Here is a 133185-nt window from a genome sequence, read left to right on the forward strand (position 1 = left end):
TGGTCTGCTTTTTGTGCTGCTGGTTCTGGACCAGCCCCTGAGAGGCAACAAACTGTGGACTGGCTTAGGGACATTGGTGAACTTTACAGAGGAGTGGGGCCTACACCTGTGGTCCTGACAGCTTCTATCTGGCCAAGGCTGTAAGCTTCCTCTTCATCATGGTGTGGAGGCCTCTTGAGAAGGGCGGGCACCACAGAGAACCCAGAGGGGAGAGTCCCTCCTAGGAATTCTATGTCACAAGATAGGTCCCTTTCTGACAGCAATGTCTTGTTCACAGTGTGACATTGGAATATGTAGATTTTTTTTCTGTTCCTGAGTCAGGACTGGTTGGGTTGTTTAACAAAATTGCAGTGAATACATTACTCTCAGTTGTGACTCATGAGAGCTGGGCTTAGCCTTGCCCCTTCAATGCAGATCACCTCCCTGAGCCTGTTTCTTCTTCCATAATACATGGGTGATGTTTGCCATATGTCCAGTATGAGGGCTGCAGTGATAAATATGCCCCCCAAAAAAGGAGTGTTGTAGGGATTGCACAAGGTTTTGTTTTGCCCAGAGTGCTGACAAAATTGAAGCATCACATGGCGTAAAACATTTTTATTATTTGGTATTCATGATATCAAGTTTCAATCTTAGGACCAAAGAGCAGAAATATCAATTATAAATATCTCTGTTGTAATCAGTATAACTTGCTTACTTTAAGAATGTTTTAGGGGCAAGTGTTGTGGCACATGGGTTTAATCACTGCTTAGGGTCCCAGAGTATTTGGGTTGGGGTCCTAACTCCACTTTCTTCCAATCCAGCTTCCTGCTAATATACGGCCCAGTAGGTGGCAAGTGATGACTCAGATATTTGGGTCCCTTCCACTCTTGTTGTGAGACCCAGGCGGAGTTTCTGCCTCCTGGCGTCAGCCGGTCCTAGCCCTGGGTTGTAGGCATTTGGGGAGTGAAAGAGCAGGACAGAATCTCAATCAATCTCTATCTCTCCCTCTTTCTGTCACTTTGCTTTCAAATCAATAAATAAACTTTAAAAAATGTTGTAATATAAGTTAGGAATAATAGTTTTAACCATCGGTAAAGTTTAGAAAGGTTTTGATTTCCATCAGAATGAAAAGAAGGCTTTTGAAGAATGCAAAGGCATTTTTTAAATAATGGTGGTAGTTATTGCTCCCTGAGACTTACAAACCACTACTCTTTATGGACTGTTGAGGCAGAGCCACGTGATTGTGTGTTCTTTGTTCCTCCTAATATTTATATTGTAGTAAATTTTAAAAATGAATAGCAATCGCCTCTGGTGGGGCTTTTGCTTGTACGCTTCCTCAGCTCTATGATTCAGAATTTGTTTTTTGTTACAGTTCAGAAATATAACCCTGAGACACACATTTGTTCGGCTCTTTGAGGTTCTGTTTTGTTCCCAGAAGTTTGTGGTAGGACAGATGGTATGCATTATTCAGAAGATTGGAATAGAAATATGAATACTTTGGTTTGCTTCCAACTAGACCCAGTTACGTTATATTAATGTGGAAGTTGATACAGACAATGTTAGTAGGTCAATAGGCATTATTGTTCCACTGCAAATTTTAGTTCTGTGATAGTATGTCTGTGTCTAATGTGAGTATTAGAGGAATACAGCTACTCCCATGACGTTTCTGGACAGTTGTCTAACCATTGCACATTTCCAAGTTCTGGTGGAATTTTTAGACCCTGCTTGCCATCTCAAAGGGTTCTTTGTCTATGGAGGTATTAAATGACTGAGAATAGATAAGGGTCACTTTGCATTGAAAGTGGTAACAAGCACACCAATACTGTGTAAGTATTTATATGAAAATTCAGAATTTGATGGAAAGAAGAGGCCAAGAGGAAAACAATTCTTACCACATATATGCGGTATACTTTTATTGGGCAAGGTTATTCACTAGAATATATAGAAAAACATGCTTTCAAGGATTTTTCACAGATCTGTGTAACAAAATAAACCCACAGGATGATTCTGACATCACAATGTGGTGCTACATTAACAAAGTGCCTGGCACAATGCTTGGGGCCTGGAAGATACCAAAAAATGCTAGCTCTCTTTCTTCCTCTTTTTCTCATGTACCTTATCTTTCTCTTCTTCCTCTCAGGAAATAGCAGCTAACATCACCCTCAGTTGTTTAATCCCTAAATCTGAAAGACAGTACACTTTCTCTCTGTCACACCTCTCTACTTCCCCAACTCCAGAAAATTTACTAGGGTAACTATAAAACTTCCATTTTGGAAATGCCAAAATCATCTTACATGTCTTCCTAATGAAAATGTAGGAATTTTCTGCAATGATCAAAAATTGAAATCCTAGGGGGGAAAATCATTTTTAATTCAGCCAAGCATCTGTGCTCTTAACCATTTGAGAACTTTGCATCCATTATCATATTCAATTCTAAAGACAATCCTATGAAGTTGTTATTGCCATCCCAATTATACAAAGTAAATTGGGAGGTAAAACTTTGAGGGTAAGTAGCTTGCTGAAGTTCATGTAGGTAGTAGGTAAGACTGCAAGGATTCAAACACAGATCCATTTGATAGTCTATAACATTAGATATATGCTTTCTTTTAGAGTAAACATGAAGAGGCTATCTCTAGCATTAGCAAAATTACATTTTACTAACTTGTTCAGATTTTTCAAAGTATATCACACCATGAGAATTGGATAACCAACAATAATACACGGTGGTACAAAAGAACATGTTAGAATTTTCAAGTCAAAAACATTTAAATTACAGCTCTACCATTTATTAGACATAAGACTTTGACCATGTTATTTAATGTCAATAAACCTCACTCTATAAACTTTTGAGAGGAATTCAAAGATACAATATCAAAACTATTCAAGCAGAGCATACAGTATTCAACAAAATGATATTGTCAACAAAATAACTGCTATTCAAACAATCTTTGGGAATCTTGGCTTTGTCAGGTACATGCAGTGTTTTGGAAAATATTACATAAACTTTATTTTTTTAAAAAAGTTGATTTTTAAATTTATTTGAAAGAATTACAGAAAGGGAGAGACACAAAGAGATATTTTCCATTCACTTGTTCACTACCCAAATGGACACAATAGCCAGTGCTGGGCCAGGACAAAGCCAGAAGCCAGGAAATTCATCTGGGTCTCTCATGTGAATGGCAGGGGCTCAAACACTTGGATCATCTTCCATCGCTTAACCCAGGTTGTTGGCAGGGAGCTGGATTGGAAGTTCAAAAGCCAGGATAAGAACCAGTGTCTATGTGGGATACTGGCATTGCAGGTTGTGGCTTTACTCACTATTCCACTATGCCGGCCCCTATTACATAAATTTTTTGAGTTACCACTTTCTTTATCTAATTATAGACACTTTATTAGGGCAGTGAAATAAAAGGAACATAAAATAGTCAGTATTTGACTAAAAAATATTTAATACTTTAATTTTTCAGAAAATTTAACGGAAACTATTTTTATCGAAAGAGTGAATCAAATTCTCAGAGCTCTTAGTTCATTCTAATGAAGTAATTTATAGACATGGTGGCCAGGCTGAAGAGGTACATGCTTTCTGTGGGCTGTTTAAAACTGATTTCGTTAGCATTTTAATTTGACTCTTCAGGATTTCATAAGAAGTACTGCATGATTATAATCAAGCTTTTAGAATAAATACAGTTCAATGATGTTCAGCAATGCTGTGATCTGACACAAATGTATAATAACATAACAATAAATAAAATAAAATGACACTATATGTATAACAAACTAAGAAAAATTTTTGAATAGGATCTTTAAAAAAAAACAAAACAGAGATTAACAAGGCCTATTTCTGTCCTAAATGTGATTTTTTAAAAGTCAATTGTTTCTTTTTGTTGTTAATAGCAATACCAATTGTGCAAACCAAACTGGGACTCCAGAGGAAAAAAATGAATAAATTCAACATTAATTTCTCATCTTTATAGATTAGTCATGGTAACAAGTCTTTGAAGGTGTGTGCTTGGGAAAATGAGCTTTACTTTTAAAGAAACAACAGCAACTAGAAACCCAACAAGCAAAAAAGACTAGGAGATATAGACTGTTTGGCAATGAATATGATTAAATAACAAATAATTTCTAGGAAGAAATGTTGAAAATTTTGACTGTGAAAATGTAACCCTTGGTATAGTTTTGCCAAGTGTCATAAAACAGCATGCTTTTCACCCCATGAACACCACTTTTACTTACGAACTCTCTATGAACTGATGCACTTAACTGTTACATTGAATATTGTGTTCTTAGTCTTCAGCTATAACATCAGTTTATTGGGCAATTTGGCTTGGATAGACCAACCCCAAGATCTGTGAGTTCTAGAGATGGAATTTCTGGGCCTTGATCTTTCCATCCAATCTCCTTGCACATTGCCAGAAAAATGTTAGCTGTTCTGTAACGCGAACCCCCCAAGATAATCAAGGATGATCTATAATGAATTTCTGGTGCTCAGTGGATTTGGCCAGCAATTCATCACACATTTTTCTTCTTGGCTACTCAGTAAGTGCTTTACTCAAGAAAAGGGGAGGATGGGGCCTGCGCTGTGGCACAGTGGGTTAACGCCCTGGCCTGAAGTGCCAGCATCCCATATGGGTGCTGGTTCGAGACCCAACAGCTCCACATGTGATTCAGCTCTCTCCTATGGCCTGGGAAGGCAGTAAAAGATGGCCTAAGTCCTTGGACCCCTGCACCCATGTGGGGGACCCAGAAGAAGCTCCTGGCTCCTGGCTTCGGATCGGCACAGCTGCAGCTGTTGCAGCCAATTGGGGAGTGAACCATCAGATGGAAGACCTCTCTCTCTTTCTCTCTGCCTCTCCTCTCTGTGTAACTCTGACTTTCAAATAAATAAATAAATCTTAAAAAAAAAGTGGAAGAGCCAATGTCTGACTGGTGTTACAGCCAACCAGCACTGAAGATAACCTTTATTCTTGTAAGCTCCCACTACACAGAATTTTAAGAGCTTTTACAAGTATGCACAGAATACATAAATATACCACTTTAATAATGCAGAAAACTTAACCACGTTGCTCTTTTACCAAAAGGTTCTGTCATATTTCACTTGTAGTTTCCTTCTATAAAAAGACAAGCAGGGGTGAGCGTTGTGGCATGGTGGGTAGGGCCACTGCCTGCAGTGCCTGCATCCTATATGGGCACCGGTTCGAGTTCCAGCTGCTTCACTTCTGATCCAGCTCCCTGCTATGGCCTGGGAAAGCAGTAGAAGATGGCCCAAGTCCTTGGGCTCCTGGCTCCTGGCTCCTGGCTTCGGATCAGCACAGCTCTGGCCATTGCACTCATCTGGGTGGTGAACCAGCAGATGGAAGACCCTTTCTCTCTCTCTCTCTCTCTCTCTCTGTATCTGCCTCTGCCTCTCTGTAACTCTGCCTTTCAAATAAATAAATAAATCTTTTTTTTTTTGACAGGAAGAGTTAGACACTGAGAGAGATAGAGACAGAAAGAAAGGTCTTCCTTCCATTGGTTCACCCCTAAGATGGCCGCTACGGCCGGTGCGCTACGCCAATCAGAAGCCAGGAGCCAGGTGCTTCCTCCTGGTCTCCCATACGGGTGCAGGGGCCCAAGGACTTGGGCCATCCTCCACTGCCTTCCTGGGCCACAGTAGAGAGCTGGACTGGAAGAGGGGCAACCGGGACAGAATCCGACACCCCAACCGGGACTAGAACCCGGGTGCTGGCGCCGCAGGCAGAGGATTAGCCAAGTGAGCCGCAGCGCCGGCCTAAATAAATCTCTCTTAAAAAAAAAAAAAAAAAAAAAGTCAAGCAGTAGTTAAGCAGAAAACAGAAATGCTGTGGGTGTGACTTGTGCAGAGTTGCATACAGTAGGATTCTTTTCTCTGAATCCTGCTTCAGCAGGATCCGTATCTGGAGACTCAGGTGCTTCCTCCAACTTGGGTGGCCAGGCCTTCACATTCTTCTGAAAAAAACTACTCAGTTCCCATCAACACACATCTCTACCATCAATAGAAGCCTCACATGTCATTGGCCAGGTCTATTTGTGCTACCAGCAGGTCACCATAATGGCAATGGCCATCACTGTGCAAGGGGATTGGATAGCAAACCTTCCCTTCATGCACCTGCTGCTTCAAGAAGCAGGACCCAGATAAAGGCAATCATTTTTAATCTACCTTACCATTTTTGCCTCCATTTCTACTTCTAGCTCCAGTTTCTTTAGTTATATTAAAAGTAGAATGGAACTGAAATGTGTTTTGTTGTGACTAAAAAGATAAAGTAAATCCAGGTCGACCTGAATTGATACAGTGGGTTAAGCCACTATTTGCAATGCTGGCATCCCCTATTGGAGTGCTGTTCTGAGGAGCACAGGTTTGAGTCCCAGTTGATCAGCTTCCAATCCAACTCCCCACAAATACACCTAGGAAAGCAGTGGAAGATGGTGCAAGAACTAGGGCCCTGGCAACCCACGTGAGAAACCTGGATGGAATTCCTGGCTCCTGACTTTGGCCAGGCCCAGCCCCAGCTGTTGCAGCTATCTGGGGAGTGAATCTGCAGGTGGAAGTTCTCTCCCTCCCTCTCTCTCGCTTTCTCTCTGTCTCAATGTATTTCTCCCTCTATAATCTGCCTTTCAAATCAATAAATCTTTAAAAATAAAAAATAAGGTAGTGACAATGCTACTGGATGCCATAAATATTTGTCCCTTTTGTGCTTGTGACTTATCCAATTACTTTCTGAAAGCAACAGAAAAAGAATTTTGGTGTCTGGTGTTAAATTCCCCCCAATCACCCTGTTATATGAGGGTATTTTAAAAAGTTCATTGAAAATGTAATTAAAAGACAAGTTTATTTTGGTGCAAGTGTTTTCAAAATCAACCCATTCCTAGTTTTTTCATAATGTTTATTTTTAATAAACTTTTTAAAGACCCCTTATATGTACAGATTTCAAGCTCTTTTCAATTTTTTTTGCACTAAAGTAAACTTATCTTTTAACTCCATTTTTCCATAAACTTTTTGAAGTGACTTAAAATCAGTAAGTAAATACAAAATAATATAGTACAGGTCGTTAGCCTCTTTTTAATAAGTAGCATGATTTGGCTACAGCAAAGCCAAGGGTAGTTGAAAATATTACGGGAATGTTTGATACTTCAATCAATACATGGTAGCTTTAAATTATTTATTTATTTGAAAGGCAGAGAGACAGAGACAGAGAGATACTCTTCGATCCACTGATTCACTCCCCAAATCCTGCAACAACTGGGGCTGGACTAGATCAAAGCAGGGAGCCTAGAACTCAATCCAGGTCTCCCACATGGGTGGTGGGAACCCAAGAACTTGGGTTCACCTGCTGCCTCCCAGGTGTACATTAGCAGGAAGCTGGATCAGAAGCAGACTTGAACTCAGGCATTTTGTTATGGAATGCAGGGACCTCAAGTAGTCTTTACCACTGTACTAAATGCCCACCCCAATATATCTTGTTTTTAATGAGTAGGTATATTTACTAAAGAGAAGACAATACTCTAGGATTTACAAAACTACACCCATGTCATTGACTCTACAAGAGTAAGAAATTACTTTTTTCTCTTTTATTCAATTTTTTAAATGCTGCATTTGTCCATCATCTTGGTCTGCATTGGGAAAATTATACTACACTAGGAACATCACAATTATTGATTTTTTTTTGTCAAATGTATGCTTTTGCTAAAATGAAGAATCTAAAGAAAAAATGTGCTGGCGTGATTCCGTCCTGCGTGGCTGTTCTTTGCAGCAGTGGGAGTCATATCTCCATCCGCTTTCTCTCCCACCCAAGTTCGTCCCTCCGCCTCATGGAAGATTCGATGGACGTGAACATGAGCCCCCTGAGGCCCCAGAACTATCTTTTCGGTTGTGAACTAAAGGCTGACAAAGATTATCACTTTAAAGTGGACAATGATGAAAATGAGCACCAGTTATCTTTAAGAACGGTCAGTTTAGGTGCTGGTGCCAAGGATGAACTGCACATTGTTGAAGCAGAGGCAATGAATTACGAAGGCAGCCTGATTAAAGTCACACTGGCAACATTGAAAATGTCTGAATAGCCAACGGTTTCCCTTGGGAGCTTTGAAATAATACCACCTGTGGCCTTGAAGTGTGGTTCAGGGCCTGTGCATATTAGCGGACAGCACTTAGTAGCTGTGGAGGAAGATACAGGGTCAGAAGACACAGAGGAGGAGGATGTGAAGCTATTAAGTATATCTGGAAAATGAGCTGCCCCTGGAGGTGCCAGCAAGGTACCACAGGAAAAAGTAAAGCTTGCTGCTGAAGATGATGATGAAGATGACGACGACGACGATGATGATGATGAAGATGATGACAATGATTTTGATGATGAGGAAACTGAAGAAAAAGCTCCAGTGAAGAAATCTATACAAGATACCCCAGCCAAAAACGAACAGAAATCAAACCAGAATGGGAAAGACTCAAAACCATCAACACCAAGATCAAAAGGTCAAGAATCCTTCAAAAAACAAGAAAAAACTCCTAAAACACCAAAAGGACCTACTTCCGTAGAAGACATTAAAGCTAAAATGCAAGCAAGTATAGAAAAAGGTGGTTCTCTTCCCAAAGTGGAAGCCAGATTCATCAATTATGTGAAGAATTGCTTCCGGATGACTGACCAGGAAGGCTATTCAAGATCTTTGGCAGTGGAGGAAGTCTCTTTAAGAAAATAGTTTAAACAGTTTGCTAAAATTTTCCGTCTTATTTCATTTCTGTAACAGTTGATATCTGGCTGTCCTTTTTATAATGCAGAGTGAGAACTTTCCCTACTGTGTTTGATAAATGTTGTCCAGGTTCCATTGCCAAGAAAAAAAAAAAAAGAAAGAAAAAATGTAATGAGATCATAGATGTAATATCTAGTTTCATGTAAAAATTTTGGAACATTATTATCACATTAGCCTCAACTTATTGTACTCACCAGGAGTTTTATTATACACTAAGTCATCCATTGATTTCAACATGAATTTAGAGCAATAAGATTCCATTACCAGTGATGTCCTAGTAATCTAGGTCCATGCCCTGACCTCTAACTCAAATCCTGACTAGAGGAATTTGCACATTTCTCATTTTAATGACATTCATCATTATGTGATACACTCTCTGAGTTTCCTGATACTCATTGACAATAGAATGTGATAGGCTAAGATAAAAAATTTCTTTTGTGCACATACTGAAAATAAGAAACTGGATAACTTGAATGAAATTGAATCTAGTGTAACTTATGATGGAACTTTTAGCACATTCACCTAACTAAAATGCAGGCTTCTACATAAAAGCCTTTGGGATAATCACCAAGACTTGTAATTATAATGAATATTACATACCTAAATAGGCATATACTATTGCTAAAGTCAACTAATAAGCAGATTTTTCCTCTAAAGGTACTTATACCATCAAAAATAACACTATATGTAATACCATAGTTTTTGTCAGTGGCACTGTGAATGGTATTCACACTGTTTTTCTGTACTGTGAAATAATAACTTCATCAATTTTAATGAAGACTTAGACTTTCAAAAATTATTAAGGTTTGCTTATCACAAAACCACTCTTTGCTAATAATTAAAGAACTTCAGGAAGGAGAGGAGAATATAAAATATCATTATTAAGAGTTATTGAGGACCAGGGGCTGGTGCTGTGGCATTGCGGCTAAAGCCACCACCTGCAGTGCCAGCATCCCATATGAGCACTGGTTCAAGTCCCAGCTACTCCTCTTCTGTTCCAGCTCTCTGTTGTGGTCTGGGAAAGCAGTGAAGATGGTCCAAGTGCTTGGGCTCCTGCACCCACATGGGAGACCTGGAAGAAGTTCCTGGCTCCTGGCTTCAGATCAACCCAGCTGTGGCTGTTGCAGCCATTTGGGGAGTGAAGCAGTGGATGGAAGACTTCTATCTCTGCCTCTGCCTCTCTGTAACTCTGCCTTTCAAATTAATAAAAACAATAATTTTTTTAAAAGAGATACCAAGGAACAACTTTAAATGAGTTATTTCAGTTAATTTAGGTAACTACCCTACGATGTCAGGCCTATTATCACATTTCTGTATTACAGGTGAGAGAAAGGCTCAGAGTATTAAAAAAGAGCAAATATGAGATGAAGGTGGATTCAAACCCTGGAACATGGGTTCCAGAGCCAGTGGTCTCAGAGGCTCAGCTATAGCTAGGCTATGTATATTAAAATCTTTAACTAGGGCATGCACACTGATGAAAGGAGGTAACAACTTTAGCAGGATACAGCTTTCAGATACCAACAGCCAGATCTTTCTCCTATGTGGTATTTCCTAGCATCTCTGTTTCTACTTCTTTCATTTCAGAACTTCTCTCACTTTGTGTAAGAAATGTACAGACCTCCCTCCCTAAATCTTACTCTGGTGCATGAGCCAAGGTGTGAAAGACCCAAGAGTGCCAAAGAAATGATTAATTCGAAGTCCTATGTGGGGACGCCTCCTTTAACTTAGCATAAATCAACCTTAGGGCTCCCTGTCTTTCTTCATCTTAGACACCCATTCAGGCAAAGGCCTTAGAAAACGGAGTATTTAATTGGGATGGCACTAAGTCTGATACATGGTGTAGGGCAAGGAGGGTGTGAATGGTGACAATTTTTGTTTAAAGATTTCACCTACCTCTTCCAATTCTGTACTATTGCTCAAGAATGCACTGATTTTAAGGAAGAGCCTGGAAAGAAAAAAAATACATGACACAGAATTTGAAAGTTAAATATTCGCTGTTATGTGCAAATAATTATTCCTATTGTTCAGTGGCCAGCTGGAAAAGACCAATTCAGATCTCTGGTAAACATGTTCATCTGACCAAACTGTCACTGATGGAAAGACCATGGAGAATCCTTGCCCATGAGATGCTTTTAGCAGGCTTAAGGGAAATAGACCTGAGATTTAAGGATGTATATGGAATGGACCACTGGAAAATGTCATAGTCAGCCATATAATTACCTTCTGTACAAAATGGAGAGATCATGACCAAAGTAGTTCCATTTGTGTAAACCATAGCTGGAATACCTGACAGGGAGACCTCACGTGCTGGTTAGAAGCCAGAGTGTTCTAAGAAGACAGGAGAATCTCTGGGGAGCTGGGTTGGTGGTGTTGAGGAGATAAACTAGGGAAGGTGAAGTTATCAAGTTATCAAGCCTCTTTGCCCTTGCCCCTTTATCTCTGTGCTCCCATATCTCTGTCTCTCTCTGTTAACCAGTGTCAACTCTGCTATATAATGGTTTGACTCCAGGCCACTATTGACTGTAAACTCATATAAGCCACGGTGGGTGGATATTCCAACTATTGGTGGATGCAGCTTTTGGTAAACCGGGCTATTGGTAGATATGACTACTAGCGAATGTAGCTGTACATGGCTGTGTGGCTGTGTGTGGATGTAGATGTGTCTCTATGGCATGGGTGTGTCTAGCTATCATCACAGACACTAAGGCGACTCTCTCCCATGGCCCCACTGCTGTCAGCGGGAGTAGCTGTTCCTTGTGCATTTCTCACCGCCACTGTCAGTAAAGGAGATATAAACCCACAAAGAGCTCTGAGTTGTTCTCTGACCTGTTGAAATCTGGATCTGCTTGTCTTGGGTCTTATGCCCCAGGCATCCAATAGTTCCAGACATCTCTCTTATTTTCTTGTGACTTGGTAAAATCAATGCTTCTTGCCAGCCTCATTTGACAGTCTGAGCCTTTGACTTCAGTAAGACATACTGAGTGTTAAAAATGACTTTTCACATGTTTTCAAATATAAGAGATAACTTTCGTCTAATCTTAAATGCCACTTCACCGTAAGCAGATCCAAGTTGTATGGTGCTTACTGCTCTTAAAATTCGGATGGTCTTCTGTAAAAAATGAATACAAAAGTAAGAACAAAAATGAATCATGAAACTTAAAAATTTCAAAAGAAAACTGACAAAGATACCACAAAATCCAGAAAAATAACATAATAATACTTTATTTAGGTGCTTTTACATTCCATAATACTTTTTTCTTTTTGGGGCTGTATACTGTAAAATTTAGGGGAGGTTGTGGATTTGGAAAGGGCATCTGCACTGGACCAACAGATCAAAGCAACATAGATTCTAATTGCAGTGAGTTTTGGTTGGTTGCAGAAGGCCCTGTAGCCAATTAACAAATTAAGCTGTAAACAATTGACTAATTACACTGCAACCAATTGACTAGTTGACTGAATTGTAGCCAGTTAAGTTGCTTTCTATGCTTCACCTCTGTTTTGGTATAAATACTGTCAGATCACTTTTTTTTTTTTTTTAAAGGTTTAGTTATTTGAGTCATTGTTACACAGAGAGAGAAGGAGAGGTAGAGAAAGAGAGAGGGGTCTTCCACCCACTGGTTCACTCCCCAATTGACCTCAATGGCTTGAGCTGCGCCAATCCGAAGCCAGGAGCCAGGAGCCAGGAACTTCTTCCGGTTCTCCCACAGAGGTGCAGGGACCCAAGGACTTGGGCCATCTTGTACTGCTTTCCCAGGCCATAGCAGAGAGCTGGATCGGAAGTGGAGCAATCGGGACTCAAACCAGTGCCCATATGGGATGCTGGCAGTGCAGGCGGTGGCTTTACCTGCTATGCCACAGATCACATTTTTGGTTGGAGTTTTCGGACTCTGCTCTGGTTCTACAAGCTTCCTAATTCAAGAATTGTGTTTTGTTTTGCTTTGTTCAAATAAACTCTAATAGATTTAACTTGTCTAAGGAATTGCCTTTTTAACAAAAACCTTTGCTTCTTCATATAAAAATTACTTTGCAATGCTCATACGTTCCATAGAAAGATAAAATTCAATTTCTTCTCTGTTTATCCAGATTAGCTTTTAAAATATAATTTAGGAATATATTTCATCTTCATAATGCAATATAAGTGTTTCTAATTGTTGTCAAATTTGGAAGGACTGCTAATAAGACCTGTTTAGCCTACATCCCATGTCAGTGGACTTGGGTTTGAGTCCCTACTCTGTCTCCTGAATATAGCTCCTTGCTAATGCACCAGGTGATGGCTCAGGTGACTGGCTTCCTGCCACCCACATGGGAGATCTGGATTGAGTTCCATGCTTTTGCCTTGGGTCTGGTTCAGATCCTGCCATTGTGAACATGTGGGGAGTGAACCAGAGGATGGGAGCTCTCTGTGTATGTGTCTCTTAAATAAAAGCAAACAGTTTATGGAAACCTTGTATTATGAGAAAACTATGCATGAATTTAAACATTTTTGCACCAAAATAAACATCTTTCAATTCCATTCTCCATGATCTTTTTGAAGTATCTTCATATTTCTGGACTCTTGATTTTATTACATTGATCAAGCACCACACTGATCACTGCATCTTTGTAGTAAGTTTTGAAATTAGAAAGTCTAAGTTATCCAACTTTTTTGTTTTTCAAAACTGTTTTTATTCTGGGTCATTTGAATTTCCCTGAATTTTAGGATCAGGTTGCCAAATTCTATAAAGTCATTTGGGATTTTGATAGGGATTTCATTGGATCTGTTGATCCATTTTAGGAATAGTGTCTTTTTTTTTTTAATAAGAGTTGGGAAACACTTTTTTTTTTTTAATTTGACAGAGTTATAGACAGTGAGAGAGAGAGACAGAGAGAAAGATCTTTCTTCCATTGGTTCACCCCCCAAATGGCCGCTACAGCCAGCACTACACCGATCCGAAGCCAGGAGCCAAAGGAATAGTGTCTTAATATGAAGTCTTTAAACTCATGAACATGGAATGCCTTTCAATTTGGGGGGGCCTTTAAATTCTTTCAGTAATTTTCCATAGTTTTCAGTGTATAAGTCATACAATTATTTTATTAAATTTATCCCTAAGTATTTTATTCCTTTTAAAGATTTATTTTTGGGCCAGCGCGTGGCAATGCAGGTAAGGCCACCACCTGCAGTGCCTGCAGGAGTGCCAGTTGGAGTCCCGGCTGCTCCACTTCTGATCCAGCTCTCTGCTATGGCCTGGGAAAGCAGTTCAAGATGGCCTGAGTCCTTGGGTCACTGCACCTATGTGGGAGACCTGGAAGAAGCTCCTGGCTCCAGGCTCCTGGCTCCTGGCTCTGGATCAGCGCAGCTCTGGCCATTGACGTCAATTGGAGAGTGAACCAGCGGATGGAAGACCTCTCTCTCTCTCTCTCTGCCTCTCCTCTCTGTTTAACTCTTTCAAATAAATAAATATTTTTAAAAATATTTATTTTATCTGAAAGGCAGTGATGAAGAGATGGACAGAGAGACCAAGCGAGTGCTTCCATCTTCTGGTTCACTCTCCAAGTGCTCACAACAGAGGCTGGGCTAAACCAGGTTCGTGGAACTCAATAGAGGCCGCATACTTGGGTGGCAGGAACCAAAGCATTTGGGCCATCCTCTGCTGTCTCGCAAGGGCATTAGCAGGAAGCTAGATTGGAAGTACTAATTAGTTGGGATTCAAACCAGATGCTCTACTATGGAATGCAGGAGTGCCAAGCTGTAGCTTAACCCACTGTGCTATAACAGCCCCCCAAAATTTTATTCTTCATAATATTGCGAATGGAATTTTCAGTTTAATTCTTGAAATATACACTGTGTGTATGATTTTTATATGTTGGTTTGTCTATCCTGCAACCTTAACAAACTCATTAGTTCCTGTAGCTTTGCTTTAACTTCTTTAGTTTTCTATTTATAATGATCTTGTATATGTAGAAACTTCACATTTTTAAAATAGTTTACAGCTTTTGGAAATTCTAAAAATTATATTTAAATTTGTGTACTTATTTTTTTAGGTAGAATAGGTAATAAAGAAAATATTTTCAAGAATAAACCCACACACTGCATTGAGATAAAATTTCACAATGTGAAACGGAAATGAGTTGAAGAAAAGGAATACAATTTCCACCTGCTAAAGAAAAGCTTGCTCATGTATCTTGTACATTACTATGGACATCAAATTGTCTAATGAGGGGAGTAAAAATTCATCTGGAACAAGTCACTGCCATCCCTACACAAGTCACTTGAGCATATTTAAATACTAGGGCATCGCACACAGATCTATCTAAGGAAGGTTTATTCACAAGTATGACTCTGTCATCACAGCCTTGTACCACTTTTAAAGAACTTCTGAGGAAAAGCAGACAGGATGTTTTTTCCCGTTTAGCATGCCATACTCCTAAACGGTGTGGGCAAGACTGCTCCTTTATCCTTTGGAGTCAGAAGTTAACTTCTTACGGTACGGATACAGATGTTCAGCGCAAACAAGCAAACTCTTTGAGCCTTGCTGCTGTGGGCAGCCTTTGGGAGACTCAGAGCGGTCACAAGGACAAGGTTCCAAGGGGAGAATCAGCCATTGTTCTCCCAGGTGCGAAGTGTCTAGCTGTGCTTCCAGCTGCCGCAGGCCCTCGCCGCCTACCACCCTGTCCCAGTCTCTCCCGAGGCCGCGGAGTGGCGGGGGAGAGAGAGTGCGCAGGCGCGGGGCGGGGGCGGGCTCCTCAGCCGCTGGAAGCCCCGGTTGGGGTCCCGGCCGAGCCGCTGACTCCGCGAGGTGCTCGAGGCCTCCGGCGCTCGCTCCTTTCCCCTCCTGGCAGAGTTTCACGGCGACTCCTGGGGTTGAAGCTGACTGTCGTCTTCCCACGCGGCAGTTAGAAGGTCAGCGTGGACTGAACCTCGTCGGGGCGGGCTGGTCACACGTCCGCGGGGAAGCCGCCCGCGCCGGCGTCCCGTGAGCGGCAAGCCTGCGACAGCCCTGCCGCGCGGTTGCGGGGGCTGGCGCGCGCGCGTGACGTGGCGCCGCCGGGGGCGCGCGGCCTGGAACGCTTTGTGAGCCCGCGGCGGGCGCGCGCGCGGGAGGGCAGGGCGCTGGGAACCTCGGGACTGTGGCGGGGCGGAGCGCGGCGCCGCGGCGGCTCGGCCGAGGGAGCGGGTGCTGGGCAGCGGCGGCCGGGCGGGGGACACGCGGGGCGGCGCTGCGGTCCGGAAGGCACAGGTGGGGCGGGGAGTGGCTCGCCCCTGCGCGGCCCCCGGGGCGGGCGGGCGGGCGTGGGTGCCCTGGGCCCGGTGGACTCGGTGTGGGACGGGGAGGGCCGGACTAGGAGGCCGGGCCGCTCACCCGGGTGTCTTTTAGGGAAGGGGAGCAATTCCGAGAACGGATAGTTTGAGAAGTTGTTCCTGTTACTCCCCGTGTCGTACAAGAGGCACCCCCCCACCCCTCTTGCGCCCCAGTTTGCTTTCTGCGTGGAAAGGGCCCCCGCCCCTGCAGGAGCATCCCTGCTCGCCACTCCCCGCTGTTTGTTTTGGCTTTGGAAATGTTTGTGATTGTTCACCCTCCCCCCAGCGCCTAAGGCTCTTTGCAAAAAGTCCCCAGCCTGCCGCAGTTATTTGGGGACGGGACAAGCGTGCGCTTTTCGCTGTGGAATACGTGTGTTCCTGTCGACTAGGGGGCACAGCTCAGGGGCCGTCGGTCCTGGTTCTGCGTGCGCAGAAAGTTTCTGTGGGAACGCGCATTGCTTCGTGACACGGCATTATTGCGTTTGCTGCAGGCTCGGCCCAGTTTCCGCGCTCAGATTGCTACAGATTTCTCTGGTGGTCTCTGGTAGGTCCCCGAGGTGTGCTTTGTTGTGTTGTAGTCAGTCAGTTTGCGTTCTAGAGCCTTGTTGCCTCCAAATACTGACTTGCAATATATTTGCAAATCAGAAGGCCCAATTATAAACAGATTTTCTGAATCCTGATTCTTGCTCCTCTACAATAATGCTCTTAATTTGGAGGCTTTGTACCGGGATGACCTGTTCGAAACAGAAGCCCTTGTGTTACCTGGTATGTGGTTTACTTCTCATCTGTGGCGCATAGTTTCCCTAACAGGTCAAAATGGAGTGGGACTTAGAAGTTGCATCCAGGTTTTAGAAGAAGCCCCCTGATTACCCATCCCTCATTCTCCCCACCTCAGTAGGAGGATTAAGTTTGATTTTTCTTTCTGAGATACATTGCACAGCGTGGTGAATGTAGCTAACAGTTGAATACTGCACGTTTCAGTACTGATGAGAGTAAATCTCAAATCTGTTCTCATTTCAAAAAATATCAAATATTTGACTTGATGTATAGGTTAGCTTTATTTCATATTATATTAAAATCAAGATCGCTCTGTATACTGTAAATAAAACTTGTCAATTAAGAAATAAAAAGCCCCTTTTTTGGTAAAGGTCCAGATAGGTGGACATTAGAGCAACTCTTGTTGCTAGCTTTAGAGAGATAAATGCTGTATTATAGGAGACTGCTTATGTTCACCATTAAGCATGATTATTTACCACTTCCAGTGTTTATGAGATTTGAACTAACATGCCAAATATTTTGATTTGCAATTTTACCTTTTTTGTTGAGCTTTTTAAAAAGCATATACACAGAAATATGAGTGGCTCCAAAAAGTTCGTGGAGAATACGTGTTATGAAAAACCTACATGGCTTTCAAAAATTTTACATCAAATAAGGTTGTAATTTAATTTTCCATAAACTTTTTAAACCTCATATTTATGTTTGAAATGTGTTTTTATTAGAACATTTAAAAATCATAACTTAAGGTCATCATTGGTATCTGGTTTTGATTCTGATTTAGATTTAACTATTATACTGCTGTAGATACTTTTTAATACTTCAGGTTGACATTTCAAACTTTTTTCCAGCTTTGAAAATTAAATATGTAAAGTCATTTAATAATTTTTAAAATCTTACAGATACTTAATCAGCACTTACCTATGTTAAGGAATGTGATAAGCCTTGAATGTGTTGCTTAATGTCTTAAGAGCTCTGAAGGTGGAGCTTAGAATTCCTTTTTTTTTTTTTTTTTTTTAAAGACTTATTTACCTACTTGAAAGGCAGAGAGAGATTGATATCTTCAAAGGCAGGAGTCTGGAACTCCATTCAGGTCTCCTATGTGGGTGGCAGAGTCCCAAATACTTGAGCTGTCTTCCGCTGCTTTCCCAGGAGCATTAGCAGGAAGCTGGATCAGAAGCAGAGTAGCTGACACTCCAGCCAGCACTCTGATACTGGATGCTGGCGTCCCTAGTGACTAACCTGCTGTGCCACAAGGCCGTCCATGGAGTATAGAATTCCTTTTCTGAGGGAAGAGGGAATTGGGATCTGTGGAATAGAGAAGGGGTTCTAATGACACAACAGGACAAAGTTCCAGGGAAGGGGAATGTCAGCTTTGATAGAATTCACGTAAGGCAAGTAAGGAGAGTCTGTAAACGATCATTTGTATCAGGTATTTTCTCAACCATGTACTGAATATATTCTGGTGATTACCATGAAGTTGCTGTATGATAAGAGTGATTAGTAGCTTATTTTTAAGGTTAGGAAGCATAGCTTTTTATCACCAACACTGGATAACAGTTTCTGCAATGCCTTCATACTTTAGGTTGCTACTGAAAGTCTTTTGTCCCTTAAATGTTCCTGTCATGGTAAGTTCCAATGAAAACATAGGAAAAGAATCTCTGAAATTGCGGTGTCCAGTATAGGTAGCCACTAGACACATGTGGGTATTGAGAACTTGTAATGGAGCTGGTTGGCATTGAGGTATACTTTTTTTAAACAGGACATATATGATCTTGATTACTGTCTCATCAGTACTGTTTTTATTGATGACATGTGAAAATATTTTGGATGTTTTTGAATATCATTGGAATTAATTTTACCTGTTTCTCTTTGACTTTTAGTGTGGTTATTAGAAAATGTGTAAGTACATATGTGGCTTGCATTATAATTCTGTTGGAAAGCATGGAATTAAAATGCTTATATCATCCACATAGTTTAAAGAACTAAATATTTTTACAAATTTTGTAGTGAAAATCAGAAATTCAACTATTCCAAACCCTCCCCTATCTCCTAAGACAGCTTGTATCAATTTCCTTATCGAATTCTTTTGGACTTTATAAACATTATGCTTTTATTGCTACTTTTTATTTTGTTTTAGGCATTTTCCACTAACATCCTAGTAGGAAAGATGAAGTTCTAACTTGCTCTTTCTTTACCACATGAGATGAAGTTCTAACTTGCTCTTTCTTTACCACATGCACACAAAACTTTATTCATTGGTCTTCCCATCTTTTCAATATGGTATCATAATTTTATTAATAAGACAGTAAGTAATCAAAACTGAAATATACTGTCTACTGGGTTTCCTTTTTATTTCTGCCTCCACATCTTGTTTTTCCTAGAGTTAGTAACTAATAGTCTTAATTTCCCATGCATTTGTCACAAATTAAACCCTGAATCCTCCCACAGTTGTGTATATCATCTCAAAACAAGGAAATATATTGGGTATTTTATCAATTTTAGTTTCTGGGAGAAATCTATTCTGGAGTTTTATTTCTACTCTGGACAAGTTACATATTTGCCATCTTCAGAACTCTATCATCAGCCTTGAGATTTCTTTCACCAAACATGGTGTCCAGGAAATAGAGGATACAATACCTGAGCAGTCATTTGATTGAGTTTGGAAGTTTTTTGTTTTCACTCAGAATTATGAATTAATTGTGCTATTTGAAATTTTAGTTGCTATGTAGAAATTTCTTACCGCTTATAATTCTCACTTTTTGTATAAGCCATTTAAGATGGTCCTTTGGAGCCTAGTGTTCTGACTTCATGGCCTGTTACTTGGCATGAGTTTTTTTTATTATTTTTTATCCATTTATCTTTAATGGAAATTCATGTTTTCCAGTTAATGAGAAATTCTGTGAATTATTTCTTAAGGTCTTTCATTCTTTTTATATCTGGAAGTTTTATAGTTCAGAACCTTAGGTCCTGATTTTCTTACATGCTCTTTTGTATTCTTTTTTTTAATTAAATAATTATTTATTTGAAAGAAAGGGAAAGATCTTCCATCCACTTAGTCACTCCCCAAATGGCCACAGCAAAGCCAGGAGCCAGGAGCTTCCTCTGGGTCTCTCATGTGGGTGCAGGGGCCCAAGCACTTGGGCCATCTTTGACTGCTTTCCTAGGTGTGTTACCAGAGGGGGATCAGAAGTGGAACAGCTGGGACTTGAACCTTCTGTGCCACAGCACCAACCTCTCTTTCCTATTCATCATCTCTATATTTGCTCTGCTTTCTGAGCTTTTTAAAAATAATTACATAACCTTATGTTTTCACCCCTGTATTGAATTTTTCTTTCCAGATATTTTATATTTAGTTTTTAAAAGTTCCATTCATTTTTTTAAATGTCCATTTTTGGGGGTATGCATGTTCTATTTTTATCTTATGAATGCAGTCTTTCTCTTCATGTTTATATAAATGATAGGGTTTTTAAAAAGTTTTCCTATACATTGTCAATTTCAACAAAACTGCATTATTCTTTAGTACTAGATAAGAATAATGAAATACTGTTTTATCTGTAATACTTTCCTCAAATTTTGTGATTCTTGGCCGGCTGCGTGTGCATGTGTGTGCATACACACACAGTTACTGCTTGTCCTAAGGAGAGATGTCTCAAGATCACCTGTGTGTCCCTGAAACCATAGATATTATTGAATTTTATATTTATTATATTCTTCTATACACACTTAACCTGTGATAAGGTTAATTTACAAGTTAGGCACAGTTGTAGATTGACAATAATTTTACTAATAAAACATTATAACAACATACTGTAATAAAAGTTATTTGAATATGGTCTCTTGAAAGAGTCAAAACAACCACAGTATGTTTTCTGACTGTGGTTGACCTTGGATAACTAAAACCACAGAAAGCAAAAGTAATAAGGGAGGACTACTGTGTTTGAATGATTGGGGCACTGGAAAGCTGATTCAAGACGCTGATGTAGAAGTTATCAGCTGTGGTTTTTTACTGGGGAGTTACCTTGACAGTTTTTCTTGGGGAATGCTCATTGTCACTGTCTGGATCTTTTTCTTGACATACCCCAGACAAGACATTTCCAGCCTCCTTTCTGGTGGAGAGGTCTAGGACTGCCATAGCTCCTAAGAACAAAGTTGGGGAAGGAAGTTGAGAGTGTAATATTTGCTATGTACTATTTCAGTGAATCACCTTGCTTTTGGTATTTACCTTTAATTATGTCTGATAGCCTCCCAGCCAGAGACACTTCATTTTACACCTTTCTGGTTTAAAGCTTCCTGTCTTCCTTCCTGGCTGTAGTGAAATAGTGTCCTAGGTGCTCGGGAAGGAGAGATCTGAGGGTGCTGCTTTGTAAGAGGTTTCAGTTCTCTGTTTTTCAGCTATTCCCTTTCCAGACAGAGGTTGGATTCCATCCATTTCTGTGCCATTTAGAGGTTCCTTGATACTGATGTAAATGGTGCTGCATCTCCGATTTCCTCACTGATAGTTTAAGCTTCTGCTCTCTCAAGTCTGTTTTAGGAGTTGCCAAGCTCCCCTGCCTCCTTTTTATGGTACCAGGCACTGTTGACTCTTTGTCCTCCCTCTTTGTACTTAAACTGATGGCCTTATTATTCATCTGTTTTGTTGAGGGATAACATAAAGTGCAAATACTACGCTTGCTGTGCTTCAGTCTTTGCATCCAGAATTTGTGTTGGAAACTGAATCCCCAGAGTCATACTATGTTAATGGTATTTGGAAGTGGGGACTTTTGAGAGGTGACTGTGTCATGGGGCTTTGTCCTGAAGAGTAATTAATCCATGATTAGATTAATGGGTTAGTGAGGGAATGAGTTAGTCATCATGAGAGCAGGTCAGTTAACAAATTTGGCTGTCTCAGGAGTCCCCTCGTGACTTAGACAGTTTCTATTTACTATAAATGCATACTACAGACTGAGTAATTTATAAAGAAGTTTCTTTTGTTATGACCTGAAACCTGAGAATTCTAAGGTTGAAGAGCCACATCTGGAGAGAGCCTCTTGCCGGTAGGGAGGTAGGGATTCTCTGCAGATTCCAGGTGGCAGAGAGCATAACAGTGAGACGGACAAGCTTGCTAACTTGGGCCCTATTCCGCCTCTTACAGAGCCACTAATGCAGTCATTGGTCTCCATACTTCAAAAAGTTCATGAGAATATATGTTCATGAAAATGTGCACTATCTCTACCTTGTTTCTGCACACTGTTTGAAGCCCCTTAAATGTGTGCTTTTCTTTTATATGATCAGTAATGGAGTAGGTTTGCTTAGTAAGGAGCATCACCAAAAACACATGAGTAATGTGTTGAGCTACAGTGAATCTAGGCAATAGTAGTTTTTGAATTCCACTTACAATCTTAAGGGACCACTGTTGTATACATGGCCCATTACTGACCAAAGTGGGAAGCATGACTGTAAACACCCATGTAATCACCCAGAAAAAGAGAACATTTTTGTACTGTCCCTTTTAAAATCTGTATCCTCCACCTGTAGGCACTATTTTGATTTCTATCATCATAGACTAGTTTTGCCTGTTCTGTAATTCATTTAAATAGAATCATACAGTATGTAGTTTCACAATGAAGGCTTTTGTGTCTCCTTTTTTTTTGTTCAAAGAATTGGTGAGATTCTTTGGTATTGTTAGCATTAGAAGTTTTTTTGACAGGCAGAGTTACAGAGAGAGACAGAGAAAGGTCTTCCTTCCGTTGGTTCACCCCCCCCAAATGGCTGCTACAGCCAGCGCACTGCGCCAATCCAAAGCCAGGAGCCAGGTGCTTCCTCCTGGTCTCCCATGCGGGTGCAGGGCCCAAGCACTTGGGCCATCCTCCACTGCACTCCTGGGCCACAGCAGAGAGCTGGACTGGAAGAGGACAGAAACAGCGCCCCAACTGGGACTAGAACCTGGGGTGCCGGCGCCACAGGTGGAGGATTAGCTTAGTGAGCCACGGCGCCGGCCAAGCATTAGAGTTTTTTGATATTAAAAAAATTTTCTGTGTATTACTGCATTCTGTGAATGTACCACTTATTTATCCAGTCTCCTCTAACTGGGTATTTAGATAGTTTCCAACTTTTAGCTTTTGTGAATATAGCTGCTGGCAGTATTGCCATAAGGTGATCCACACACACACACACACACACACACACCCGCCATCCATTCCAAGACCAACAGTGCATACCTGAAACTGGATAGTACTGAACCATGTATGTGAATATCCTGTGTTTTTCCTGTATGTATATACACCTGTAGTAAAGTTTAACTTACAAGTAGGCACACTAAGAGATTATCAATAACTAATACTAAAATAGAACAATTATAAAAATGAGTATAATGTGATAAAGTGATGTGAATGTGATATCTCTCAACATAGTTTACTGTATTCACCCTTTCCCCCTTTGTTTTGGATGATGTATGATATAATGCCTGTGGGATGAGATGAATAATGTAAGCATTGTAATGTAGTGTTAGGCTACTGTTGATTTTCTGACTGTGTCAGAATGGAATATCATCTGTGCTATGGTTTAAACATGATTTGGGTCTCAAACTCATGCAGAACTTTAAACCCTAAAGTTTAAGTTAATGACACAAAGTAGGTAGAAAATCCATTTATTACATTTAAGGGTGTGCCTAATGTCAGGTCCTCAGATCATTCGAGACATGCCCTGAGAAAGTGGTTCTTGGGAAAGGGTTGATTATAAAAGCAAAACTCAGTTTTGCTGGTCTCTCCAGTTGGCTTACCATGTGATTCCTCTACAAATGCTCCGCGATTGCCATCCACCACCTTTACCAAACCAATGGGGCCACATGATCTTGAACTTGAACCTAAATAAGCATTTTCTCAATGAATTTAATTACCTCGGGTATTTTCATTGTATAAACAAGAAGCTGACTAATACAGTCTGTTTCTGGTGATCCTGGGTCACCAAGCCATGACAATGTCCATAGTTAAATGTCATGAGTAGATGATGTCAATGTTTGGAGAACCTTGATAGTTGAAGGATTTTTTTTTTTTTTCTGCCAAAACCTTTTGGAACAGTGTATTTAAAAGTTTTTGTCCTTTCATGGTTTTCCCTGTTACCTCCTTTGCACTTTTATGAATGTAGGTTCCGTTGGGCTGCTACTTTCAGAAGAGCCTGGTTTCACAATTGAAGACATTATTTGGATGGCATCCTTTCTCACTTCATCAACTTTAACTGCACTGGAAATGTGGCATCAACTTCTTAACTGTCAGACACAGCCTCTCCATTTATTTTTACACGTTTTCAGTTCAAACATATTCCTGGATCTGTATAACATCTCTTACTTGTAGTAAGTGGGTCAGTGACATTTGTTTTAGGGGACCCCTTGCTGAAGTCTTCATATAGATTCAGTGTTGTCCGGTACAACAAGCTGCCATCAATCAGAATGTATTTTCAAGTATTACTTGACATAAGCATTGTTATACTGTGATTCTCAATCTGGTTACTGAGACAGCTCTATAGAACTAATGGGCATATAGTGATACAACATGGAAGCACTGGACAAAGGGATGATTCACAAGATTTCATCACACTAAGATCAAAATTGAAAACTTGAGAATTGTTTTTCTAGAATTTTCTACATAATTTCTGATCAGGGATAACTGAATCCATTTGAAAGGAAATTGTGGGTAGGGAGGATCTACTGTACATGTCTTTGGCATGCATGTGTATCCATTTCTCTTGGCTCTATATCCTGCAAGTAGAAGTGCTAGGCAATAGAATAGATATATGGTTTAACTTTAGTAGAAATTGCCAGTTTTCCAATGTGGCTATACCAATTTTAGCCTCCACCAGCAATGTATGAGAGTTCCAGTTGTCATCTCTATCACTAATCAGTGTTTAACTATCCAGTAAGTGTTGGTATTGTTACGGATATCAGTTTCTTCTTCCTAGAGAATAGTTGTGTTGAGTGCCTTTTCACTTGCTATTTAAATACTGTTTTGTGAAGTTCCCATTCATGTCTTTACTTACGCCTTTTTAATCATTTTAAAGTCATTTTAAGGGGGTTAGGTGAGGGGACCAAACTAAGTGTGTGTGGGTAACCTGCCACCTTTAAATGGAAGTAAGGTAATGTTAAAGTTTCATCCGGATTTTCTGCCATTTCTGTCTTCCCCAGTGTGTGGTTCAACTCTTAGTAGCTGTCTATAATCTGGATTTATATGATAATAAATATTAGAATGAGTCTTTTGTTCTAACCCTAATTGTACATGATTTTGAGAAACTAGAGTAAGAAGAGTATTTAATAGATTTATTTTGTTTTTAAGTTAGCTTGTTCAAAACCAAAAGCACTTACTTAGCTATTCAATAAATACATATTCATAGCTTTCTTTATGTCTGACCTGGTGGTAGGCTTAAGGAATGCAATAGTGAACAAGACGGAGATAAGCAAAGCTCCTGTTCTCTTGAAATATATTTGGGTAGGAGAGATGGGTAATGGATAAGTAAACAGATAGCTAACCAAAATCATTAATGATAATATTTCCTGTTTTGCAGAAATGGAACAAGAACCACAAAATGGAGAGCCTGCTGAAATTGAGATTATCAGGGAAGCATACAGGAAGGCCTTTTTATTTGTAAATAAAGGACTGAGTACAGATGAGTCAGGTCAGAAGGAAGAAGCAAAGAATTACTATAAGCAAGGAATAGGACACCTGCTCCGAGGAATCAGCATTTCATCGTCAGCTGCTGAACACACAGGCCCTGGGTGGGAATCTGCCAGACAGATGCAGCAGAAAATGAGAGAGACACTACAGAATGTACGCACCAGGTTGGAAATTCTAGAGAAAGGTCTTGCCACTTCTCTTCGGAATGATCTTCAGGAAGTGCCCAAGTTATATCCAGAATTTCCGCCTAAAGACCTGTGTGAGAAGTCACCAGAGCCTCAGCCCATTAGTGCGTCTCAGCAAGCTGAAGTAAATGGAAGCGCTTCGGCTGCAGGAGCAGGGTCCCTTGCTCTGCCTGCTGCTTCATCCTTACCATCTCAGAGTTGTCCAGCAGAAGCTCCTCCTGCTTACACTCCGCAGGCTGCTGAGGGCCACTACACGGTGTCCTATGGGACAGATTCCGGGGAGTTTTCATCAGTTGGAGAAGACTTCTACAGGAATCATTCTCAGCCACCTCCTCTTGAGTCCTTAGGGCTAGATGCAGATGAGTTGATTTTGATACCAAATGGAGTGCAGATTTTTTTTGTAAACCCTGCAGGAGAGGTTAGTGCACCTTCGTATCCTGGGTACCTTCGAATCGTGAGGTTCTTGGATAATTCTCTTGATACAGTTCTGAACCGTCCTCCTGGGTTTCTTCAGGTAAGCCAAAGGAAAATGTAAACATAATTTGAAATCTGTAGAATACAGCAATTTATTAATATTTTGTCCAGGGTAATTTCTACTTCCTTTTTTTTTTTTTTTTTTTTTTTTTTTTCAGGCAGAGTTAGACAGTGAGAGACAGAGACAGACAGAGAAAGGTCTTCCTTTTTCCGTTGGTTCACCCCCCCAAATGGCCCGCTATGGCCGGTGCCGAAAGCCAGGAGCCAGGTGCTTCTCCTGGTCTCCCATGCGGGTGCAGGGCCCAAGGACTTGGGCCATACTCCACTGCACTCCTGGGCCACAGCAGAGAGCTGGCGTGGAAGAGGGGCAACCGGGACAGAATCCGGCGCCCCGAGCAGGACTAGAAACCGGGGCGCCGGCACCGCTAAGCGGAGGATTAGCCTAGTGAGCCGCGGCGCCAGCCTCTACTTCCTTTTAAAATGTATTTTATAGGGCCGGCCTCTAATTCCTTTTAAAATGTATTTTATAGGGCCGGCCTCTACTTCCTTTTAAAATGCATTTTATAGGGCTGGTGCCGCAGCTCACTAGGCTAATCCTCTGCCTAGCGGCGCCGGCACCCCAGGTTCTAGTCCCGGTCGGGGCGCCGGATTCTGTCCCGGTTGCCCCTCTTGCAGGCCAGCTCTCTGCTGTGGCCCGGGAGTGCAGTGGAGGATGGCCCAAGTGCTTGGGCCCTGCACCCGCGTGGGAGACCAGGAGAAGCACCTGGCTCCTGGCTTTGGATCAGTGCGATGCGCCGGCCATAGCGGCCATTGGAGGGTGAACCAAGGGCAAAAGGAAGACCTTTCTGTCTGTCTGTCTCTCGCTGTCCTCTCTGCCTGTCAAAAAAAAAAAAAAATGTATTTTATGAGCCTTGTACATCTATGTTTGTGTTTGTAGTATTTTCTGTTTTTTAAATTGTAAAGTTTTGTGTTGGTGTTAAATCTGTGAGGATAGGACCTGCGGAAAGTCAGAGTCCATCCTTAAATTTTTAATTCTTTATCTGAAGAAGACATCTAATAATCTTAATTTCAAGAGGAAATTGTGTAATTCATGTTGGTGTATAACTATTAATACCACAGATGTCATCAAGAGCCAGCTAGGATCTGAGGTTCTCATCCAGGGACAATTTTTACTTACTCCAGGAAACATCTGACAATGTCTGAAGACATTTTTGCTTGTCACAACTGAGTGGCAATCGCTACTGGCATAGTAGGCAGAGGCTAGGCTTGTTTCTGATCCTTCACATTTATATTTTTTTGATCTGAGGTGATGACAGTTTATCAGAATTTTTCATCTGGATGAAATCTCTCATACACTTTGATTGTGTTCATTGCATGGAGTTTTGATAATGGATTAATCAGTCTCCCAAGTTCCTTAATAGTTAGGCAATGTAGTGGATATTATCAATGTTACATTTTAGTAATTCATTTGAGTTGCTGAATTTCTGATTTAAACTTAGTCTGTTCTTAATTTAGATAGCCAGGATATGAGCTTAAGTCTGCATGTAATGAAAAGCTGACTTCCTCAGATGACATTGCAAAAGTGTGTTATTTTGCTTTAACTTCACGATAGTGAATCCAAAACATACTTTAACTCTGTAATGTCAAGTTCTCTTGAGACAAGCAAAAATCATTCTGTACTTTGAGTGCTGGGTTTCTAATTAAAATAATTGTTGATCTGGTCCACACTGCATGTGGTCCAGTGCTGGCTCCATTTTTTAGCTGCTGACTGCACAAGCTAGTGGCCTTATCTGTGCCTCAATTTTTTGGTACATAAAATGACAATATTAACTAATTTCATAGGATTGCTGTGGGAATTCAATCAGTGAATATGAGAGTACTTCAAAAAGATATCTTGGGGCCGGCACTGTGGTGTAGCAGGTAAAGCTGCCACCTGCGGTGCCAGCATCCCATATGGGCGCTGGTTTGAGACCCAGCTGCTCTACTTCCAATCCAGCTCTCTGTTATGGCCTGGGAAAGCAGTAGAAGATGGCCCAATCCTTGGGCCCCTGAACCCGTGTGAGATATTCGGAGGAAGCTCCTGGCTCCTGACTTTGGATTGGCACAGCTCCAGCCATTGTGGCCAGTTGGGGAGTGAACCAGCAGATGGAAGATTCTGTGTGTGTGTGTGTGTATAAAACTCTGACTTTCAAATAAAATAAATAAATCTTAAAAAAATAAATAAAAATATATCTTATTTTGATGAAAAAATTCAGAATTGTGACTTTTTCATAATGCACATTTTCTGTTCACTTTTTGAAGACCCTCATACATATATAGTATTGGGGGAAAAGTTTGAGTTTACCACAGAGTGATGTCTAATTTGAATAATTTTTTTAAAACCTTGACTTACTTTGTTATTTATTTAAAGCTAGAATTATCAGTTAACACTTGACTGTTTAATGCCGTCAATGTTGAGACTATATAATTGGTAAAACAGTGACATTTTTAGCGGTTTTTTTAATTGAATGATTTTATCAACAAATGTTTTCATTTCAAACTTATAAATGTTTACTTTCTAATAAAACAGTTTCATTAAAACCAAGGTGAAAATCTAATTTCATTCATTTTTTGTTGTTGTTCTGGCCAATCCTTTCAGGTTTGTGACTGGTTGTATCCTCTAGTTCCTGATAGATCTCCAGTTCTGAAATGCACTGTGGGAGCTTACATGTTTCCTGATACAATGCTGCAAGCAGCAGGATGCTTTGTAGGGGTCGTCTTGTCCTCTGAGCTACCGGAAGATGATAGAGAGCTCTTTGAGGATCTGTTAAGACAGATGTCTGACCTTCGACTCCAGGTAACTTAAGTGATTATCTTTAGGATGAAAATCTGCTTTAACATCAGCACTTCTGCTTTTAAAGACATTGTAATAACCTCTAATGTGATCAGAGTTAGGAGACAGAGTATATAATTTGTATGTTCACAACTGTATGTTGGGAATTTGCTGTAAATACTGTTTAACTTTATGGGTTCTGGAATCAAGTTGCCCGAGTTTGGATTCAAACTCTTCTACTTAATAGTTATTTATTAACTCAGCTGTTACTGATCATCTCCATACTTGAGTTTCCTAATCATAAAATGCGGATACTAATAATAACGTCCACCTCATTGTACTATGGTGAAGATTAAAAGTTAATCCATTGGGGTCTGACATTATGCACAGTGGTTTAAGTCATGGCCTGTAGTGTTGGCTTCCCATATGGGCGCCAGTTTGAGTCCCGGCTACTCCACTTCTGATTCATCTCCCCGCTAATGTGCCTGGGAAAGCAGCAGAAGATGCCCCAGATTCTTGGGCCCCTGCATCTCTGTAGGAGACCTGGAAGAAGCTCCTGAATCCTGGTTGGCCCTGCCCTGGTCGGTCATTGGGACCATTTGGGGAGTGAGCCAGCGGATGGAAGTTTCTCTTTCTTTCAGTGTCTCTCCTTCTCGCTCTCTCTTAGTCTGACTTTCCAATAAACAAATATTTTATTTTAAAAAAGGTTAACCCATTAAACCATTTTTTTCAGTGCTAACAGATTAAAATGATTATCTGTCATTTTCTGTTTACTTCTTGGGGGGAAGGGAACTGAATGGTGAAGTGAAGGTAATTTTAGCACTTGGCTTATATTGGACATTTTGGGGGTATGATTGGCATTTTGAGGAAGAAACATGTTTTGTTCAAGAAAATCATCTTTGTTCTGGTACATGAAGACCAAATATATGGAAAATACAATGAGATTTAAAAATAAGATCATCCTGTGAACTTTAGCCTTTTCCCTGCCCACATGCTTATTTGTCACAGGAAGTTCTAATAGGTTGTTATGAAGAGGCTTTCTTTAGGTGTTCTGCCCATCCTACCATTTGGTAAGAAGAGTGGAATGTTTTGATAATGATTATTGACAGTTATCTGAGATTGAGTGAAACTGACAGCATGGTAACATAAACTTGCATTCTCTCCAGTCAGTAGGTGTTTGGAATCTTTTTTAACCAAACATTAACTGCTAACATGGTGGGATGGGAAGAGTGAGAACATGAGAGTAAAACAATATATAGAATAGCTTCTGTTCCCAAGCATATGAGCATGACCTGGTGATCGACAAGCCAGTACTCCAAGACAGCCAGCAATAATTTAATCTATGTTAACAAAACACATGAATTGCCAAACAGAAGTGTGTAGCCTCATGTGCTCATGGAGAGTTCAAAGGACATGGTAAAATGGATCTGGATTCATCTTAGCTTTGCTGTGTACTGAGTGAAGTGACACTCTAGTGTGGAGCTACTTCTTTCATTCATTGACCTGGTATTGTTGAGCTTTAGGAAAGAAATTAAATAGACTTTTATATTAATGTATATGTTTTGTCTGTTAATTTTATTTTAATTAACATGTATTTTTAGTTGGCTCTCTTGTCTCAGAAATTCAGCCAGAAATAAAAGCTAGTGACCGGCTATAATTTTTACTTTAAAGCATCATTTAGCAGAATATGTACTCGCAAAGTATTTTAATGCAGAAAACAAACAAACAAAAGCAAAATAAGGCTTTCAGCAGTGCAGAGTAGTTAAGACCTAAGTTTTGCTAATTACTCTTAAGCTTGTTTAGTCATATATAATACATATGTGTTTCCTAAAATTTATTATCCATTATTTAATTAAATTCAAATGTAGTTGCATCTGATTTGAATATTACTTACATCAACAACTGTTTTATGTTATCTTTTATACTTTGACATTTATTTTAAACCATGTTGTCTGAACCAAAGAACTCAGAGGGTTGTCATTTGGTGATAAGATGAAACAAGAGTTTAGGGATAGAAGTATAAGTGGTTGTTATTGACAATTGAACAAGTGTGTCACTAAAGCATACGCAACACATCTGGAGAAAAGTAGTCTGAGAAAATTCTGGTTAATGCTTAGCTTAGTCCTTCACTCCTTAGGCCAACTGGAACAGAGCAGAAGGAGAAAATGAGTTCCAGATCCCTGGAAGAACAAGACACCCCTCTGACCAACTGAAGGAAGCCTCTGATACTGATGTGAGACAGTTGGGTCCTTCGGACCAAGGCAGTAAGGATGTGCGTCTTAAAGGAAAACGTGGAAAAAAGGTAAATAAAGGAGCAGTGACAGTGTGTTCTAGTACCTTTCATCAGTTTCATGTATTATACGATCTTTTCCTCATCTACTAGAGCAAAGAACTTGTTAAGAAGTGAGCTGTATGACATAGGCCTGTATCATAGTGCTTATGAGTTCTGTCCCTCACTTTACTAATATTGGCTCCAGAGCAAAAGAATTGGTTGGAAATTTGGGTATGCCAAAGAGGAGCCATAGCATTTCCTCTAAGTGAAAAAGTGAAAGTTCTGAACTTCATAAGAAAAGAAAAAAAGAATCTTATGTTGAGATTGCTAATATGTCAGATAAGAACAAATTTTTGGTTTGTGAAATTGTGGAGGAAAAAGAAATTTGTACCAGTTTTGCTGTTGCAAAACATTCTTATAATTGTTCTATTTTTATCATTGGTAATCTTTTGCTGTGAATAATTGTTAAGTAAACTTGATCATAGGCTAGTATGTGTAGGATATATCTATATCTATCTATCTGTCTGTCTGTCTATTTGGGACACAGAAATCAGTACTACCTGGTTTCAGCATTCACTGGGGGCATTGGAATGTGAATAAAGGAAGACTACCACTTTCCCTGTAGTTTGGCCAACAGAGTGGGTGCTCAGTCTTTCTGTGTTTGGGCACTCTGATAGATCAAAATGATGTATTAAAATATCTTGATTTGCAGCCGGCGCCGCAGCTCAATAGGCTAATCCTCCACCTTGCGGCACCGGCACACCGGGTTCTAGTCCCGGTCGGGGCACCGATCCTGTCCCGGTTGCCCCTCTTCCAGGCCAGCTCTCTGCTGTGGCCCGGGAGTGCAGTGGAGGATGGCCCAAGTGCTTGGGCCCTGCACCCCATGGGAGACCAGGAGAAGCACCTGGCTCCTGACTTCGGATCAGCGCGATGCGCCGGCCGCAGTGTGCCTACCACGGCGACCATTGGAGGGTGAACCAATGGCAAAAAGGAAGACCTTTCTCTCTATCTCTCTCTCTCACTGTCCACTCTGCTTGTCAAAAAAAAAAAAAAAAATCTTGATTTGCATTGATTTCAGTTTGAATAATGTTGAGCAACATGCTTAAAGTTTCTTTGAATTTTGTGTTCTGTATATGATCTTTTCATAACCTTTGCCTATTTTTATGAGTTGGTTGTTAGCTTTTTTTCTTCTCAGTTTCCAGGAGCTCGTTATAACTTAGAGATATTGGCCCATTGTCAGAAGTTGCAAATATTTTACCTAGTTTGTCTCTAGATTTTACTTGTGTGTTATTTTTCTTTCTATGTAGAAGTTTAAGTTTGTTTAAGGTGTGTGTATTTAAGTGAAATTCTTTATATTTCTGTTAGACACTTTGATTTTTGAGTTAGTTTATAACACTGTAAGGTCTGAGCTCCTAAGTACTTAAAATGAATTAATTTAACTTTGAGATTTTTGGTGCTGACCCTTGCTCTTATTGCTGTTAAATTAGCAAAGTGCAGGTGTTTCTGTTTCCCATTTCCATTTAAATGGAATAGCAGATTCTGTATTAATATATATTAGTTCTTGTTTCAAGTTGGATATTTGCTTGCTCCATATAAAAATCAGTTATTTGGATAAATCCTTACAGATTGAGTCATTTGACAGAAATCTTTTAACCTTACTGTGTACTGTGTACCTAGTAATATACAGGGTTGGTATCAGTGTGAAAAGAACTCTGTCTAGTCAAGAAGAGAAGAAAATAATTAATTTAAATATGATTTGACAAATGCTATATTGGAGTTAGTTCAGTATTTAAATCTTACCTGTGGGATATTTTATAAAACCAGAGCAGTTTTCTGCTTCATAGCAGTTCTGTCATTGTGCTTAAAAATACATAAATTATATATTATAAATAGTATTTGTTAATATTTTATTACATAATGCTTGCCATTTACCTGTTAGTACTTGACTAACTCACATTTTGAAACATTTTTACTATTTAGACTAAAGATACTTCAAGTGAAGAAGTTAATCTGAGTCACATTGTACCTTGTGAGCCAGTTTCAGAAGAAAGAGCAAAAGAACTACCTGAATGGAGTGAAAAAGTGGCTCAAAACATTTTGTCAGGTATTATAGTAGTGCTAATTTTCCCCCCTATAGCTTGAAACCTTTGGAATGCAATAAAAGTATTATTTATGTAAAAGAGAATACTTAGAAAGACAGTGTTTTGGGGTTTTTGGCTTTAATTAACCAATTTAGAAAACTTAACAGTAGAAGATTCTAGTCTTAGGACATCACCTACTACCATATGGGGATAAATTCTTCCTGGCCTGTTATTCTCTGTTTTACATTTGAGAAAATGGATAATGAGAAGCTTCAGGAATCCTCACATCTCAGAATAGCTCTGAACAGAAAACCAAGCTGCCCCTACCTCTGCCCCTGCCAAATTTGGTTGAAATCTTCTCTCGAGGTGATGGTATTAGGGGGTGGGGCCTTCAGAAGGTAGTGGGTTTGAGGCAGGAGCCATATGAGAATGAGATCAGTCCCCTTTGAAGAGGCCCCAGAAAGCTGCCTTGCCCCCTCTGTGATTTGAGGACACAATAAGAAGGCACCATCTGGGAACCAGGAGGCCCTCACCAGACTGCAAGTCTGCTGGCACCTTGGTCTTGAAGTCCCCAGCTTCCAGAAGTAGATTTCTTTTATTTATAAGCTAGCCACTTATGGCATTTTGTTAGAGTGGCATGAGTGGACTAAGACACCCACCAAAAAAATGAAAAGATATTCAGCCGTGTTTGGCAGCAGAACGGCGCTTCCTGACTGCACAACAATGCAGGCATGAAAAGATCAAGTCTTGACCTGTCATTTAAACAACTGTCAATTCCAGTTTCCTTGTAATAATCTTTGTAATAAAGCAGAGGAAATAGTCAACATAAAAAAAAAAAAGAAAACAACAAGCTAGAATTATTAAAATGAAGGAGGTACAATACTTTTTATAGTGCCAAAGAACTGTGCTTGAGACAAGAAGAAAAGATAAAACCAAATTTTCTAATATATTTGCAATACTTAAAATGGAGCCTTGAAAGAGATTTGCAAAGAACGATGTCTTCACTCTTAATGCCCTGCCCTTAACTTTCAGGCTGCTGAGCATTATCAGATGGCCAGTATTCAGAAGACTTTGTCACTCACACAGGTAGATTAACTGGACGCAAAGGTCATTTCCCCATTTGAGTTCAGACTGCTACAAGTTTGTTTCATTTACTGTCTTTTTAAAGATTTTATTTATTTATTTGAGAGGCAGAGTTACAGACAGAGAGAGGGAGAGAGAGAGAGAGAGAGAGAGAGAGAGAGACAGAGGTCTTCCATCTCCTGGTTCGATCCCTAAATGGGCACAACGGCTGGAGCTGGGCCGATCTGAAGCCAGGAGCCAGCAGTTTCTTCTGGGTCTCCCTTGCAGATACAGGGGCCCAAGGACTTGGGCCATCTTCTGCTGCTTTCCCAGGCCGTAGCAGAGAGTTGGATTGGAAGTGGAGCAGCCGGGACTTGAACTGGCACCCATATGGGATGCCAGTGCTGCAGGCGGCAGCCTTTCCTGCTACACCACAGCGCCAGCCCATTTACTATTACTATATGACAAACCAGGGGTGTAAAATAGCAAACTTTTGTTTCTGCCTAGGAGTTCTGTGAACCAGGTGTTTCGAAAGGTCACAGTAGGGATGGCTTGCATCTGTTTTGTGACGTCTAGGAAGTCAGCTAGAAGACTCACCTGACTCCACAGCTGGGGGCTGGAATCATCTGAAGGCTACTTTGTTCATATTTCCAGCATCTGGTGGGGAAAAGCTCCAAGTTAGGAATCTCCTGATAGATTGCCCACATGTGGCCTCTCACAGATTGACTTCTCATAGCATGATGGCTTCAGTCCTGAATTGTCATGAATTGGCCAGAAAACAGGCAGAAGTTCTATTACCCTTCTTATCCATTCCTGGACATGTATAGTAAGTATTACATGGTTATAAGCAAGTAACAACAGCCTGTGACATAGACCCTACTACTCAGTGCAAAAAAATGTCAAAGTCATGTTGAAAGAACAACATCTAGAATAACATACTGTTCTGGGCCATCTTCAGAAAATACCACGTGCCATAGTCTTAAGCCCTGTAGGGGACTGTGCATATTCTAGCCCCTGGTACCGCAGGAAGAGGTACAGCATCCCGAAAGCCAGTGAAACCCGGGAAGAGATCTCTCTAGACATTTCAGAAGAACTTTCAGCACTGTATCTTTGAAAATGAGCAAAGACTACATTCTGGTAATACTTTCAGAGGCATTTCTTTATTACTAAAAACCTCAGTTTCTTCATGTCAGTAATTCTTCCTTTTCATCCTTTATCCTTAGGGCTGGAGTTCTACCAATAGCCCTCACTGTTGATGACAGTAAAATCATGTAGCTACCTATTGACATGTCTCTTTGTGAACTTTTTAATGGTAGAATAAATAATAGCTACTTCACCAGATAGTTAAGGTACGAGTCAAAAGGAAGAGAGAATGTTAAAGTTTTACTCCAAGGGTGAAATATCTGACATGTCAAGTGACTATTTCTACCTGACTCCATGTGGGATTAATATAAAAGTGAGTAGCTAGAGATCTAAATTGAGTTCCTTCACCCTAGCCTGTGAGACCTGTCTGCTGTCAAAGAATAAGATTAGTAAAAGCTAATTTTAGATTCTATGAATGTAAAATATGGAAAAGTGAAATAACTGTGCTTAAAAATAACCTATATAGAATATTTGCTAGAGAAGCCAGTACTGAGAAGGTAACTGCTATTCATTTTTGATGGAGTTGGGTCTAGTAAACTAATTTGGAAGGAAATAGAGGGTTGGTAATAATAGACTGAAGGCCACCATTGGAGTAGCCTACCTTAAACAGTTCTGGAAATAAAGCATTCTTCGGATGTCATGTTTATATTGGGCTTCTTAGTGAATTAATACAAATGATTTTAGAGGTTGTTAAGAGAACAAAAAATCATTAAGGATATTTGAACATGCTTTCTCAACTCCTCAGTTCAAAGAGTGTGAATGTAGGACTCTGGAACTCTGCAGATAGTTGGTATGTCATAAGGGGGAGTGATTACTTTCTGCCCACCCTTCTAGCCTATCATCCTAGGACTAAGAGCAGAAGGGAGCCAATTATAATGCACCCTTAAAGTTTCTGCAGAATTAGGGTGTTTTTGTGTGTGTGTGTGTGTGTTTTTAATTTTTGACAGGCAGAGTGGACAGTGAGAGAGAGACAGAGAGAAAGGTCTTCCTTTTGCCGTTGGTTCACCCTCCAATGGCCGCCGCGGTAGGCGCGCTGCGGCCGGCGCACTGCACTGATCCGATGGCAGGAGCCAGGTGCTTCTCCTGGTCTCCCATGGGGTGCAGGGCCCAAGCATTTGGGCCATCCTCCACTGCGCTCCTTGGCCACAGCAGAGAGCCGGCCTGGAAGAGGGGCAACCAGGACAGAATCCGGTGCCCTGACCGGGACTAGAACCCGGTGTGCTGGCGCCGCAAGGCGGAGGATTAGCCTAGTGAGCCGCGGCGCCGGCCTAGTGTAGTCTTCTAGCTGTCAGGTCTACAGAGATCTTTATTCCACTGAGGGATATCTAGAATAACCCATCATCAAAGATCAATCATATTTTCAAACAACTTGTACTTTGATGGAGTACAGGGTGATTGTTAAGATAAATTGTTAATAGATTTTTCAAAAACCAAATCAAATATGGTAAGAAAAGATACCTATCAGATGATTGGAAATTCAGTAGTGGTGATGTGGTGGCCAGTACACTCATTCAGCCAATTCTGCCCCTCCACAATCCCATGAGCCATAGATATAGAGTATCAAAAACTGAATATGAGATTAATGTTTTAAAATTCATATTTCCTAGGAAAAATTTTTTTAAACTTACCAGTTATGATTTGGGACTTTGTTATTTAATAACAAACTTAAATGGTGGATTTATTTTTTAAAAAAAGGTTTATTTTACTTATTTGAAAGAGTTACAGAGATAGTTGGAGACAGAGATGTCTTCCATCCACTGGTTCTCTCCCCAAATGGCTGCAATAGCCAGAGCCAAGCTGATCTGAAGCTAGGAGCCAGGAGCTTCTTCCAGGTCTCCCATGTGGGTGCAGTGGCCCAAGGACTTGGACCATCCTCCACTGCTTTTGCAAGTACATTAACAGGGAGCTGGATTGGAACTGGAACAGCCAGGACTCGAGCCAATGCCATGTGGGATGCCGGCGCTGCAGGCGGGGCTTTAATCTGCTGTACCACAATGCCGGCCATAAATGGTGGATTTCTTTAGTTATAAAAGTGATCAGTGATCCACAAACTGTAGTGGCCAGGCTTGAATTAGATAATTTTAAGTTATCTACAACCATTCCTTTATTCAGCAGCAACTAATATGACAGCGTTAACTGGGTACATTGATGCAAACATGAATGTAAAAAAATCTGTATCCGGCAGTATATGTGCCATTTCAAAGATATAAATAGCTTCCAATGCAATTTTACCTATCCTTCCATTGCAGTGTCTGTTTAACATATTTACTGATTTTATTATCTTTCATGGTAATATTTTGATTATTCACATCTTACGTTTTTCCTTATTCTATGATTTTTTCATTCCTGTCATTTCTATTTATTTTTTCCAGTTGTCACTAGACTCCAGCCCTTTTGTTTTTAGAGTTCCAGTGTAGGATTACAGTTCTCATTGTTTTCATTGTCACTTCATTATGGTTTCTCAGTCTTCCTCCTTGAGTTCTGGTTTTTTACTTTTTTAAACGTCCCCACCTATAAGTTAGTATCTCTAAAACCTGTTTTGGAATGAATATCTTGAAGCCTTTTATTGTTATGGAAGTCTTTTTATCTGGTTTGAGACCTGGTTCTCCCAAGAATTGGTTGTCAGGTAAGGCAGTAGGAATAGGATTAGAGCTAGAAATGGAGTGTTGACTGAAACAAGAAGAGAAATGCATACCATTTTCTTACTAGTTACTACTTATGACTTTATTGTTAACATTTTTAAAAAACAGGTATGATTTCACATGGTTGGTGGATGCTTACTCACTCCTGGGCTGGAGTAATCAGGTAAAACCATGCCACAGGCCTTGAGAGAACATATTTGAGTGTCTTGTATGCCCAGCTTTTAAAAAGCTAATCATTTCAAGACTAGTCATAAAGGATTTATTGATTGTAAGCTTTCTACAGAGGAGTGTAACACTTTGCTCCCCATTTTAGAAGAGTCTGTTCTGGTGTATCTTCTCTTGCCTCTCCCATCTCTCTCCCATTCCTTCTTTTCCCATGTGGCCACTGGCTGAGGACCTTCTCTTCTGACTAGAGAAGGCTCATCCTGCTATCTCTTTGGCAACCAATTCTGTCATTCATGTTGCAAGTAGCATGAGCAAAAAGCAAAGCCTAGGGCTTGCTGTCTTAAGAAATGGCAAAATCATCTAGGTCTGCCTCTTCTCTTCCATTTTCTCTTCTCACTCATTCTTTGCGTATTTTAATATTTTTCTCATTTAAGTTCATATAGCAAGTTGAAAGGTGCTGATAATTCAGGGGGTTTGGCTTTAGGCTTGAGGAAGGAATAGGACCCCCTGCATTTACCCTGAAGCAATCGAAAGTTCTGTTTAGTATTGAGATAGAGGTCCTTTGGTTTCCAGTTTGTATTGTTTGTGTCTTTCTTCCTCAGGATTTCATGGGGAAAAGTGGTGTGGTGTCTGGACTAAAGCAAAAAGAACAAGAATATCTGGGTCCTCCTGCCAAATACTATTTTAATGGCACTCAAACTCAAAATTAGTACCTAACAATAGTAAACCGTGGTAAGTAACATACAGAGATATCTACAAGTTGTAGTGGCAGAAATGCAGAACTCTCTCATTGCCAAATGACCTAAGTAACGAAAAACAAATTTAGTTAAAAAGGTGGATAGTCTAGGCAGAAAACTATAGGTACACATTTGGCTTAAAAGTATATGGCATGGCATGTTTGGGCTCTGAATATCACACTCCTTTTATTTTTTTCCTGCTGGAGGTATTTGTTAAAGATACTCAAGTATAATTGGCTCTGATACTATGTAATTTAACTTTTGTCTTTAAAAAGGTGCTTCCTGGGTGAGTTGGGGTTTAGTCAAAGGCGCTGAATTTACTGGCAAAGCAATCCAGAAAGGTGCTTCTAAACTCCGGGAACGAATTCAACCGGAAGAAAAACCAGTGGAAGTTAGTCCAGCTGTCACCAAGGGACTTTATATAGCAAAGCAGGCGACAGGAGGAGCAGCAAAAGTCAGTCAGTTCCTAGGTAAAGTAACTTTATATCTACTTATTTTAATTAAAAATAATCTCTTAATCTGAAACTAATGTGAATGTTCATTTAAATGTTTTAATCTCAAAAATATAGAATTAGTACAAAGCATTTTCACCTAAGTACTTCTGGTGGCACCTACCAATCAGCAACATCAGCCTATGTAGAAGCCTTAGAAATGCAGGATTTCAGACACCTGGCTCTGTATTTGAATAAGATCCCTAGGTGATTCTTATTTGCATGTTAAATTTGAGAAATTCTGGTGAAAGGGTTGTTTTGATACATTAGAGTGTGTGTGTCTGTAAGAGGAATGGTAAATGTATACACTATCCTTGAATTCATCTGAAGCATGAGACCTTTGTGTTTGTTAAGGGCAGAAGCACACTGCACAGTAGTTGAAGGTCAACAGAGAGGGTCCTATTGCTTGAGAAAAGCTGACTTAGTGGTTCTGGAGCCAGTGTTCCTAAAGCAAAATACTTCTACCCCTGTCTCAAGTAATATACAAGTACTTCCAACCCCTTGTCTGTTAAAGTTTGCTGTTTTAACATGGTTGGATAGGTCCTTGATGAATTATCAAATTTAGTAAGATTATCTTTTTTTGGTACTTAGCATTCTTTTAAATCAGATATTGGGTTATTTACTTTTATAGAATTAAATACCTTATTGTTATTTCACTTGTCTATTTGCTGGTAGAGAGAAAAAATAAAAAGATACTTGAAAAACACTGAAGGGGTACACATACCAGTCATGTGGCAGTCAGAAAAGGTGGATGGTTTCCTTTTAAGCCCAAATTCCTAGAACTTGTATATCTAAGAGAGAAGGTTATAGATATCAATAGACTTGGCAGACACATCTCTAAACCAAAGTAGCCTTTGTTTAAAAAATAGCCAGGTTAGCTTTTCACCCTTGAGCAGAATAGTAATATGCAGAAAAACAATTTTAGCTGCTCATTTAAGAACTTCGCTAAATAAGAATAGTAAAATCAAGGGAAGAATACATTTTTTTCTAAGTCTTTTTCTTTTGGTTACATTAGTTGATGGAGTTTGCACAGTAGCAAACTGTGTTGGAAAAGAACTAGCTCCACATGTCAAGAAGCATGGCAGCAAACTCGTTCCGGAATCACTTAAAAGAGACAAAGATGGAAAGTCTACTCTGGATGGTGCTTTGGTTGTTGCAGCAAGTAGTGTTCAAGGTAACAAACAGGCCCAGAATTTTCACTCTGAGAGTCTGCTTTGGGCTAGATTTACTGACTTTTAAATGTATTTGCAGGATTTTCTACTGTCTGGCAAGGATTGGAATGTGCTGCAAGGTGCATTGTTAACAATGTTTCAGCAGAAACTGTGCAAACTGTCAGATACAAGTAAGTGGAATTTTATCATTTTAATGACTAAAATTTTTGGAGCATTTGTAAAAATCCATCAACAGTTAAGATGATTATATAGTTGTTTTTGTTTGTAGCTGATAAAAATATTTTTCACTATTTTTCCTAAGGAAATTACTATTTTAATATAATAATAGAATTCCTGTAACTTTGCTTTAAATTAATTGTTATAAATATTTATCATTATTGAATAGTTTCTGTATACCTTACTAACTACATGTTTTTGAAGAGTGATATTTGCCTGAAAAATTTTGAATTATAATTAAACTATTGTACCTCTTATTAGCATTAGCCTAAGCTGTATACATGGACTATTGAATTATGTTACATCTTAATTTGACCCTAATTGCCACTACATTTAGGCAATTTAGGCCTTCTGACAGAAAAAAAGTTTATCCTAGTGGATGCCTTGTGGCTCTTATGAGACCTGTGTCTAGTTTATTCCTACTAAGATAACTACTCTCTTAGAGGAGCCGTGATTATAGGAAGAGTTAGGCTTAAATAATATCTTAAAGATAAAGCACCACAAAACACAGGAAATAACAGAAGCACTTTATTACAGATCCACAAGAGCAGAGGGATTTCCACAAGGGCCAGTGGGAGTCAACCAGTAGGAAGGGTGGGGAGACAAAGAGACATGAGAGAGAGAAGGGTGAGAGGGAAGCTATCAGACTATACCTGCATTGAGGTGTTTGGGCATTATCTCTTTGGCTTTCCAGTGCAGGCATGGATTTTAATTTAAAGAAAATATACACAAGGGGAGAAATTATTCTCATGACTCTGATGTTGACCATTAGGTTTTGCCATGTCATTGGCTGTGCAGCATGTTGGATTTTAAGACAATATCATTAGATACAAGTGGGCTTTATCACAACCAACCACACAGGGAGGGAAAGATGATAGGATACTACTGGATTTCAAACAACTTATGTTAGGCCTGAATGTGAATGCCAAGGCAGCAGCAAATAAATTTTGACAGATAGTATTAAAGATGAAATTTAAAAAAGAATCTAACATTTAGCTCTTCATTCTTTCTACCTGCATATACTCTCTACACAGTACTACCGGAATCAGGTCTAAAAACTAAATCTAGTATGAAGGACCTGAGTTGAGTTTTAGCTTTGAATTAGTTTGGATCTTACTGAAAAAAGTAAAATAATTTTAATGGTGTTCAGTACTCTAGCTTGTGTTAGTTTTTCATTCGTTGACAACATTTATTTCATGCTTAAAAAGCCTGTCAACCATTGCCCTTGGTAGGTTTCTATATTCAATCTGGTTTTCCAGTTAAATTCTCCAGCACTGTCCAACATCATGTTTTTAGATTCCCTTCCATCACAAAATATTACCTTGGCTTAGGAAATACTAACATAATTTCCCTCCTAAATTGGTCTGGTCTGCTTCCTCTTGGGCATGATACTTTTGAGTCAAAGCGAGATGGCACATCATCTTGGAGTGTCAGTTTTACATTCACACTTTCATCTTACTTTAGGTTCAGGAACATGAGGACAAACAAGAACAGTGAAAAGTAATAAGTAACTTTAGACCTGCTATACTTAACTGCAGTGTAGTAACTTTTAAATAATTCATCTCTCTTCTGCATAGCTTCTGAATTTCACCTTTAAGCTCCTTTTGTTCCATTTTAAATTATTTAAAGGAAAATAATGTAACATCAGGAAACTAGACCTTAGAAAAGATCCTTTCTGTTTCTCAACCAGCTTACAGCTTATTTCCTCACTGTTTCCTCTGCTTCCTTCTTATAATCTTAGAATTCAGTAAAATAAATTTGGTGATGCTATTCGTTTGCTGCAATTTTGTTTGTTGATTTCAAGGTAAAATATAAATACATTAGTTTCATGTACAGTACCCTTCTTTAAAAGAAAATATTTATTGAAATCTTTACTTAATATATACTAAACTGATCTTCTGTATATAAAGAGAATTGAAAATGAATCTTCATGTGAATGGAAGGGAAGAGGGAGCGGGAAAGGGGAGGGTTGCAGGTGGGAGGGAAGTTATGGGAGGGGGGAAGCCATTGTAATCCATAAGCTGTACTTTGGAAATTTATATTCATTAAATAAAAGTTTAATAAATGAAAAAAAGAAAATATTTATTAATTTTTTTGCAAGGCAGAGGGAGACATTTTCTATCCGCTGGTTTACTCCCCAGAGTAAACTGATGATAAGACCATTTATCAGTTATGATGATTCTAGTTTCTCCAATGAAAATTTTCTGTTAACTTTTCTGGAAGAAGAGGATTTTTTCTTTTTTTTTCTTTTTTTGACAGGCAGAGTGGACAGTGAGAGAGAGAGAGACAGAGAGAAAGGTCTTCCTTTGCTGTTGGTTCACCCTCCAATGGCCGCCGCCAGGTGCTTCTCCTGGTCTCCCATGCGGGTGCAGGGCCCAAGCACTTGGGCCATCCTCCACTGCACTCCCGGGCCACAGCACAGAGCTGGCCTGGAAGAGGGGCAACCGGGACAGAATCCGGCGCCCCGACTGGGACTAGAACCTGGTGTGCTGGTGCCGCAGGTGGAGGATTGGCCTGTTGAGCCGCGGTGCCAGCCTGGAAGAGGATTTTTTAAAAAAATGATTAACAACCTTTATTATAATTTACATTTTATTTATTTTTTAAAGAGTTATTTATTTATTTGAAAGTCAGAGCTACACAGAGAGAGAAAGAGATCTTCCGTCTGCTGGTTTAGTCCCCAAATGGCCACATCTGCCAGGGCTGGGCCAGGCCGAAGCCCGGAGTCAGAAGCTTCTTCCAGATCTCTCACATGGGCGCAGGGGCTTGAGCACTTGGGCCATCTTCTGCTGCTTTCCCAGGCACATTAGCAGAAGTCAGATCAGAAGTGGGGTGTCTGGGTCTCGAACCAGTACCCACATGGGATGCTGGTGTCACAGGCCTTAGCTTTACCACTGTGCCACAACACTGGGACCCTCACATGCTGTTTTTACAAAAGGAAATAACACAGCTTTGTCACAGTATGCTTGCTTTTCTTATTTTTTTTTTTGAAGGCTTTTATTTAATGAATACAAATAATCATATGTACAGCTTTTAGGGATATAGTGTTTCTTCCCCCCATTCCTACCCTCCCACCCCACTCCCATCCCACCTCCCACTCCCTCTCCCATTCCATTTTCCACTAAGATTCCTTTTTAATTGACTTTATATACAGATGACCAACTCTATACTAAGTAGAGATTTCAACTATTTACACCCACACAGACACACACAGTATAAAGTACAGTTTGAAGACAAGTTTTACCATTAATTCTTGTAGTACAACTCATTAAAGACAGAGGTCCAGCATGGGGAGCAAGTACACAGTGACTCCTGTTGTTGACACTCTTATTTATGACGTCATTGATCACCCGAGGCTCTTGACATGAGCAGCCAAGGAACTCCATTGGTTTTTAGACAGGGCTATGTACAAAGTGGAAGTCCTCTCCTCCCTTCATCCTTCTTTGATGGCCCCTTCTTCACAGTGTGCTTTCATTCTCTACTAAACTGAAAACATAAGACTTGCTTTTGCTTTCAGGGATAAGACAGTTGTCATATGGCTTATTTAATACTAATTCAGAAAGCCTTATTTTATATTTATAATTCCATTGTACTTTAATATTTCTTTCAAAGATACGGGCATAATGCAGGAGAAGCTACACACCATGCAGTGGATTCGGCCATCAATGTTGGTGTAACTGCCTATAACATTGACAACATTGGTATCAAAGCAATGGTGAAGAAAACTGCGAAACAAACAGGGCACACGCTCCTCGAGGACTATCAAATAGTTGATCATTCTGAGAAGGAAAATCGAGAAGGAGCAGCAAATACAACGAGAGAGGAGAAAGATGAGCAGACGGAGGGTACAGAGAAGAAAGAGGCAAAGAAGAAACTGGCAAAGAAGAAATAAATGCTGGATGTGCTCGGGATCACCTATACCAAAGCCTTATTAGATGGAGGGAATTTTGTTAAATAGGCAGATATGCAATTCCCCACAGAGTAACTGGTATTTTTAAAATGTATTCATCTACAAAATGACTGTCATAAATTTATGGCATGTATTCTATATACAAGGAAAATAATCAGTATTCTTGCATCTGACCTTTAGAAATATGCAGTGATATTCTCAGTAAGTTTATTTTTTTTTTCCTAAATGTGGCTAAAATATTTTTGCAGTTAAACCTAATAATGCATATGCTATAAACCTCATTAAAACCAATGTTAAACTATTTTTGTATGTCTTATCTCCAGAAAGCAAAGTAAGAAATTATATATTTACATAAAATTTGGCATTTAGTAACCATAGTTCTATTTATACTGGTAAGGAATGACTTAAAATATTGTCTCTTTTTGCACTAATTGTGGATTTTTTAAAAATGTTTGTCAGAATTTTCAGTGTGTAAGCTAAACAAAAACTGTGAACCTAAATTAAAAGAATTAACATAATATTTTAAAAAACTTCCATTATAGGGAAGTCTTATCATGAAAAATAAAGTCCTATATTATTTGGTAGCTTACCTATTTGTTGGGAAATGAGATAATCATTTTGATCTAAAATAAATACAGATAGACCTTTAAGTCTTTTGGCTTGAGACTGACATTAGGAGCATAGAGTTTATTATCAGCCTAATTAGATTAAAAAGTACTTTAAGGAATCAGCCAACAAATGGTTTTCCAAAATGCCAAAACTCTAAAAATTAAAATCTAAACAGAATTGAGTTTATAGATGGTAAATTTATTTTTATTTTGGGATTCAGTTTATCTTAAACCAGTTATTAGAAAAGAAAAATCTTATTCATAATCAAGATAAGGAATTTGAGCACATTAGGCTTAATTTGTGCTGGATATGCATATTTTTTTTTTTACTTTGGCTGAAGCTAATATTCACAGATCTTTCCAAACATGTGAGTGAATACCCAATTGCAGGTTATTGTTGTTTGCTGATTTTTAAAAAGATTAGGATTGGTTTTCATAGTTACAGTCCATTCTAATTTCTGAACTTCTAGTAGCTACTTAAATTTGTTAGACTTTATTTGAAACTGTCTAATGAAAGCATTTTGCAAATAAAATACTCCCTGAGTTGTGTGGCCTAAAATGTATTCACGGGCTTGTGTTTTGGGAACACGTAAGTATTGGTGGAGCCTTTTCCTAAAGCCTAGAATTAGTAAATGGCCTCCAGTCAGTCTCTGCTTTTTTCAAGTCTAAGAAATGAAAGGACAACTAGTAGAACCTAAAGTTAAGCAAGTACCTTAGACCAAAGGTTAACAACTAACCAGCTGGCTACCTGTTTTTGTAAAATTGGTGGAACACATCTGTTTACATATTGGCTATGGCTGATCTCTAGGGTAGCATGAGAATTGAGTTGTTATGTGGCCCAGAAGCCTAAAATTCTTAACTGTTTGGCCCTTTACAGAAAAAATATGCTGACCCCTGCCTTAAACCGAAGAAAATGGACTTTTCCCATCATTTCACTGTGTCACTAAGAGATAGACTTCTAAAGAAAATTTTCTATTATGTAATAACTGATACATAGAAATAATTGGATGTGCCACATAAGGTTAAGGTATGAAGCATAATGAAATTAATTTTCAAACTCATCACCCAACTAAAGGCTTAGAAAGTTGCTGCTACATATATATGTATGCTTCTTCTCTAGTTGTCTGTCTCTCCCCACCATTATCGTTTATTGTTCCTTTTCTTTTTTTCCAGTCACACATATATATTCTCAAAATGTAACTGTTTCATTTTGTAATTTTAAAGCCTTATACATTATAGTATTTTACTGTCAAGTCTTATTCACCTTCTTTCTTGAATCTGTGCTTCGAAGTCATTTTTATGTTTACCTATATGGTTTGTTTAGTTCCTGTACTGTATGAATTAAATAGGATTTCCATTCTCGGTGTGTGGTGACCGCAGGCATTTCCATTCTTGAGATATGAACCTCAAAGGTTTGCTGTATTTTGCTTTGTGATGGTTCTGTGCCCCAGCTTCTGGTAGTTCCCTCAGATGCATGCATTGGTCGGTCAGTACTCTGCTGCAGAATCTCTGTGCAGCTGTCCTCGCAGTATTTGCGAGGATCAACGGAAGGAAACTACCAGCCTCTGTGTTTGTCCTCTCTGCTCTGTGGCTTGAAGGGTTGCCAATTTTAGAGCTAACCTCATTTTTTTCCCATTTGCCAAAGATTACTGTCCCTCATTACCTAGGGTGTTATGTCTTGAAACCATGTTTCATGCACTCTTTTCAGCTTTTTAATTATTGCAGGCAGGAGAAAAAATTCAATTCCTTTGCTCCATCTTGGACAGAAACAAAAGTTAATAGTTTCTGTAGTGGTTGACATTTATTTTATGCTTGCCTTTATTCTTGATTTCCTATTAACAAATCCTTTTAAGAAATACTTTATTCAGCTTATCCATTGGTTTTGTCAGCAAGTATTCAATTTCACTTTTTTTTTTTAAGATTGATTTATTTACTTGAAAGATAGAGTTAAGGAGAGAGAGACACCTCCCATCCACTGGTTCACTCCCAACTGGCTGCAACAGCTAGAACTGGGCTGGTACAAAGTCAAGAGCTTCTTCTGGGTCTCCCATGTAGGTGTCAGGGACCCAAGGACTTGGGCCTTTTTCACTGCTTTCCCAGGCATCTCTGCAGGGAGCTGGGTTAGAAGTAGAGCATCAAGGACTTGTATCAGGTGGTGGCTTTAGCTGCTGTGCCATCATGCAGGCTCCACCATTTTTTTTCTTTAAACTATTCATTTGATTGTGAGTTACCTTTTCACATTTAATAGCTAGAAAAAAATTTGCTGAGTACAGCTTCTGTTTGTACTAGGGTTCCCTAAAGAAACTCAACCAATAAGATGTGTGTTTTTGTGTGTGTATACAGAGGTCTATTATAAAGAGTTGACTCAAAATTATGGAGGCTGAGAAGCCCCAAGATTGGCAGTTTCCACGTTGGAGACTCAGGAGAACTGATGTCTGCAAAAGACTGATGTCCCAAGTCCAGCAGTTGGGCGAAGTTCTCTCCTCCTCTGATGGTCAGCAGTTTTGTTCTGTGTACTAGTCCAGACAGCAGTTGGGCGAAGTTCCCTCCTCCTCTGATGGTCAGCAGTTTTGTTCTGTGTACTAGTCTAGACAGCAGTTGGGCGAAGTTCCCTCCTCCTCTGATGGTCAGCAGTTTTGTTCTGTGTACTAGTTCAGACTGCAGTAGATGGGATGAAGGCCACTCACATCAGGGAAGTCAGACTACTTTACTTACTCTGTGGATTCAAATGTTAATCTCACCCAGAAATACAGTCTACTGGAAAACCATTTCTCCATCCAAAACATAAAATCCTTTTTTAAAATTTAACTGCCTTTTAAAAATTTTTTTATTTTCCTTTGCTTGGATGGCAGGGAGACAACTCTCATCTGCTGGTTTACTCCCGAAAATGCCTGCAACACCCAGTGCTGGGTCAGGCTTAAGCCAGGAGCCTGGAATTCGTATGGGTAGCAGGGACCCAAACACTTGAGCCATCACTGACTACCTCCCAGTGTGCACATTAGGAAGCAGGAATGAAACAGAGAAGATGGGATTCGAACCTGATACTCTGAAGTGGGAAGTGGATGCCTCAAGCAGCATCTTAACTGCTATATCAAAAATCCATCTCTACTCACAGCACTTAGCACACATGGGGCAACTCTCCAGTGCTCTAAAGATACCAACTGGGTGTCCTGTAATTCAGGTTGACAACTACTGAGAGTTAGTGCTGACCCCACAGATTGAGGACTGAGTCCAACAAGACTGTCCCTGACTTTACATGACAATCATAATCATACAGAGTGTATTCCCAGGTTATACTCTGCCCAAGATGACAATAAATCAGTAGTTTCTACGACCCACTTTACAGGTTCAGTAATTCGCTACACTGACAGAAAACTCAAGGGAAGCTAACATTTACTTGTTTATTATAAAGGATACAAATGAACAGTCAGATGAAGAGGTACAAATAGGCCTGGAAGGGCCCCAGATAGAGGGGTTCTGTACTGTATTGGTTGGCTATGCCATTCTCCAAGTATGTGAGTATGTTCCTCAATCCTTGGAAGCTCTCTGAACCCTGTCATTTGGAAATTTTATGGCGATCTCATTATAAGGAATGTAAGTCATTGGCCATTGGTGATTGGCCCAATCTCTAGCCCCTTTCCCCTACCTAGGGCTTTGGGAGTACCATAGAAGCCAGGTAGAACCTGAAAGTTTCAACGTTCAGATTGGAGTTTTTTTGCTTGGCAGTTTTTAGGGACCATCCCAGTGTTGCTACTGGCAAGTCTGTTGTGATCTCTGTTTTTGTTGGAGAGACACGGAGAGCTCCCATCCACTGGCTCACTCTCCACATGTCTGCAACATCCAGGGCTGGGCCAGGCTTAAGCCGGGAGCCAGAAACTCAATCGGCTTAACGTTTAGACTGCAGGGACCTAACTGCTTGAGCTAGCACCAGCTGCCTCCTAGTGTACACATTAATGGGAACCTGGGATTGAGAGCCCAGCCGAGACTCCATTGCAGACACTTCATTATGGGATGCTGGTGTTTGAAGCCACTTCTTAACTACAAGGCCAAATGCATGCTCCTAAAAGTTCCAGGCTTCTAAGTATGTGGTTGGTTTCTCTGGCAGTCAAACCAATCCTCCAAGAGTCACATCATTAGCATAAACTCAGATGAGGTTGAAAAGGACTTAACATGAATAACAACATCCCATTACTCGGGAAATTTTGTATCAAATATCACTGTCACAGAACAAAAATGTTTGCTCAAAGGTCTGGGTACCCTAGATCCTAGACAAGTGGACAAAACTCAGCATTTTAGCCCAGTTTTCATTATCTAAGAAACCTGCCATGATTTGAATATGCTCACTCTAAAGTTTATGTTGAAGCTTAATCCCTAATGCAATAGCATTAAGAAGTGGGCTCTTGAGGAGTCATACCTCATAAAAGCGTTGGTGAGATTGGCCCTTTTGCCTTTCTGCTCACGATGCACAGCAATTAGGTGTCATCTTAGAAGCAGAGACAGGGCTCTCATCAGACACCAGACCTACCAGCTCCTTGACTTTGTGCTTACAGCCTCCAGAACTCTGAAAAATATCTGTTCTTTACAGTCACCCAGGCTCAGGTGTTTTATCAGCACAAATGGACTAAGACAAGGATCTGTTGCTTAATCTCTGCTTAATTCTTTGAGACTCCACAGACATTAACAGTGCTTGGAAAACATTTCTCAATATTTACTTCTCTTAGGGTTTTTCCTGACTTTCCTCTCCAGGCTGCCCCACTCCTACACCATACTGAGTAGTTTTCTGGGGGTCCCTCCAGGTTTTAGAAATAGAGATAACTGATGGAGCAGGAGCAGAATGTTTAGATCAACTCTTTGGTTCCTTGTTTATGTGAATGAGAGCAGGTCCTGACCCCTGCTCCATTGAGAAACTTCCCAACCTCTACATTCTTCCTCAAAACCAGCTGAACCTGCCCAAGGTCTGAAAGAGCCTTTGCCTACCCGAAGAGCCTACACAAACCTGCTTAGCCTGACCTAACACCCACCCACTCAGAACTGAAAGCAGCCCTGACCTACTCTGTAGAACTTCACTTCCACCCTCTCTCAGGTTTGTCTGAATACACCTGTTCTGGCTGTTGAGGTTGTGGTCCATCTGCTCTCTGCCTTGTTCCTGCACTCCTAACAGTTAGTGCTAAAACCTGGGAGGGTTTGAGAAACCAGCTCTCTCACCCCTCCTGGTGCCTGAGTCTCATACAGCTTATAGGCAGTTGGGGGAAACTTCTCTCTTCACAGCTCTCTGGACAGCTTATCTTGGCCTGCCCTATGACAAAGCTCGGATACCTTCTGGGTGATGACCAGGACTATCTCCTCTTAATTTTTCCTTCCTCTCTGCAGCAGACTGGGGGTAGGGACCATGAGTGGACCATGATCATCTAGCTCTCGTGGTGCCCTTCATCTCCAAGGGAGACCCCAGCCACACTTTCCCCAGCACAGCTGAACTCCTGCCCAAGATCTCCCACCCTTCCTTTCTTCCTTCCTTCCTTTTTTTTAATTCTGCCCCTTCCTCCCTGATCAACCTGATTAAATCACCCTTACCTTTTCCTCTTTGTGCTCTCATGAACTCCACCCAGAAACCACTTACTGGATCTCTCCACCACATGCCAACCTGTGGACTGGGTAGACATCGGCCTCTGTCTCCCCAAGGTGCCTGGGGCAGACCAGAGTCAGCTGTTCCCTCTCCTTTTTCACCCTTTGGGGGTCTGATCTGGGGGAGCTTATCCCATGACCTAGACTAGGGACACCTGTCCAAACATTGAGATCCTTTCTCCCATGAAAAGATTCCAGTTGCAGCTAACTGCTCCCCAGGGGACACCTTGGAGCAAGCCGGAGCCCCTGACTCGGGCCTTATTATTGCCTGTTCCATGGGTTCTGAAATCTCACATTCCTACTGACTTGCCCCTGGCTGACTCCTGAAATACCTGTCAGCCTTGGACCTGAAAGGGAAGATAAAACTGAATCAGTTTTCTTCTGTACTACTTCTTGATTTCAGTATAAATCGGAGAATGATTCTCTGTGGCCAGAATTCAATGCTTTCGATTTCCAAATTCTTCACGACCTTAACAACAACTTTAAATAGAGAAAGGGCAAATGGCCAGTGGTGCTTTATGTTCAGGTCTTTTTCTTCCTCTGAGGTTGATCCTCTCTCTGTAGCTCGTTTCTCATTTCAAGTTCTCATGGAGAATAAAGGCCTGAAACCTTCTATCTTCCTCACACCCTCTGCAATCCTGACCTGGCTGAAGCCCTCCACTGCGTCACCCCCAGGGCCCTCTCTGTCCCACACTTAGCACATCACCTGACTCCACTTGATCCCCTTCCCTCTTTTTTTTTTTTTAAAGATTTTATTTATTTATTTGAGAGGTTAAGTTACAGACAGAGGGAGAGACAGAGAGAAAGGTCTTCCTTCAATTGGTTCACTCTCCAAGTGGCCGCAACGGCTAGAGCTGCACCGATCCGAAGCCAGGAACCAGGAGCTTCTTCCCAGTCTCCCACGCAGGTTCAGGGGCCCAAGGGCTTGGGCCATCTACTGCTGTCCAAGGCCACAGGAGAGAGCTAGATTGGAAGAGGAGCAACCAGGACTAGAACCCAGTGCCCATATGGGATGCCGGCACTGCAGGCGCAGGATTAACCTACTGCAGCACGGTGCCCCCTCCCCCTTCTTTCACCAGCTCTCGAGGACTACAATCCCAGCCAATTCTCCCCCTGAAGGAAGTGGTCAGAGTGGAAGGTCCACTCAGGGTCCATGTCCTTTTCTCCTTAGCAGACTTAAGTCAAATTGAGGAAGGCTTAGGCTTATTCTCACAGAACCCCTCCAAATATCCTTTACCTGCAGTTTTACTTGGCAGGGCCTCTCTCATTCTTTCCTCCACTTTAACTCCAGATAAGTTAGAGCATGTTTGGCATGCTGCCTAACAGCACATAGATGATTTACAACACCAAGCCCCAGATAATAACCCAGGGGCCACTCAGGTCATCCCTGGGGCCATCCTTATCCTGGATTGGACATACCGACCCAGAAACCCAGGGATACGGCCTGAGACCACATGATTTCCTGCCTGTTGGCAGCTGTGGATAAAAATGGCCATAAGCAGGTCAGCTATGACAAGCTTCATGAAATCACTCAGGGGCCCAAAGAAAACCCCACTCTCTTTATATCAAACCTTACAAAGGCTAAGGTAAAACATATCAACATGGATCTCAATTCCAGAGACGGACAGTTGTTTTTACATCTCCAATTTATATCCAATTCGGCTCAGGACATCTGGTCCGGTGCAAACTCTGAAAGTTGAAGGATGGTCCACAAACCCTTCAAAAGAACTTCATCTGTGTGGCTTTTCATATCTTTAACAATAGGGATGAAGAACCAAAGATTCAGAAGGAGAAAAATACAAAATTAAAGTATCAGATGCTTGTCTCTCTAATCCAAACCCTAACCACAAGGCAAGTCTCAGACCTCCAGGAGCCTGATTTCAATGTGGCAATGGTACTGGGCTAAGACCTGCACTAACCCAAAGCCTACTAAATCATGTCCCAACCGCAGACAGTGGGGACAATGGATGATGGACACCCTCCCCATTTGGGACAGTCACCCCATTCTGCTGGCTCAGACACAAGATATCTCATCTCTGTTAAACTTAACAGAATGAGGCCTGGGTTCAATAGCCCTGCTGCAAATGAGTTCACAGATACGAGGGTGATAAGGACAGTGGCAAGTGGATCTCTTTACTGGATAGCGGTGCTAGTGTATCTGTTTTAAATGCATATCGTGGCCCACTCCTTCTTCCATCTGTTTCAGCTGTTGGCATAGAGGGCCTCACTGAAACACCATACAAAACTCCTTTACATTGCTCATCTGGAGATATTACCCTCCTATACTCCTTTCTTGTACTCCCCAATTTCCCCACCCCCTTTTGGGGCAGAATACTCTCACCAGTTAGGAGCATCTGTCTGTGTTCCTACAGGGAACAAAACCTGTATTTGTCCTCCATATCAAGGTCTTTCCCATACCCACCACTCCATCCCAGGCCCCTTCCCTCCCTTTCATTTTTTCTTTGATCAATGCTGTAATTTGGGATATGTCCCACCCTGTGATCACCACCTACAATACTCCTATTCACACCTCCCTAAAGGATTCTACAAAAGCTACTGTTCCTCAATATCCTTTAAGTCAGAAGGCCATAGAGGCCTAAAGCCAATTATATATTGCCTCTTTCAGGGTTGTAGCTTTGTCCCTACTCACTTGCCTCACAACTTCCCATAAAAAAATTGGATGGCTCCTTCCAACTAGTACAAGATTTCAGATGCATTAACTCTTCTGTTCATCACACCTAACCAATCATTCCTAACCCCTACATCCACCTCTCCCAAATACCCCCCAAAACTTTTTTCTCCATTTTGGACCTAAAGGATGGTTTATTCATGATTCCTCTCAACCCATCCTCACAACCCTCTTTGGCTTCACCTGGTCTGACCCTGATTCCCACCTCTTCTGACAACTTACCCAGATTGCTTTACCCAAAGGTTTCTGAGATGGTCCCCATTACTTTGGACAGGCCCTCCAAGCAGACTTAGCTTCTATCAGTCTTTTATCCAGCATCCTTCTGTAATATATTGATGAACTTCTACTCTGTAGCCCTGCCAAGAAACCTGTCCTCAGCATACCACACATGTATGTAAAATTTTCTAGCTAATAAGGGCTACAGGGTATTTCAGAAAAAGGCTAAGCTAATATCTACTTCTGTTACCTTGCTGGGGCTTCTTATGACATCAGACACTTAATGATTCTTCTGGCCCCAAAACAGACAATACATTCCCCTCCTTTCCCACAGAGTGGGACCTCCTCTCTTCCTTAGGACTTGTGGGATATTTTCACATCTGCATTCCAAATTTCTTCCTTATTGCTAAACCTTTCTATGAGGCTACCAAAAGTGATCTAAATGAACCATTACAAGAGACCTCCTTCCTAAAAAAAAACATTTCAAACTCTAAAAAATGCTCTTCCATAATCACTCACCCTCAGCCTTCCTAACCCACTTAAACCATCCCTTCTCTTTATTCATAGTTCTAAGGCACAAGTACTTGGTCTACTGGCCCAGATGGCAGGAGACTCTCTCACCCCTGTGGCCTACTTCTCCAAGCAATTGGGGTTTATCAGAGCTGGCTCCTGTGCCTAACAATCCTGGACACTACTGCCCTCCTCATTCCTGAGGCTCAAGAACTCACCTTCCATCAACCACTACAATCCATGTCGCCATCTTACACCCAAATTCTCCATCCCACTCTTTTCCAGTTCACTGTCACTGTCCATCACTGTACCTCTCTTAACCTGGCTACTCTTATTCCTTCTATATTATGTGATTCCTATGAACCCCATTCCTGCCCTGATTATCTCAACTTCTCCGTAACCACATTTAACCATCTCATGGACACTTACATTCTCCTAGCCCCTGATTGGTTTATCAATGGCAGTGCCTCTACCACCCCCCTTTTGGTGCTAGACATGTGGTAATCGGATATCATGATACCCTCTCTCCCTCCTCACCCCTAAAAGGTCATCAAGCCTCAACTCCTACCTCAGTGCACAACCTCCCAACAGGCCGAACTATTGGCCTTGACTAGATTTTTCAGATTAGGGCTACTGAATCTGTATTAACTCATTTTATCCTCACAACATTCCTATGAGTGATAGAATAGTAGAATCCACATTTACAAAATAGGAAACTGGGACACAGAGAGGTTAAGTATTTGTCCAAGTAATAGTGATGGGAAAGAAGAGGTCATATAGCAGCCTCAAAAATGAGAGAGCTATGAACTACAGTAACAGTGAGGTCAGTCTTTTTCATAAACAGATATAGAGAGGGAAGGACAAAAGGTCTTTATAGATTTCCTCTGACTCCAGCTGCTTAATACTGTTGGTATTTTTAAAATTACAATTCCATTAGTTTGATAGGTAGTAGAAAATTTCCCAAGAGATTAGTAATGCATCATCATCCTAGATTCTGTTGATGGTATGAGTTTTTTCTTGTTTTATATCTTCATAGGTATTTTAGAGTAAACTAAAGGCAGTCTTTTCACCACTGCTCAGCCACATAAATATGGGCCTTGAGCCTAGAGCTTCCTTATCTAAAGGGCCCACACAGCCTGTGCTTGTGTTTCAGGCTCAATGAGTGTCTGAGCCTTTGGTAGGCTTAGGCATGTGTCCATGGCCCTCAGGTACACCCCCAGCTTTAAGTATTTCAGACTCCATGTGCGGGAGAGGGTATTCCTGCAGCGCAAGAGAAGTGTATAGAGCCAAAATGCTCTGTGGCAGCTGCCTGGAGGACCTCCTAGTCATGAGGCACCTATGAACACCACTGGAGCTAATCTGGCTTTGTTTCTTGTCTGTGTAACTGCATTGTTCCATTTAATGCCTGCTGGTGTTGTTTTTCCGTGGTAACTGGTACCAAATGTAATAGGCAGAAGTGTTTAGAGTCTCTCCCTGGAATTGATAACTGTGAGTGGTGTTCTACTTATCACTAAGAAAAATAAAATTTAAGGCTTGTAACCTAGAAATCATTTTATATTCTATTCAGTTAAGTTGGATAAATGATGTTCCTCTCATACATAAAGTAGTTCTCTGTGTGTGTGTGTGTGTGTGTTTAACCTAACTAGGTGTTTTTAAGCAAATTTCCTAATAGATTTTGCTATTTGGTTTTTACCTCAGCAACAGAAAAACTTAAAAGAGCCCGTTTCATTGATTTCTGAAGAGGTTTTTTTTTAATGAACCGCTTTTACATTCATAATATATTTGAAAGATTCAAAAGAAAAATAAAAAGCACTTTAAACAGAAAGATCAATGAAAAAGGAAGCCTGAAATAATGTCTTAAAAATACATTCCATGCAAAAATTTGTCACATATAAAGGAATAACTTGATCACCCTGGAGGCTACTCCTTGGAGGAGACAGTTACTCTTAGGGGAAAAAGTTCTCTGCTCCACCCCCTTAATCTATTCTGTTTAAATCTAGATGACAATTTTGCAAGCCAGCCAAGTGCTAGAGTGTATTATGCTACTGATTCAAGTAGGATCAGACATAGTCCCATAATTTACACACTAAAAAGCTCCCTGGGTCAGAGATGGCGCTGTGGTGTAGCAGGAAAAGCCACCACCTATGGTGCCAGCATCCCATATGGGCACCAGTTGGAATCCTGGCTACTTCTGATCTAGCTCCCTGCTAACGCACCTGGGAAAGCAGTGGAAGATGACTCAAGTGCTTAGGCTCTTGCATCCACATGCTCCTGGCTTTGGATCTGCCCATCTCTGGCCTTGATGGCTAGTTGGGGAGTAAACCAGCAGATGGAAGATCTCTCTGTCAATCTGTAGCTCTGACTGCCTTTCTAAGAAATGCAATGACTGCATTTCAAACAAAAAAAGCTCTCTGGGGTAGCAGCATTGTGGCATAGTGAGTTAAGCTGCTGTATATGATACCAAGCAGTTGTTGGGTCCCCCATTGCTCTGCTTTGAATCTAATTCCCTGCTAATGTGCCTGGGAAAGCAGCGGAAGATGGCTCAAGTATTTGGTTATCTCCTACCCATGTGGGAGACCCAGATGGAGTCCCAGGCTCCTAGATTTGGCCTGGCACAACCCTGGCCATTGTGGCCATTTAAGGAGTGAAGCAGTAGTTGGAAGAGCTCTCTCTGTAACTCTGCCTTTTAAATAAATAAATCTTAAAGAAAAGAGAGAGAGAGAAAAAAAAAGACACTCTCTGAATGATCCCCATAGTTAATAAGACACTGTTGTGTAGGAATTAAGCATGTTGGGAGCTGAAAGAATAGGTGGCTTTACTAGGGAGTGGTTGGTAAGTTTGAGGTGTCTGAGGTAAAGCTGCTTTGAGTGATGACAGGATTGTGTGGCTGTGCTCAAAGTGATGAGAGTTGAGAATTGAAGGATGAGGTGGTAGAGTGGGGTCAGCTAAGATTTAGAGTGAAAAGACATTTTTGTTGTCATAGTCAGTAGATAACAAATGATTTCCCAGGATGAAGCAAGCAGGAAGAGTTGATGCAGATGATGTTATACTGAGAACACATGTGGATCAGGTGTGTATGTGGTGCTGGTGTTTGGAGGGAGGAGTTTTGTTAGAAGCAAAGACACACAGAGGGACATGAAGAGTGACAGGTCCAATCTGCTAGCTCATTTTCCAAGTGCCTGCAATGGCCATGACTGAGCCAGACCAAAGCCAGGAGCCTGGAACTCAATCCAGGTCTCATGTAAGTCTCAGGGGCCCAAATATTTGAGCCATCACCACTGTTTCCTAGGGTCTGCACTGGCAGGAAAAGTGTTAGTTAGGAGCTAGGGCCAACTACTGAAGCCAGGTACTCAGACATGAGATTCCAATGTCATACAACAGAAATCTTAACCACTAGGCTAAATGTCCACTCTCAAGGTACAGGCTTTTTCCATGTGGATGAAAGAGTAGTGATTTGAAAGTGGCATTAGAGGTGTGGCAGGGAAAGTGATTTTTGTTTCTCTTTGAACCAAAGGAGGAGGGGGGTGCTACAGAAGAATTGGGGAACAAAAGCATCCTAATGGCTTTTGACACTTCAAAGGCTATGGTTTAGGTATATATCAGAGGAGACAAAACCGTAACAGCTGGAGCAGGTGTTTGATGAAGCTGTTAAGACACCACATAGTTGAGTGCCTGGGTTTCATTCCTGGCTCTGCTTCTGATTTCATCTTCCTGCTAAGGCACACCTTGGGAGACAGTGTTGATGGCTCAAGTGGTTGGGTCCCTCTCACACACATGGTAGACCTGGATTGAGTTCTAGGCTCCTGGCTTTGTCTTGTCCCACCCCTGACTGTTGGGGAATTAACCAGCAGATGGAATCATTCTTTCTTTCTCAAATAATAATAATAAACCAACAAATTATAGCAATGATTGCATCTCTCTACTCGAAGATGGAGATGATGGAAGACATAAAAACACAGACATATAAGGAGTAGAATACAAAATTTGTGAGTAAAAATATAATGAGATTTCAAGTTGTGGAGCGCAGCTTTGAAGTGGTTCACCAATTTTCCTAAATTCCAAGACAGAATAATCCGGAGTAGAGCCTCAGAAGTCCAGAGTTCAGTATTTTTTTGTTAGTTTTCTTTTTTCTTTTTCTTTGGACAGGCAGAATTAGACAGTGAGAGAGAGAGAGAGAGAGAGAGAGAGAGAGAGAGAGAGAGAAAGGTTTTCCTTCCGTTGGTTCACCCTCCAAATGGCTGCTACTGCCGGCACACTGCGCCAATCCGAAGCCAGGAGCCAGGTGCCCCTTCCTGGTCTCCCATGCGGGTGCAGGGCCCAAGCACTTGGGCCATCCTCCACTGCACTCCCGGGCCACAGCAGAGAGCTGGACTGGAAGAAGAGCAACCGGGACAGAATCCCGCGCTCCAAAGGGGACTAGAACCTGGTGTGCCAGCGCCGCAGGCGGAGTATTAGCCAAGTGAGCCGCAGCGTCAGCCTGTTAGTTTGTTTTTTAAGATTTACTTATTTCAAAGGTAGAAACTTTGGGCAGTTCCTTTGGGCAGGAACTCATCTGAGTGTCCCACGTAGGTGCAGGGGCCCAGGTGCTAATGCTCCTGCTTCCCCAGCCACATTAGCAGGGAGCTGGATTGAAAGCCCAGCTGCTGGGACTACAACCTCCACTCTCCTGTGGGATCTGGGTTCAACGTGTTGCCTTTTTGAGGCCGGCGCCTCCTCCCGCGCTTCCGGAGCCTCTAGTGCGCCTTCAACTGAAGCAAAGGCAGGCGCAGCCACTCTTGAATCCTGCGTTTCCCTGACCCTAACCGGGGCTAGGCGCAAACCCAGCAGCGTTCAGGAAAACCAACGCCAAAAGAAGCCAAGAAACAGGAAGCAGACGTTCTCCAGCCCCTTACACGCCACGCTATTTCCCTCCACCAGCGAGCGGAAAGCAGTGAGGCAGTTTTCCCGCCTGCAGAGAGCGCTTTCTCCAGGGGAGTTCCCCAGGCACCCGCGGCAGCCCGGGGCGACGCCCTGTGACGTCCCGGCGTGACGCGCCAGGGCTGCCGGGAGCCCGCCACTGTGAGGCCCTTCGCCCTGGGGACGGTGCCTCGCAAGGCCTTCTCCTTACCCACTTCGGGGAAGGCCGGGGCGCGGAAGGTCTCTAGCGGCCGCTATGGGGGAGGGAGGAGGTGAAAACTTCGACGGTGTGAGCACCGACCGCCTTAAGCTGGAGTTGCTGGAAGAAATCCACATGAAGTGAGTCGGGGTGGCGCGCGCTGTGGAGTCCTGACCCGCGTCCTGACCTCCCCGGGCGCGAGCGCCGGTTCCTGCCCCACTGCCTCTCAAGGCTGAAGCCACGGAGGTGGATTTGAGACCTGCGTCGTGATAACTGTCCGGACACATGGAGCGACTTCCCCAAACAGTGTTTTATGTGAAAGATTAATTTGAGTCTAATTAAGCACTCACTATTTTAAATAAGCAGGCTTTCAGGATCAAATTAAGTGACGTGTATTATCTCCATGTATTATAATCCTAAAATACGTGTTTGGTGGTTTTTTGTTTTTGGCAGAAAGTTTGAATTTATTTTGCAGTTCTTTTCATCTTTATCATTAGGAATGTGCAAACTACCTGTTTTTATGTTACTTGGAATTTCTGTACAGATAATCCACCAGTTTGCTAGTCAAGTCACATTTGGTTCAATTTTTGTAGAGTTGTATTTGTTTTTACATTCTACAAAGTTAACTTTTAATAGACTTATTTATTTGAAAGGGCAGAGCTACAGAGAGAGAGAGAGAGATCTTCCATCTGCTAAGTCACTCCCCAAATGGCTGCAATCCCTGGCTGGAGCCAGGAGCCTGGAACCCCAGGTCTCCCACCTTGGTTGGGTGGGCAGGGGTCCAAGCAGTGGGGCGGTCTTCTGTTGCTTTCCCAGGAGCATTAGGAAGGAGCTGGATTGGAAGTGAAGCAGCCATGATTCCAACTGGTTCACATGTGGGATGCCTACAAGGCAGTGGCTTAACCCACTGTGTCACAATGCTGACCTCTAGAAAGTTAGTTTTTTAATTGACAAAACTAGTTACGGTGTACATCATGATATTTTGATGTGTATATACTGTGAGTATATGAATGAATATGTATACACTGACTATATGAATGTGATGGCTAGGTCAAGGTATTTAATGTGTAATTACCTCACATTTTATTTTTTTAAAGATGTATTTTTTATTTATTTGAAAGAGCTATAGGAGAGGAGGAAGAGGAGAGAGAGAGAGCGCCAGCTTTCATTTGCTAGTTCACTCCCCAAATGACCGCAATGGGCTGGTCAGGCCGAAATCAGGAGCATGGAGCTTCTTCTGGAAGAAGTGCAGAGGCCCAAAGACTTCGGCCATCTAATGCTGTTTTCCCAGGAGCATTAGCAGGGAGCTGGATTGGAAGTGGAGCAGCTTGTTCTTGAGCTGGCTCCCATATGGGATGCTGGCATCACAGGTGGAAGTTTAACCTGCTATGCCACAATGCCAGCCCCACATGTTTATCATTTTTTTAAAAAAATGTTTGTTTTATAATATCATGTAGGATCTCTGTCATGAATGTGCTGTACACTGTGATTTAATGCTATAACTAGTACTCCAACAGTATTTTTCACTTTGTGTTGCTATGTGAGGGCAAACTGTTGAAATCTTTACTTTATATATACTAAACTGATTATCTGTATATAAAGAGAATTGAAAATGAATCTTGATGTGAATGGAAGGGGAGAGAGAGCAGGAAAGGGGAGGGTTGCAGGTGGGAGGAAAGTTATGGGGTGGGGGAGCCATTGTAATCCATAAGCTATACTTTGGAAATTTATATTCATTAAATAAAAGCCTTAAAAAAATATTTGTTTTATTTATTTGAAAGAGTGGAAGAGAGGGAGAAAGAGAGAGAGAGAGAGAGAAGGAGAGAGAGAGAGAGAGATCGATCTTCCATCTGCTTCTTTACTCCCCAAATGGCCCCAATGGCCAGGACTGGGCCCTGCTGAAGCCAGGAGCCAGAAGCTTCATCTGGGTCTCCCATGTGGGTGGCAGGGGCCCAAACACTTGTGCAATTTTCTGTGGCTTTTCCTAGGTCATTAGCAGGGAGTTGGATTGGAAGTGGAGCATCCAGGATGCAAAGCAGGGTCCATATGGAATGTTGGTGTCACAGGCAGTGGTTTAACCTGCTGTGTCACAATACCAGCCCCATGTTTTAATGGAGGGGCCAGCACTGTGGTACAGCAGGTTAAAGCCCCAGCCTGCAGCGCCAGCATCCCATATGGGTGCAGGTTCTAGTTCTGGCTGCTCCCCTTCCAATTCAGCTCTCTGCTATGGCCTGGGAAAGCAGTAGAAGACGGTCCAAGTCCTTGGGCCTCTGCACCCACATGGAAGACGTGGAAGAAGCTCCTGGTTCCTGGCTTTGGATTGGTTCAGCTCTGGCTATTTTGGGGAGTGAACCAGTGGATGGAAGACCTTTCTCTCTGTCTCTCCCTCTCTGTCTGTAACTCTACCTCTCAAATAAGTAAAATCTTTAAAAAAATTTTAATGGTGAGAACAGTTGCACTTTTCAGATATACAGATTGTTATTAACTGTAGTCAGCCTCATGTACAATAAATCTCTCTCTTTTTTTTGGCCGGCGCCGTGGCTCAACAGGCTAATCCTCCACCTTGCGGCGCCGGCACACCGGGTTCTAGTCCCGGTCGGGGCACCGATCCTGTCCCGGTTGCCCCTCTTCCAGGCCAGCTCTCTGCTGTGGCCAGGGAGTGCAGTGGAGGATAGCCCAAGTGTTTGGGCTCTGCACCCCATGGGAGACCAGGATAAGCACCTGGCTCCTGGCTTCGGATCAGTGCAATGTGCCGGCTGCAGCTCGCCAACCGCGGCGGCCATTGGAGGGTGAACCAACGGCAAAGGGAAGACCTTTCTCTCTGTCTCTCTCTCTCACTGTCCACTCTGCCTGTCAAAAAAAAAATAAATAAATAAAAAATAAATCTCTCTCTTTTTTTTTAAAGATTAATTTATTTATTTGAAAGGCAGACTCACAGAAAGGCAGAGAGAGGTCTTCCATCTGCTGATTGACTCCCCAGATGGCTGCAATGGCTGGAGCTGAGCCGATCGGAAGCTGGGAGCCTGGAGCTTCCTCTGGGTCTCCTACATGGGTGCAGAGGCACAAGGACCTAGACCATCTTCTACTGCTTTCTCAGGCCCAAGCAGAGAGCCAGATCAGAAGTGGAGCAGTCGGTATTCAAACCTGTGCCCATAAGGGATGCTGGCACTGCAGGCCGCGGCCTCACCCAACTATGCTATAGCGCTGGCCCCACAATAGATCTCTTGAACTTGTTCCTCCTAGCTGAAATTTTGTGTCCTTTGACCAACATCTTTTCAATCTTCTTACCTCCTCATCTTTTAAAATCAATATTTTCCTGCTATTTTTATGACTTTTACTTTTATATACTCCACATATAAGTGAGATCATGCTGTTATTTGTCCTTTTGTGCCTGGCTTATTTCCTAATGTCCTCCAGAGTCATCCATGTTGTCCCATATGACAGCCTCTCCTCCTTGTTTGAGGGCTGAAGAGTCTTCCATTGTGTATAAACACCACTTTGTTTACCCATTCATCCACTGATGGACACTTTGTGTTGATTCCTTATCTTGACTGCAAAGAATATGGGAATGCAGATACCTCTTTAACGTACTGGTTTTATATCCTTCGGATATATGCAAAACAGTGGGATTCTGGATCACATGGTAGTTTTATTTTTTTTTAAAGATTTATTTATTTATTTGAAAGTCAGAGTTACACAGAGAGAGGAGAGGCAGAGAGAGAGAGTGGTCTTCCATTCGATAGTTCACTCTCCAGATAGCTGCAATGGCCAGAGCTGCACCGATCCGAAGCCAGGAGCCAGGAGCTTCCTCCCAGTCTCCCAGGCGGGTGCAGGGGCCCAAGGACTTGGGCCATCTTCTGCTGCTATCCCAGGCCACAGCAGAGAGCTGGATCGGAAGAGGAGCAGCCGGGACTAGAACTGGTGCCCATATGGGATGCCAGCACTTCAGACCAGGGCTTTAACTGCTGCACCACAGCGCTGGCCCCTATAGTTTTATTTTTAATTTTTCATAATTTTTCAAATTATTTTTAAAAATTTAGCGGTTGTAAAATTGTGGTTATTTATGGGGTACTATGTGATGTTACATTACATATTATATGTATACATTGTCTAACATCCAATCAGGGTAATTTATCCTTTCAAGAATCTAACATTTCTTTATATATTTGGTTTCTGTTTAAAATTCCAAAGATTTTATTTAATTATGCATTCCTTTCCTCCCTTTAGAAGAACTTCAGAATTGGTGACATTTTGTTAAAATGGAATCCTTCCTATATGCTTTTTAAAACCCTTTTGGTACTTTACATTAAATCTTTGAGACATTTTAAGTATTTTTCAAAGATACTGCAAACCCTACGAACAGGCCTCATGAGACTTAACCTCCTGTGTGTGTATAAAAGCATCTATGCTTTCTTCCTTTGTAGCTCCATTCGAGCTGTTTTAATTGTGGGCCTATTTCTTGGTCTTGTTCCAAAGTATGAATATTCGGAAGACAGTATGTTCTGAGGCAGTAAAGGATTAGAGCAATATTTTAAAGAAATCCTGCGTAAATTCAAATACCAGCTCTTATCACTATTAATCACTTTAAGCCTCAGTTTTCTCAATTCTAAGACTGGAATACAAGTAGTTAGATCTTATCTATCTCAATCCTGTTGCCAGGATGGAGTGAAAAGTATCATAAAACACTTAACTGGCTTGTAATAAGCATTCAGTGGAAGTTAGCTGGTGTAATTGCTATTGTTCTAGTCACTTGTCCACTGTAGCATCTTCAACACTTAGCCTATGTAGGTATTCAAAAATCTTACTGAGGGCGGCGGCTCAATAGGCTAATCCTCCACCTTGCAGCGCCAGCACACGGTGTTCTAGTCCCAGTCGGGGCTCCGGATTCTGTCCCGGTTGCCCCTCTTCCAGACCAGCTCTGTGCTGTGGCCCAGGAGTGCAGTGGAGGATGGCCCAAGTGCTTGGGCCCTGCACCCCATGGGAGACTAGGAAAAGCACCTGGCTCCTGGCTTCAGATCAGCATGGTGCACCTGCCGCAGCGGCCATTGGAGGGAGAGAGGGAGAGACAGAGAAAAAGGTCTTCCATCTGTTGGTTCACTCCCCAAATGGCCACTACAGCCAGAGCTGGGCCAATTCGGAGCCAGGAGCCAGGAGCCTCCTCCAGGCCTCCCAGGTGGGTGCAGGGGCTCCAGTAGTTGGGACATCCTCTACTGCTTTTCTCAGGCCATAGTGTGCTATTTCTTAATAGCCTAAATAGCTAACTTCTGGAATGCTTTTTAAAAAATTTCTATGTATGTGTGTGTTTAGTGTTTGGTTTTTCCTCTTTGTTTTAGGTTGTTAGTTGTTATCTATTGCCTTGATTGTTCTTTTTTCTAATGATTTCAACTCCTAATTTTGGTGGGATAACCAGCTTCTTTGGAATTATACATTTAAGTTAAGAGTAAATGGTTCAGTGGTTGCCTGGGGGCTTTGAGTTTTAGTGTTTACTTGAACCCATGTGGAACTGGTTAATCAAACCTTCATTTGCCTGATAATTGATTCTCAATCATCCATGCCTTCAATAAATGATATCTCACAATAAAGTATTACTGAAATAGTGGTGGATTACTATGTATCATTTTTGTCACATTATTTTTAATTGATTCATAATTAGTAAAAACATTTTTAATAACAGGGATATTGTGCAACTCTCAATGCTTGAAATAAGACACAAGATAGCAGAACTGGAAGCCAAACTTAAGGGTGATGATGAAGGTATGTAAGTAACAATTATTGTTCCCTTTACCAAGATACTTATAGTCTATTAAATTATATATATTAAATAATACTATCAAAATTTCAATGTTTCTTCTGGGTAGCACTAATAATTTATTATAAAAGGCCTAAGACTCTTATTTCAGAACATCCAACCTATTACTGTATATATATATTTTTTTGACAGGCAGAGTTAGAGAGAGAGAGAGAGAGAGAGAGGTCTTCCTTCTGTTGGTTCACCCCCCAAATGGCCGCTATGGCCGGCACACTGCACCAATCCAAAGCCAAGAGCCAGGTGCTTCCTCCTGGTCTCCCATGCGGGTGCAGGGCCCAAGCACTTGGGCCATCCTCCACTGCACCCCCGGGCCACTGGAAGAGGAGCAACCTGGACAGAATCTGGCGCCCCAACCGGGACTAGAACCTGGGGTACCAGCGCCGCAGGCGGAGGATTAGCCTAGTGAGCCACGGTGCCGGCGTCATGTAGTTTTAATTATGCTGCTTATTCTCCTTTCCTGAAATTTCTTTAAAATCTATTGTTTCTAGTTCCATCCTCTGAAGAATGCAGAAGTATACACTCACTCCATTATAGCTTTTCAGAGGTTTGGAAACAACTCTCTGTTGCCATAGTTTGTTTTGATTTTTGTTTTCTGAGCTACACTATTAAATTGCATTAGCCTAGTGAGCCGTGGCGCCAGCCAATTATTTTTCTGTATATTACAAGTTCAAAATGTTCATCAGTTAGCAAAAATTTTGCTATGTGATACTGATATATTATTTCCTCAGTAAATAATAAAATACCATTTTTTTTTTTTTCTATTCAACTCAAGTCATGCTCTTTTAACTTCAGGATTTAGGGTATAACTTCAAAATTCATATCTACATTTTGGCTATTTGTCAGAAGAATGTATGTGGCAGGGGTGGGAGATTATACACTCACACACAAATGCACCCATTTTTATTTATAATATATACAGACTATTAATTTCATTCCATAAATATTGATTGAGATCTTGTCATATGTGAACATTTTGGTTATAAAATTTGTCTTTTCCCAATTCTAAAGAGGTTCACTGGGAGAACATGTCAAAGCAAAATATGAATGTAAAAAGTGATATAAATTCTGTAAAAGGAGAACTGGGAACTCTGAAGGCAAACTGACACAGCTTGGGTGTGGGCATAAAGACAACCTTTCCAGGGGAGGAAGCACATGAACTGAATATTGAAGAACACTAGGAGTGTATTAGGGTTATTAGTGGACTTTGATTCTTACACCTATTTATATGGTTTTCTTCCTCTGTTAGGGAGCCGTAAGCAAAAAGGGTTAGTAGTCATATGAGAGATTAAAAGCCATTTTTTATAAATACATAATGCTTCCATTAACCTTGGTTAGAGAGGCCAGCATTGTGGCGCAATGGATTAAGCCACTGCCTGCAACACTGACATCTGATATTGGAGCACCTGCTGCTCTGCTTCCAGTCCAGCTCCCTCTGCTATTGCACCTTGGAAAGCAATTGAAGATGACCCAAGTACTTAGATCCCCATCACCCATGTTGGAGACCAGGATGGAGTTCCAGGCTTCTGGCTTCAGCCTGTCCCAGCTCCAACCAGTGCAGCCATTTGGGGAGTGAACCAGCAGATGGACGATATCCCCCCTCCCCAACTCTGCCTTTCAAATAAGTAAACTAAATCATTTAGCTAAAAAAAAAAAAAGTGCTTGGTTAGAGACTGTTGCTTTTTCCCAGAGTGAAGCAGCCTCCTGTATCTCCACATCTGTATCTTAGATGTAACTAGCCCTATGGGACAGACTGAATAATTTATCAAGTGCACTGGCAGACTGCTGGAATTTCCTCACCTACCCAGTTACAGAAAAAGCATAAGCGATGCTCACAAGATATATATACAATGCAGTAATTATGCTTGCTGGTAAAACATTGCTCCACAAATTGTTATCAATCAACAACTCTTATGGGGAGGATTAGTTTGTTGGTCCAGAGAAAAGGTCATTAAAATAGTAGGAGAGGAAGGTCCTTTCCCTTTAGGCCAAAGCTAAAAGCCTAAGGTGAACTGCAGAAATATTTACCCCTTCCTTAACAATGAATCAAGGTTAGGCTGGTGCCATGGCTCAACAGGCTAATCCTCCGCCTGCGGCGCCAGCACACCGAGTTCTAGTCCCGGTCGGGGCGCCGGATTCTGTCCTGGTTGCCCCTCGTCCAGGCCAGCTCTCTGCTATGGCCCGGGAGTGCAGTGGAGGATGGCCCAAGTGCTTGGGTCCTGCACCCCATGGGAGACCAGGAGAAGCACGTGACTCCTGCCTTGGGATCAGTGCAGTGTGCGGGCCACAGCGCGCCGGCCGAGGCGGCCATTGGAGGGTGAACCAACGGCAAAGGAAGACCTTTCTCTCTGTCTCTCTCTCTCTCACTGTCCACTCTGCCTGTCAAAAAAAAAATAATAATAATGAATCAAGGTTAAGTGAGGAGGTTATTATTAGCCCCAGTTATGGAAAAATGAAATTTAGAAATTTAATCAACTTCTAAGGTTATATAGCCAGGGAGTTTCAGATCCATGATTTGATCCTAGATTACCTATCTACCATTACTACTATTATTGCTACAATTACTGTCTACCAAATTAGCTCTCAAAATAGTTCTGTTAATACAGTGCTGTGTGGCAAACCACCCTATAACTCTGGAGTTTCAGCAACCAGTTATCTTTCACAATTTGGTGAATTGATTGTGTTCACATGCATGAGTTTTGATTGGGGTCTCTCATATGGTTTCAGTCTGATGTTGTATAGGGCTTAGTCACCTGAAATTAGAACTGGGCTGTTCATTCCAAGATGACTCACTCACATGGTAGGCATCTGACACTGCTTGTTAACTGGGAGCCCAACCAGGACTGCTTATCATAAATTCCTCTTGTATCATTTATTTTGCACAATAGGGTCATTGGGTTTCAAAAAGATGTATCCCAACAGCAAGCATTCCAAATGTGAGTCAGTTTGTCTTTTAGTCAAAGAAATTTGAATTGAAACGTATACAGTTTGTTAATTGAAGAAGTAGAGATTTAAAAAAAAAAAATGAATCGGTCCTTTAAGCATTATTAGTGGCGGTAAAGTGCTATCCCTTTGGAAAGCACTTTTGGGACAATTTTTTTCTTTTTTTTAAGATTTTTTAATTTATTTTAAAGGCAGAGTTACAGAGAGACAGAGGCTGAGAGAGAGAGAGAGAGAGAAAGAGAGAAGTCTTCCATCTGCTGGTATAGTCTCCAAATAGCTGCAATGGCCAGAGCTGTGCTGATCCGAAGCCAGGAGCTTCCTCTGGGTCTCCCACGTGATGCAGGGGCCCAAGGACTGCTTTCCCAGGCCATAACAGAGAGCTGGGTTGGAAGAGGAGCAGCTGGGACTAGAACCGGCACCCATATGGGATGCCAGCACTTCAGGCCAGGGCGTTAACCCACTGCACCACAGTGCCGGCCCCGGGATAAATTTCTTATAATGATGAAAATATTAACAACAGCAGCTAATTTTATAGCTTTTTTTTGCATGCTGTACAGTGTTCTAAGCATTTTGCATATTTTAATTAATCTTAGTATCTGCTAAGACAGGAATTTTAATTATCCTTATTTTGCAGATGAGAAGTTGTGGCATAAAAAAGGTAAGAACTTTCTCCAAATCACATATATGATCTGATAAGTGATGGAGACATGTCTCAAACCCAAATCCTATTTCAGATATTATTTTCTCCTCCATTAAATTCCCTAGAAATTGACAGAGGAGCAAGTTTACCCATAAGAGATACTCTTGCATTAATATATCCCCTCCTGTTTTTTACATGTTGGTTTTTTGGACTTTATTGGTTTAGTTTATGCTGTTCTTGAATTTAGTTCTCACCTTCTTTGGCTGGGATGAGAGTCATTTCCCCTGCAAAGCATTTAAAGTATTTCCTGACCTTTGATCTTGACCTCTCCATGTTTAATTCCCTTCTATCACCTTCCAGATTGGATGGCTTGCTGTGTCTTCTGTAGCGACCACTTAACTGAAAATTATCTCTAATGTTCTGACATTAGGAAACATCTTTTTCTTGTCTTTTTCTCCTGACTAGTCCTACTACTGGTTGACCGTATATATTGTTCATTTTTGTATCCCTACTGCCTGGTACAGTGCCACAGGGGGCTTTTTCCTTCCCTTGTTGAAAATATTTTATTTTCCTGAGTATTTTTGAAATAATATAACTTCATTGCTCAGATGTTTATAAATGCAGTGAGCCACACATTCTTGAGTTAATTATTAAAGTCTGTGTAGGGTGCTATGTTTAAATGCATTCCTTCCAAAATTCAGGGATTGTCATATGATGGTACTGAGAAGTGGGGCCTTTTAGAGTTGATTAGCCCCTGAGGGTTCCTCTCTTGCGATTGTGATTAAGGCCCAAATGAAGAGGGCTCCTGTAGTATTGGGTTAAATTACTCTTCTGCTTTCCTTCGTGTGAGAATACAGCAAGGCCCTCACCAGACCAAATGTCAGCACCCTGATCTTGGACTTCTGAGAAAATGAATTTCTGTTCCTTATAAATATGCAATCTCAGGTATTTTGTCCACACAAAACAGACTAAGACATAGAGTCAATTTTCAACCAATATGTTCTCTTTAACTTTTAAAGAATATTACTTGACATTATTGCTTCATGGGGCCTTTTTTTTTGTTAGCATTGTTGCATCATCTCCATGGCAAAAAAATAAATAAAAAGAGAGAGAGAGAGAGAGAGAGAAAAGAGCAAAAATCCATGTCTAAGAAATAGGGCTCTACCTAATTTTCTTCTTGATGAACCTCTCCTTCCAAAGACAAGTCACAAAATTGACCATTTTATAAGTTTTCAATTTTTTGTATTGTTTTTATTTTTCTTGAAGTAAGCCTAGCCAAGGATTGCAAAACCATTTGACTTTTTCCTACTGTAGGAGCAGTGATTTTTATGGAGTTATTACTTGGGTGTTTTTTCCTCTTTTTTTTCCCCTCGAAGAGACACAGATATTTCTAATAAATCTAACCTTTTAATCTGTATTTTAAAGGACATCTTATTACAAGTACATCTTAGGCCTTGTTAGGTTGACTGCTGTTGTGCTCAAGGTAAGGGATTTTCTTTTTTGTTGTCAAATTCATTGTGGCAGTCTCAGAGACTATACCACTCCTTTTATGTAGGCTGGTTTCAGGAGGTACTAAACTTCCTTTAGTACCAAGTCTGTTCCAAAACATTGCTATTTTTAGCTCTCAGTCTTATTCCTAGGAGAAAACATAAATATCACTGCATTTTAAAGGCAGATGAAGAATGATGCAAATATTACAGACCTTAGTATTTTCAGTATTCTTGTGTAACCACAGAACAAAGTATGGTAGGAAAAGTAAGACTCAGTGTGGCTCTGTTTTAGAAAAACAAAACAGTTGACAGTTGATAATTAGGAAGTTGACATCATTTGTGGGATCCAATGCTGTTGTGTGAAAAGAAAAAAAAATATTTTTAATCACCAGTTTTGTGGGCCTTCATTCGTTTGTAAGCTATCAGAAATTCCAACAGATTCACTTTGTTACTAGTCATGTAAGTCAACCATGGCTGCAAGTTTTGGCAGGCTGTATACTCATTATTTTTATGCAATTATATATAAATGTCTTAATGAATTGTTACCTGTTTTGGCTCAATTGAATCTTTTGGATAAGTGTTCGGACTTCTCACTCCATAAAGCATTTGGAATAATGACTTTCAGTTTCAGTTAGGGAGGGTGTTTTTCCCTTTCTTTGGTAGACCACATTTGTGAGGAGGTGAATGTGTAAGGGAGACCTGTATCCCAGGTGAGGAGGTTGGTAGTGGTGTGAGCTAGTGCTCTCTCCTCAGACTCCTCTATTAACATGTAGCAGAAGTTATCTCAGGTATCTGAAATTAAATAAGCTGTCTCTCCCCGACCTCTTTCCAAAGCCCATCTTTGAAGACTCGGAAAAGTTAGCATTGGGCCTTAAAGCTGAACAAAGACCCTTTCATTTCTAGGCTGTATTATTCTTCCCCTTTTAGAACAAAAAGACAGCCAAAGCAGTTTACTGAAGGATCCTGCGGAAGGATAAGAGAAAATGCTTGAGTAGAGAGCTAAATGTCTGTGTTACTGTAGCTTAGTAGTTTAAAGGTTAAGAAAGATACACTTTCTAGTCAGGTAAAACTAGGTGTAAGCTCCAGTTCCCCCATTTATTAGCTCTGTCATCTTCAGAATGTTATCTTTGAACCTTGGTTTCTGTTACCAGTCGCGGAGGGAGGGCAGCTGCAAAAGCAAGTTTTATAGGTTCTTTTCCTCAGCTCAGTATAGAAATAAAAAGACAGGAAACAATTTTCAAAGAAGTAGATACTTCTGTTTGATTGGCAGGTGACAGAAAAGTGGCCTAAGGAGATCAGGTGGAGTGCCCAACCAGGATGCTGGCTTTCAGGAAGTGCCCAGGGTTTTATAAGGCATTCTGTGGGGGTGCCCATTGGATGGGGGCAGTGGGAGGAGGAGGAGTCCATATACTGGATGTTGATTAGCTTGGGGCTCATGGAGATAGCGGGGATCCTCTGAAGACAGCCCATCTCCTTAGGGGTTCAGCCCCCTCCTCTGCTAGTTCTGGGAGGAAGATTGCAACTAACTTGAAGGCATGATTTAAAACCACAAGGTCACACATGCAGCACAAGAAGCTGTTAGTGAGGGAGATACCACAGGTCTGGAGACAGCTTTCCAGCCTCAGCTGGCAGCCTGCTTGTGAAGGACATTCTTTTTTTTTTTTTTTTAATGAATATAAATTTCCAAAGTACAGCTTATGTATTACAAAGGCTTCCCCCCCCAACAACTTCCCTCCCACCCGCAACCCTCCCCTTTCCCACTCGCTCTCCCCTTCCATTCCCATCAAGATTCATTTTCAATTCTCTTTGTATACAGAAAATCAGTTTAGTATATATAAAGATTTCAACAGTTTGCCCTCACATAGCAACACAAAGTGAAAAAATACTGTTGGATTACTAGTTATAGCATTAAATAACAGTGTACATCACATTGATGACAGAGATCCTGCATGATATTTTTTTAAAAAGATTGATTACTTTTCTATGTAATTTCCAATTTAACACCAAGGTTTTTTTTTTTTTTTCACTTTCAATTATCTTTATATACAGAAGATCGCTTCAGTATATACTAAGTAAAGATTTCATCAGTTTGCACCCACACATAACCACAAAGTGTAAAAATACTGTTTCAGTACTAGCTATATCATTACTTCACCTTGGACAACCCATTAAGGACAGATCCCACATAGGACGTAAGTACACAGTGACTCCTGATGTTGATTTAACAATTTAACACTCTTGTTTATGGTGTCAGTAATCTCCCTAGGCTCTAGTCATGAGTTGCCAAGGCTATGGAAGCCTTTAGGGTTCGCTGACTTTGATCCTTTTCTGACAGGGCCATAGTCAAAGTGGAAGTTCTCTCCTCCCTTCAGAGAAAGGTACCTCCTACTTTGATGACCCCGTTCTTTCCACTGGGATCACACTCACTGAGATCCTTCATTTAGGTCTTCTTCTTCTTCTTCATCTTTTTTTTTTTTTTTTCCCAGAGTGTCTTGGCTTTCCATGCCTACAATACTCTCATAGGCTCTTCAGCCAGATCCAAATGCCTTAAGGGCTGATTCTGAGGCCAGAGTGCTATTTAGGACATCCGTCATTCTATGAGTCTGCTGTGTTTCCCCCTTCCCATGTTGGATCCTTCTCTCCCTTTTTTTGGTTTTATCAGTTAGTATTAGCAGACATTAATCTTGTTTGTGTGATCCCTTTGACTCTTAGATCTATCATTGTGATCAGTTGTGAACTGATATTGATCACCTGAACTGGTGAGATGGCATTGGTACATGCCACCTTGATGGGATAGTATTGGAGTCCCCTGGCACTTTTCTAACTCCATCATTTGGGGCAAGTCCAATTGAGCATGTCCCCAATTGTACATCTCCTCCCTCTCTTTTTCTCATTCTTATATTTAACCGGGATCACGTGAAGGACATTCTATCTGTGTCTGAGGGGCCCACAGACCTACCCCGCCCCGCCCCACTGGACAGCCTCAATTTCTTAATTTGTAAATAGGTTTTTAAATTGAGGATTAAATCAGTTAATATATGTAAAACATTATGTGTAGCACATATGCAGGTGGCAGTCATTAAACTGATTTCAGAGTTCTTTTGCAAAGAAAAAGATGAGTATGACATTGGATGGAAGGTTAGTACTGTTTAGGGTTTTTAATATATGGGTTTTCAAGTTCCAAGGGAAAAAACATATTCCTGATACTCCATCTAATGGAATTCATTATTGGAATACTCAAGGGGGAGAGAGAGGGATTGGAAGAAAGGAAGAACATTGAATCACAATATTTGTGGTGAGATCTGGCTGTGTGGAAGCCTGAGTGTGGGTCTAATCCCTACAATCTGGAAAATCCTATCTGACATAGAAATAAACTTGAAAACTTTCCTTATGCTTCATCTATATTGCTGATAAAGTCTAGTAACAGTAAAACTGAACTTATTCAGGTTACTGTAATAAATGAGAATTGGTAGGATGATCTTAATTTTCTTCCCTTTCATTCAGGTGGTGAATGGAAAATCCGTTATGAGACACAACTTGAATTAAATGATCAGCTAGAAAAACAAATTGTTTCTCTGAAAGAGAAAATGGAAAAATTCCGTGGAAATCCTTCAGGTACAAAAGCAATCATATATTTGTGTTATAAATTGAGATAAAAATAATAAAATAGGGGTGGGCATTTGGTGCAGTGGTTAAGAAGGCACTAGGGATGCCCACGTCCCATATCAGAGTGCCTGGGTTAAAACCTCACCTTCTTTTTTTTCTGCTTATTTTTTACAGACATTTTTTTAATTTTTAAAATCTCAGCTTTTCTGATTTCAGCTTCCTGATAATAAGCTAGGAGGCAGCAGGTGATGGCTCAACTAACTGGGTTTTTGCCACCTATGTGAGAGACCAAGATTGAGTTCTTGGCTCCCGATTTCAGCCTGGCCAAGACCCAACTGTTGCAGGCATTTGGGGAGTGAACTACTGGATGGAAGATTTCTTTCTGTCTCTGTTTTCTTTTGTGTCTCTCTGCCTTTCAAATGAATAGTAAAAAGATTTTAAATATTTCAAAAATAATAGAAAAACCCAATAAAATATCAATTGCTCACGTGTGCTTCATTTTAGATAGACTGTCTTCTATTCGTGCCTATGAACGAATGCCAGTGGTGAGTAAAAGATGATTAAACATAAAGAATAATTGAAGGAAATTATGTGGTTTTTTTCTAGATAGATTCCAACAACAGTTTAAAGACTGTCCAAATAAAATACTTTGTTCAGGAAAGCTGTTCCCTGAATGTGAGGAATCCTGTTACAAGGCCATCAGCTTAATCTGTCTTCTAGAGCTGAGCAGGGATGTTGGTGTTGGTACCAACAAGCAAAATGTCAGACGAGAAATCTCAGTAGTTAGGCTGGGTGGGAACCCTGAGTGTATCTATTTCTTGTGCTTGAAAACTCTATGTAACACACACTAAAAATATTCCATTCAGTTCCTCTGTATAGAAATACACATGTACATATACACATGAACACTCATATTTGCACATCCATATATATTCATACAGATGGAATATGCATGAAATATAACAGAGAAGCTATAAAATTATCCTACAGTGAACATGAAATCTCATTAGCCTGGCCTATCTACCTTTTCTTCTGGTTTCCCTTAATGATATCTTTCCCTTTAAGAGTTCATTTTAATTCCTAATAAATTATTTAAATTTATCTGTTTCACATGTTATGGAGTATATTCATTTGCTTTTCATTTGTTTAAATATTTATTTTTTAAAATATGGAGAAGGCCCAAAGCATAACTTACATTGGGTCCAGAGCATGCTTAGAAATAGCCTTTTCCTCAAAAGTCTTGCTGAATTTTAATTTCATAAAAACTCAGAAAAAAACATGGAAATCTTGTGGAAAACCAAGGGTGTTTTTTTAAAAATGAAAGTACTATACTCAGCTGAATTGGTAGGATTTAGCATTGTAATAGTAATAATATTGTTTGTCTTTAATTAAACTTAGTATGCAAATTAATTTCATGTTCTTTATCTCAGTCTTGCAATAACCTCCTCAAATAAAGTGAATATTATTCCCTTTAATGCATGTGACACTAAGCTTAAAGAGATGAAGGGAAAAACTCAGGCACACACAGTCTGGAAGTGTGGGGCCAAACTCTCCTAAAACAGTGTGCACCCATTTTTTTTTAAACCATGCTAACCCAACAGCCTTTCTATGATGATTATCAGAAATAACAACAAATAATTTTTGAATAGCTATAGGTAGAGCACCAAGTTGACGGCTGTATTACCATGAGTCCTGAAGACCAGAACACTTACAGATGTTGCTTTGGATGACTGCAAATCTTTAGTGAAAAATATAGAGAAGTGTCTCCTTTTTGCTACTAATGAATCAAGGAGAAATAAGTCCTTTTGCATACCTCAGCCCAGAAATACCCCTTATTTTTATGTCTTGGAAATCTATAAAATACTTTTTTTCATTTGAAAACTTGAAGTTCTACCCTCTACCCTTTCTTCCAGAGAGTCATATCCCCATCTGGTGGCACTTACACATTGCTGCTTGAACTATTTCAAAATTTAGTGCCCTTTTCTTTTCTAATTACAGATAGAATTTTGAAATTGCCTAGAGAATATCAACTACTACCTACAGAATATAAAATAGCCTGGGCACCTCCTTCTTGATAACTTGGCCCCAGCCCTAGATAGAGAAATTGGATATCACTAATATCATGGAGAATCCAGCAAGTGCAGCTGTGATGTAGTGAAAGCCTTTATAGCATATCTAAGGAGCACTCAAATGGTTCTCTGTTACCTCAGACACTGAAACAGTCATTTTGGCAAAAACATTTGTTTTTCTTGACAAATTTGTGTCATTCTTGAAGAAAGTGGTTTTCTGAGAAGTTTGGATCTGGAGACAGAGAATTATACTTGTGTTTCTCTTCAGCAAAGGACTGAAGAAACAATGAAACATCTAAGGGAGGGGCCACAGACAAGAAAAGAGGGGCCAGTGCTGTGGTATAGTAGGTTAAGCCTCTGCCTGTGGCGCCGGCATCCCATATGGGTGCTGGTTCATGTCCGGGCTGTTCCTCTTCTGATCCAGCTCTCTGCTAATAGCCTAGCAGTGGAAGATGGCCCAAGTGCTTGGGACCCTGCACTCATGTGGGAAACCTAGAAGAAGCTCCTGGCTCCTGGCTTTGGATCAGTCCAGCTCTGGCTGTTGAGGCCATGTAGGTGTGAACCAGCGGATGGAAGACCTCTCTCTCTCTCTCTCTGTCTCTCCCTCTCTGTGTCTGTAACTCAGTCTCTCAAATAAATAAATAAATATTAAAAGGAAAAAAATGAAGAAAGGAAAGAGAATTAAAGTCCAGGCTCTTGTGAACTGTTCTCTATCTTCTCTGGGCAGATACCCAGAGGAAGCATTTGGATTTTGTTAAATGATGGAATCCAGGAGGGGTTTGTCAAAAAGCACTGGCATTCAAGAACCCCATTAACAGGTCAAGAAATTTCTCCTATCTAAGGATAAAAGCTACATCAAGGCTTATTCTTTGATGGAAATGAACTCTATTTGTAGAAAGCAAACATATTTGTGCAATACAGACATTTTTTAAATTTCCCCTTAAGTTGATAATTAGAGAAAGGGCTTGAATCAGTTGCTTTTGAAGGCTGAAGTGAGAATTCAAATACCATGTGTAAATTTTCTGACTCTTTTTTAAAATATTTTATGTAAGTTATACAGGTTTCATATATTTCATATATATAGATTTAGGAAATTTCTTGACTCTTTATCCTTCTTACGGGTTGTTTGATCTTTAGGAATAATAACCAAATGAAACTGATGTCATTTAGTCTGAATACTAATTTTGAGTAACATCAAATTGCAGATTTTCCTATGGTTAACAAAAGGATGGACACTAGTTTTTTAGCACTATATGTAATTTTTAGGAATGCTATTTGAAAAAAAATATATGAAATGTTATATAAGTTATTTTCAAACTGGGTCATGAAAGTAGACTTGATTTTAGTGTTTGGGAAAAATTAACTTCTAGTTTTTGTCCTGACACAAGCTAGTTTGGAGCCTTCAACATTTTTGATGGGGTTCATTTTTTTCTCATCTGAAAGTAGTACAGATAATATATCACTTTGAAAATGTCTTTTGGTGGTATCACTTGTTAAAATTTCATTGTAACAAGATGAATCAGTTGAGGGTGGCATTGTGTTTCGTGAGAGAAAAGTATAAACAGTTAAGGTGTTAGATTTTTTTTTTTTTCATGTACAGGAAGAATTCGAGGTTCTCAGTGCAGAGTTGGTGCAGTGGTGCTAGAATGCCCACAGGTACCTAGGTTCCTCCTGGCTTTGCACCTTGTCTGTCCTTCAGTGAGTAGTGCTCAAATGTAAGTGCTGCACCTTTATACATGAAAATACATTTTCACATTTTCATTCAAAGAAGTGAAAGGAGATGGGCAAAGGGGAAGGCCTGTCAGGCTTGCTTTCGGTCAAAGAGTTTTCCAAAATGCTGCATCCAGCAGTTTCCCTCCCTGTTTCCTTGATCAGAACTCTGTCATGTGATCACCTTCATAGGTGAGAGAGGCTGGGAAATACAGTGCTTTGCTGAGCATAAGTAGGATGAAGGGGAGAATGGATATTGGGTATGCAATTAGCTCTGTCTGCCACTCAAGTTCATTTAAAATGAAGGTCAAAAATATGCATTCATTTGATATTATTTGGAACATAAGAGGCAAAGAAAAAGAATATCATAAAATCAAACATAACTACTATTGATAGTTATGTTTGATTTAAAAAAAGTAAGTCACCCAGCCAGCACCTCAGCTCAATAGGCTAATCCTCCGCCTGCGGTGCCGGCGCACTGGGTTCTAGTCCCGGTGGGGGCGCTGGATTCTGTCCCGGTCACTCCTCTTCTTGTCCAGCTCTCTGCTGTGACCCAGGAGTGCAGTGGAGGATGGCCCAAGTCCTTGGGCCCTGCACCTGGCTCCTGGCTTTGGAACAGCGTGGTGCACCGGCCACAGCGCACTGGCCGCAGCAGCCATTGGGGGGTGAACCAACGGAAAAGGGAGACTTTTCTCTCTGTCTCTCTCTCTCACTGTCCACTCTGCCTGTCAAAAAAAAAAAAAAAAAGTAAGTCACCCAACAAACAAGGGAATGACAATGATTACATTTAGTATTTTTTGTTGTATTTTTTTCTTTTAAAAAAAAATTACTTGGGGGAGAGCCAGAGATACATCACTGTTACTGTTGCCTCCCAGGCTCCACATTGGCAGGAAGCTAGAATTGGGAGTCAGAACCAGGACGCAAATCCAGGTACTTCTATATGGAATGTCGACATCTCAACCAGTATCTCAACCATTTGTTATAATATACAGGTGGAGTTGAGTTCTGTTTTGTTCTTTTCCCTGTCTCCTTTTCTATGCTTCCTTTTCATAGGAAAGAACTATTATAGATTTGGAATATGTCATTAATTTTTTATTTCTATTTATATTTTATGTGCATTGTCTAAAAATACTCATAAAATATGCTGTACATATCATTCTCTTATTTGGTTTTTTTCTCTATGTTAATACATAAAGATCTAGTAATACACAAAGATCTAGTAATTTTTACCTGTCATGTGGTATTCCATTATATGCATATACCATCATCTACATGTTTATTCTATAATACACATTGAAGATTGTTTAATATCTCATAATGACAAGCATTGCCAAAGGAAATGTCCTTATATATGTGTCCCAGGACAAAGTGTTTTAGGGTTGGCAAACTTTTCTGTAGAGGGATGTATAGTAAATATTTTCAGTTTTGCAACAATTTGGTCTTTGGTCTCTGTTGCAGTTAGTCAAACTTGCTGTTTTAGTCCAAAAAGAGTCATAGATGATACCTATTAAGTGGACGATATTCTAACCAGTCTTGGTTTACAAAAACAAGGAGTGGCTGGATTTGTTTTTTAGGATGTAGTCTTTTACCCTCTGCTTTAGGGCAGTGGTCCTTAAACTTTGTTAATAGAATCACTTAGCATGCTTCATAAAAATGCAAAGGCTAGGCAGATGCTATCCTTCAACCAGCTTGCCACCTCTGTATTCTTTATTAATCATCAGGTAATTATAATATATACCAAAATTTGAAAACTATTGCACTAAGCATAGATAGTTGTAGGATTTTAAAATCATGGATTATACACATTTTCAAATTTTCATATATGATGAAGTCTCTCTGTATTGATATAGCTAAGGACATCCCAGATCTACAGTTAGTCCAGTATTTCTGAAATAAAAAAGAGGGGGCATAACATTATAAAAGTAGTAACCCCTATTTCTCTAGGCTTCTATGCATTCCCCCTTGCTTCCCAACTATACCCAGAAAGCTTGGCTCCCTCAGGGACACTCCTCACCCATTGATACATTCTGCCAATAAGATACACAGAATATGGGGTCCTTCTTCCAAAGCCGACAAAACTAGCTAGCTAGCTGGTCTTGGGAGGCATGGGGCAGATGGCACTATAACAGAGAAACATTTAGGAAAATACTTCATCTTGGGGCAGGCACTGTGGTATAGCAGGTTAAGCTGCCACTGGTGTTGCTGGCACCCCATGGTGGCGTCCCAGTTTGAGCTGTTGTGCTTGGGAAGGCAGCAGGAGAAGGCCTACCTTGGCCCTTGCCAACCTTAAGGGAGCCAAAATTGAGTTCCTGGCTGCTGGCTTCCACCTGACCGAGACCTGGCTATTGAAGCATTTAGGGAGTGAACCAAAAGATGGAAGATTCTCTCTTTCTCTCTCTCTCATATTTCAAATAAATAATCTTTTTTTAAAAAAAGGAAAATATTGAGTTTCAAACATTTTTGGAGGACTTTTGACTAATATGTAGTACGTAAATTCAAAGCAAATCAAGTTGCTGAAATTCCAGTCCATGAATATTATGAATGTAACTTTATGTAGTAGCATTTTAAGGAATCTTAAATTGATTAAAACTTAAGACTCATGGAATAAATATTTAAAAGGGGGGGGGGGGCAGCTCTGTGGCTCAGCAGGTTAATGCCCTTGCCTGAAGCACCGGCATCCCATATGGGCACCAGTTCATGTCCTGGCTGCTCCTCTTCTGATCCAGCTCTCTGCTATGGCCTGGGAAAGCAGTAGAAGATGGCCCAAGACCTTGGACCCCTGCACCTGCATGGGAGACCTGGAAGAAGCTCCTGGCTCCTGGCTTCAGATGGGTGCAGTTCTGGCCATTGCAACCAATTGGGAAGTGAACCATTGGATGGAAGACCTCTCTTTCTCTCTCTTTGCCTCTCCTCTCTCTCTGTGTAACTCTGACTTTCAAATAAATAAATCTTTTTTTTTCTTTTTTTCTTTTTTTTTTTTTTGACAGGTACAGTGGACAGTGAGAGAGAGAGACAGAGAGAAAGGTCTTCCTTTTGCCGTTGGTTCACCCTCCAATGGCCGCTGCGGTAGGCGCGCTGCGGCCAGCGCACCACGCTGATCCGATGGCAGGAGCCAGGTGCTTCTCCTGGTCTCCCATGGGGTGCAGGGCCCAAGCACTTGGGCCATCCTCCACTGCACTCCCTGGCCACAGCAGAGAGCTGGCCTGGAAGAGGGGCAACCGGGACAGGATCGGTGCCCCGACCGGGACTAGAACCTGGTGTGCCGGCGCCGCATGGCAGAGGATTAGCCTATTGAGCCGCGGCGCCGACCCCAAATAAATAAATCTTTAAAAAAAAAAAAAAAAGACTCATGGAATGGCTTAGTATGTGGTACCATCATTGAAAAACGTATTCAGATGGATGTGTTCAGGCCATAAGTTTTTATGATGGATTCACTTTAAAATCAAAATTTTGGTAAATTTATACACTTGGAATCCTGGGAAAATTGGTCTGTCTGCAGGTTAATCCTTTGATGAATTGGCTTCTTGAAAAATTCAGTTTTGGACATTTTTCTAGCTTCCCTTCAGAAATATGTTTCTCCCACAGGACAGTCCAGAAGACTTCTCTCCTAGCTTTGCTTGATGAGAGAAGCTTGAAGGAAGAGATGGTTTTGTGCCTTACAAAATTCTTTTAAACTGTTGGGTCATTCACTTTATGATGTACCTGACCTTTCATGGAAACAAGCTTTTCTCTCATATTGTTCTTTATATTGGTCCATTTCTGTTCCACACTCTAACTTCCATCATCCTGATCACCCATGCCACTTTCCTGTCATTTTTATTTAATATGGACATTTCTGTCCTTTATTGTGGTTCAAACTCTTCTTTTAGTTATGTTACCGCGGGGGCCCAGGTTCTCACCACACACCCTATTTGTCATGCTCCCGCTGGACTCACTCTGGTCATTTCCACCTCCAGAACATCTTAGAAATTTTATTTTTAAAGTTACATGTATACATTTTAGAACCTGATAACTAGGCATTAAAATTAATGGCCCCAGAGCACTATCTATAGCCATAAGTATATTTTATCTCAAGTAAAGTTAGAGGCTGGCATTGTGGCACAGTGAAATAAGCCACCACTTGTGATGCCAGCATCCCATATTGGAGTGCTAGTTTGAGTTCTGATTCCTCCGCTTCTGATCCAGCTTCCCGCTAATGCATCTGGGAAAGCATGGGTCGTGGCTCAAGTGCTTGATTCCCTACCATGTATGTGGCAGACTCAGGTGGAGTTCCTGGCTCCTGGCTTTGGTCTGGCCCAACCCTGGCTGTTCCAGCCATTTGTGGGAGTGAAGCTGTACATGTAAGCTTCCCCACCCCACCCCACCTCCCATCCTACCATGCCGTTCTCCCTCTGTCTGTCATTCTGCCTTTCAAATAGATTAAATAAATAAATCTGTAAAATAAAATGTCCTAAAGCTATGTATCAAATATGCAATAAAAGCATTAATGAGAGGATCTTGGCTTCTCCAGAGTGTGGTATAAACAAAGCAAGAAGTGTTATTTCCAGTGCCCATCTGGCTTTAGTGGGTCTGTAGAATCAATCTAAGACTGTCTCCTCAGGTATTCTGATAGAGACCTTACTAAGTCTGTTTTTTCCAAAGTTCAGAACGGTCAAGCTGGAGACAGGTTTGCAGCTTTAAATCAGAGAAAGATTAGATTTTATATAAAAGTTTAATAACAGTTTGTCCACAAGGGGGCACTTGGTATTTAACATTCAGGATGCTGTATTTCATTATTGCAGATGCTTTTATTGAAAAGTTCTGTTTATCTGGGAGCTGTGATGAACTAGATTATATTCTTGTCTTTTTCGCCTGTAAGCATTCAATTGAGTTTTTTTTTAATTTAGCTCTTTTTTTCCAGTATATGTTCTTTAGTATATCAATGACCATTGTGTAAGTATAGTTTTTGTTTTGTTTTGCCTTTTAAATAATGGCTAGTAGAGCTTCATTACTTAGAAACATTACTTAAGTGAGTGATACTTTTTTTTTATTTTTTAGTCCTAAATATATTTTATTTCAGTTGTGGAAATAGTGTCCTGAAATTTCCTGTTCTTACTCTGTTGTATCAATGACCCTTTAAAGGCAAATCAGTTCAAGAATGTAGGTGAAATATGATGCTGCTTAGAATGCAAAGAACTGATTCATGTCAAAAACAAAATATCTCTTTCATGATGGTAGAATTAATTTGTGTGTGTGTGTGTGTTTCCTTTGGTTAATTTTTAGTAGAGACTTCAATTTAGATATGGCTCTAGTTTGTCTTTCCAGGCTGTGCTTTGTAGCATGTGACAAATTGATTATATAATCAGGTAAAGTAGCTCCTTGGGAAGATTAAGAATGTAAAATTATGAATCTTGAAAAGAATTGGAAGTGATAGGATGAGAGAATCTGTTCCTCTGATAAAATCTTCAGATAACTTATTCTTCTAAAGTCAGTAAAGTTAAGGAATCAAAATTTAGATTAGCTAAGCCTTAAAGTTGTAGTATAGTTTTATAATTTCTAAAGATTTCTAGTGTGTATAATAATTTTACAAATGGATAATTACAAATACCTTGCTGCTAATGACCATGGGTAGTTAATGACTGGTGCAGTTTTTGTGAAATCCAGAGTGTGTTCTTGTCCTCTCTCCAGGATAATTTATTTTTATTCTGGACTTATTTCCATGAGATTGCTACAATGAAACATCCTGATTTCTTGAGTTCTTGTGTAATTTCTGAGCATAGTGTCTCTAAAAGGCAACTCATTAGGAAGCAGGTGCAGCAGAGGGAGGGTGAGGTGGGTCTCAGGAATTCTGGGACACACCAGCTAGAAGTGCTTGTGGCCACAGTGCTGAGGCTAACCAGAGAAGATAAAATACATTGCATCACAATGTTGAGCTTAGAGGGAACAGACAGGTGCAGACTTGGGAGACAAGTGTTGTATTAGAGGCAGAAGGTAGTAATGAAGGAAGTCAGAGCACAGGACAAGGGGTCCACATCTGATCTAAAGTTACTGCTGAATACATTTTCTACATGGTACTTATTAGGTTTATAACATTAACACATTATAAAATGTTTTTAAATAAAATTATTTCAACTCAAATGATAGAACTGTTTGTAAATTCATAGTTTTGAGTACAAAATTATCAAAGAAATATTATTGAAGTTACAGTGTTTTAAAAATGTGCCTCATTGAAATGTTTCCCCTCTTAAGCCAAAAGTTTTGGTTATAATATTGAGGAAGGTGGTTTGTGTCTGTGGCCTGAGCTCTTTTTTAGACGACTAGTAAGTACTGTTCATCATTTTTTGTATTTACTTTTACATACTCTTTTCTCCATCTACAAAATTCCTAAAATACTCTCACCTAACCACCTCAAAATAGCTCATGTAAACTTGGAAAAATATGCATGGTACCATTTAAAAACTGATTTTATTGGGGTGCAGTTTTTGCAAGTAAAATCAAAACATTGGTTTGGTAAGGTTGAGTTTGAAGTATCAAGAAAATATTAAAAATAGGCATCCAGGGGCTGCATTGTGGTGTATCCTGCAACACCAGCATCCAATATGGGCACTGGTTTGAGTTCTAGCTGATCCACTTCCAGTCCAGCTCCCTGCTATTGCACCTGGGCAAACAGCAGATGACCCAAGTGCTTGGGTTCCTAAACCCATGTGAGAGACCCAGAGGAAGCTCCTGGCTCCTGTCTTCATTGTGGCTACCTGGGGAGTGAACTAGCAGATGGAAGATCTCTGTCTCTCCCTCTCTCTCTGTAGCTCTGCCTTTCAAATAAATTAAGATAAATCTTTTAAAAAAAATAGGCATCCAGGGCTCTACTCATATTCTTAGATCTGGATAGGATATTAATTAGCAGAAAATGATCATTGATAATTGAAATGAATGGGTAAGGTTCCTAAAAAAGGAAATCTCAGCAGGTAAGAGATGTAAGTAAGCTTTTCAAGGCTACCTCCTGGAAGAATAGTAATTAACTTGAAGTTGAGGGAGCAACAACAAAGTGCCCATAGGTAGTGATACCATAAAACAAGGTATTGGCTCTTCAGCCCTGCTTAGAATTTGGCAGACTTAGTCATAGAAGAAAGTTAGGGCGAGAATAGAACTGAAAACTGAAGATCATTGAACATATATACATGGAACAGTTAGTTACTGGGTCCCCACTGTCATCCAAGTAGCCAGGATACTCTCTTTTAATTAAGAGTATGTTTTCAGGAGAAATGAAAGTGCCATAGCTCTCTGGACTTTGGCACTCTTGTAAGGTCTAAAGATGATGGACCAATTGAAAACATTCAGTCCGAATAATGTAACTCTCATCTCTCTTCCCCTGCCCTATTCCCAGAAGAACATCAGCTAGCAGTAAACCTCACAGGGTAGGATACTGTAGGATTCTTCAGTTGAAATACTATGAACCCTTAAGACAAAACAGTTAGTGTGAAGGCCCAGATAAGGCACTTCACAGACTTCACAGCACAGGAGGATTAATTGACTGAAGACCCCAAGTGCTGGGCTTGGAAATCCATTGCTGCTTTTGTGTCAAGACCACACTTCCCGCGGGCTGTTCTCTTCCCATGATCAAGTGCTAAGGCAGACCATTCCTGGGAAACAAGGGACTCCATTGTTGGCTGACTGTGCTGTAGGTTCCTAGGTGGCTTTGCTAAACTTTTTGTAGACTTCATTACAATCTAGAATGCTTCTATATCCAGCCAACTTTCCCTCCATCTCCCCAGTACTAGGGCTCAGATTTATGTTGCGATCAGACTGCTCTTCTGGCCCCTTCTGCTCCTTCTGATTTAAATGGCATGGTTTTTGTAAATTTAATTTAATCTCGGTGTCTGCATCTCAGAAGGCCAGGTCTAAATCTAGGAGTACTGGGTATGATAGGAAAAAAACAGATAAGGTGGGGCTCTGTAGCTGGGTCACTCACTGGCTGGCAGATGATCTTGTTCTTTTTGATAGATGTGACAGCTGTAGATCCTGGCCCAGGGTGTCAGTTCAGTTGCTGAAAATCTCACTGCTGGTCACCTTGGAAAATGTCCTGGTGGAGAGGAATAATGTGGAAGAAGCTATAATGCTGGCACTTGGAAAATGTGAGGTTACTGTTTTATTGATAGCCTTCATAAGGATAATGAGAGACTGGAAACTGCTAACAAACATGTGATATCTAAATGTGAAATGAGACAGCTTTGGTGGTAGCTTCTGTATACCAGTAGTAGAAGGATGCACACAACAAAACAGCAGGCTGAGATCCTAAATGTGAAAGCTTTAGAACTCCAGAGAAGTGTGAATGCTCAGCCCGGGGAGCTCTGCTGTGTGAAGGGCAGGGCTGTGACCCGTGTGATCAGGGATCCTGAAAACTGTGGTAGAACATCTGGAAAGATGTTCCCAAGAATGTTGACCCTAAAATGGCCCCTGGGCTCTCTGAGCATGCAGAGTGGTACATCCTTCTCTAGTAAGGGCTGGTGTATCCACTGTGCTAGAAAATGCTGCAGAGGCTCTCCCCAACAAGGCAATAAGTGCTCCACCCATCAGGAGCTCTCCTTGCCTCTTCTCCTAGCTACCTCTTTTTTTTTTTTTTTTTTTCCTGAAAGATTTTTTTTTCCCCTAGAGACCTTTTATTTAAGGAATACTAATGTCATGTATTTCTTAAGTACAACTTTAGGAACATAATGATTCTTCCCACTGTGCCTGCCGTCCCACCCCTCTTCCTCTTACCTCTCCCATTATTTACTAAGATCTATTTTTAATTAACTTTATATACATACTATTAACTCTATACTAAGTAAAGAGTTCAACAAATAGTATTAAAAAAACCCCAAAACTGTTCCTTAACAGTCAAGACAAGAGCTGTTCAAAGTCATTGAGTGTCAATTTCACTTCCATAGAGTACCTTTTAGGCACTCTATTAATTATCACAGATCAGGGAGAACACATGGTATCCTGAAAGATTTACTCATTTATTTGAAAGGCAAAGTTACACAGAGAGGGGGAGAGACAGAGAGAGACCTTCCATCTGCTGTTTTGCTCCCCAAATAGCAATGAAGTCCAGGGCTGGGTGAGACCAATGCCAGGAGCTTCATCTGGGTTTCTTATGTGAGTGACAGCAGCCCAGTACTTGGACCATCCTCCACCACTTTCCCAGGTGGATTAGTAGAGAGCTCGGAAACAGAGCATCAGGGACTTGAACTGACACTTATATGAGATGCCAGTGTAACTGGTGGCAGCTTAATCTGCTGCCCCACAATACTGCCTCCTCCGTCCCCTTTTTCCGTTCTAATTTTTGCCAGTTTTATGCTCTAGCCTACATTGATCAATCTCTTTTAAAAGCTTGTCTGTGCTTCACAGGTTGGCATTTAATCTCATACTGCCTCGAATTTGAACTGCTATTTTGTACTTTTTTGTATGCATTCCTAGCATTTTGAATCTTATCTTAATCAGGTAATATTTAATATAACATACTTTGTATTCTAGTGGGTTATTTGTAAGCTTAGAGTGCATTTTTCCATTTAAACAATAGTTAAAGGGGTTAGACGCTCTTTCATTTTTATAAATGTATTATAGATATAAACAAATTATATTAACAAATGACATCACTGTCGACTTAGCTGGGAATCCTTGGGATAAGAGATCCATACATCATAATTTTGAACTGTTTCCATTACTCTCTGACTACCCCTCAAAAGTTCTTCATACTTCAGCAGTTTATTTCATAAAGGTTTAATTTTCTATGAAATAACACAGTTTATCCTCTTAAATATGTTTGGCTTTTTTTTTTCATTTTCTTCTGGAGCAATATTTGGGGAAAGGGAGCTGGGAGCCTTTCATTTTGCCAGTATGTAATTAATTTTCAAAGATGAATTATGCCTGCCTGAGAAACATCAGCCAATTATGTTTTAACAAGTATATTAAGTATGCATTGTGTAGAATCATCGCTTCTGAGGGATTCATTTTATCATATTATTTTGAGACCATAATTTGCCATTTCAGATGACCTAATTGTCCTCTTAATACAAATTTTAAAACTCTAATAATTATTAAAAAGTATCTAAGAAAAGATAGTTTAATGAATTAGTTGTGTATCAGGAAGGCATGAGCTCTAAAATACCTAGCAATTTTACTTTGTGAAAATTTAAATCAACTGTTTCTGGTTTTTTTGTTTCTTTTAATAGATGTAGTGACCTAGATCATAACCATCAAGAGCTGAGAGAATTTTACTTGAAGATTTTAAAATTTAATTTGTGAGAATATGAGAAATAATTGAAGTTACAGGAAATTATCAGTTATTAGTTTAGGGATTAAGTTTTTAAACCAAATGTGTTTAAACCAAATACATTATTGCTCTGGTCCCTGGCTAGCCCTTTTTTCTACTCTCCCACCAATATGTTGGGGAATTTGAGTGTAAATAATTCAGTCAATGCTAAAGCCTCACAGTTCCTTGAACTGCATAATTCCATTAATCTTTCCCTTCCCCACTTTCTGCAACCTAGACACCAGGCCAAACCCAAGTCATTAAAATCTTTGTAGAGAACACATTATTTTGATTTGTTCAGCATCCCCCTGCCTTCTTCCAGAACAAAACTCCCTTTCTTCCAAACATTGCATTTTGCCCCATATTTCAAACATATGTTCAATAGTAAAGAAGTTTTCACTGCTTTTCGTGTGAGGACCTTAGATTGTCCAATCATAGTATCTCGTCTGCACTCATCCCCTTCAAAATTGATTGATTCAGGGTGAGGCACAGACAATGGACTTATAGTGAAGTGGTTCTTTTATACAGAATGTGGAGTCCAGAACATACTTCCCAGATAGTATTAATTATGTAAAGGCACTACAGTGGACTAGCCAGTAAACATCAACCCTCACCCCTCCTGTCACCCTTTTTCTTTTTACTTGGCAGGGAATAGTCAGGTTTTCTTGACTAAAGTCTTGAGCCATGATTAAGAGCATGTTGAGGCCGGCACCATGGCTCACTTGGCTAATCCTCCGCCTGCGGTGCCAGCACCCTGGGTTCTAGTCCCGGTTGAGGTGCCAGGTACTAGTCCCGGTTGCTCCTTTTCCAGCCCAGCTCTCTACTGTGGCCCGGGAGGGCAGCAGAGGATGGCCCAAGTACTTGGGTCCTGCACCTGCATGGGGGACCGGGAGGAAGTACCCGGCTCCTGGCTTCAGATCGGCGCAGCGCCGGCCGTAGCTACCATTTAGGGGGTGAACCAATGGAAGGAAGACCTTTCTCTCTGTCTGTCTCTCACTGTCTATAACTCTCTCTCGGTCTCTCTCTCTCACTGTCTAATTCTGCCTGGCAAAAAAAAAAAAAAAAGAGCATGTTGAAAGCAAGACTTGAGTTCCTAACTGTAGTTTAAGGCTAGTAGCATGTTCATTCATTTAAGTATTGTAACTAATCTTCATGGTGCATATTAAGAGTTCTAGACAACTGGTCAAGGCTGATATGAGATTGGATCTAGCATTATATCGATATATTATGTATTCTCCACACCCAGAAAGAAATGGAGGTATTCATTATTCATTAGGTACTGGCACAGTGACGGGAGTGTTTATTATTCGTGGAGTGTTTGTACTCTGATGGTGATATGTTCAAGTAGCATTATGTGACATTCAGGCTGATCTTAGAAGATATTTTTATTTACTTCCTTTTTGTGTAAGAATTGGATCATATTGCTTCTCAAAGTTTGCACATTCGGTAATCTTGACACTTTGTCCCTATGCTGATGTATTGGCAGATGTTATGATTTGAATGTAGTTTTTCCTCTCTCAAATTTGCCTTGCCATTGTGGCAATGTTGGGAGGTGGGGTCTTTGAGAGATGAAGAGTTCATGAAGAAGAACCTTAGTTTGTGAAAAACAAGAGTGAGTTGTTATAAAGCAAGGCCACCACTTGTGTTTTCTGCACATGTCTACGTTTCCACCATGTCTTAAAGCAACACAGGTACTACACAAATGCAGTCACCTCACTGTGGATTTCCAGCCTCTACAATTGTGAGCTAAATTAAATTTTTCTTACACATTACTCAATTTGGGGTATTATTTTCTAGCAATAGAAAATAGACTAAGATACCAGGGGAGGTTCAAATATCAACACAAATCACTCTGGATGACAAATTTTAGTTGGGCAAAACCAGAGGAGTGAACAATTATTCCTCTATTCAGGACGGGGAATCATTTTTCTGCCAAGGGCCATTTGAATATTTACAACATCATTCATGGGTCATCAAGATGATCAACTTAAAAATTAGCCAGCTTTAGATTTATTGAATTTCGAGTTCTACCTGCAGTTGCCTTGGCAGGGCCAGACCAAATGATTCTGTGGGCCTTATGTGGCCCATAGATTGGATGTTCTTCACCCCCATTCTCTCTATGTATAGTCTTTCTGAAAAAATGTTCACATATAAAAGTCTCCCATGGAGGGTACCTCTTAATAGGTTTCTCAGAGTGTGAGTAAAATGTAAGGGTGATTAATCAACCCATAAATAAACCGTTCTATCACTTGCATCAGTCAGCTCATGAATTTATCTGAAGTGACAAGTGTAATACAGTAAGTTCCAATAGCAAGTTCCCAAAGATATGTTCCAATGTCCAGTCCTGTAATCATGGGGAAGGCAGTGGGGACATGTCTAGTAATAAAGAGCCCAGCTTTCTATAGAGTGGGTGGAATTTGCCTAGTAGTAAATTTTATCCCATAGATAAGATTGTCTTGTTTATATTCCTGTGGAACTGTGGTCTTCTACTTTTCATTTATTGAATATTATGGTTAGTGTTAAATTAAGCCTTTGATTATAGAGTGGATTGAAATTATGTCTTTGCAAGAATAATGAAGGGAAAGGAAGGGACAGAAGGAAGATTAGGGGAGGGAGGGAAGTATGGTTATCTTAGAACTATATCTATGAAATACATGGTCTGTTCTCTTTATATTAATAAAAATTTAAAAATTAATAAAACATGGAAAATTAAAAGCCCTTTCTTAGTACAGATAATCAGAGAAGAGACTATTAAATTTGACATGAATTATGAAAAATAAGAAAGAATTTAAAAAACCAAATATTTTTAACCTAGGAAAAAAATTTTCTTCTCTCAGAACTAATAGATTACCAAAGTATGTTGCTGGCTGAGGTACCATAGGTAGGAACACCCATCAGGATGAACTATTGCTTCTTTGAGGGTAGAAAGCAATGTATGTAATCAGCTTACCCCCAAGATGCTGTTTATCTCCTTGAGAGGTGGGACCATATTAGGGGCTCATGTTGGTGTCTCTTGCTGGCAGGATAGACACTGAGCAGCACCATTACTAGAACCACCTTGGTGGGAAGGAACCCAGACTGTTTAGCCATTACAAAGTCTATATCTTGTGTTGGTTACTATGCTCACAAACTCATTATCCAAGTACTGGGATGAACAAGGACTGACACTGGATGATATCTCCTGACCAAGTCATTGATCCATTGGATTAATGGCTCCACTAGAGTAAGCACTTTATAGTGAGAATTTTTGTGCAATGTAGAGATCTTACCCTTTGTTCTCACTTTCATAGTATCACCTATATGCCTCTTTACCGGACTTCCTTGGCCCCAGTTATCAAGTCTGTTTATGTTTCTGCCCTGCAAAACATGATGGTCAGGTAGAGGCAATTTAAGATTCTTGAAAACTTTTCCATATTTCTATACTCATATGTGGTTCCCAGGAAATGGAATACATCTAGGTCCTCTCAGAAAAGCTAATGCAGATGGAATAGGTTGCTCTTGGGCAAAGTAACATTCAGAAAACAACGTTCTAGAGTTTGTGAGAGATACATTGGCATAAAAAGGAGAAAATATGAGAGCAGGAAAATAAGATTATTCCTCGACCTAAAGGAATAGTAAATAAAGTTGATAATCAGAAGAATTGTGAGACTATTAAATAGTAGGACAGTTATAGAAACCAAGACTTCTGTTCAGATAACTCTTATCCTTTTTTTTTTTTTTTTTTTTTTTTTGACAGGCAGAGTGAATAGTGAGAGAGAGAGAGAGACAGAGAGAAAGGTCTTCCTTTGCCGTTGGTTCACCCTCCAATGGCCGCCGCGGCTGGTGCGCTGCGGCCGGCGCACTGTGCTGATCCGATGGCAGGAGCCAGGTGCTTCTCCTGGTCTCCCATGGGGTGCAGGGCCCAAGCACTTGGGTCATCCTCCACTGCACTCCCGGGCCACAGCAGAGAGCTGGCCTGGAAGAGGGGCAACCGGGACAGAATCCGGCGCCCCGACCAGGACTAGAACCCCGTGTGCTGGCGCCGCAAGGCGGAGGATTAGCCTAGTGAGCTGCAGACCAGATAACTCTTATAAATACCTGAATTTTTTACCTAAAGGTTTGCTCACATTTGTTTAATAAACTACTAGGAAACTAATGTAACTCAGGTTTGGAATACATTTCAATTGTGCATTTCTCCAACAATTCATAATTTTATGTATGTACAATGTTATTGCTCTGAATCAAAATAGTCCACTCCATTTCATTTTTTCAAAAAACAAAAAACCAGGTTTTATTTATTTATTTGAAAGTCTGAGTTACAGAGAGAGAGAGAGAGGAGGGAGACACAGAGATTTTCCATCGGCTGGTTCACTCTCCAAGTGGCTGCAATGGCTAGTGCTGAACCTGGCTGATGCCTGGAGCCAGGAGCTTCATCCATGTCTCCCTTATGAGCAACAGGGGCCCAAGCACCTAGGCTATCTTCTGTTGCCTTTCCCAGGCCACCAGCAAGGAGCTGAATTAGAAGTAATGTAGCAGGGCTGGCTCTGTGGCGTAGTGGGTAAAGCTGCTGCCTGTAGTGCTGTGAACCCCCCAGTTTGAGTCCCAGCTGCTCCAATTCCAATCCAGCTCTCTGTATGGCCTGGGAAAGCAGTAGAAGATGACCCAAGTCCTTGGGCCCCTGTACCCACGTGGGAAACCCAGAGGAAGCTCCTAGCTCCTGGCTTCAAATTGGCCTAGCTCTGGCCGTTGTGGCCATCTGGGGAGTAACCCAGCAGATGCAAGACCTTTCTCTCTCTCTCTGCTTCTGTCTCTGACTCTCTGTACTCTGCCTTTCAAGTAAATAAATTAATGTTTTGAAAAAAAGGAAGAAGTGACCATAATTGGATGTTGGTATCATAAGGCCATGGTGTCATCCGCTATACCATAATGTCAGCCCACATTTCCTCTTTTAATGAAAAATGAGCCATAAGCTTTTTCCTTTATATTGGGATATGTACTGTCTCATTCTTGTAAATCTGTAAAGTAGTTTTCAGGAGGAAATAATTGACAAAGTATGAGTATACAGTTAGAAATAATATATAGTCTTTAAATGTCTTTGCTTATAACTCATTAACAATGATAGCAATGGTATGAACAGACATATTAACAGTTTAGCATGTATGTTCTATGGAATAACTGGTTTTGTATTCCAGTTTCCAGTGCCAGTTCTACCATTTATTAGCTGCATGTCTTTGGGCCAGTTTTATAACCTCTGTAAGCTGTGACTTTTTCAAAAGTAAAGTGGAACAATAACCCATCTTAAGAAGATTAAATTAAGTAATGTATGGGAAGCACTAAATACAACACATGACATTATTTTCGGTTCAGTCAATATTATCACTTTTACTTTTAAAATACATAGTGTAAAATTATGAATTAGTGAAGAAATTGATAGTCATTTCTTATGGTTGTTTAGAACATGAGTACATATAAAATTTATTATTTATATTTTCAGGAATCTTTAAATACATTACTTAAACAGCTAGAAAAGCAAAAAAGGAGTCTTGAGAATCAAATCAAAGACTATGCACTTAAATTGGAACAAGAATCAAAGGTTTGTTCTTACTCTGTTTTAGTTTATTTGAAACTGTCATGCTGGGTAACCGGTACCCAGTGTTACCTATAAACCTTAGCTTACTAATAGTCTTTCTAATATGGCTAATCTTCTCTTATGTTGCATTCTTTACTTTGTTTCATGTAGGCTTACCACAGGACCAACAATGAACTCCAAATATACCTTGCTGAGATGTCTCAGGTAACTTCTAACTTCCACATTCCAAGCGTTCTCTCTTACTGTTGATTGTTTTTCATTTTTCTAGGGTTTTGTTTGATTTTGTAGACAAATAGATATTGGAATTATGTATTGGAATTATGCGAGAGAAGACGTCAAGGTTTTTTATTTTTAACATATTTATTATATTTCTTTGAAAGGCAGACTGACAGGCAGGGAGGGAAGGATGGAGGGAGGTGAGTACAGAGAGAGAGAGAGAGAGAGAGTGAGTCTTTCATTGTTGGTTCATTCTGCAAATGTCCACAACAGCTGGAGCTGGATCCAGGTCAAAGCCAGGAGCCCAGAACTCCATCCAGGTCTCCCATGTGAGTGATAGGGGCCCAGGCACTTGGGCCAACTTCTGCTGCTTACCCAGGTGCATTAACAGGGAGCTGGCTTAGAAGCAGAGCAGCAGGACTCAAACAGGCACTCTTATATTGGATGCTGGTCTTCTAAGATTGTATGCACCACAATGCTGGCCCCAGTACCAAGATTTTTTTTTTAATTTATTTGACAGATAGAGTTAGTGAGAGAGAGAGGCAGAGAGAAAGGTCTTCCTTCTGTTGGTTCACTCCCCAAATGGCTGCTATGGACGAAGCTATGCCAATCCGAAGCCAGGAGCCAAGTGCTTCTTCCTGGTCTCCCATGCCGGTGCAGGGGCCCAAGGACTCAGGCCATCCTCCACTGCCTTCCCGGGTCACAGGAGAGAGCTGGATTGGAAGAGGAGCAACCAGGACTAGAACCTGGTGCCCATATGGGATGTCAGCGCCGCAGGCAGAGGATTAACCAAGTGAGCCATGGCACTGGCCCCAGTACCAACATTTTTAAATATGAAGTGTGAAAATGGAAATATATAATTTTCATTAAGACGTGAAAAGGAGACAAACAGTTCCCTAAATGAGATTATTTTGCATTTTTTAATTGTTTTAGTTTGATTCATAATTACTAGACTTCAAATAGATAAGCCACTATCTCTCTACTCTCATGAAATTCAAGACACTTCACTTCATAATTAGGCATAGTAGGACCAAAGATAGGTATAGTATTGATACTTGTAGAAATTATGTACTTATAAATACAGCACAGGGAAGTGATATGTAAATTATGAAAGATGTTGCATATGTTTTCCACAGTTGTTCATTCGTATTTCATTTATGTTGCTCGTTCTTATTTTGTTTATGATGTTGTTAGATATTATAGAGTTTTGATATCACAGTTATTTTTATTTATGATTTCTGATCTTATAGTTTAAAAGACCCTGTTCATCCCAATGTTTCATAGCATTCACCACATCTACTTTTAGCATTCATGTGACTTAATATTTGCCACTTAAATATTTAAACCCTATTAACTTTATTTTGGTAGATGTTTAAGATTGGAATATGAGTTTGATTTTCAATATGTGTTATCCAAACAGCAGATGGATATATGAATCTCAGGAAATTCCAGTTGGATTGGAGATACAGATTTGGAAATCAAAATTATTAGCATATAGATAGTAAAGTCATGTGAATGACTGACAAATATATCAGAAAATACAGGTCAAAGTGAAAGATAGGCTAGAGTATAGTCATGAAGAGCTTCCACGGTGATGGTCAATAAAACAAGAGCTAAAAGGAGTATGGAAGTCCTCAAGACACAGCATGAGACAGACCTTGACACAGGTAGGTTAGATGAGTAAGTGGATGAACTTGACGTGAAGGGTAATCTGATGTCGCTGATCTAGAGCACTCACTGGGGAGACACTACCTCTTCCTGCAGCACAGGTATCTTTGCAGCTTTACATAGACTACTACGTATAGTAGTCTACTTGGGATATTAAATAGTTCCACTTTGTTTAAGGTCTAGCACAAATACTACCTTCTTTATGAGGCCAGGACATGATGAGAGACCACAGACCATAGAGCCATTCCAAGATTGGGTTTGGATTCTAGCTCTGCACTTATCTGTGTGACCTTTCTGGTTCTTAATCTCTCTGCACCCTTCCTTCCCCACTACCTGCCCCAGAAAGAAAATACCAGTAGCTGACATTAGTATTAGGGACTTTGTCAGTGTTTAGAGATATAATGTGTGTGAACTATCTAAGATTCAGTAAATGGTGAATATTTTTTCCTATTGTTCTTTCCTGATCTCCCTAGCACCCTCTCTTTGTGACAGGGCTATCCGTATTTCTACTTGCCTTATGCTTCCTCCTGGTCCCTTATTGCCGATACAGCTGTTTGCTTCACCCAGCAGCAGGCTCCTCCCTGAGGTCAGACATAGTGCCTCTTTCTTTCCACTCCCTTACACTTAAAGATAAAGAGGGACAAACAGTAAATGTTCAAAATTTTTTACTGAACTAAGCATAATTTGGAAATTTATGTTGATAAGGGTAAGCCAGAATCAGTAAGACAAAAGTTATTTATAAAACAAATTGAAGGATTTTTTTTTTAAGGTTAAAAGGAAAGTCTTTTGCCCTAAAAGCATTCATTTACCTTTGTTTATCTGAAAAAAAATCATTTGGGTAGAATAATCCTATTCTGACTATTCAGGATCACTGAACACACAATAAAAGCCTATTTTAACTGCTTCCCAGGAAGATGTTAATCCTATCCCCAGTATAAATGTTAATAAGGATTTTCACTCTAGAGTGAATTGTTAATCTTTATAGTCAAGGACAGTCCTGACCATGTAGATACTCCAGTGACTGGAAAGGTTAATGGATGATTTGCAGTTTCTCCATGCTAGATACATAAATAATTGATTCTTTGGTAGATAACTAGAGCTATTTGCTGAGTCTGCTGTTTATACTTCTGCTGCTGCCTCTGTGGCTTTGTCTCACTTGTGATTCACTATTTTGACCGAAACTGAGGTTCTCATCTCAAGATTCCTCTACTTTGCACACTGTGCATACAGCATGGCTGGTGCTTTTTAAGAATACATAGGTACCCTGCATTACTTGAAAGTCAGGAAGATTGGCTAGAGCTTATTGCAGTACATAATAAGCACAGGTTTTAGCTTCTATCCCCGTAAACGGAGACTTTTAGCAATAGATCTGAGAGATCATCGAATAAAATGTTGTTGATTTATAGGTAAGGGACCTGAGTTCTGTTTTGTTGTCATGTAGTTTTAATTAGGCTGCTTATTCTCCTTTCCTGAGATTTCTTTAAAATCTATTGTTTCTAGTTCCATCCTCTGAAGAACAGAAGTACGCACTCACTCCTTCATTATAGCTTTCAAAGGTTTGAAACAACTCTCTATTGCTACAGTTTGTTTTGATTTTTGTTTTCTGAGCTACACTATTAAATTGCATTAGCCTGCAAATCAAAACCACAATGAGGTTTCACCTCATCCCCGTTAGAATGGCTCACATACAGAAATCAACCAACAACAGATGCTGGCGAGGATGTGGGGAAAACAGGACACTAACTCACTGTTGGTGGGAATGCAGACTGCGGTGACTCTTCCTCATCACCGACTTCACCTCCGGAGAATCTGGCAGGCTGCCTGCAGCTTGCCTTGGCTGAGGAGGGGAAGTGCGCCACCCACCACTCAGCCTCCCCGGGGGACAATCAGACGTGATGGGGAGTCCAGTAGAAGCAGGATGAAAGGGGAGGGTTGTGGGTGGGAGGGAAGTTATGGGAGGGGGGAAGCCATTGTAACCCATAAGCTGTACTTTGGAAATTTATATTCATTAAATAAAAGTTTAATTAAAAAAAAAAGAAGCAGGATCTCACTTTATTGTAAAAGGGAGGTGTTTATATAGCTGCAGTACAGAGCAGAAGCGGGCAAGGGGTCGGGTGATGTGATGCAAAAGGGTTTTAGTCACTCCTATTATAGCACCTTAAAGATCCTTAGGCAGAAGCACCCTGGGGCTGAGTCCTTTACCACCAGGGATTTGAAACTTAAAGACAGGTTTTCAAATTCCAGGCAGGCTTAGGAAATTCCTCTAGTCCTCTCCAGATTCAGCCTCCCCCACAGCAGACTGGTAAAGCCACTATGGAAGTCAGTTTGGAGATTGCTCAGAAACCTGAATATAACCCTACCATACAACCCAGCTGCAAGGTGTCCGGCGCATAGCAAATCTTCCCAGGCAGATGAATCAATTAATTCATAGGCTTTTATTGGGATTCTGCTCCCGGGCGAGGTTCCCCAGTCCCAACAGAGCAGGGGCCGGGGAAGTCGCGCGTCAGAGATTGGCAAGGCTCCTTTTATAGATTCAGGGCATGGGGGTTAAAGGTTGAGGTGGGTGTGATCCTCATTGGTTGACCTTTAGGCACCCGCAGGGACCTTGACAAGTACTTTTCTTCCCTGGAAGTACAGGTAGGAACTTTCCATTCCCGGAAGTGTAGGCCTTCCCTCCTTGCGGATCCCAAAGCTACCACCAGCCATCCCACTCCAAAGGAAATTAAATTGGCAAATAAAAGAGCTGTCTGCACCTCAATGTTTATTGCAGCTCAATTCACAATAGCTAAGACATGGAATCAACCTAAATGCCCATCAACAGTAGACTGGATAAGAAATTATGGGATTTGTACTCTATAGAATACTATACAGCAGTAAAAAAACAATGAAATCCGGTCATTTGCAACAAAATGGAGGAATCTGGAAAACATCATGCTGAGTGAAATAAGCCAGTCCCAAAGGGACAAATATATGTTCTCCCTGATTGGTGACAACTAACTGAACACTTAAAAGGAAACCTGTTGAAGAGAAACAATGACTTGATCAGCCCTTGTCCTGACTGTCAAGGAACAATTTACTATTTTATTCCTTTTAGTATTTTGTTTTGTTCTACTTAATACTATTGGTTGAACTATTTAATTAACACATAATTATTCTTAGGCATTTAAATTTAACTGAAAAGTGATCCCTGTTAAATATAAAAGTGGGAATAAGAGAGGGAGCAGATGTACAGTTCGGCACAAGCTCACTCAGACTTACCCCTAATGGTAGAGTTAGAAACGTGCCAGGGGATTCCAATTCAGTCCCATCAAGGTGGTATGTACCATGTACCATGTGCCATCTCACTAGTCAAAGTGATCAGTTTCAGTTCATAATTGATCATAATGATAGGATTAAGTGTCAAAGGGATCACATAAACAAGCCTAGTGTCTGCTAATACTGATAGAATTAAAAAAGAAAGAAGGATACAACATGGGAAGCGGGATACACAACAGACTCATAGAATGGCAGATGTCCTAAACAGCACTTTGGCCTCAGAATCAACCCTTAAGGCATTCAGATCTGGCTAAAAAGCCCATGAGAGTTTTGCAGGCATGGAAAGCCAAGACACTCTGGCAAAAAAAAAAAAAAAAAAAAAAAATGACCTAAATGAAAGATCTCTGAGTGTGATCCCAGTGGAAAAAACAGGCCATCAAAGAAGGAGGTACCTTTCTCTGAAGGGAGGAGAGAACTTCCACTTTGACTATGGCCTTGTCTAAATAAGATCAGAGTTGGCAAACTCAAGAGGCTTCCATAGCCTTGGCAGCTCATGACAAGAGTGATTACTGATGTCATAATTGTTAAATCAACAACAGAAGTCATTGTGCACTTACTCCCCATGTATGATCTCTGTCTTTAATATGTTGTACTATGTGAATTAACAGTAAAACTACTGCTAAAACAGTACTCTATACTTTGTGTGTGTGGGTGGGTGCAAACTATTGAAATCTTTTCTTAGTAAATACTAAGTGGATCTTCTATATATATAGATAATTGAAAATGAATCTTGATGGAGAATGGGATGGGAGAGGGAGTGAGAGATAGGATGGTTGCAGGTGGGAGGTAGGTTATATGGGGAAAAAGCCAGTATAATCCAAAAGTTGTACTTTGGAAATTTGTATTTATTAAATAAAAGAAAAAAAATTGCATTAGCCATTGCTCAGGACATAGGTTCCAGAGTGCCCAGGAATTTCTGTTGCATTTTTGGATAACTCTGTTTTGTAACTGTTCATTTAAAAATGGACTCCCAGTTCTAGACCTAGTACTTGAAATATAACTTCAAAAATAATAGCTATCAAAGACTTGTCTCTACCACACCCATTTTTCTTTTCAGCTGCCTGAACAGTCATTCTGAATACAGATAGCATGGTACAGTTTCCTGTTAAAAACATTCAATTTGCTTTGCCCAGAGAATCACAGCAAAGCTCCTTGGTATGGTCTACAAGTTCCTCTCCAACATATTCACATGTGTTTCTGCCTTGTATCCATGCTAACTTTCTATATTGCAGCCAGAGCAAATGCTAAGTGCAGTTCCTACATATACTGTTCTACTATTCCTGAGAACTTTGCTGTTCCTTCTTTCTAGAATATCCTTTCCCTAGTTCTTGATGGGCACTCTTCCATGTGGGGACTTCCTCCAGCCTGAGTTAGTGGCGTCTCCTCTATCCTGTGCTGTTTCTCCAAAACAGCTCTGCCTTTTTGTCTTTGTATCCCAGTGTTCCAGGTAGTGATAGCACATAGTGGACTCTCAGAAATGTTTAAAAAATTAACAAATGAGTGAACTCCATTTTCTGTTCCAGTGTATCCAAACCTGTCACTCTTAGCAAATCATCCAATATCTTACACAGACAAGTGTGTCTAACAGGTAGGAAATCCAATTTTTCTTCCTTTCACCTTCAAATTTATCCACAATCGTGATCCATCATTCCTGTTGTTCCTCTTGTTCAAAAGAAAAAAGTTCCAATCTTCTTCCCAAATCTATCTGCACTAAAACTCAAAATTTCTTCTCCTTTTCCTTTTTTAAATTTCACTTTTATTCTCTGTAGATTATCCTGTACTTATAATGTGCTCTACTTTTCACCAAAACAAATATTTTACCTCAACTGTCTGTCCTCAAAAGTGATCTTATCTTTCTTTCTCTCAGCTGAACTTCATGAAAGAGTGGATATACTTAATGCATCTGCTTCTAACTCCTCAATCTCTTTTGACCCTGCCATTTTGCTCTGGCACAGTTTAGCTCTTTTTTTTTTTTTTTTTTTTTTTTGAGAGATTTTATTTATTTATTTGAAAGGTAGAGTTATAGAGAGTGAGAGACAGAAAGGTCTTCCATCCACTGGTTTACTCCCCAGTTGGCAGCAACAGCCGAGATGAGCTGATCTGAAGCCAGAAGCCAGGAGCTTCTTCCTGGTCTCCCACTTAGGTTCAGGGGCCCAAGCACTTGGTCCATTTTCCACTGCTTTCCCAGACTATAGCAGACAGCTGGATCAGAAGTGGAACAGCTGGGATGTGAAGCGGCACCCATATGGGATGCTGGCACCGCATGTGGAGGCTTAACCCACTATGCCACAGTGCCACCCCTAGTTGAGCTCTTAATAGCCACATGCAATGACTCCTCATCAAGTTTCGGGTATTAGCCGTCTCTGAGGCATTTCTCACTGCTAACTATTCTCACTTCTTAGAACATCCCCTCACACTTGACTTCCTTGAAAGCATTCTGTCTCCTTTTTTTCCCCTACTGTTTAAATGTTGGGCCTATCTATCTTTGATAAATCTCTCATTCCTTAAAAGTTGCTTTCCCCATGGGCTGACGTTGTGGCATAGCCCGTTAAGCCACTGCCTGTAGTGCCAGCATCCCATATGAGACCGGTTCCTATCTTGGCGGCTCCACTTCCAATCCAGCTCTCTGCTAATGTGCCTGGGAAAGCAGTGGAAAATGACCCAAATATCTGGGGTCCTGCACCCACATGGGAGACCTGGATGATGTTGCTGGCTTCTGGATCTGGATTTGGCCTGGCCCAGTCCTGGCCATTGCTGCCACTTGGAGAGTGAATTAGCACATGTAAGATCTCTCTCTTTCTCTTTCTGTCTGTCTGTATCTCCTTCTCCCTCTGTAACTCTGCCTTTCAAATAAATAAACATATTTTTTTTAAAAGTTGCTTTCCTAAGTTTATATCATCGATTCTCCTGCTTCTCTCTGTGCTTCTTAATGAATGATCTCATTCACTCTTGGCTGCAGTTGCTATCTGCAAGGCCATTGTTTCTGAATTGCAGATTATGTTTACACAATCCACAATAAATCTACCCTTTCAAATCCTGGGGAATTGCAAAATAGAAAAAATGAAATTTTTTTCTATTTTTGCTCAACTTCATCTACTACTTTTATTGTCTTATCTACCTTAATGCAGGGTATATGTATCATGCACATTTACTGTGTACTACAGAAACTTTTAATAATTCATACATGGATGACATGCTTTCATAGTCTTCTCAATATTTTAAAAAATCACATGGACTATGGGACTTAGGGGAATTTCCAGAATCTTTAGAAATTGAAAACACTGAAGAAGGCCGAAGTTTCCCATTATTTTTCAGCTTCGCTTATACATGCTATTAAAAGACCTGGCTGTGGAGGAATTAATTGAGAATTGGCCTTTCTTCTTATCTGTGAAATCAATTATGCAACAAGACGATAAAAACTCAGATTTCTGTGTTTCAGGCCTCAGGCTCACATCAGGTTTCTACAAGGCAACAACACATGGAGCAACTGCCAAAAATGAAGGAGAATCTAGTGAAAATGTAAGTCTAGCTGTGTCTCTTCTTTCTCATTTATTGTACTTGCTTATAGATTGTACTGATAAGACTGGTTCCCGTTATATTTTTGAATGTTGAACTTCTAGATTTTATAGCAACAACATAAAATAGCACATAGTAGGAAAATTTAAAGAAGTTTGAGATCTCCATTTGCTATCTGTACACTATTTTTTTAGAGCCCAGAAACATTTTTGGTCCTCAAATGTAATAATGCCTTATTTTTTTTTTAGCTAAAACAATACTCAAGAAGAGCTTAAAATTATATCATTATCAACAGCATAAGTATAATTATAGTGTCAATCTTAACCTTTTTAGTAATAAAATATGCTTATTGCATTGGAAACTAAAATAAATGTGATAATACTGCAGTTTTAAACTATGATTTCTCATGTAAATAAAACCAGTTTTTTAATAAAGAGAAAAGAATTGTTTTATTAAGGTAATCTCTACACACAATTTTTTCTGGTTCTGTTCCAAGTTTAGAAGAATTACTCAGGTAATGGTTGTTTCATGCAATTTTATCCTTTGTAGGGCAATGTGTTCTTATAGAACTTAACACTAAAAAGTTACACCAGGGCAGGCATTTGGCACAGCTTTTATGACACTGCTTGGGGTGCCTGCATCCCACATTGAATGCTTGGGTTTGAGTTCCGGCTACATTCCTGCTTCATGCTCCCTATTAATGTGCACCCTGGGAAGCAGCAGGTGATGATTCAAGTAGTTGGGTCCCTGCCACCCATGGAGGAGATCTAGATTGATTTGGGGGCTCCTGGTTTTAGACTGGCCTGCTCTGGCTTTTGCAGACATCTGTTGCAGTAGATGAGAGATCTCTTTTGTCTCTCTGCCTTTCAAATAAAATACAAATTAAAAATTTAAATTTTGGATTTTCCTAATAAAAATAAATATTAAAAAAAAACTTAAACCAAGATACAAATTAACTGTAAGTCAGAATCCTTCTTGGGACCATTGTTGTGGCATAGTGAGTTAAGCCACCACCTATGAAGCCAGTATCCCATATGAGTGCTGACTTGAGTCCCAGCTGCTTGACTTCTGATCCAGCTTCCTGCTAATCCAGCTTTGTGGCAGCAGTGGACTAAGCTGACACCTGTGAAGCCAGCATCCTGTATGAGCACTGGTTTGAGTCCCAGCTGCTCCACCTCTGATTCAGCTTCCTACTAATGCACTTGGAAAAGCAGCAGAAGGTGGCCCAACACTTGGGCTCATGTCAACCCTGTGGGACACCCAAATGGAATTTCAGGCTCCTGGCTTCAGTCTGGTTCAGCCTCGGCCATTGTGGCCTTTTAGGGTGTGAACCAGAGGATGGATGATCTCTCTCTCTTTCTCTCTCTTCCTCTCCCTCCCCCTCATCTTTTTTTTTTTTTTTTAAGATTTTATTTATTTATTTGAGAGGTAGAGTTATAGACAGAGGTAGAGACAGAGAGAAGGGTCTTCCTTCCGTTGGTTCACTCTCCAAATGGCCACAGCAGCTGGAGCTGCACCGATCTGAAGCCAAGAGCCAGATGCTTCTTCCCTGTCTCCCACATGGGTGCAGGGGCCCAAGTATTTGGGCCATTTTCTGCTTTCCCAGGCCATAGCAGAGAGCTGATTTGGAAGAGGAGTAGCCAGGACTAGAACCGGCGCCCATATGGGCTGCCGGCGCTGCAGGTGGAGGATTAACCTACTGTGCCACTGCGCTGGCCCCACCTTCCCCCATCTAACTTTGCCTTCCAAATAAATAAGCAAAAATAAATCTCGGGGCCCGCATTGTGGTGCAGTGGGTTAAGCCACTGCTTGCAATGTGGGCATCCCACATGAGCACCAGTTCAAGTTCCGGCTGTTCCACTCCCTAGTAAAGTGTCTGGGAAAGCAGTAGAAGATAGGTCAAGTGCTTGGGTCTCTGTTACCTGCATGGGAAACCTGATTGGAGTTCTAGGGTCCTGATTTCACCCTGGCCCAGCCCTGTATGGGCCATTTGAGGAGTGAATCAGAGGATGGAAGATTTCTCTCTCTGTGTCCTTCCTTCTCTCTCTGTAATTCTGCCTTTCAAACAAATAAAGTATATCTTTATAAATCAATCTTAATAAATAAATCTTTAAAAAAAGTTATACAGAGAGAGAAGGAGAGGCAGAGAGAGTGAGAGGGGTCTTCCATCCACTGGTCCAATCTATCCGCTGGTTCCATCTGCCGGTCTTCCACCAGCCCCAGTAAATAAATCTTAAAAAAGAATCCTCCTCACACATAGGTAAATATAAGAGTCACTCAAAGTATATTCAATATAAAAATTTCTTTGCTGGAAATTGATGAGGTAGCAACATTTCAACCAATATTTGAATGGATAGATCAACTTATCCTTTCTTGAATAATCAAAATGCTTTAATTTATAATTTGTTATCTCTTTGAAAAGATTTATTTTATTTATTTGAAGAGCAGACTGACACAAAGAGAGGAAGAGACGGAGAGAAAGAGATCTTCCAGGGGTCCGTGCTATGGCATAGCAGGTAAAGCCGCCGCCTGCAGTGCCGGCATCCCATATGGGCGCCAGTTTGAGTCCTGGTTGCTCCACTTCTGCTCCAGCTCTCTGCTATGGCCTGGGAAAGCAGTAGAAGATGGTCCAAGTCCTTGGGCCCCTGCACCCACGTGGGAGACCTAGAAGAAGCTCCAGACTCCTGGCTTCAGATTGGCCCAGCTCTGGCTGTTGCCACCATCTGAGGAGTGAACCAGTGGATGGAAGACTTCTCTCTTTCTCTTTCTGCCTCTGCCTCTCTGTAACTCTGCCTTTCAACTAAACAATACATCTTAAAAAAAAAAAATAATAACAAAGTCATGACAACAGTTTAAGAGAGAGAGAGAGAGAGATGGAGATCTTCCATTTGCTGATTCACTCTGCAAATGGTCTGAATGGCTAGAGCTGACCAGGCCAAAGCCAGGAACCCAAAATTCCATTCAGGTTTCCCATGTGGGTGGCAGAGGTCCAAATATCTCGGCCATCTTCTGCTGTTTTTACAGGTTCCTAATGCAAGGAGGTGGATCGGAAGCAGGACAACTGGGACTGAAACTGTGCTCTGATGTGTGATGCTGGCATCACTACACCATAACACTAGCCCCTAATTCATTACATTCATATATTTTCGCCACTGGAAATATAAAGTACATTGAATGTTGAAGTAAATTTTGATAAAATATTTCCCTATAAGTGCTATCGAACCATTTTGTCAGGGTTCCTCAAGACCATTCCCAATTTCAGTGATTCACTAGATGATCACAGGACTCAGTATAATTGTTTTATTTTCTCATGGCTAAATTTTATTATAGCTAAAATATACAAAGCAAAATCACCAAAGGGAACAAGGAGCATAGGATGAAGTCTGAGAAACCTAGGTACAAATTTTCAAAGTACTGTCCTGAGTTATGACTATTGAGACAGCATGTAAAGTTCTATCTACTAAGGAAATGCCCTAGCTACTTATCAGCCAGGGTTTTTATTGGAGGCAGGTCACATAGGCATCCTTTGCCTAGGTGGTACCAAAATTCCAGACTGCCAGAAGGAAAATAGATATTCAGTGTAAGCCATGTTTTTTGTACAGTGTTAGCACAGTGAGCCATTCTTGTCACTAAGGGAAATGTCTATATCAGGGCAGGGAACAGTTTACCTGTAAGTTCCTGGACACCAACCAAGGCCTAACCTTGCTAGCAGGATTTCCCCAGGCCAGCAATCCCAAGCTTTTATGTTAATTCTTTCCTGCATAAACACCCTAAATAATTATTATATATTTTTATTTATTTTCCAATTCTAATCTCTTCTAAAAAGATCTCACTTCTGTGATAAATAGTGAAGGGGGAGATATTTTGAAAATAAAACCTTCATTTTCATCATTTATTAACACACATACACATATATATCTTGAGAGTAGTGGTCTATGAGTACAGTTTAGCTTTCCATTGCACAGTGTCATAAGCTGAATCTCTAAGGAATGGACTCTGAAATGGGAGTCAGCATACTGGTTACCAGCTTATTTGTTGGTGTTCTTAGGATGCACACCTGTGTAAGAAGGGAACAAAACAGTCTTGGAAACAAAAATAGTGAGAATAGGGTTATTGTGCAGCTGTGGCCCCACAAACCAACATGACCCACCCATGACCCAAGTATGGGCTTTTTCTTCCTCTGGTGAGATAACTCAGACCTCTATCTCTATGTAATTTGAATCTCTATTTATCATGTCCTTTCCAGGTTAAGATCCTTCTCTACTGCTCTTAAAATTAGGCAGGCAAATACTGAGGGTCACCCAGGTAGATAACCTACATGCCAAACCCAACCCCTCTTGTGTCTTTACATAGCAGCAGCTGCATATCTTGTGTGAAGGGCCCACAGTGCCCAACGTCAGAACCGAGCATGAGATACAGGTGCATAGAGATGGACCACATAGCCTGGGAACTCTGTTCATGCAAGCTACTCATGCTTAATCCTAGATCTATCATTTCTGCCTCATTGAAACCTAATGTCAAATCCGTGCTTGGCATAAACTATTGTCCAATAATTTGAATTAATGGTTAAAAAAACCCCTTCATCTTCCGAAGCAATAAATAACCCAAATAACACTTCAAATAGAAACATTTCACTAAACTCATAGTCTTCTAAATTAGGTATATGTAATTGGTACTACTTTAAATATTGTTTTGTTGAGTTCCTGACTTAATTCTGGAAGTTAGTATCTTTCTGTTAATGATTAAAATTTGAGTCTTGAAACCAAGTTTGGGTGTTAAGCACCTCAAAAAAGAGGATAAAATGGATATATAAAAATAAATTCAATGTTGTTACTTCTCAGTAGAATGAAATTAAAATTATTAAGTGCAATTATAAGTTTTGAATAATAATGATTCTAGGTGTTTTTAATGGTAAAGAGAAGTAGGGGTCTCTCATACTTTGCTGGCAGGAGTGTACATTTATAAACCACTTTGGAACACTCTTTACCATTACTTTCCATATTGGGCTGACCCAATAATGTTACTTCTAGTTATATATATAACAGAATGGTCTATGCATTTACACCAAAAGACCTGTACAAGAACATTGACAGCAGCTTTATTCATCACAGTCCAAACCGAAAACAGCCTAAATGTCCATCAGTTATACAATGTATAGAAATTTTACACACATATATGAAAGCAATAAAAACAAACTATTCCTTATACAACATTATGGCTGAATCTCACAGTGTTGGCTGAAAGAGGTCAGAAGTAAAAGAACATGTACACAATATGATTTCATTCACATAAAGTTCAAAGAAAGGCAAAAGTAAATTGTGGTGTCAGAAAATAAGATAGCAATTATTAGTGGGAAGGATTAAGGGAATAATAATTGGGAGGGATGAGTCTTCCAGCATGATGACAATATTTTATTTATTGACCTAGGTAATGGTTACATGAATATTTGCTTTATTTTAAATCATACAGCTCTGTATTTATATTTTTTTACACTGTGGTATATAAATATAAAAGAGTTTAAAAATATTTAAAATTAAAGTTGGAGTGGCTTGAATATTTGCAGTGGTGAGTCTGATATGTGCTAATCTTTTTTATTTTTTTAAGATTGATTTATTTGAAAGTTAGAATTAAACAGAGAGAGAAGGAGAAGCAGAGAGAGAGGTCTTCCATCTGCTGGTTCACTCCCCAGATGGCTGCAACGGCCAGAGCTGTGCCTATCCAAAGCTAGGAGCTAGGAGATTCTTCTGGGTCTCTCATGCAGGTACAGGGACCCAAGGACTTGGGCCATCTTCTACTGCTTCCCCAGGCCATAGCAGAGAGTTAGATTGGAAGTGGAGCAGCCGGGACTCCAACTGGTGCCCATATGGGATGCCGGCACCCCAGGCAGCAGCTTTACCTGCTACACCACAGTGCCAGGCCCCAATATTATTTTGACTTGAGGATTCCACAATCTGTCGGTTGATGGACATTCTCTTGATTTTTCTCTTTTTTTAATTTTTTTTATTTTTTGACAGGCAGAGTGGATAGTGAGAGAGAGAAAGACAGAGAGAAAGGTCTTCCTTTACCATTGGTTCACCCTCCAATGGCTGCTGTGGCTGGTGCACCACGCTGATCCGAAGCCTGGAGCCAGGTGCTTCTCCTGGTCTCCCATCCTCCACTGCACTCCCAGGCCATAGCAGAGAGCTGGACTGGAAGAGGGGCAACCGGGACAGAATCCGGAGCCCCGACCGGGACTAGAACCCGGGGTGCTGGTGCCGCAGACGGAGAATTAGCCTAGTGAGCCGCGACGCTGGCCAGATTTTCCTCTTTTAATAAAAAGTAATTTAAAATATTATAAAATGTACATATTATTATAGAAAATGTTCAATATAATCTATAATCTCACGGTGGTATTTTATATTATAATTTTATTTATTATTATTCCTAAGATTATCCTATATATACTCCTAAATGTAATTTTTGCAATTTCATAGTAACATCACAGTTTATTGACTTATTCCTTTAATGTTGGACATTTTGGTTGCATTTACTGTGGCTCATTTCTTGTGAAAAGTAAGTCCCTCTAACAATATGTCTCATAAAAAATCCTATAATCAATTTCCCTCAGGTCCTTTTATCCCAAGACGACTTTGTTATTGTCTTCTTTCAGGCCTTTAATCACCCTACAAAAACTTTTATAAGCAGACAAGAAAATGAAACTGCATAGTGAAGGAAAAGTAAATTTTATTATCTGTTACTTTCAAGAGTCACTGCTGTGGAGTATCAGCGTTGAGCTTCTTGCTTGCAGGAAAATGATTTTCATAATTAATATATGCCATGAGTCACAGTCAATAAACTTACCTAGTAGCTTCCATAGAGTTTTTTGATCGCTTTCAAACCTCATCCTAAAGAGTCCACCCACGTGGAAGACCCAGAAGAAGCTCCTGGCTTTTGGCTTTGGATTGGCACAGCTCTGGCCATTGTGGCCATCTGGTGATTTAACCAGCAAATAGAAGACCTCTCTCTTTCTTTCTCTCTGCCTCTGCCTCTCTGTAACTCTGCATTTCAAATAAATAAATAAATCTTTAAAAAATATTGTAAATATTTGTGTAACTAAGACAATGCACCAGTTTTAAAAAATAATGAGGAGCAAGAGGGTAAATGAAAATTTGCATGGCATTAGAGTAGACAAAAAGTCACTTTTGCCTCTACCACTTATTATGTGGCTTTGTATAAGTAACTGCTTTCAGAATCAGTTTATTTACCTATAAAATGGGGAATAGGAAACCTAAATTGAACAGTTGGTTTGAGGATTAAAGATTATTGAAAATATTTAGTTCAGTAAAGATTAATTATTATCATTAGGCTTCAATCTATAGTATTTTAAGTAATGAAGTACTGATTTGGGAGGAGGGAAACGTACATTTATGACAATAATTTGAAGCTATAAATGATGAACTACAACTTTATTATTCTAGTATAAGCTTGCAAAGGCCTTAACCATTATCATTTATTTAAAAATTATTATACTAAGGAACATAAAATGGTTTCCAGACTTCATTGATCATGACAGATACCATATTGTGACCCTGTTTACCCACAAACAAAATATAACAAATAATTTATGAAACAATGTTTACCATTATTAAGAGTGATGCATGTTGATTTTCTTATTATTTTCTATTTATTTTTATATTGCTGGTTTAACTTAATCAATCTACTACTGAGTTGCATTTTTTTAAATATTTATTTTATTTATTTGAAATACAGAGTTACAGAGAGGTAGAGCCAGAGAGAGAGAGAGGTCTTCCATCTGCTGGTTCACTCCTCAGATGGCCGCAATGGCCAGAGCTGTGCCAATCTGAAGCCAAGAGCCGGGAGCTTCCTCCAGGTCTCCCACACAGATGCAGGGGCCCGTTTTGGAGTTTGAAAAACACGGTTCTAAAAGACTTCTAGGAGACTGAACATATTTCAAGAGTGAAGTCTCAATTTCGTGATTAGAGTCATCATGTCAGATCTTTTAGAAATGGGTCATATTTCGGATTGATTCCACATTCCACTACCTGGACCTAGCATTAGAAGACATGTCCCCCTGGTGCTCTTAGGAAGGCGTACAGTAAATGCCTCATTTAATAACATACTCCTTTTTGAAACTGCCTTTTTTCTCCACCCTTGAGTAGATCCAGTCTTTGAGGAAACTCATAGAAGTGGATGGAGCCTGTCTTGCCCCTCCTCTTTTCTAGGATGCACTACATGTGACTGTGACTTTCAAGGAAATTTGCCATTTGCTGATTTTGGGGGAAGTTAATTTCTAACTGCTTTCACAGATAAATGAAAAAAAGTATTGCACCTTTTGAAATACACCAAATGGATTGAGTTCATAATTAAAAATATTTTTTCCTGTCAAAAAAAAAGAGAAATGAGTCATATTTACAAAGCTGCTGAAAACATTTTTTAAAAGATTTATTTATTTATTTGTAAGTCAGAGTTACACACACAGAGAGAGAGAGAGGTCTTCCATCTGCTGGATCACTCCCCAATTGGCCACAATGGCCAGAGTTAATTCTGATCCGAAGCCAGGAACCAGGAGCCAGGAGCTTCCTCCAGTCTTCCCACGTGGATGTAGTGGCCCAAAGACTTGGGCCATCTTCTTCCAATTTCCCAGGCTATAGCAGAGGGCTGGATCGGAAGTGGAGCAGCCGTGACTTGAACTGGTGCCCATATGGGATGGTGGTACTGCAGGCGGCGGCTTTACCTGCTACGCCACAGCACTGGCCCCAAATATTTTTTAAAGTAATAGAAAGCATGAAGTACAGTAAGCAAGAAATAGTGTACTATTAATATAATTGAACAATTTGTGATTAATGTATATTATACCAGGAAATGAAATTATTCTTAAATATTATTATTTAATGAAAAAGATTTTAATTGGAAATAGTTTATTCACAAATCATGTTTAAAAATGTTTTTGTTGAAATATAATTCTCATTGTTCCTCTCTTTTAACATCTGATAATTACTGATCTATTTTCTGTCTCTATGGATTTTTCTGTTTTTGTTATTTTATATAAGTGGACACATATAATATGGGGCATATATGTCTGACTTCTGTCATTTAGCATGTTTTTAAGTTTCATCTATGTTAGAGCATGTATCAGTACTCTATTCCATTTTGTGGCTGAGTGTTATTCCAGCTTTGAAATAGACAGCATTTTGTTTATCTAGTCATCAGGTTTATACATTTTCACTATTTTATATAATGATGGTATGCATATTCCTGCGTAAGTTTCATGCATATGCCTTTGGAATGGAATTCTGGGTTAATTCTCTTTTATCTTTTTTGAGGAAGTAGGAACATTTTTTACGAAGTGGCTATATTATTTTGTTTTCCTACTAGCAATTTATGAGGGTTTTAATTTCTCCAAATCCTTGTCAATACTCACTCATTTTTGTTGTTGTTGTTGTTGCTGTTTTTGGTGAAGAATATGGGCAACCATCTTATATTTTTTTAAAAAATTTAAGCCATCCTAATGGATGTGAAGTGGTATATTATGGTTTTTATTTGCACTTCCCCAATGACTAATGATGTTGATTATTTTGTCATGTATTTGTTAATCATTTCTGCAATTTCTTTGGAGAAATGTCTATTCAAATCTCCACTGCTTGTTTTCAAGTTGGATTTTGTTTGTCTTTATGCTATTGTTGCATTGTGGGAGTTCTTTATTTAATTTGGGCACTTGATGTTATTAGAGCCATGATTTGTAAATATTTTTCCCATTCTGCAGGTTGTGTCTTTATTTTATTAAAGGTGCCCTTTTTTAAAAAAAATTATTTATTTATTTATTTTGACAGGCAGAGTTAGTGAGAGAGAGAGAGAGACAGAGAGAAAGGTCTTCCTTCTGTTGGTTCACCCTGCAAATGGCCGCTATGGCCGCCGTGCTGCGCCAATCCGAAGCCAGGAGCCAGGAGCCTCCTCCTGGTCTCCCATTCGGGTGTAAGGCCCAAGCACTTGGGCCATCCTCCACAACCTTCCCAGGCCACAGCAGAGAGCTGGACTGGAAGAGGAGCAACCAGGACAGAACCGGCACTGGGATGCTGGCATTGCAGGTGGTGGCTTAACCTGGTGCACCACAATGCTGGTCCCTGAGTTAATTTTGTATATGGTAGTAGGGGTTCAATTACGGTCTTTGCATGTGTCTATTCAGTTGCCCAGTTTTTTTTGTTCCCCAATTAAATTGCCTTAGAATCCTTTCAAAATTCAGTTGACCACAAACATATAAATTTATCTTTAGACTCAGAGCTGTTTAACTGACTTGTAACTTGGCATTATGCCAATACATTGTCTTGATGACTATCTTTTTAGTAATGTTTTGATATCAGGAAGTGTAAACTCTCTGATTTTATTGTTCTTTTCCAAGATTGTTTGGTTATTTAGAGTATTTTTATTTCAGCATGAATTTTAGGATCATCTTGTCAGTTTCTTCATAAAAGGCAACTGGTATTTTAATGGAGATTGGGTTGACTCTATAGATAATTTTGAGTAGTATTACCATCTCAACAATATCAAGTATTCAAGTCAATGCACACAGAATGTCTTCCAATTTATTTAGGCTTTCTTTAATTCCCTCCAGAGGCGCTTTATATTTTTTGTATAAAATGTTTCATTTGTGAATTTTGTTTTGGTACTATTTAATGCTGGTGTTTGTAAATACAATTAAATTTTGTAGCCTGATTGTTCAAACAGAAGCCCTGACAAATTTATTAGATCAGTTAGAGGTGTGTGTGTGTTCTTTAGTATTTTCTATATACAAGATCATGTTATCTGAAAACAGAGATAGTTTTACTTCTTCCTTTTAAATTTTTATATTAATTTATTTTTGTTGTCTAATTGATTTGTCAAGAACTTCCAATACAGTGTTAAATAAAAGTGTTAATAGTGAACATCCTTAACTTGTTGCTGATATTCAATCTTAATCTTATGTTAAATATGATATTGGCTAGAATTATTTTCAGAGATGTACTTTATCAGGGTTAGCACTAGAGGGAAATATATAGTTGTAAATGTATATCTTGAAAAAATTTTAAATTAAAACTAACTCTATGTTCAATCTTAAGAAATTTGGAAAGAAAAGAGCAAACCAAACCAAAAGCAAGTAGAAGCAAGAAAATAAGGATAACGCAAGAATACTTTGGGGGCCAGCGACTTGGTGCAGTAGGTTAATCCTCCGCCTGTGGTGCCAGCATCCCATATGGGCGCTGGTTCTAGTCCCCCTAGCTGTTCCTCTTCCAATCCAGCCATCTGCTATGGCCTGGGAAAGCAGTAGAAGATGGCCCAAGTGCTTGAGCCCCTGCACCCATGTGGGAGACCTGGAAGAAGCTCCAGGCTCCTGGCTTTAGATCAGCACAGCTCCGGCTGTTGCAGCCATTTGGGGAGTGAACCAATGGAAGGAAGACCTTTCTCTATGTCTCTCCCTCTAACTGTAACTCTACCTCTCAAATAAATAAATAAAATCTTTAAAAAAGGAAAGCATCTACATTAAAAAAAAAAAGGAATACTTTGAAAAGTTTGTAGAGAATGTAATTAAAAGATAAATTTATTTGTGTGAAAAAAGAATGAAACCATGCATAGGTTTTTCCCAACATGCATTTCCATGAACTTTTTGAAGACCCCTCACACAGTCAGCTATTTTCCACATCCATGAATTCGGTCAAGCATGCATTGAAATATTTGGGGGAAAAAAGGGCATCTGCACAGAACATTTACAAAGTTTTCCTTGTCATTATTCCCTAAAAATACATTTTAATGTGTATTTACATAATATTTTCATTGTTAAAGGTATTATGGGTCATCTAGAGATGATGTATAGAGGTAGACATATATAGGTTACATGCAAAGACTGTGCCATTTTATGTAAGGAACCTGAGCATATGTGGATTTTGGTATTCATATTGAGTCCTAGAATCAATCCTTTACAGATACTGAGAGAATAACTGTAGTTGCTTTGCAGAATAAATTGGGAAGTATTCTCCATTGTGTGATCTTTATGAAGAGTAAGTGAAAGAATTGGGAGAATTCACCAATGAAGCTATTTGGTTCTGGTCTCAATGGCTGCCCTAGAGATTACCATTAGCATTTTTAACTTATAGCCGTCTGCTTTACATGAAAACAAGTTTAATTTTAATAGTCTATCAAAAATTTCTTCTGCATAGCTCTAGTTTCTCCTTCTTACTTTGTATTATTGTTGTCATGTGAATTGCTTCTTTATACATTTTGTTTCCATCAAGAGATTTATAATTATTGCTTTATACAGTTATTTTCTGAATCTTATAGATTTAAAAAGAATTACAAATAAAATATACATTTTATTACAAATAAATTTAAACAATTTAATTACAAATAAAAAATACATTTGTACTGTCTGTTGTGTTTATCTATTTAGTTATTGTTACCAGTTTTTTTATTTTTCATGTAGATTTTCAATACTGTACCCTGTTCTTTTTTCTTAACTTGAAGGGTTCCCTTTAGTATTTTTTATAAAGTAGGATTGCTAGTGACAGATTACTTCAATTTTTGTTTATCTGGGAATGTTAGTTTGAGTGATAGTTTGACTATAATGTGTTTGCATATTGATCTCTTCATGTTATCTTTATTGGCATTTGCTTAACTTCTTCAACTTGTAGATTAATATTTTTCATTAAATTTGGGGAATCTTTAGCTATTATATTTCCACTGCTATTTATGCTCTTTTCTCTCTCCCTGCTGCTTCTGGGACATTCATTGTTTATATTTTTATTAACTTGAGCATGTTCCATATATCTGAGGCTTTCACTTTTCATTCTTTGTTGTGTTTTGCTTAAACTGGATAATCTTAATTGACCTATCTTCAACTTCACTAATTTTATTAGCTATAATCTGCTGTTGAGCTCCTCTAGTGAAATTTTCATTTCAGTTACTTTATTTTTTAACTCTAGGATGTCTGTTTGGTTCCTTTTAAAACAATTTACATCTCTTTATAATTGATGTTTTTTATACAAACATCATTCTTATACTTTAGAGGTGGTTTCCTTAGTTCTTTGAGCATATATAAATGGTAGGTATAAATTCTTTTTCCCATAAGTCCAATATTTACACTTCTTCAGGGAGTTTTTATCAATTACATTTTTCTTGTGCAAGAGCCATACTTTCCTGTATCTTTGCATGTCTTATAATTGTTTGTTTAACCTGGACATTTTAAGTAATTTAATGTGTACACTACGTATATAATAGTCTCTCCTGTCTCCATGGTTTGTTGTTGTGTTTTAGTGGCTTCTGAATTATAATTGTGTCAAGTCTCTGGCTACTGGAGTCTCTGCAAAGTTACCTTAATAGTTAGCTAATGAGGGCCAGTGCCATGGCTCACTTGGTTAATCCTCCGCCTGCGGCACCGGCATCCCATATGGGTGCCGGGTTCTAGTCCTGGTTGCTCCTCTTCCAGTCCGGCTCTCTGCTGTGGCCCAGGAGTGCAGTGGAGGATGGCCCAAGTGCTTGGGCCCCTGCACCCGTATGGGAGACCAGGAAGAAGCACCTGGCTCCTGGCTTCGGATTGGCATACTCCGGCTGCAGCGGCCATTTGAGGGGTGAACCAACGGAAGGAAGACCTTTCTCTCTGTCTCTCTCATTGTCTAACTCTATCTATCAGACAAATAAAAAAAAAAAAACTTTAAAAAAATAGTTAGCTACTGATTGGACTGAGATTTCTTTGAATACTGAATTAAATAAGTTTCCCAGACTTTGTTGAGTTGCTCCATGTATGTGTGTTGTGTCATGCCGTCAGTATTCGGTCACAAGTTATAACTCTCCCTTAGCCTTCAATTCTTGCTTGTGAGAAATCCCAGGATTAGCCTGAGGCAAGACCTTAGTCTATCTAAGGGTTTTGCTTAGTATGCACAAAGCCCTATGCATGCACACAGTTGTACCATGTATGACCACCTGGATTCCAAGAAATATGTTGCAATTTATGAGTGCTCATTCCCCAACTTTTCCTTTTAAACTTTCTGATTAGCCTATTTTAAAAATCATCTCTTATTTACTGATTCATGGAGATATGAAATTAAATAGTAACTTTTATTTTTCCAGGAAATGCCCTTAGTAAAAATATTTTTCATTTTGGATCATCTTTAGGTCAGGTCAAATAAAGACTACTTTGTATGTGGGGTCTTTTAAATAATCTCCAGACTGTTTAAATTATTAAAATAATCTGGGAATGAATGATGCTTTAACAGAGCACTGACCTTACTCTATCTCCAGCCTGCTGGTTTTTGCTGTGATTATGGGCTGTTGGTTTTCAAGGGTAGCATACAGCTGGGAAGAGCGTAGGGTGGGGACAATAGATAGGAAGAGAGTAAGTTACAGTGCCACAAATCTCAGTGTGCTTACTTTGTTTCAGTTGTCTTTTGAAAAAATAATTTCTCACAGATTGCTGCAAGACTTCAGTTAGTGCCCAGAGTTCTGAAAATTACCTCTGACCGTTTTTATCCAATTTCTCATGGCTTTTGTGGAGGGGATGATGTTCTTCATAAGAAAAGGAGAAAATGATGTCTTACCCAGTCATTTTGTTGATAGTTCCCCTTTAACTAAAATATTTTAAACTGCATTGTAGGGAATTGAAGTGGCCTCTTACTACCCCAAGTAAGAGTGTAAAGAAGGTTAACTTTATAAAGATATGTAAGTCAAGAAGGGAAGGAGGGTCCTATTAAATTCATAGATCCTTATAGCTTTATTGTCCTTGATCTACTTAATAAAGTCAGTCTCTCTCTCTCTCTCTCTCTATCTATCTATCTATCTCAGCTTCAATTCAAATTCCAGTGGCAAGTATCAAATGGTCTATCTTATCCATATTAGGGCACCTGGTGTACTGCATTCCATTCTTTGAATCATCTACCTTTGTGTTGATTATCTCTATGGCTATGGTGAGATGATGTGGTATAACATGATTCTGTCTAAGATTGTGCTGTAAGCAGAAAATATGAAAAAGAAGATTCCATGAGAAACACTGGGAGAATTATTTGCAATATACAGTTCTCCCTGTGAGGCATATAATGTTTCTGTGGTACACAATAGTGACTGAAAAATCACAATCAACTTATTTTATTTCAGGGGAAGATTTAATCCAGTTCACCAGAAGACAGTGAATGCCAAGAGAGGACCAGTAAAAAAGGTTACAAGATCAAACCATCTTCCAAAACTCAATCCATGATTCCAGAACTGGGCGGATATCTATTTCTTCCCCTCTTTTCGCTATTTAGAATATTCTTCTTGTTAAGCTAAAGTTCAACACATTTTGTTTTTCAGGGAATGAAATAGATAAGAAAGAACTATGAAACTTCTCTTTAGCTGTCCCTCCAGTTTGTTCCTTTGTCTGCATGAAAGTAATTTCCCTATGACCTTAAAATACTTAAAGAAAATACTTGTGATTTAATATCCTAGAATATCTGTAGGTTGACATCATTACAGTTGGTCTTTAATGGTATATCTATGATCTACTATAATAGTAACATTGCTATTATATTTGGCTATTAGCTGAAATGTGAATTTATAGAACTTTTTGCTACTTTAAACTATCATGATTAGTGTTTTAAGCCCTAGGTTTAACAAATCTGCAAATTAATTGCATTTAAAAATGCATTTAAATGCATAAAAATGATTCAAAATATCATGGTATCATAGAAACAGCCTTCAGTTGTGAATTAGCCTATTTATAGCCCAGTTCCTGTTGATAGTCTAGCCCCTTGCCCTGAATTTAGGAGATCTTTGACATACTTTTCATCTTGTCTTAATTTTCCATACTTGCAAAATGACTAAAGTAATATTTATTACCAGTCTAGAAAAATCAATATTTATTCAATCTGTCAGAGTCTTGCCACTTAGCAAATGATGATTCAAATCATTTTTTGATGTTTATTATCTCACAATGATAGCCTAATTCATTGGAGCAAACTTTGCATGTGTTCAAAATATTTAAATCTGGAAGTGGAGATGGAATGACAAGAGAAGGCATTTATAATTTTTTTTAAATATCCAACTTATGTTTAGATTATTTTTGTCATTTAGACATTTTTATGTCATCTGAGTCTAGAACACACCTATAATTTATTTGTGTACTTTAATAAGTTTTAAGTTTTAATTCACTTTAATAAGTGAAATTTTTATATTTCCAGAAGTCACCCAGAGGTAAGTAGAGTTTCTAGATAATGGTGTTTCCACCTTCTGTCTGACACTAAACTTAGTTCTATTCAATATCACCAGTAATGATTAACAAATGCATTTCTAAAACTACCTCTATAGATGTTTATTTCTTTATAAACAGATGCATGCATTTCATAAGGCCAAAGAATTCTTTTATGAATTTAAAATGTAATGCAGAAAAATATAAAGTAACTTCCTTTAAGTTACCCTACATTGAAACTGTAAGTATTTGGAAATATTTTCTGTTTGTAAGCTAACTACAGATATCTGGTACTATGACCCATAGATTTTTATGTCTTATACCATCTTTCTTAGCATTAGCCATCAACTGATAATGTAAACACCAATGATAATTATGACTATCAATGAAAAATAAACAAGTTTGTTTCCTTTAATATAGAGCTAAGCTATTTTGGGGATTGGACTAAAGAACCTTGAAAATGATCTCAATCACTGAGATGGCATATTAGTGGACCATCTTAAGAGGACAGTCATGCTTAATAGTTCCGCAGAAGCTATTTTTGGATACTTCCAGATGTCAGAAAATGTCTATCTTAAAGGGGCCATCAAAGAAGGAGGTACCTTTCTCTGAAGGGAGGAGAGAACTTCCACTTTGGCTATGACCCTGTGTGAATAAGATCAAAGTCAGCGAACCCTAAAGGCTTCCATAGCCTTGGCAACTCATGACTAGAGCCTAGGGAGATTACTGATGCCATAAACGAGAGTGTCAAATTGTTAAATCAACAGCAGGAGTCACTGTGTACTTACGACTCATGTGGGATCTGTCCTTAATGTATTGTCCAATGTGAAGTAATGCTGTAACTAGTACTGAAACAGTATTTTTACACCTTGTGTTTCTGTGTGGGTGCATACTGATGACATCTTTACTTAGTATATACTGAATCGATCTTCTGTATATAAAGATAATTGAAAATGGTGTTAAATTGGAAATTGCATAGAAAATTAATCAATTCTTAAAAAAATATCATGTAGGATCTCTGTCTTTAATATGCTGTACATTGTGATTAATGCTATAACTAGTACTCCAACAGTATTTTTCACTTGGTGTTGCTATGTGAGGGTAAACTGTTGAAATCTTTACTTAATATATACTAAACTGATCTTCTGTATATAAAGAGAATTGAAAATGAATCTTGATGTGAATGGAAGGGAAGAGGGAGCGGGAGAGGGGAGGGTTGCGGGTGGGAGGGAAGTTATGGGGGGGAACCATTGTAATCTATAAGCTGTACTTTGGAAATTTATATTCATTAAATAAAAGTTAAAAAAAAAAAGAAAATGTCTATCTTAAACAGAATGATGGACTGTTGGTGGTATATAGTTTAAAGAACTGAAACAAAATGACTCTTAAAGATTTGTATTCTAATATCAGTTTTGCCATCTTTAAATTTCTGACATTGAGTAAATCACTTTTCTTTGCCTCAGTTTTATCAGTTATATAGTTGGGAATATTTATTCTTTTTTTTGTTTTTGACAGGCAGAGTGGACAGTGAGAGAGAGAGAGAGAGACAAAGAGAAAGGTCTTCCTTTTTGCCGTTGGTTCACCTTCCAATGGCCGCTGCGGCCGGCGCACCATGCTGATCCCAAGGCAGGAGCCAGGTGCTTCTCCTGGTCTCCCATGGGGTGCAGGGCCCAAGGACTTGGGCCATCCTCCACTGCACTCCCGGGCCATAGCAGAGAGCTGGCCTGGAAGAGGGGCAACCGGGACAGAATCCGGTGCCCTGACCGGGACTAGAACCCGGTGTGCCGGCGCCGCAAGGCGGAGGATTAGTCTGTTGAGCCACGGCGCCGGCGGGAATATTTATTCTAACAACTGCCTTGGGATTGCTGTGCAGATTAAATATATTTACCACATATTTATTTTCTTCCTTATATTTGTTTCCTTCTAGAAACAATGTTAATTAGCATTTACTAGATACAGAGATATAAGAACAACATCCACAAAACAAAAGATGAAAATAAAAGTTAAAGTTTTGCAAGAATTACCAACTAAGAAAAGCTCTAGCTTTAAGTTTTCTATCAGTCAATGCCAAGAAGGAATCAGTTATACAGTTCTAATTTTTTTGTGCAAGGAGTAATAAAGTAGAAAAAAGTTTTGCCTTGTCCTAAGCTTGGAAAGTAATTTGTCATGTGAGATTTTCTTTTTTAAGAAAATTCAATTATTTACTAGAATGATAAGTGCAAAAATGACAGTAGAGCCTTTATCTTATTTTATATTCAAATGTCTATTGATATGAATCCTTGTGTTTTTATTGGAGTGTTCAAAATCTACACAGCAAAAATTCAGTAAAATACTATTTAGCAAAATAATATTTAATTACTTCGAATAATTAATAATTGTTGCCAAGGATGTGGACAAATAGGAACCCTCATACATTTCTGGTAGGTATGTAAAATGGTACAGTCACTTGGGAAAATTGTCACTCCCTCTTACCATATGACCCAGCAGTTCCATTCCTACATATACACTCAAGAGAAATGGAAGACTATCTCTACATAAAAATAGGTACATGAATGTTTATAATACCATTATTCATAATAGCCAGAAAATGGAAACTGATGAATGGATAAACAACATATAGTTTATCCAAACAATGGGTACTATATAGCAATAAGAAGCACTGAAGTACTGATATATGCTAAACAATACATAAACTTTGAAAATGTTCTTAATGAAGGAATCAGATCACAAAAGTCTACATATTGTGTGATTCCATTTATATGAAATGTTCAAAATAGGCAAATTCATAAATTCATAAAGATTAATAAAGTAGAACCTGGGGTTCATGGGAGGGTCAATGGTGAGAAGTGACATTGATAATGGGTACAGGGTTTCTTTGTGATGAAATTTTTTCGTGATTTATTTATTTATTTGGAAGGCAGAGTTACAGAGGGTCAGAGGCAGAGAGAGAGAAAAAGAGTGTGTTTGACAGAGAGATATTCCATCCACTGGTGTACTCCCCAAATGACTGCAACAGCCAGGGCTGGACTAGGCAGAAGCCAGGAGCCAGGAACTTCTTCTGGGTCTCCCATGTGAATGAAGGGCCCAAGCACTTGGGCCATCTTCTGCTGCTTTCCCAGATGTATTAGTGGGGAGCTAGATTGTAAGTGGCACAGCCAGGATTCGAACTGGAGCCCGTATGGGATGCTGGTGTTTCAGGTGGTGGATATACATGCTATGCCATAGCACTGGCCCCTAAAAATGTTTAAAAATTGATTGTAGTGACAGTTGCACAACTCTGTGAATATACTAAAATTCATTGAATCGTATACTTTAAGTGTGATAACTCTGGAGTTATATCATTTTTGAGGACACTTTTTATAACAAATTAATATTCAAGTATCAATTTAAAAATCTTGAATTTATAGAATCCTTTTACCTTTACCTAAGCATTTTTGTTTTTACTGTTTCAGTTACAGGAAAATTGCTATTATCTGGAGAACTCTCCATAAAGTTTGTCATTGCTGGAATTCCTTAAGCAGTCTATGTGATCCTTTTTCAGGGATATTATAGAAAGGGTTCCTATAATGGTAAAAGTTTGGATACAGTAACTCGGTATCGGTTTTTCTTTTTTTTTTTTTAGATGTATTTAGTTGAGAGGCAGAATTTCAGAGAGAGCGAGAGGAGAGACAGAGAGAGATGTCTTCTATCTGCTGGTTCAGCCCCCAAATGGCCAGAGCTGGGCCGATCTGAAGCCAGGAGCCAGGAGCTTCTTCTGGGTCTCTCACATGGGTGCAGGGGTCCAAGCACTTGGGTCATCTTCCATTGCTTTCTGACTGGAACTGGTACCCATGCGGAATGCCAGTGCTACAGGCAGAGGCTTAACCTATTATACACATTGTTGGCCCCTCAGTATCCCTTTTGATGCTATTTGGATTCTGTCATTCCTTGATCATTTATCAGATAACAAATCTGAGCCAAAAACAATTAAAATATATGTTGAATGTGTTATATAGGCAATATATTTATAAGTCATAAATGTTTGTATAGAATTTCAAAAACATCATTGTATCCAAAAACTAACAAAATCAGGTTCAATATTATTAATGGCCATTTGTTAAATGTAAGCCAAATTAGGTACCATTTTTCATCTGTAAAATAAAGTTGTTTTCAAAAAGATAATTTTCAAATGTGAACAACTCTGAAGTTTAAAAATAGTTCTAATATTCTGCATGTGGAAGAATAAATTAGTATAATTTATTTGGAAAACAATGTTCATATTATCAAATAAATTTAATGTTCATTTATCAACTGAATTATACTTCTCGTTTTCTATCCAAATGAGGAATCCTGCATGTAGAAAACACAGGACAAACAGTTTAACAGCACTATTTACAGCATCAAAAATATAGGTTTCCTCACTAGAAAATTATAGGGAAATGCTTATATGAATGGAGATTCATCCACATGTTGACTACTATGCAGCAATTAACTTTTGATAAATCAAAATTCTCTCCTTCCAAGTGTTTCCTGTATTCTGAAGCTTATTGGTGTTATTTATCTCTAGCATTTTAATTTAATAAACAGCTATATTCATCATCTGTCACTAGCTAGCTTAGTATCCAGCAGATGACAGGCACCTACTACATTTTGTTTAACTTAAATATATGTTTGTAGATTTTATGTCACAGGAGAATCTGATATTAGATTGATACAAAGTTCTTAATACAGTATGTTTTTAAGTATTTAAAGATATCAATAGGGGGAGCCTACAGAAAGGGAACGTTGGTTCACTGATAATACCAAAAGATATAGTTCTTCAATATACACAATTTCTTGTTTCACTCAACTATTGGTCCAGAAATAGGGAGAGAGGGAGAGGAATAAGACTTGTGGAACAGAAAAATTCAACATGTTTTAGCAAGCTGTGGACCTCAGGGAAGCTTACTGAGCTTTCCTGTCTGTAGAATGATTTAAAGATACCTATATGTATGTTTGAAAGGGTAGTGTGGGAAGGCATTTTATTGAAAATAACCTGATATCTTAATGTAGTAAAGATAAGCAATAGGAATCACAGAATACCATAAAGAACCTAGAAAATATATATATTGACAGGGCCGTCGTTGTGGTATAGCCAGTAAAGCTGCTGCCTATGGTGCTGGCATCCCATATGGGCACTGGTTCGTGTCTTTGCTGCTCCATTTCCAATCCAGCTCCCTGCTAATGTTCCTGGGAAAGCAGCAGAAGATGGCCCACGTGCTTGGAACCCTGTACCCACTTGGGAGACCTGGAACAAGCTCTTGGCTCCTGGGTTTGGCCTGACCCTGCCCTGGCCACAGTGACTATTTGGAGAGTGCACCAATGGATGGAAGATTCTCTCTCTCTCTCTCTCTCTCTCTCACTCCCTTTCTATCAGTAACTCTTTCAAATACATATTAAAAAAAAAAAGGTTTATTTATTAATTTATTTGAAAGGCAGAGTGACAGAGAGAGAGAGAAACAAAGGTCTTTCATCTACTGGTTCACTCCTCAAATGCCCATGTCAGCCAGGGCTAGGCCAGGCTGAAGCCAAGAGTGCAGAACTCCATCTCAATCTCACACATGTGTGGCAGAGACCCAATAATTTGGACCATCATCTGCAGCCCTGACAGGCCCTAGCAGGAAGCGGGACAGAAAACAGAATACCCAGGACTTGAATTGGCACTCTAATATGGGAATATTGTTGTTCCAAGTGGCAACTTAACCCACTACACTGCAACACTCACCCCTAAGAATCACTTTCTGCTTCTTGTTATAGCTCTGATTTTATTATTGGACGCTGGACTTTGGTGATTTCATATTGTTTATTATAGATTTTGTTGTGTTTGTCTTATAAGCAGTTAAGTTACTTGCAGTTTAGTTTAATCTTCATAAGCCTTTGTTAGGATGGATATAGAGTAACCTTTACCCAAGAGATAGTTTAGCCTCATTACTAAAACTAGTTAATATGAGATCTCCATTTAGTGCCGTGATTGATCAATGAGAATGCTCTGTCTGGTTATTTGGAGGTCAAATGCTTCTAAGCCTTTGTGGGTCCTTTGCTTGATCTTAGCATTTCCTTCTAAGCTCCTGGCCCTTCATGTTCAGACAAGGGGCTCTTATGCAGATTTCTAAAGTCTTGTTTTGTCTCATTCCTTCCTTTCTGACACTTTGCTCTGCAACTTCTAGCCACTGCAGCCTCCCTGAAATCCAGCCTCTGCCTCCTCAACTACATTAAACTTCCATGCTTTGCTTGCGATTTCCCTTCCTATTCTGATATCTTTAATGTAACTTCAGGCAGAAACATGGGGCAATGGTAGGGCTCACTTTCTCTCAGGAATCACAGCCTTGTGGTATATGTTGCTCAATGTCTAAATTCAATTACTTAATCTTTTTATCTGTTTTCTATTTTTTCACAGCGAGTGCTAAAAGAAAAATGGAGACCAATTAAATTTATTTTTATTTTTTTTTAAAGATTTATTTATTTGATAGGCAGAGTTACAGACACAGAGAGGAAGAGACAGAGAGGTCTTCCACTGGTTCATTCCCCAAATGGCTACAATAGCTGGAGCTGGGCCAATCAGAAGCCAGGAACCAGGATCTTCTTACAGGTCTCCCACACAGATACAGGAGCCCAAGCACTTGGGCCATCATCCACTGCTTTCCCAAGCCATCAGCAGGGAGCTGGATCAGAAATGAAGCAGCCAGGTCTTGAACTGGTGCCAGTATGGGTTGCCAACAACGCAGGTGGAGGCTTAACCTACTATGTCACAGTTCCAGCCCCAGACCAGTTCAGTTTAGCAAGAAAGTTTCTAGAATCAGGCAGCTTTCTAGACTGAAGATGGTTTAGCAGGTCCCATTTCCTTACAAAGTGGTGAGCTACTTTTATAGCCAAAAAGACAGGAAATGACATACAGAGATTACTTGATTGATAAAGTCTGGCCTTTGCCTTATTTGGGTATAATTTGGCAAACTTCAGTCTGTGATTGGCTGAGACTATGCTGCTTAACCACAAGAATATTCTCTTAAATTAGGTTACAACCTGCTAGCACATCAAGCCAGCTGCATAGTTCACTATAAACAGAGGCTCCATTAGACTAACTCAATTATTCAGGTAGGAGGCTGGTTGAGGCCAATGTATTTCTGTTCAAAAATGGTAAGATTTGTTCCTGTTACTCATTAAAGGCCAGAAGCAAAACATCCATCCTTTTAATCAAAACCAAACCACCAACAAAAACAAAGAAAATTTCTTAAAATCCAATGTAAAAATCCATTTTACTTTTCATGTATAACATACATATTATCACCTAAATATGTTTTTGTCACCTCAATTACTGGAATTTATGCTGGATAAAATGTCTGGGTGGGGCTTTGTCTTATCTTCCTTGGTGAGGAGGTGAGTTTATTCTGGCAAGGAAAGACTAAAGGTATTTAGTGATCAAATCAATACATGGGACAAAGCCTGCTGAATACTCAATAGACTCATTCCTTTTTCTGTGGAACACACAAATGAGGCTGCATTCACACATGAAATACTTGGTCACTGTGTAGTGTATGCGCTACTTTGTTTAGTGAGATATGTGTGAAACTGTTGAGTTGTGTGTGGTTTGTATACAGCTATGTTTAGATATATAGATAGGAAACACTGTGTGTGGCTAGATGTGACCCTGTGACTGACTTCAGGGCAATACAACCTATGCATAAGTGATGTATATAATTTCTGTGATCTCATAGGTGATCCTTATTGGTTGTACTTTTTTTTTTTTTTTTTTTTGACAGGCAGAGTGGACAGTGAGAGAGAGAGAGAGAGACAGAGAGAAAGGTCTTCCTTTGCCGTTGGTTCACCCTCCAATGGCCGCTGCGGCCGGCGCACCATGCTGATCCAAAGGCAGGAGCCAGGTGCTCCTCCTGGTCTCCCATGGGGTGCAGGGCCCAAGCACTTGGGCCATCCTCCTCTGCACTCCCGGGCCATAGCAAAGAGCTGGCCTGGAAGAGGGGCAACCGGGACAGACTCCGGCGCCCCGACCGGAACTAGAACCCGGTGTGCCAGCGCCGCAAGGCAGAGGATTAGCCTGTTGAGCCACGACGCTGGCCTATTGGTTGTACTTTAAAAAACAAAAACACAAACTCATGTTTTATTTTTGCATGTTGAGTGTTTAAAAGGAAACTTGGAGGCCCCAGGGAATGATAGATTCACAGGCTGGAAGAGACTAGGGTCCCTGGAAAACTGAATATAGCAGATCTATTCCTTTTACTATGCCAACCTTCATTTGATTGTGGTTGAAAAGTAAATCCTTTTGTGTCTATGTATGATAAGCCACAGATTTGTGCTTTAATTGTTGAAGCCTTTAGCCTATGTCCACTTATACTGTAGCAAACAGTATTTTCAGTAAGGCTTGCAGGTATTTGGTTTTTGTCAGTAGCCTTTCTTAGCAGCTACACAGAGATAAACCCAGCTATTTGCTGATAATGATGGCCGCTGGAATAACTACAATCAGATTCTAGAATTTTAGTTGGTAATTTTATTTGTATTTTATTTTTTTCTAAGATTTATTTATTTGAAAGAGACTGGGGAGACAGAGGTCTTCCATCCACTGGTTCACTCCCTAAATGGCCACAATGGCCGAAGCTGGGTGGATTTGAAGCCAAGAGCCAGGAACTTCTTCCAGGTTTCCCACGTGGTTGCAGGGGCCCAGGGAATTGGATCATCCTCTGCTATTTTCCCAGGTGCATTAGAAAGGAGCTGGATCAAAAGTGGAGCAACCGGGCCGGTGTTGCAACTCACTAGGCTAATCCTCCGCCTGCAGCACTGGCACACTGGGTTCTAGTCCTCGTCGGGGCGCCGGATTCTGTCCTGGTTGCTCCTCTTCCAGTCCAGCTCTCTGCTGTGGCCCAGGAAGGCAGTGGAGGATGGCCCAGGTCCTTGGGCCCAGCATCCACATGGGAGACCAGGAGGAAGCGCCTGGCTCTTGGCTTTGGATCAGCGCAGCGCGCCAGCTGCAACATGCCGGCCGGCCGTAGCAGCCACTTGAGGGGTGAACCAACGGAAAAAAGGAAGACCTTTCTCTCTCTCTCACTAACTCTGCCTGTCCAAAAAAAGAAAAAAAAAAATGGAGCAACCAGAACTTTAACTGGTGCCGGCACTACAGGCGATGGCTTTACCTGCTATACTACAGCACTGGCCCCTCGGTTCGTAGTTTCAAATTGATTCCTTTTTTTTTTTTTTTTTAAAGATTTATTTTATTTATTTGAAATGCAGAGTTACAAAGAGAGGTAGAGACAGAGGGAGAGAGGGCTTTCACCTGTTGGTTCACTCCCCATATGGCCACAATGACCAGGACTGGGCCTGGCTGAAGCCAGGAGCCATGAGCCAGGAGCTTCTTCTGGGTCTCCCACATAGGTGCAGGGGCCCAAGGACTTAGCCCATACTCCACTGCTTTCCCAGGCTCATTAGCAGGGAGCTGGATTGGAAGTGGAGCAGCCAGGACTTGAACTGGAGCCCATATGGCACGCCAGTGCTATAGGCAGGGCTTTAATGGCTGAGCCACAGCGCCGGTCCCTAAATTGATTCTAACTCAGGATATTTTCAAGTCTGCGGAACCAAGAAGCATCTCTTTGCTTTTCCATCAATGTCTTTTTAGGATGCTGCTCTTTTGAGCATTGGTACAAATGCTGTACAATCGGATACAGATATGGCTGGACTCAAACAGCTGTGGAAAGTACCAGTCAGTGTCTGTGCAGGGAAAGATGAGGTAAATCTGTAAAGGAAGAACGCACCGCATTACTGGTCCATAGCAGTTATAGTCACACTGGCCAGCATGGTAAAGATCCTCTTCCCCGAGAATGGGACAGGTTCCGTGATTAGACTCTTGATTCTGCTTCCTGGAAAGAATTTCCTTGTCCATTGCACTCAGTGGCCCCTAGCTCCTCTTCATGGATCTTTCTCCTTTCTAGTCTTGTCTACACTTGAAGTGGATGTTAGGGGTTATGCCCTCCTTTGGGGGATAAGCAGCTTTCAAAGTTCATTTTCTGTTTGAACAGACTAGTGTCTCAAGAGATGGCCTTACAGATAAGTCAAAGGCTTTTTAGCCCAAGTTTATGGTTCCTTGGATAATTCCATCAGAATTGCAGTCAATACCAGGTATACTAATCCTAATTTCACAGCATTACTTGTTTCTTTGACCCACACCGCCTCATATCTAATGGCAGCTATCATGCAAGTATTTAGATTTAGGGTATGAAGTTAACACTATAATTGATCTTTGCCAGAAGCCCAAGTCTTAATGGCCCCTTGTTGCTGAAAACTCTTCTGATTTCTGTCTCCTTCTGTGGTATTGTAGTATTTGGCCTCTCCAACCCTCTAGTGCCTTTGGTGCTCCACATTCACGCATAGACTCACTTTACTGCCTTTAATTCTTCTTGCAAACTGGTTAATTATATCCAAGCTTGTCTTTCTCTTCTGCATAAGACAGTAACATAGAGCACACATTATTATTAGTTTTTTTCAACATCTTTCCCTTGACCTACAGACTTGGTAAGTACTTGGTCTGCCGTTGCACAGCAGGGATCTCCACGCTTTCACCTTCCTGTATTTGTCTCTGTGCCTCCCACTGTGGACCTGCTAAGTTGAGTCACTTGTTTTATTATTATGTTAAGGCAGTACATAAGTGCAAGTCTCTGATTTATGACTATAAGAAACAAGTCCCAGATCTCAGAGGCTTCACTCAAGGAATTCTTTCTCTCACAGCACAATCCAGTCTGGTTTCAGTAGTAAAAAGAAATAATAAAAAAATAGTCTTTTATATCAGGTATGAGAGAGAGAAATTGGAATGAGAGAGACACAGAAGGAGTCTAATCTTTGGTTGTGTCCAGTAGGCTGGGTGATAATTATATATCCATATTATTATAGCTTATATTGTACAGAAGATGTCTTCAAAAAATTCATGGAAAATGTATATCATGAAAAACTATATGGATTTCAAAGACCGCTGATGGAGGCGGAGGGAGAGAACCATGCTCAGCACGGCCCTCTGTGACACTCAGAGGAAGGCGCAGGTGCCCAGCTCCGCGCGGGACCAGGGCGGAATGTGCACCCCGCCTGCCTCCTCTCTAGGCGACTGGGCATGGCTGTGGGGGAGAATCGGCGTCCTGTTCCTGGCCCAGGCCTCTTGCGCACAATCCTGGCCCGTCAGGGGGCTCCCCTCGGGTGGGCCAGGGTGGACTTTTTGCCTACCTCACTGGATTGCATTGGACCCCAAGCAGCAGGCATCCACCGGGAGACCGGGGTCCCATCACCTCCAGCTAGAGGGTGCCCAGGCCACCGCTGAGAGCCTTGGCACCTGAGGGATGCAAGCCAGCCTGTGGATCCCGACTCTAAGAACTGCTCCCAGGGTGGCCGCCCCTCCCCCATCCGGGCTCCCATAGTACCAGGGAACTGGGGGCACAGCTGCTGGACCTCGGCTGTTTCCTCTCGCCCCAGGAGTCAGAGGGGTAGCTGGTGGGGGCCACAGCCCTCCCATTCTGTTCCTATTAAAGGACTTTCTGAAGGCAAAAAAAAAAAAAAATGCCCCCCAAATTAATCAACGTGGCAGTGCCTGGTCTTGCTCAGGTGCTTGTCTGACACAGCCCCCTTGTCTGTAGTTACAGGGTCACTTTGGTTCAGCTCCATGTTTCCCAGCAAAGACATATAAGGGCCATTTATTAGAACTAAATCCCATTTTTTAAAGTAAATTAGTGCATTGGACGATGAGAAAAAACTGTCGAGTCTTATTACAGTCTATCACAGAGTACTTCAGAAGTTGGTACTATTCTTTGACTTTTTCACTGCCTAAAGTAAATATTTCATAACTCATTAAGAAAAACATTTATTACTGCCCTTTATATACTAGATACTAGGGTATGAAGTCAAGCAGAACAATCTGCGTTATGCTTCTAAAAGAGAGTTACAATATGGAGGAAAGGCATTAGATGGTGTCCTAAACTGTTCTAGCTACTATACAACTGTCACAGAATGGTGGCTTATAAACAACAGAAATCTTATTTCTCACAGTCAGGAGACAAAAATGTCCAAGATCAAGGCATTATCAGATGCAGTGTGTGGGAAGGGCTGGCTTCCTTGTTCCCAGACAGCGTCTTTTCACTGTGTCCTCACATGGCAGAAGGGACTGGTGAGGCTCTTAGGCCTCTTTAACTTAAGGGCATTGATCCCATTCCTGAGGGCTCCTCCCTCATAACCCAATTACCTCTGAAAGTCCCACTTCCCAGTACCATCATCTTGAGGATTTGAGTTTTAACGTGTTACTTTGCAGGGGGGTTGGGTGCACAAATATTCAGCAGATAGAATTAGGGATGCATGGGAAATTGTCCTGTTGTCTTCCCAGACTAACCACAAAAGAAAAGGGTGAGTTAGCATGTGTGGGAGAAACCAAAGCGAAGATGAATCAGAGTGTTCAAGGGGTGATCTTACTAAACCTTAGACAGTGCAGCTGTCAGAACTGCACTTGCAAGTTAGGAGAACTGAGTAAGAGGCACAAAGGAGACATGCAAGCAGAAGTGGTCATACTTTGATGTAGAGACAATGGGACCAGAAAAGGTTTTTGTTTTAGGTCAGAACCAAAGAAGACCAAGAAAGGAGTTAGCAGCTAGGGAGGGTCAGAAGGAATACTCAGGGAGGTTCTCAAATCAATGAATTGTGCTCACAGAGGCTCGAAGGTTAATGCCTTCTGTAAGGGATTCTCTAGGTTCCAGGCATTCATCCCATCATTGTATTTCCAAAGAAAGAAATTACTGTCTGGTTGTGCAGATCCTACACTGGGGACTGTTCGGGGTGGGGTGGGGTGGTGTGGGGTAGGGTGGGGTGGGAAGAGGTTGGTCCCAGGACATTATTAGGGAATAGAAACAAATCTAGTTGACTTGATTAAAGGTTGAATGTAGAAAGCCAGACTGAAACAAGATAATGTGTGCCCTAATGACATACTAAGGAATGGGAACTTAAGTGTTTTTTTTTTTTTTTAAGATTTATTTCTATTTATTTGAAAGAGTTACAGAGAGAGAGGGAAAAGGAGAGAGAGAAGGCTTCTATCTGCTATTTCACTCCCCAAATGGCCACAACGGCCAGGGCTAGGCCAGGCCAAAGCCAGGAGCCAAGGACTTCATCTAGATCTCCTACATGGGTGCAGGGGCCCAAGTGCTTGGACCATTTTCTGGTGCTTTCTCAAGTGCATTAGCAGGCAGCTGGATTAGAAGTGGAGCAGCCAGGACACAAACTGGTGCCCATATGGGATGCTGGTGTCACAGGTGGTGGCTTAACCTGTTTATGCCACAACACTGGCCCGGAACTTAACTTTGTAAGCCAGGAATTCCTTGTACATTTTTAAATAGGGAAAGGACACATTAAAACTGACCACTCCTCTGCCTATGTTACCACCAACATAATTTATAACAGATCTGCCTTTAAGATGCTGAGTTTATAATTCTTGTGACAAATTTTTGTTTCCTCCAGACCTTGTCTTTCCACCACACAAGTTGTCATTAGGAAACAGAGGACAGAGCTGGAAAGACCTGAATATATGACCACATATACCAAGCAACTACTAAAATAACTGTAATCCATTCCTTTGTTTAAATATCTTAATGCTGGTGAGCCAGATGCTTTTCTAAGCCAATGTAAGATGATGAGAGACAGGAAAAAATTTCTGTACTAGAGAGCAGAGGAAGATAAGTAAAAAATAAATATTCTATATGAGAGACATTCAAAAAGCTCATGGAAATGCATATTATAAATAAATTATACATGTATTTCAAAATGTTTTTGCACTAAAACTTGTAATGTTACTTTTCTGCCAACTTTTTGAAGTACCCTCATATAACATTAGATAAATGATATAAAGAAAACAGAGTAAGGGGTTAGATTCTGATTGGGAGTGCCCAAGCAGGTGACATTATAACAGAAATCCAAATGAAATGGGAAAATCTGGGGGAAGGAGTAGAGGGAAGAAGAAAGGCAGAGTGCTCTAGCTTTGCATTTTATGTAGTATCTTGGGAACTAACAGAATGCAGCAAGACTAGTGGTCATGAGAAGTAAACATTGTGGGAGATGAGGTTAAAGAGGTAGACTTAGGATAAAGAGCCTTTTGAATTGAAAAAGATTTGGACTTTCCCTTAATTAGAGGGTTTTAGGAGGGGAAATTAAGATTTATAGTTTAGGCCGGCGCCGTGGCTCAACAGGCTAATCCTCCGCCTTGTGGCGCCGGCACACCGGGTTCTAGTCCCGGTCGGGGCACCGATCCTGTCCCGGTTGCCCCTCTTCCAGGCCAGCTCTCTGCTGTGGCCAGGGAGTGCAGTGGAGGATAGCCCAAGTGTTTGGGCTCTGCACCCCATGGGAGACCAGGAGAAGCACCTGGCTCCTGCCATCGGAACAGCGCGGTGCGCCGGCCGCAGCGCGCTACCGTGGCGGCCATTGGAGGGTGAACCAACGGCAAAAGGAAGACCTTTCTCTCTGTCTCTCTCTCTCACTGTCCACTCTGCCTGTCAAAAAAAAAAAAAAAAAAAAAAAAAGATTTATAGTTTAAAAGATCATTCTGGTTAGTCTGATGAACTGCTTGAAAGAATTGGGGGTATGGAGGTAGTGGAAGTAGAAGAGTCTTAACC

At 40.3% G+C, this 133185-nt stretch overlaps 2 protein-coding genes and 1 pseudogene across 5 annotated transcripts; all 3 read left to right on the forward strand.

Annotated features, from left to right (window-relative positions):
• The first annotated feature begins 7739 nt into the window (after positions 1 to 7739).
• LOC133762363 (nucleophosmin-like) lies at positions 7740 to 8814 on the forward strand (annotated as a pseudogene).
• Positions 8815 to 15463: 6649 nt separating this feature from the next.
• On the forward strand, positions 15464 to 46660 carry SPART (spartin). 4 transcript variants are annotated; one of them, XM_062194367.1, is made up of 9 exons: positions 15464 to 15622; positions 25331 to 26139; positions 28738 to 28935; positions 31049 to 31213; positions 33164 to 33287; positions 39289 to 39483; positions 40520 to 40678; positions 40756 to 40846; positions 44502 to 46660. In XM_062194367.1, the coding sequence occupies exons 2-9, from the start codon at positions 25333 to 25335 to the stop codon at positions 44779 to 44781; spliced, it is 2019 nt and encodes a 672-aa protein (XP_062050351.1). In that variant the 5' UTR covers positions 15464 to 15622; positions 25331 to 25332; the 3' UTR covers positions 44782 to 46660. The 4 variants fall into 4 exon arrangements, with proteins under 4 accessions (XP_062050351.1, XP_062050352.1, XP_062050353.1 ...); XM_062194368.1 differs by lacking the exon at positions 15464 to 15622 and adding an exon at positions 15881 to 15959; XM_062194369.1 differs by lacking the exon at positions 15464 to 15622 and adding an exon at positions 16198 to 16565.
• Positions 46661 to 59596: 12936 nt separating this feature from the next.
• On the forward strand, positions 59597 to 117571 carry CCDC169 (coiled-coil domain containing 169). Its single transcript, XM_062195368.1, has 8 exons — positions 59597 to 59679; positions 65214 to 65293; positions 73923 to 74033; positions 74529 to 74569; positions 93547 to 93645; positions 93793 to 93846; positions 102281 to 102360; positions 117472 to 117571. The coding sequence occupies exons 1-8, from the start codon at positions 59597 to 59599 to the stop codon at positions 117569 to 117571; spliced, it is 648 nt and encodes a 215-aa protein (XP_062051352.1).
• Positions 117572 to 133185: the final 15614 nt, after the last annotated feature.

Source organism: Lepus europaeus, chromosome 6 (assembly GCF_033115175.1).
Source record: "Lepus europaeus isolate LE1 chromosome 6, mLepTim1.pri, whole genome shotgun sequence".
Classification (NCBI taxonomy): Eukaryota; Metazoa; Chordata; class Mammalia; order Lagomorpha; family Leporidae; genus Lepus; species Lepus europaeus.

Bases quoted from the DNA above. Each gene is read 5' to 3' on its own strand.
- CCDC169 (XM_062195368.1), top strand. From the start codon at position 59,597: ATGGGGGAGGGAGGAGGTGAAAACTTCGACGGTGTGAGCACCGACCGC. The intron at 74,034-74,528 runs GTACAAAAGCAA...GCTTCATTTTAG, and splicing joins ATTCCGTGGAAATCCTTCAG to ATAGACTGTCTTCTATTCGT. The intron at 74,570-93,546 runs GTGAGTAAAAGA...TTATATTTTCAG, and splicing joins CCTATGAACGAATGCCAGTG to GAATCTTTAAATACATTACT.
- SPART (XM_062194367.1), top strand. From the start codon at position 25,333: ATGGAACAAGAACCACAAAATGGAGAGCCTGCTGAAATTGAGATTATC. The intron at 33,288-39,288 runs GTATTATAGTAG...GTCTTTAAAAAG, and splicing joins GGCTCAAAACATTTTGTCAG to GTGCTTCCTGGGTGAGTTGG. The intron at 40,847-44,501 runs GTAAGTGGAATT...TTTCTTTCAAAG, and splicing joins GTGCAAACTGTCAGATACAA to ATACGGGCATAATGCAGGAG.